The 144179-nt window shown below is 40.9% G+C and overlaps 5 protein-coding genes, 4 non-coding genes and 1 pseudogene across 14 annotated transcripts in view; 2 read left to right on the top strand and 8 right to left on the bottom strand.

Annotated features, from left to right (window-relative positions):
* Positions 1-32607: 32607 nt before the first annotated feature.
* RFC4 (replication factor C subunit 4) lies at positions 32608-45301 on the top strand. 2 transcript variants are annotated; one of them, XM_068546424.1, is made up of 11 exons: positions 32608-32666; positions 34230-34372; positions 35891-35969; positions 39206-39285; positions 41185-41304; positions 42714-42857; positions 43050-43170; positions 43747-43872; positions 44786-44866; positions 44947-45063; positions 45145-45301. In XM_068546424.1, the coding sequence occupies exons 2-11, from the start codon at positions 34242-34244 to the stop codon at positions 45238-45240; spliced, it is 1095 nt and encodes a 364-aa protein (XP_068402525.1). In that variant the 5' UTR covers positions 32608-32666; positions 34230-34241; the 3' UTR covers positions 45241-45301. The 2 variants fall into 2 exon arrangements, with proteins under 2 accessions (XP_068402525.1, XP_068402524.1); XM_068546423.1 differs by having other exon boundaries at positions 32617-32875.
* EIF4A2 (eukaryotic translation initiation factor 4A2) lies at positions 45296-51596 on the bottom strand. Of its 4 annotated transcripts, none has more exons than XR_011074304.1 (12): positions 51534-51588; positions 50674-50722; positions 50456-50588; positions 50025-50164; positions 49107-49275; positions 48895-49004; positions 48502-48645; positions 48047-48184; positions 47710-47799; positions 47408-47487; positions 46846-46956; positions 45296-46082 (listed from the first exon to the last, which is right to left on the bottom strand). XR_011074304.1 is itself a non-coding variant. In XM_068546422.1 (11 exons), the coding sequence occupies exons 1-11, from the start codon at positions 51560-51562 to the stop codon at positions 45938-45940; spliced, it is 1224 nt and encodes a 407-aa protein (XP_068402523.1). In that variant the 5' UTR covers positions 51563-51596; the 3' UTR covers positions 45296-45937. The 4 variants fall into 4 exon arrangements, 2 of the variants coding, with proteins under 2 accessions (XP_068402523.1, XP_068402522.1); XR_011074305.1 differs by having other exon boundaries at positions 45932-46082; positions 46850-46956; XM_068546422.1 differs by lacking the exon at positions 46846-46956 and having other exon boundaries at positions 50674-50719; positions 51534-51596.
* On the bottom strand, positions 47544-47683 carry LOC137766862 (small nucleolar RNA SNORA4). The gene has a single exon (XR_011074395.1). It is a non-coding gene; the product is annotated as a small nucleolar RNA SNORA4 (small nucleolar RNA).
* On the bottom strand, positions 47864-47995 carry LOC137766848 (small nucleolar RNA SNORA63). The gene has a single exon (XR_011074382.1). It is a non-coding gene; the product is annotated as a small nucleolar RNA SNORA63 (small nucleolar RNA).
* LOC137766881 (small nucleolar RNA SNORA81) lies at positions 48276-48455 on the bottom strand. Its single transcript, XR_011074411.1, has one exon. It is a non-coding gene; the product is annotated as a small nucleolar RNA SNORA81 (small nucleolar RNA).
* LOC137766886 (small nucleolar RNA SNORD2) lies at positions 50266-50334 on the bottom strand. The gene has a single exon (XR_011074415.1). It is a non-coding gene; the product is annotated as a small nucleolar RNA SNORD2 (small nucleolar RNA).
* Positions 51561-58011, top strand: LOC137765891 (putative uncharacterized protein MSANTD5; annotated as a pseudogene).
* Positions 58012-77762: 19751 nt separating this feature from the next.
* On the bottom strand, positions 77763-105234 carry KNG1 (kininogen 1). 2 transcript variants are annotated; one of them, XM_068546420.1, is made up of 11 exons: positions 104828-105207; positions 102495-102605; positions 101839-101923; positions 98351-98523; positions 97124-97231; positions 88090-88174; positions 87047-87219; positions 81620-81727; positions 81415-81501; positions 79955-80032; positions 77763-77995 (listed from the first exon to the last, which is right to left on the bottom strand). In XM_068546420.1, the coding sequence occupies exons 1-11, from the start codon at positions 105017-105019 to the stop codon at positions 77915-77917; spliced, it is 1281 nt and encodes a 426-aa protein (XP_068402521.1). In that variant the 5' UTR covers positions 105020-105207; the 3' UTR covers positions 77763-77914. The 2 variants fall into 2 exon arrangements, with proteins under 2 accessions (XP_068402521.1, XP_068402520.1); XM_068546419.1 differs by lacking the exon at positions 77763-77995 and having other exon boundaries at positions 78784-80032; positions 104828-105234.
* A 4323-nt stretch (positions 105235-109557) lies between these two features.
* Positions 109558-119658, bottom strand: HRG (histidine rich glycoprotein). Its single transcript, XM_068545650.1, is given in 9 exon segments — positions 109558-109649; positions 110759-110813; positions 111969-112070; positions 114228-114308; positions 115307-115369; positions 115371-115474; positions 116638-116728; positions 117492-117608; positions 119470-119658. Coding segments are annotated over 9 exon segments (894 nt in total).
* Positions 119659-129801: 10143 nt separating this feature from the next.
* Positions 129802-144179, bottom strand: part of FETUB (fetuin B) — an 18718-nt gene continuing 4340 nt past the window's right edge. The window contains exons 4-7 of the mRNA XM_068546418.1: positions 144095-144179; positions 143281-143379; positions 131323-131406; positions 129802-130294 (exon numbers count right to left, since the gene is read on the bottom strand). The exon at positions 144095-144179 is cut by the window's right edge and continues 85 nt beyond it. Coding sequence (XP_068402519.1) covers positions 129920-130294; positions 131323-131406; positions 143281-143379; positions 144095-144179 — 643 coding nt within the window. The 3' untranslated portion in view covers positions 129802-129919. The remainder of the gene's footprint in view (positions 130295-131322; positions 131407-143280; positions 143380-144094) is intronic.

Here is a 144179-nt window from a genome sequence, read left to right as displayed (position 1 = left end):
TTTGTGTGAGCTCTTTATGCCAACATTTTGTCATATGTGCTATGACTATTAACTCTAGTGTAAAGATTATTCTTTTGTCTTGCTTATCCTGATTTTAGGTGACAGAAGTTTTAGTTTTTATATAGCGAACTCTGTTGGTTTTTTTTTTTTTTTTTTTTTTTTTTGCTTTTAAGTGTTAAACTGTCCTTCTCCATACTAGAGTTTAGTGAGTACTTTATTTTCTTCTATTGTTTGGTGTATTTTAAATTTTACTCTTTAATCCATCTCTGATATTTTGTGTTGGTGTAAGCTGTGATCTAAGACACTCAAATGATTTCTTCCTATTTGAAAACTGTTTAAAAGACATTTAATTAAATTAACCTTTTTTCTCTTTGTTGGTCTGATGCATCATTTATCAAATATCAAGTTCTAATATCATCTTATAAGTAGAGTGAGAATTGAGAATAAGACCAGCAGACAGAGAGACAGGCAACACAACTGAGACAGGTGCCGATAGCGATAGATGCTGCCCCCTGGTGGCCATGAGTCCTTAGTCAAGGTTCTCTTTTACGATTAACATGTACCTTTGTCCCCCTCTACTGGAATTGGAGGTCTCAAGGGGTGTTCTCAATAACAGCCGGAAATAAAATGAAAATGAGAGATAGTTTAAGCTTGGTTTGTCCCAAGATGAGAAGAAAGAGGGGAGTTAGACGAGAAGCCAAGGAGAAAAGACCAGCCAAGCCCCTTTTGTGTTTAAGGAGAATACTTGTTCTGAGATTTTCAAGACTTTATATGTCATTCAACCTTCCCACAATTTGTCACCTCCTTTGCTAACCCCACCTCTATGGGGTTAGCAGTAAAACTCCTAAGAAGACCACCGAGAGGCTCTGTGCTTGCTTTTTCCAGAAATGAGGAGGGTTATGCTCTTTTCCACAGGGAAACAGAAGGGGAGAATCCAGAATATGAGAACCAGTGAAGGCAGCTACAGAGGGCCCCAAAAAAGGGTGACTGGGGGCTTCCTCCAAACCATTAGAAGGAGTGAAAAGTCAGGTCTCTAGAGTTCTCTGGTTCCTCCTCCTCTTTTAAAAATCAAGACTCTATTTTCCTGGGCTTCCTTGGTGGTGCAGTGGTTAAGAATCCGCCTGCCAGTGCAGGGGACATGGGTTCTAGCCCTGGTTCGGGAAGATACCACATACCGCGGAGCAATTAAGCCCATGCACCACAACTACTGAGCCTGCGCTCTGGAGCCTGTGCGCCGCAACAAGGGAAGCCACCGCAATGAGAAGCCTGCGCACCACAACGAAGAGTAGCCCCCACTCGCCGCAACTAGAGATAGCCCGTGCGCAGCAATGAAGACCCAACACAGCCAAAAATAAATAAAATAAAATAAATAAATTTGAAAAAAAGCGATTCTATTTTCCCAGCCCAAGGGAAGGCATTCTGTGCTCAACACTACAGTGTTACGGACAGATCTCTCCATTCATAGGGGCAACCAGTCTGGGTTCCATGACAGTAACTTGAGGTGACAGTAATGGAAGGAGGGATTGGGGGCAGATGGGCACACAATCCTAGGATGTTTCTGATGCTAAGAAGCGATTCTGATTGAAGAAGAAGGTTGTCGTCTAACCAAGTTCTGGATGGAAAAATTAGCAATTGATAATAATTGAAGGTCAGTGCAGAGATGCCAAATTTTCAAATAATTTATTCCAAAATTATCTGTGCTCTCTGTTTAGATATAGCAATTATTACATTTTGGTTTTGAAAGAACTCTCTTTCTAAAGGGGAAAACATTATTAAGTAAAACTGTAATCTAGAACTATATTCTAAGACTCAATCGTGCCTATAAAGAAACAATTTACATGGGTCATGAAGCTAATCCCAAGTACCACCTACAATTCCTTGTCTTTGTAGAGTGCCATTTGTAGAGTCCTCACCTCACTTAATATCCCACCTAATTCTCACAATTTTGAGGGACAGGTTGAGGTAGAATACAGAGCACAGGTTCTATGACCTCAGTGGTTGGGTGAAAGTAATTTGTTCTTCCTTGTAACATGTTTCAGTCATATGTTTGTTGGAGGATTAAAATGCACAATCCACGTAAAATACTTAAAACAGTGCCAGGCATGTGTCAGCGCTCAATAAATGTCATCTATTGTATGACTGTACTCATTCTAGAGATGAGAAAAGTGGGTTTCAGGGTGGTTAAGTGACTTGTCCAAGATCCCAGAGCTAAACGTAGAGGAGCTGGAAATCAAATTCCAGTTTTCTGAAACCCAACAATGGACCCTTAGGCATATCCCAAAAAAGGAAAGCAGCATCAAGGTCACACATCTGCCTCTTAATATTCCACTCCATAGGATGGGGGATAGAAGAGAAAATAATGTGAAGAAACCTCCAGACTATGATGCAGTGACCTGGCTTCTAGTCTGGGCTCCACCAGTAACTTACTGGGTGACTTACCTGTCCCCACCCACTTTCCAGACCTCATGCTCTTTGCAGGCAAAGGTGATTATTTCTTTTTTTTAACTTTTTTTTTTTTTTTCTTTTGGCGGCACCACACGCAGCTTGCGGGATCTTAGTTCCCCGACCAGGGATCGAACCCATGCCCCCTTGCAGTGGAAGCGCAGAGTCCTAACCACTGGACCACTGGGGAATTCCCCAAAGGTGATTATTAATGAATTTATTCTTAGCCTATTTCATAATATTGTTGTGAGAACCAGTAGACTAAAATTATGAAGAAGTATTTTTAAAACTTATGAAGTGTTCCACACATATAAGTGAAGAGAAGCAAGCAAATATTTATGGATAACTTGCTGTGGACCCCACTGTACACTCGCCACCCCTTTAATCTCATTTAACCTCCACAGCTCCTGGGGGTTAGGACTCAGTTCCCACAAGAGAAATCCGAGGACCAAAGAGGTTTAGTAATTTCTGCTCAAGGATCACAAGTAAAAGAGTGCAGAGGTGAAATTTGAAATCCAAAATCTGAGTTCTTTCTACTGTACTAACTTTCATGGTGCACTGTGTACAGGCATGGCTCTGCTTGCTTTCAAAATAATGCAAGGGGATGACCATGATGCTCTCTGTATCCTAAAAGGCCATATTACAATCTCTCATTCTCATTTGTTAAGTGTATGAGAAATTCCACTTTGACCTGCTGGAATTACAGTAACAACAGCAGAATCTTGTGAAATGCAAGGATGGGGTCTCCTTTGGGACAGGCAGGAGACAGAGTGGGATGGGGGAAAGAGGTCACCAAACCCGGTGCCAATTCCTCCAGCAGGAAAGGACATTAAAGCATAGATCACAGAGTCCCAGAGAGCTGAGAGGTACCCCAGAAATCATTTCACCCCTGCCCTGCTTTTACAAATGGGAAGCTAAGGGAGAGGAAAGGGGTGCATTTATTGGATCCTCATAGAAACCAGCTCTCACACTAGGAGCTTTTACACAATACTTATGCTATTTGTTATTTATTTTAATCTTTACAAGAACTCCATGAAGCAAGGAAAATAGCCCCCACCGTAGAAATGGGGAAACTGAGAGATTAAGGAGAACATCCGTGAGAGATTCCCATCACATTACACTGCCTCGAAAAAGGCTTCTCAGGCTCAGCTTCATAATCTGCTAGATGAGATCACGAGGAACATGAGAACACTTTGAAATTGGTAAGGGTTCTTTGCAGTATAAATTGCATCAGGCAGTTTCAAACTGTATTTTGTTTAATCCTCCTCATAGCCCTGCTTTCGACTCCACTCTCTAGAAGAATCTGAGACTCAAAGAGACCAAGATGCTGGCTTAAGATCATGAAACTCTTGGGTTGAATTAAATGAAATTGCCGTTTTTAAAGGTCAAAAATGGTAGAATATTGGCAATTTCACATGGTGCAACCTAATGATAAATGACAGAACCAGGAATCAGCTATGCTCTGCCTGGCCCCCAGGAGGATGACATGAAAGCTTTTATTCAGCTTCCTCGTGCCCAACACACACACACAAACACACACACACACACACACTCACACACACACACACACACACTGTACCCCTCTCTCTCTCTCTCACACACACACACACACACATTTTTGGCATCAGTCTCTCTCCACTTGAAGGAATTCCTGACTGAAAGCTTCTAGGCTCCAAAGCTTCTACCTCCTGACCTCAGCACAGTGTCTGGGGCCACAGGTCCCCAGCTTGACAAGGAGTAGGAGGGAAGTCTGTCCCCACAGCCACCTTTGAAAGAACAAGAAGCAAGTCCTGTGGCCCTCTTTACAACTCCTCAAGAATGAAAGGAGGGAGGCAACAAGGACAGCCAATTAAGCTGCAGGCTCCCTTTCCACTGCTCAACTTCAGGAACAAAGCTGACACCCTCGTGCTCCTTTGGGCATATTCTGCCAGCATCAAGGCCTCCCTGTTTCCAACCTTGTCAGGAGGAGGTGGCCTTACCTTCAGTGGCAGGAGTCACCAGGAGTGAGGTAGCTGCACCCCTCGTAAGGCTTGATCTGAAAACCAGAACCTCCCCAGCCCAGGGACCCACATCCTCAGACAAGCGCTGGCCTGACCTCTAAAATCCCTGCCACTCCGGCCTCTGCAGCTATGGCTGGAAACAACCAGGAGGCCTCACGTGCAGTACTCACTGGGGCAAGCAGGATTGGGCTTGACAAAGGCCAGGTAGATCCAGTTGTCTCTGTCAGAAGATGTCTGCTAAAAATAAGATTTTTCATAAGCTGCCAGTATATGCCAGGCCCCTTGCTCACTTTACCTCATTTGCACTTCTCAATCATCCTGTGAGATATCCCCACAGTGGTGTAGATATTCCCATATTTACAGATACCCCCAAATCTACAGATACCGACCATGCCTCACCCATCTTTGTACCTCACAAACACTACCCAGTGTCTGGCCCGTGGAATCTGCTCAATAAATATTGCTGAGTAGAAGCCAGTGTTGGAGTTGGATTCCAAACTCAGTCTGAGATTGGAGCTCAGCCTTTCCCCAAGCTGCCTCTCCATGTGCTTCTTTCTCCGCCCTACCTGGTCAAGCTAAGTGATTTGTCCCCTTCTCCTCTTATCTAATTGGACTTTATCACTGGACCATCCCTCCAACTTCACTGACCCCAAACTTCTCTTTGGTTAGGCATCTTACCGCAGAGTGAACTGGGCAAAATTCAGGATGGTCCCAGGCATTTGGACCAGAAGGAACAGTCCCTTTTCTCTTGGAGCCGTGGGAGAATCGAGGAAGAAGCCCAAGGCCTGTCTGCATCCGCCAGTGCTGCCCTGGCCAGGGTTTTGCCTGTATCCCTCCCTACCCTGCTAACAGGACAGTGTGGGCACACCGCAGCCAGGGGCTCCACGGCAGGGCAGCCACTTCACCTCCAGCCTAGAACTTGAATCGATTGTTCTTACCCTCAGGTGTGGAATCAGAGCCACAGACTTCAGTCAGGATGGAAGTGAGGAGGAGATGGGCCAGTCTCAGCAGCCTGGTACTCATGGGGGCAGGCGGTCCCCACCTCACAGCTCTCTTTTCCTATTGGCCAGCATGGCGAGGGTCAGAGACCAATGGGCAGGCATGTGCCCCTGGCAACTGCCTCAGGTCCACCCTGGGGAAGTGGTGCAACCAGCTTGGGCTTGGGAAGCCAAGTGGAGCTTCAGTCACCACACTCTTGTCTCCAGGCTCTGGCTCTTATTTTTGCCTCTTACAACGGTGACAGAAGACGGGGCCAAGGGTCAAGACCAGAAGCAAGAAAACAAGATACTTCCTTATGTAAAATGAATTGCCCCGTGGTCCAGGAGACCTCCGTCTTCCCGGAGATTTGCCCTAATAAGTCTGGGGCACCAATTACCACCATCACCTCCTGCTCACTCTGCACGATAGGGAACTGCAGTATAACAAGAAATATGACACATCCTCGGCTCTCTGGCCTGAACCCCAGACTGGGGAAAGACTTTGCATGCTAATTTTGAGAAATGAGGTGAGGGGACATTTCTGGGCTGGTGTAGGGCAGATTAAGACCATTAAAGGCCTTGAATCCCAAATGATTTTGAAGTCCCCACCTGTATGTGATTCAAATTCAGTATATCAGAAAACATATTAACTAGGAGAGAATACCATCTTTCAAGGATTTTGTGGTTTCAAAATTCTGGCTTAAGTTTTTGAAAACTAACATTTTATGCATGTGTGAGTCATTTTGCCAGCACCTTAAACGTGTGCCTAATGCACCTACTGGTGAACACTGCTCCAGGCTAGGAGTGGCCTGGAGCGGCTGTAACCCACAGAGGTGTTCCTAGAAGGCTTAGGCTAAAAGTGGCAATGCTCATCACCTTGGACTCTTTCTTGGCAAACCCACCTTTTGTTTTTGAAGGGCAGGATCAGGGCCAGTTCCTGCTAGCCACGAATTCTGATGCATTAAATCATGACCCCAGCAAGGGCTCAGGATCCCAGCAATAACTTCTGCAAGACATACAGAAACAGAATGTTCTCAGGCAGAGCCTGGGCAAGTATCTACCTGGCCCTAAATACCACCTCTCCTGGCCACAAAGACCTTAAAAGCCCACCAGCAAAGTAAAGCAAAAATCTGATCTAAGGCTTAACCTCTTACTAATATGCAAATATTTCTAGAGAAGTTACATTAGGCCTTTGAGATTGGAGTCATGAGTCTCTTCCCAAGGGCCCATTGACTTAGGTAAGGGGCTTATGAAAATGAGGTTCTGGTTTACTAAATAGGTTGGACCAAGGAGAAAACACAGAGAAACTACAGCAACCCTCAATTACTTTGGTATTTTATTTTTATTGTGGCATCTTTTATTGATTTTGGGTTTGTGTTACTATCTGTCTCTCCTTACTAGAATGTAAACTTCATGAGAGCAGGTGCCTTGCCTGTTCAATGCTTTATCCCCAAGCCCTTAGAATAAGATCTGGTATAAGGTGGGCAATGATCATTGCTGAATCAAAAATAAGGGAGTGATCATATTTAATCTTCCCCTTGGAGATAGCTCTGACTGTCTCCCAGTTTACAGATCAAGTGTCTTCAGTTCAGTGAGGTTAAGTGATTTGTCCAAGGCACAGATCCAAGATTTGAACCCAGTCTGTCTGGCTATAAAACCTGTTTGCTTTCTAGTACCTTACGTCTCTCACCCCTCCTGATGGACTATAATACCCTAAGATTCATGCATGTACTTCAGGGTAGCTTTGGGGTTGGCATAAAAAGTAGTTTCTTCCGATCTTATGGGAATACAGCTGGTTACAGCAGACTTTAACTATTGCACAAGGTGGAATGACTTTAGCTCCAAAATCACACGAAGACTGTGCTGGTCTGGCCATCTGCCAGTGACACTGTGAAAGCCTGTCATTTAGAGGCCTCAGGGAAATCTGCCATTCACCACAAAGGTCATCATGTGGAAAGAAGCAATTCTGTGGCGTACTGGTTTAGAGACAGCAACTGAAAAACATTCAGCCAGAGATGCCTTGAGGCTAGATTTACTTCCCAGGATAGAACTGTTGCTATCTAAAATAAAATAATCAAATAAACGTCATCGTTTCCTCCAGGGTATCATGGCTACTGTCAATCCCCTGTCAGCATGGGAACTGGGATATTGAAACAGCAGGTCACATGATTTCCTTCCTGTAAATATGTTCAAGTATTGCCATATATTTCTGCTTTATTGTGATTTTTTTAAAAAAATCTTAATTGAAATAACTAAGTATAATCCGTGTGTTTTGAAAAATAATCTAGAAGATTAGAGCAAGACATAGAGGAAACACACCCTGCAGCCTTCCTTCCACTCCATCCCCAAATTCCTAGAAATGGCAAAAAAAATGTAATTCCTTTATCTCTTCCAAAGACTCGACTACAATTGCACTTTATCTAAGGCAACCTCAGATACAAATATAAGAATCTGTTTTGTCACTCATTCTTTGGACTAACAGCAATCCACTTCCACTGGCAAGGAGGCCAGTTCAGATAAGCAACCCTAGATTCATATCTTTGAGAGCCCGTACCCTTCGCCCACTCGTCATACCAAAATACTGTATTAGTCAAAGAATTTCCCACAATCATTTTGGAAAGGCTGGAGAAACAAAGAGATGGAGATGGTGTTGCTCAGAGATCAGGAAGTGGTTACTGCCCCTGGGCTCTAGCCTAAAAGCCTGCACTCACTGCCCTGAAAAGAAGCCGGGCTACTGACACTGCCAGGGGCACTGCCTGAAACACAATAGCTTCTCCCATCGTCCCCCTTCAATCTTGCACCATTGTCTCCCTTTTGCAGAAGCTAACTGGAACTTATCCAGTAAGGGAGTCTAGGATATGTCATTTCAGACACCAGCTTCAGGAGTACAAAGGGGATTATAGAAAAGTGAGTATAGGGCTAAGTATCAATAGACATGATCAGACATAGGCCACAACTTTAATAAATAGAAGAATTCACACCCAAGGAAGCAAAGCTAACAGAAAAAAAAGGGGGGGGGGGGTGGGAGCAAAACTTTAAAATAAGTATAATTATTATATTTAGAGAGAGGACAGGAAAGAACATATGTGAAAATAATTAATGGATATTCTGCCACAGTAGGAGATGAAAATAATTTTCTCTTCTTTAAGTCATCAAGTTTGTGGTGATTTGTTATGGCAGCCCTAGGAAACTAACGTGGGGAATTAGAGCTAGGCAAAGAGTTCTTACACACGGCATCAAAGGCATGATCCATTAAAGAAAAAGCATGGTAAATAAGACTTCATCAAAATTAAAACTGTTGCTCTATGAAAGACCCTGTTTAGAGCTACAGACTGGGAGAAAATATTTGCAAACCATACATCTGACAAAGGATTTGTATTTAGATTATATAACAAACTCTCAAAACTAAACAGTAAAACAAAGAACAAACAAACCCAAGTAGAAAGTGGGCAACAGGGCTTCCCTGGTGGCGCAGTGGTTGAGAATCTGCCTGCCAATGCAGGGGACGCGGGTTCGAGCCCTGGTCTGGGAAGATCCCACGTGCTGCGGAGTAGCTGGGCCCGTGAGCCACAATTACTGAGCCTGCGCGTCTGGAGCCTGTGCTCGGCAACGAGAGGCCGCGAGAGTGAGAGGCCCGCGCACCGCGATGAAGAGTGGCCCCCGCTTGCCACAACTAGAGAAAGCCCTCGCACAGAAACGAAGACCCAACACAGCCATACATACATACATACATAAAAAGAATGTAAGCAGACAAGAATAGCATTAAAAAAATAAAAAATTTTAAAAAAAATTAAAAAAAAGAAAGTGGGCAACAGACATGAAAGATATTTCATGAAATAGGATATATGGATGGCAAATAAACACATGAAAAAACGTTCAACATTATTAGCCATTACAGAAATGTAAATTAAAACCACAGTGAGATATCACTACACATCTAGTAGAATGGCTAAAATTAAAAACAGTAGGAAATACTAATATAATGGTGGATACACGTCATTATACATTTGTCAAAACCCATAGAATGTACAACACCAAGGGTGAACCCTAATATAAACTATGGACTTTGGATGATTTTTTTAAAGGTGGGGAAAATAGCACAAAATTTTTTAAAAATCAAAAAAATAGTGAGAATACTAAATTTGGAAGAGACAATGAAAATGGATCACTCATAATTTGCCAGTAGAAATGGAAAATGGTACAGCTACTCTGGAAAATAGTTTGGCAGTTTCTTAAAAAATTAAGCAGCAGTCACACTCCTGAACATTTATCCCAAAGAAATGAAAACTATGTCCAAACAAAAGCCTATACATAAAAACCTGAATATTCATGTACATATATACCTTTGCTCATTTGTGTGAGTAAATATTAAGGGTAAATTTCTAGAAGTGGAATTGTAGGATCAAGAGGTATGCACATCTTAAATTTTGATAGTTGTTGTAAATTGACTTTCAAAAATTCAACAATAATTTATAGTGCTCCAAAAATGGTATGAGAGTACCTGTTTCCCTATACCCTCACCAATATTGGATACTGTCAAATATTTAAATATTTGGCTTTCTAATAGATTTTTTAAAGTTATCTCTTTGATTACATGTGAGGAGGATATCTTTTCAAATATTTATTGGTTATTTGTATTTATGTTCCTGTGAATTGTGTGCTTATTTCTATTTGTCTATTTTTCCTACTTAGTCATTTTTATTAATTTTTTAAAGTTCTTTGTATATCAAGGAAATTAATCCTTTTGAAATTTTATTTAGCTCTTGCCTTTTAAAAAATGTTTTATACAAAAATTTTTGCTTCCTTTTTGGTTAGCCTAATTTGTTAACATTTTCCTTTTGGCCTCTAGATTTTTCTGTGTTGCCTGAAAGATTCCTCCCATTTTAAAGGTATTCTTTAAAATATGTTTTCTTCTAGAATGTTCATGATTTCTTTTCCTTTTAATTCGCTATTTGACCAATCTGTAATTATTTTGTCAAAAGGACAAAGACCACCTATAGAGTTAATCCAGGGCTGTTTATTCAAATCTTACTATTGTTAAGGGGGTCACTACCATCACTTTCATTCCAGTAGAGATTGGAAGGGGGTTGAAAGGAGAGTGAATTTTATAGACTGAAAGGAGGAAGTCCTAAGACAGTCTTTGGTGAGTGTTCTTTTAGGATGGGATTTTCTAATTCTAGCAGGGTGGGATTTTTTGAAAGTGTGGGAAGCTTTCTGATTGGCTTTCAAGTACATTTGGCAGTCTTCAATTGGTCCACTATCTACCTGTACATAAGTGGGGGCTTTCCAGGCTGGGTAGGGTCATATGGGTTATTCTGCTTCACCTGAAAGAAAATCTGGTCCTTGGCTTTGGAGTCTTACATTAGCAATTCATGTTTTAAAAAATAAGATAAAATCCAGCTTTTTTTTTTTTTTCTGTATTCTTACTGAACCCAGCACCCATTTTAATACATATTTATCTTTTAAATTCTAATTTTAAATGTCTTTTTCATATACTTTTCAAATGCATGGGGGGCGCAGTCTATTTCAGGATTCTCTACACTGTTCATTGTGTGTGTTTATTGCTCATCAGGAGTAAGTATCCTCTTGGCCGACGAAAGCAGCATGATGCAAAGCTCTAAGATATAAGTATTAAAGTCATATCTGAAAGTTTATCCATTTATAAAGCTTGATACAAGAGTAAATATGTAATTTGGAGACTGTATTTAATAAAATTTTCCAACCTCGTACTCTGACATGGAGCCTGGCATACAGGAGGACTTCATATATGTTGGCTGAGTCCAGAAATGCTAGTGTGGCGATGAGGACTCTGGACCAGGAGTTGGAAGACCTGGATTCCAGTCTCTGCTTCACTGCAGGCTGGTTGGGTGACCATGCTACACATTAATGGCCTGGTAGCTGGGAAATGGCCTCCAATATTGGGGACTATAATTCCTATCACTCCTTAAAGCTAAGAGTTACCATAGGACAAAGTTTTCACCTATAAAATATGAGAGACTCAGCTATTCCAGGCTGAGTCTTAAAATATTACACATGTGATCTTTCAATTTCTTCCTGTTCTGTGAACAGGAGTGCAGATATGCCTGTGACCCAGTTTTTTGGGGGAAGCGTTTTTTTTTAAGAACTACATATTACTTTTTTTCCCAAGTTTATTGAGGAATTATTGAAAAACATAATTGTATATATTTAAAGTATACGTGATGATGTGATATATGTATATGCATACATTGTGAAATGATTACCAAGATCAAGATAATTAACACCTCCGTCACCAGACATAGTTAACTCTTTGTGTGTCTGTGTGTGTGTGGTGAGAATGTTTAATATCTACACTCAGTAACTTCCAAGTACACAATACATATTATTAACTATAGGCCTGTGACCCAGTTTTGATCATACAAAGATGATGTTCCAGAGGACGGTGGAAAAACCAGAGGAAAGAAACCTGGGAGTCCTGAATGGCTGTGTGAAGCAGAGTAGTCTTCCAACCTGCCCTGGACTGTTATTTGAGATAGAAATAAGTCTACCAAGTCATTATATTGTTGGGTCTTTGTTGCAACAGCTTACTATTCTACTTGGCATATGGTATCCCACAAAGAAAACAGTTCTGCAAAGAGTCTGGGAAATAAAGGGTGTACTAAAAGTATGCAGGTTCTCTTCCTATAGGACTTCTCTGCACCTGGATAAATGTTTCCTTTTCTCATATGTATCACAGCTTGAGGGAGAAAATTGCTGATCTCTTGTATTCTCTTACTGTTTCTGAAAAGCACATCTGGAAAATGCTGATTTAGATGATTTCTATTTTCTCTAAATATTGCATAATGCATGGCCAGTGTTAGTTAGTATGCATTCAGAACACCACCAAATTTTACAGAATCAAGGCTGCCTTTAGTCCAACTACTTCAGTCAGAGCATGTTATCTCTAGGCACAACAGGCAATACTATAAAACCATAGAGAATACGAATAATTCTTCCAAAAGTTTTAGGAAAAAAAGTTTTAGGAGATTTTGATCTCATTGTTTTGTATTCTTTCTCATCTAATCAAATGGAAAGATGACAAATGTTTTACCCACAGAGGAGTTTGGGGTTTTTTTGGTTTTTTTTTTGTTTTTTTTTTGGTCTTACTTTCAAAGGGCTCGAAAAAGGTACTGCAACCACAGTTCGTGGCTACTCTGTTTAAGCCCTGGAAAAGCAGGCACAGTGCCCACGGGGAACAGTGGAAGGACAGAATGGACCTGTCCCAGAACACCTGGGGACAGCATCCTCAAACATCGGCAGTGATGACTGGTATTGAAATGGCTCCTCTGGCAGCCCAGGAGTTTGTGGAGAGGTTCTTCCTGGGAGACCTCGGAGGTTTGAGCACTTTGCATTCTGCCAGCACCATCAAGTGTGGCCATTTTTGTAGATTCATAAAATGACTGAGGTGCAAAAGATTGAGAAAGTTTGGGGCTATTTCTGTAATAGGCAACTGGCCAGTCAGTGATCAAGAGTATTTGAGGGGATCCAAGTGATGTGTTTCCTAAGGCTACTAGTCAGAATCCTGAAGATTCTTTTGTCCAGGTGTAGTTCTTACATATTCTCATTGAGAAATGTATTATCGTGAGATAAGATAACTGGAGAGACCAAAGCAGAGAAGTCCGCTGGGAAATCTATATGTTCAAGACTGACTACCTGAATGTGTATTATAAAAAGTGTGGGGCTTCCCTGGTGGCGCAGTGGTTGAGAATCTGCCTGCTAATGCAGGGGACACGGGTTCGAGCCCTGGTCTGGGAAGATCCCACGTGCTGCGGAGTAGCTGGGCCCGTGAGCCACAATTACTGAGCCTGCGCTTCGCAACAAGAGAGGCCTTGAGAGTGAGAGGCCCGCGCACTGCGATGAAGAGTGGCCCCCGCTTGCCACAACTAGAGAAAGCCCTCGCACAGAAACGAAGACCCAATGCAGCCATAAATAAATAAAGATTTAAAAAATAATAATAAAAAAATAAAATAAAATAAATTTTAAAAATAAATAAATAAAAAGTGTGAAAACATACCATCATAGATTATGCAGGACTACACCTTCTTTTGACCTGGTAGATTGACTTGGTAGATTAGACATGTCCAATGCTGTTAATGCAGCAAAGGGCTCTGCGTGCTTAGAAAAATCCCAATCTCTTGATCCACAAGCTTGGATTGGATCTAAAACAGGTCCCCCCCTTTGGGAAAGGACTCCACACAACCTTTCAAGGGTTTCTGAATGCAGGTGGAGGATGTTAGGATTGGTCCTCCACTCCCACCATCTTGGTCTGCAGAACTCCCCTGAGATCCCGCTGCAGGTCCCTCTGCTCTGCTCTACCTCTTCTGCAGCTGCACTTCACAGCTGACTGGTCTCAACCCTCCTCCTTCCCCGCAGATGTTTAAGAAGCAGCAATCCAAAGGTGGAGGGGGAGGGACTCACCCCCGAGAGTGAGTGGGAAGGAGTGAATGGACCAAGGAATGAGCTGGAGAATTCCAGACATGGCAAGTCAGAGGGTCTTGTAAACTGTGGTTGGAACAGTAAGGTCAGGAAGAGCACTGGCTGTGGGGTTGCCTCCTAGCCTCTTGCAGACTGGCTATGAGGACCAAAGGAGGCCATATCTGTCAAGCACTGGGGCCAGCCCTTAATGTTAGTGCCTTTCTGAACCCTGTGGCCCAGCAGCCTCTGCCAATGCATCCTCCCTGCTGCGCATCACTTCTCTGTGCCTGTGCACAGGATGTCCTTCTCCTTCCTCTCCACCTGGAGAAAATGCTTGCTCCAGGAGACCGAGCTCAGACATCACCCCTTCCTTGACTACATCAGGAAGAGTCAGTGGCACAGTGCTGTGTCCCCATAGTATTTGTCATACCACGTTATGATGATCTGTTTCCACATTTGTCTCCCGCCAACTGGACTGAGAGCTTCTCACTCATCTTTATACCTCTCTGGTCTCTCCTGGTGCCAGCACCTTCCTTAGGATGGGGGTGCCCAGGAAATAGATGTTGAATTAAATGAGTGAATATGTATGTAAATAAATAAATATTCTTATGGTCAAAATGGAACAATGTGGATTGGAAAATAATGCGGGTAGAAGGAAATAAAATTTCCCAAAGATTTGGGGAGAACTTTATTTTAGTGTGCAAATAATAAATATTGTATCCTACCAATCTGAAACACTCTACCAAGACAGATACTTTGTTGTTAGGAAAGGGGGCATGAGAGCGTGGACCCACCACATAGCTTAACTTTCTGAATAATTTCGAAGAAGAACACTCTGTTGGACAGTCGTGCCAAGGAGCCCCTCCCTGACGGTGTGTCCCTCAGTCTCTGCCCTTTTTTGGCCACACAAAGGGCTTCTTTGTGGACGCACTATTTTGGTTTTCTTGAATTCTACAATGATGTTCCTGAGTCTCATGGGAGACACTCCCCAGGTGCCTGCTGACCTACTCCATTCCAGGAACGAATCAGGGCACGGAAGACTCAGCCAGATCCCTTGTCCAGTGAAAAGTTAAAATCAAATCATCTTAACAATTCCCAAACTAAGTAAATCCAAAACTAACTCTAAAACTAAACAACTCCAGAGCTCAGGGTGCTGGTTATTAGCCATGATCGCTCAGCTCCCTGCCCGCCCTTCTGCTCTCTGCTTTGTGGTTGGGGCCATTCGCCTCCTTTGCCAGCTGCTCCCTGTCAGCCTGGGCCAATAGGGCAGAGGAGCAGAGGCTGGCAGAGGGGAGAGGGCTTTGCTCCTCCCTGTGTGCCTGGGTTCCCTTCAGCATTGCCCTAGCAACTGGCCTTCACCCCGAGAGCCCCAGTGGGTTCCAGGAGCTGCAATTTACCATTTTCCCAACACTTCCATAACCAGCCTCATCACGCCCCTTCCTCTAGCACCAGCTGGCAGCGCCGCACCCCCCCAGAGTTCTGTATCCAGTTCCCGGGCTCGCCTTTGAGTTCCTGGGGCACCTGTCCCATTGGGCAGTGCCACCCCCTCAGAGGGCTACCCCCAGCCATATGGGGCCACCAACCTCTTCCCTTTGTTCCCTCAGCCCTTGGGCTGGTAGCTGCTTCTTGCAGTTAAAATTTCCATTATACTCCAATATTTTGGGGTTTTTTTTTTTTTTTTTTTTTTTGCCTTTTTCGTTCTCCAATAGCCAAGTAACAATTCCTTATTTTAAATTTTTTTCTTTATTATCAGTATTGTGTCTCTATCAGTGTTTGGACCCTGACAGTAACTCTAAAACTAAGCAATTTTTAAAATAAATAAACTTTAAAACTAATTAAGTAAAAATAAAGAACAGAAAAAAATTTAATTAAAAAAGTTAAGAAATTGACAATAAATAGCTCTGAAGATAACTTAAAACTAAATATAACCAAATTTTGAGAAAATAAAAAAAAACTTAAAAAGTCTGAAAATAATTCAAAAATAAATAACTAAAAACTAAATCATTCAAATCTAAATAAATGTAAAACTATATAGCTAAAATTACAGTAACTAAACAAGTCACACTGAAAACAAATAACAAAATTAAATAAGTCAAAAGTTAAATAACACAAATAGATAAAAACAAAACTAAAAATAAATAACTCAAAATTACAACTGAAAAGTAACTGAAAAACTCAGACACCCAGTCTAAAAATAAATAACATTAAGTAAATAATTCTCAAAGCTAATTCGAAAATAACTGAATATAAGTAACTGAAAACGAACTTTGAAAAAAAAAACTTTGAAAATACAGTGAAAACTACAAAGTCAAATAACTAGAAAACTAAACAGCTAACTAGAAATGAAAAAACAGTCTGGCGGGATCGCCTGCTGCCGTCGGGAGCCAGTTCGGGTTCCTCCCGGGCGCGGCCGCCGCGGGGTCCGCACCCGCGTCGCCTGCCCTGCGCAGGAGCGCGTCAATACCTCCGGGTTCCGCGCGACGTCTGCGCCGAGTTCCTGCGCTCGCGCTCGCGCAGGTAGGACAGAGCGAGGTTCGCCGCGGGGCTGTACCGGGAGGCGTGGGCTCCGCGGCGGACGTGGACCGATGCTCAGGCCCCACTAGGACGGCCTAGTCGCCCTCGGGCAAAGCAGCGGATCCCCAGGCTCCAAGGCCCCTTTGCTGCTTCTGCTTAAGGGCGGGCCGGCCTCCGCATCCACAGCAGCGGCTTCCGGGAATGCAGGCGGCCGGGGCGGCTGGGTTGTCTGCGACGAGTGTCAGTTCTCTGCGGAGGGCGGCCTCAGGCCCCCTTCCCGCGCCCGCACTGCCTCTGCTCGAAAACCGGTCTCCCCACTGGGGGCGAGCAAGCCAGCAGACATCCCAGGGCTCTCCTCAGTTTTGTTTGTGGCCCTGAAATTCCAAGAAGAAAGAGGAGCAATGGCTAACAAGTTCGCTTACTTTTCTTTCCGCTTCTAACTCACGTGTCCTTCTCTTCGCTTCCCTCTTTCTCTCCCTGGATGCTCCCATAGGCCTAGTCTTTATGGGTGAGAATCATGAAAAGGAGGGAGAGGGAAGGAGGAGAGGAAGAGAGGACAGGAGAAGCTAATGAACAGGAATGAGGGAAAATATGAAAAGAGGTAAGAAGGATTCGTTGCAGCACTACTTACAATAGGCAGGACATGGAAGCAACCTAAATGACCATCTATGGATGAATGGATAAAGAAGATGTGGTACATATATGCAATGGACTATTACTCAGCCATAAAAAAGAATGAAATTATGACATTTGCAGCAACATGGATGGATCTAGAGATTGTCACACTGAGTGAAGTCAAAGACAAATATATGATATCGCTTGTATGTGGAATCTAAAAAAATGGTAGAAATGAACTTATTTACAAAACAGAAATAGAATCACAGATGTAGAAAACAAACTTATGGTTACCAGGGGGGAAAAGGGGGAGGGATAAATTGGGAGATTGGGATTGACATATACACCCTACTATATATAAAATAACTAATAATAACCTACCGTATAGCACAGGGAACTCTACTCAGTACTCTGTAATGACCTACATGAGAAAAGAATCTAAGAAAGAGTGGATATATGTGTATGTGTAACTGATTCACTTTGCTGTATAGCAGAAACTAACACAACATTGTAAATCAACTATACTCCAATAAAAATTAATTTTAAAAAAAGAAGGAAATAAATTTACACTCAGAGCACTGCTCTCCTTTTCCATATCTTCTGCACTTTCACTATCATTAAAGGTTTCCATGGAGATAAACTCCCTAGTGGAGCAACCTTAGGGAAAGAAAGGAAGAATTTGGTCGGCCGTGGGGGAGAGGGCGTGGGAGGACAGGCCACGCAGCCTATGGCGGGACGGAATGGGCAGCACCGGTCCCCAGGAACCCATTCTCGCCATCCCTCCCTCCTCTCCCAGGACTGCACTGCTTCACCTAAGCCGGGAGGAGGGGGCCTGTGATCTCCGGGTTCCCTTTTCCAGCTCAAAATTCTGTAACTGTGAGAAGACATGTCCACGTGGTGTTCACAGTCCTACCTCCTCGTCCTCCAAGAAAACGGTCATTGTCTTTTTGTGCTTGACGACCTTCCTGTCTTCCCTCCTTCCCGCCCTCCTTTCTTCCTTACGTCCTTCTCTCCCCTGATTACTGCCCATTTCCCATTTCCTTGGCAGCCTCTGCCATAAGTCACTGCTCTCCCCGCGGGAAAATCAGAGGGATGAATACCCCGTGCCTCTCTCAACAATGAATTGATTAATTAATCAGTCACACCATTGTGCACCTGTCACGTGCCAGGGCTGTTAAAGACACTGTGGGGAACAGCAACGTCCACCAAATTCCGACCCTGCTCTGTGCCCGCTAGGATGTCAGTTATTTGTCAAAAGTTAAGCCTCACACAACTGTGTAAGGACCTCAGCCCCATTTTACAGACGAGAAACTCACATGAGAGAGGATTAATCACTTGGCCAAGTTCCCTTGGCCTGTAAACACCGCAGCTGGAATCTACCCCCACACTAAAGGCGTGGCCTCCCAAATCAGGTAAGGGAGGCGAGCATCTGCAGAAAGATCCCACCTGAGGGAGCCCCAGGTTGAGCGTCAGCTGAGTCCAATCCATCCCGCAGGAATCTGAGCGCAGGAGAGAGTTTCAGTTCCGGTGAGAATGCAGGGGGAGGGGCTTTGTGGGCAGAGGACGGGCGCAGGAGCGGAGCGGAAGGAGCCTGCAGTTGCGGTGGGTGAGGCATAGTATCTCCGGGAGCAGGCAGCCCGCAAGAGGGAGCTCCCGACCTGCCGCCCAGAGGCCCCCGCCAAGCTGCGTTCGGGGCCGGGGTCCTCCCCGGAGCAGGGCAGGGAGGGCTGTGCGAGCACGACGGGGAGCAGCCGGGCAGCCGCTTCCTGGAGGCCTCCAGAGACCCCGCCGGACGACGCAGGGGCAAAGCCTGGTTTAATTCCTGCTCCTGGGACGTGGTGGGGTGAGCGGAGGGAGCGTGGAGGAGAAAGTGGCTGTGGGAGGCGCCTCCCACCGCCCTCCTCCAGATGTGACTGCAGGGCATCCGCAGTAACCCCCAGAGACGCCTCTTTAAGGCGGTCATCCAGCGTGGGTCCCCTTAGACCAGGAGCAGACAGTAAGGACGGAGGGATGGCGGTCTTGCTGGAAGGCTCTTAGGGAGGAACCAGAGCAGGAGCAGTTGCGCCCTTGACCACCCCCTGCGTGAATAGAAGAGCTGCGTCTCCAGGGGCCGTGGCCTCAGTGCCCCAGGCAATGCCGGGTGCCAGGGACCCCAGAGCCGCCCGCTGGGAGGAGCCCGGGGTGGTAGTGGGGCTGGGTGGCAACATGGGAACTGAAAGACGTGAGGACGAGTTCCAGCTATTCTTCCAGGTAAGTGAAATGATGACCTGGTGCCGGGGCTGCTTTCCCCTCTCTCCTGTGGACCCTGGAGTATGGGGAGGGTGAGGGGGCTTCAGCCAGGCACAGGGCTGGCACAGAGGGGCCCTCACACACTTGGCCACGCGTTGACTGCATTATTTCAGGGTCAGCCAGGCCATTCCCTGCCTCCAGGTAAGGATTTGGCTGAGCTGGAAAGAGGACCAATCCTCCGAGCAATATCAAGACCCAGATGCCACCTCCCTGCTGGGGACCGTCAGTGCACATGGGCTCCTCACTGGAGAGGCCACAGCTGGGGGTGGGGGCCCCCATTTTAGTCTAGAGCAGGGTTTTCCTAATGTGGTAAAATAAGATGTAAAGTTTACATCTTGATACAGTGTACACGCACGTGCAGACAGACAGGTTAAAACAAGTTATACACACTATTACCCTCACTGTGATTGATACTCTTTAACAGTTTGTATTGTGTTCATTCATTTTTATTAATGCTGGTCCAGACCCACTGAGTTGATTTTATGATCTACTAATGAGCTAAAACCCACAGTGAGAAAAGCACCTGTCTAGGGCAAGGCAGAGGGAGAAAGAAAAGAAAGAGGAGCAGAAGGGAAATGGTAGGGACACAGGAAAGGAAGAACAGAGAAAGAAGACGAGGACAGAATGAAGAAGGGGGTGTGTGAGAGGTGGTGGGAGGTCACACAGATGCCTGCCATGATGTCCTTTTGAGGCCATCTGCTCTTACACAACATCCCACTGTGTGTGCCCTCAGTGCTTCATTGGACCCTGGGCTACTTGGTGGCAGGGACAAAATCTTTTCACTTCTGAAAACCCCACAGCTCCTAACAGAGGAATTCTTTAGAATCAGGCAAAACCTGAGAGAACGTCTCTTAGTCAAATCTTCTCATTTTCCAGGGGAAGAAACTGACCTGGAAGGGTCAGCCAGCCAGTCAGTGATTATTCACTACAGTCAGGCCCTGGGCACAGTCAGGATTTGCTCATGGCGGGTCACAAGCATCAGTTTTTCATCCAAAGTGAAGACAACAATATTTACTTTAGAGGTTTAGTGGGAGGATTAGCATTATGTATATCCATCAAGAATGGTGCCTGACACATCATAGAAGCTTAATAAATAGCACCTGCTATTATTGTTAGTAGTAACAGGAGTGAAAAACAGTCTCGGAACAGCATTGGCCACTTCAGGTATGCTGCTGTCACTAAATTTTGGGGGCAGTTTGGCTGCCAATGTCTTCATCCCAGACAAGATAGAAATCCTCATAGACACCTAAGGAAATGACTTTAGAAATAAAAACGGGAAATTTGTGCATACATACACCAGCAAAAAACTAATTCAAACACACGGGCCTTAACAAATACTCGTCTTGGTTACACCAACATTTTATGTTAGTGTACATTTTTTACATGAATGGAACTATTTTATTTCCCCACTGATTTCACCCAGTATTTTGGGAAAGACATAAACCTCAGAGGCTCTGGGCTACTCCCAGTCTGTGTGCCAAAATAAATGCAGAGTGCTTTGCAGAAATGGGTCTGATAAATGGGAACGGTGGCCAGAAAAATTCACGATGATAAGAACTTGAACGCATTCTCTTCCTTCCACAGACAATAGTTGAAACTCACACTTTGTAAATATAAACATTTGGGGGGACTTAGTTTTAATTCTTAATGTTTAGAATACTGGGTTGTTGTTTTGCTTTTAAAAAGTTAAATGAATTTATTGATAAGTGAACTCAGAAGAGAGTTTAAGTTACACTATTCAGAAAACACTTTTTTATTCTTCCACGTCTTACCTGTATAATTTGGGGCAAGTTCCTTCACCTCTCTGTTCCTCTCTTACCTAATTTCCAAAATAGGAATGAAATATGGGACCTATCAATATTTCATGGGGTTAATGTAGTGATAAGCGAAATACCTATAAAGATTTCAGCATGCCTCTGGCAGACTGTAAGCCTTTAAAAAATGCTAACTATTATGTTTTATAGTTAAAAAAAGACGAAAGAAAATACTTTTTTGGTAAATTACGGATGTTGACAACAAAAATCTAAGAGCAATTATTTTGTTTGAAATTTCTCTTTTCCCTTCCTGTCCTCTAGATGGCAGAACGAAACCACTCTGGATCCTGCTGGTTGGGAGGCAGCTCTTCCTGCACAGATTTTAAATGGTTAAACTATGTTTTGGTTCCTTCCAGATTTTTCTTTTGTCTAATGGAAAAGGAAGGTAAGCATTGTATATGCAAAATTTAGTACCGTTTCTCGCATATCAACAGAGTCATTTTGACTAGGGGCCTGGAGTTGCCTTAAAGAACCCCGGGAACTTGCTTCCCTGCCTTTGGAGAAAGAAATATTGGACGGTACCATTGTGATAATGTGAAGGTAAGTACTACCTGAGCCAGGTGCTGTGCTAAGAGCTCCATCTCCCTGAATCTTCACAGGGAGACTGCAAGGTGTCCCCCCCCATTTTGTAAAATTAAAGATTAAGAATTTAAGGCACGTTGAGATTAGTTAACTTGACCAAAGGAGCAGAGCTGGCTTGAGCACTTGCACTTAACCCTGTGATACTGCCACCTAAGTGACTGCTGCCCGGTGGGTGTTAACTCACAGGGCTAGTTTCTGCCTAATCTGCCCTAATAGTACCTAGATCTCAGGAAGGAAGGAGTCTCAGGATGAGTGTAGGTTACTAGGCTAGGTTAGGACCTTTTGCAAAGTTTTGCTCTGCAAACCAGAGTTTAAGCTTGTACATTTAGACCAGTATATCTCTGAAGTGTGTATTTCCTTTTCAAACCAGTCTAGAACCAAGAGGAATCAGAGTTACTAATAATCACTGAGAGGGCATTGGTATCGTTCTTATAAACATCAAAAATTCCTTGCAGTAAGCTAAGAAAATCAGTAATCAACATGAACTCTCAAAATATGATACTTCTTTTAAATATAAAAATAGTATTTACCCAAGCCAGCAATTTTTTGCATGCTTCATACAGAAGCTGATTTCAGGCTGAAAGAAAAAAAAAATCGGCACTCAAATTGAAGCCAGTGTTTGGGTTTTTTTAACATCTTTATTGGAGTATAATTGCTTTACAATGGTGTGTTAGTTTCTGCTTTATAACAAAGTGAATCAACTATACATATACATATATGCCCATATCTCCTCCCTCTTGCGTCTCCCTCTCACCCCCTCTATCCCACCCCTCTAGATGGTCGCAAAGCACTGAGCTGATCTCCCTGTGCTATGCGGTGAAGCCAGTTTTCATTTATTTTACACACACACACACATATGCACACACACATACGGGTAAGCAAGTATTAAAGGAACAAGGCCACCACACACATAAAACATTATAACCACAGACTTAAATGTGTATGAATGCATGCATTTGATCTTTTCTTCCTCTCATACATTCAGAAGACATTTCTATAGTCCTGGCTCACTTGGTCCTGGCATCCTCTCCCACTTCTCAACCCATCCTGCTGTGTTCCCTGCATGCCTTGATTCTCGGCCCATCCAAGTTGTGACAGTTAGCTCTGTTAATACTGAATAAGTAATAGCAGTGCTCCCACCATGCTCCATTCTTCCCTATGTGTACCAAAAGAGAATATAGATGAGCCCAAACTGTGTAAGTTGGTGGGGCAAACTTACGCATCCCTGGGTCAGTGATCACGTTCTCTGTTCAGGTGTTGTCCACCTCAGCCTGATGCTCGAGGCTTACCTCCTTCTCTCTCAACCTCATTTCCTTCCACTCTACCCATGAACCTCTCAAGCCAGGCTCCAAGTCATCACTGAACATGCTCCCTTGGCGGCAGCTCGGTGATTTCAAAGGTTCGTGGGTCCACCTTTATTACGCATGTGACGGCACGAGCTGCCCAGTTGCTAGGATGGGCCTGCGGCCTTGTACGATGCTTTGTGCCACAAAGGGGCTTTGCCTTGTACCACGCGCCGTGCTGCCCCTGCGAAGCCGCCTGCCGCCAGAGCCCCTGCCCGGTGAGCCTCATCTCCCAGTGTCCCTAGGCCTCCCTGTCACACGGGGTCAGGCCACATGGGAGGAGGCTGTCCCAAACCACAGGGCCTGCTGCCCTCCTTGACTTGCACTGCCATGTCCCACGCGTCGGGTTACGCTCTTCTCTTCCCAGCCCAGAGCCTCTCTGACTCTGTAACTGCCTCTGGGCACAGGCCCCTTCTGCCTGGCTGTCTCCAGAGGCCCTGTCTCCACCCCCTCAGCGGCTCCCAGGGCCCGTCCTGTCACCTTAGAGGCCCTCGCTGGGGGCCCGGAGGCCTTGCCCAGAGTGCCTGGAGTTATCGTGCCCAGCAGTCCCGGTGGCTGAAGGTGGGGTCGGGCGGTGTAGGAATGAACTGGGGTGATAATGCGTGGGTGTCAGAGCTGTGTGAGTGCTGGGCAGGGGTGAGGTCCTGATGCTCCTGATCTGGCAACCTCTGAAGCCTCCCTCCCCTGTCGCCTGATGCCCCTGAGTCTGCGTTCTGCCCTGGAGTCTCATCTCTCGGGGACCAGCCCAAGGCCCCACTCCCGCTCACTCACCCACAGGGCGCAGAGGCCCTTCTGAATTCCTAGAGCCCTTGCTGTGGGCATCACTCGCAGTGACATTTCATCAGACCCTGCTTGGTGAGCCAGGCTCAGGAGACCTGGTCCTGCTGCAGGAAAGCTGTGTGAAATTGACCCTCAGTTGGCCTGCCTGTGAAAGGAAGGGGCTGGGACCACACCTCTGGGGCTGTCCTCCAATTCTGAGGTTTTATGTGTGTAGACGTTTTCCTTCTTATCTGAACTTTATGCTCTTCATTCCCACCACAACCTAGAGCACAGTTCCAGGCTCAGAGGGACCCTATAAATGTGTTTCTAAATTGGCGACTGAATAACGGGTTTGTCCTACTAATATGGTGAAGTGATTTTTCAATTTGACACTCCTAAGCTTATATTTTCTTTCCCCATCTCATAACAATTGGATTGTTTTCTGGGAGAAATTTAGCTAGGATACTGAATTGTAGTCAAAGGCCACTGACTAAACCCTCCATATTCCACAAATGCAGATTCCCAGGCACCCAATCTAGAGATTCTGTTTCAGTAGGTTGGGTGGGGTCTGGAAATCTACAGTAGTGACAAGCCCAAGTAATTCTGAAGCTATGGTCCTGAGAAACATTACTCTAGGGAGAAAGGATCTCCAGGACAATCTAGAGAGTAGAAATTTGTTTCTGTGATGTTTTCTTTCTTTATGAGGAACAGGGAGGTAGGCCTCCTTGAGAGGCGGTGCTTGAGGGGAGAGGCGTGCGCGTTGGTTTCTGTAAACGGCAGGCTGGACTTCGAGCAGTGCAGAAGCTAGAACAGCCCATGCTGCTGGACTCATGCATAGCCTCCATCTCTGCCACCGTGTCCTCTCTGTTCAGGAAATTATTGTGCCAACGCTAGGGTGGCCAAGGGCAGAGGCTGGCTCAGGACCCCTGGAAGTCACTCTGTTTGGTTGATTAGTGCCTCTCCCGTGGGAGATGCTCCCTGCTGGGTGTTAACATATATTACAAAGATGTTCACATTCCAAGCCCACTGCTTTGGTCCACATTGCCACACACCTCTTCCCCAGACACCTTCATCCCCAGTCTTCCCGTCTTTCTCCTTTCAAGTCTCTGGCCAACCAGCCAGCATGACCACTGCCCATGAGTCTCTGGGCATCCTTGCCCCAGGCGTCTTCTCTTTCTTCACCAAGTGGATGACCAGAGGCACTGCCTGTAGCTGTCGTTAGGAGGAAACTGTCTCCTGCAGGCCAAAGGAGCCACCCCAAGTGAGGGTGCAGAGCAGTTGCAATCCATTTTTGTCTTGCACCCACATACCAACTGACCCGTCCGTGAACCAAGCTTAGCTTTTCCTCCTCTGTCAGCTTGTCTTCAGCACCCTTCATGCGGTCTGAGGCAGGCAGATTCTAGAGCGGCCCCCAGGACCCCTGCCTCCTGGTGTTCACTCTCTTAGGTAATCCCCTCCTCTTCAGTGTGGGAAGGTTCTCTGACTTGCTTCTCATCAGTGGAATATGGCAAAGGTGATGGGATGAACATGAGAATGTGTACATGATACATGACATAAGATGGTAAGGCCCATCTCGCAAGGGCACTCCCCGTGACTTGTTTGCTTTGAAGGACCAAGTGACTGTGTTATGAGCTGCCATATGGAAAGGAACCGGGAACCAGGAGCTGAAGGGGGCATCTCTCCGACAGACAACAAGAAACTAAACCCCTCAATGTGGCCATGGGCAAGGAACTGGATTCTGACAATAAGCACGTGAGGCTGGGAGTGAATAGCTCCCCAGGTGATCCTCAGATAATATCACAGCCCCAGTCAATGTCTCAATTGCAGCTTTGTGAGAACCTGAAGAAGAGGAGCCAACTAAGTCATGCCCGAGTCCTGACCCACAAAAACTGGGAAGTAGTAAGTGCGTACTAATGTAAGCTGCTAAGTTTATAATATTGCTATGCAGCAATAGAAAACCAATACACAATCATACATATGAGCTGAGAGAGAGGCACTGGTACAAAGTGTAGGTGACACGGGAGCCTGGGCCACCTGCTCATGCAGCTTGCTTGTATTCTCTGGTCCTATGCATGGCTGTTCCCAGACCTCCACCTCCACCTCCACCTCCACCTTGTGATGGAATGCTGCAGACTCCTCCTGGGCCTTAAAGCCTGGTGAATGTGACAGAACCCAGCTCCTGATGGCAAATCTGGACACTCGGTCCCTTCATGTCCCATGGTTAGGTGCATAATCTCTACCAGGGCCCATTAGCAGAGAAGCATCTCTTTTCTGAATGATTCTTCGCCGCAGATGGCATAGATTTGCGTCAGGACCCCAGGGCCTTATGCTGTGATTCTGCTCTCCTCCACATGGCATCTTTTCTCACCCCAGATAACTCTAGTCCCATAGAGTCTACCTGGTTGTGTAGCCCACTGGTTGAATTCCCCAGGAGCAGGGATGCTTGCATCTCAGCCTAGATCTGCTACACAACCTGTTCCTGTTGGCAGTTTTCCTTGTCACTAAGGAAATAAGTGAGAGCAGTATTTCTAAATATGGAACATGCTGCCTCCAGAATCCAAAAGGCCTGCCAGGCATCGTGCTTTCTTCTTAGTTGTGTGAGATATGAGATAACGATTTGTCCTAATGCAGTGGGGATGGGAGGATATGTTCCAGCTTGCCCCAAACCACTGGATCTCTAAAAACTTCACTGAAGTCGTGACCCCCTGAATCTTCATCTAGCCTTTATTCTGCCCTCCGGAATGCATGTGTCTTATCCAGTCTTCCAGTGCATTTGCCACTTCTTACTCATTTGACCATTTAATATAGTAAACAATGTGATCTTCTGCAGAGTGTCCAGATGGCCCAGGTCCTTAAGACTATATTAGGGCAAAGGGCAGATTTAGCTTCCAGGCAACACTGTGAGTTGATACTGTGTCCTGTCCTATGAGGATGTGAACTGCTTCGGTCCTCTGATAAGGATGGAAAAGAATACATTTATCAGATTGATGGCCGTATACTATATATTTAAGGCCATTTTAACCTGATCTAGCAAAGATACAATATCTAGCTCACAGCTGTAATTGGGAGACTACTACTTGGTTGAGTTTATGGTAACCCACTGCTATCCTCCAGGATATATCTAGTTTTTATAGGGGCCATACTGATGAATAGAAAAGGCGTGTGATGAGGACCCCCATTCCTGCCGACTCTGGTGTTTAAGTGGGGGTGGGGTGGCGCTAATATTTGCCATATACTTCATATGGTATTGTTTTGGATTTACCATCTTGGCTGGGGAGGGTAAGGGGGTTTCAAAGGCTTCTACTTGGTTTTTGCTACTAGCCCGTACTGCACAGGACAAGGAACCAATGTGGTTATTGCCAGTACCTAAGTATGGCTAGTCCAGTTATTCCTTTGAGAACCAAGGAAATGATCAGTGAGTGCGTCTGTGGAGCCAGTGACCTACCATGAGCCAGACCTGAGTCCAAACTCCATTTACTACCTGACCCCTTATCCACCCATTCCAACAAGGGAGTTATGAGGATGCGTTGGGTCCCTGGATTCCTCAACTCACACCTTGTATCCAACTGTCCTTGAAAGGTTTTTGTATCCTTCTTTCCCCCCCAGTGTATAGTCTCATGAATAAATGGCTTTGGGCAAGGACTGAAGAAATCTCTACTCAGGTTGCTGAAATTCGGCTTCCGTACACAGGCGGTGGATTAAATCTCGGAGACAGAGTTTTGGGTGAAGTAGAAAGAAATAGCTTTATTGCTTTGCCAGGCAAAGGGGGCCACAATGGACTAATGCCCTCAGGACTGTGTGTCCCACCCTGGAGGGGATAGTGGGCAGTCTCATAGTGTTCAAGAAGCAGGGCACGATCAGCTCGTGGACATTCTGCTGATTGGCTGGAGGTGAAGTATTTGGGAGCCAACCGGTCTGGGGTCTACATGCTTGTGGGCAGCATACAGTTAACTTCTTCCACCTGGTAGGGGTTTCAGTATTTGCAAAACAGCTCAAAGGACATGGCTCAGAATATTATCTATAGTCCTTAAGAACTAAAGTCCTTGACTTTGTTTAATGGCTAAAGTATTATTATTTTGTCTTGCTTGACGGTTTTCCTTTCTTTCTGCATTTCCTCACTTCTTTGATTAAATTTATTCTTTAACTAAAGTTTTTCTGCAGACAAAATGCAGGCGGAGGACATGGGTGGGGGTCTATTCTGGGAAGACCTCAAACGGTCCTGCTCAGTTACATGCATGCCGCGATTCATAAGGACCTAGTTTCTCCATCAGTCAGTGGAATTTGGGTCAGAGAACTGGCTCAGGTCTGGAAACTTAGAAAGTGATCATGACTTTTTATTATCGTGGCTGCATTCAGCCTCCTTGCTTTGGTTGTATAGACTGAGCAATAGTCTCATTTGCTGCCCATCTGTCATGTCCCTTGGGATGTGGTGCTGTATCAACCACCTCCCGAGCTCTCTGTGAGTCAGACCTCCCTGACTGCCTCTGACCTCGCCACTCATGATGACAATTGCACCTATCTTGTTTTTGAGAGTTAAGCATTGCCATCTGGCCTCTGTTATTTTGGAAGTCTATTGTCTCCATGGCTATCAGAAAATCCTGCTCTGTCCCAGCATCTGCTACCAGCAGCCTTGGCCTACAGAGGACAGCCCACCACTGAGCTTCTTTACGACTCTGGAGGCCTCCTCATCAGCACGATCCTTATCACTTTGGACAAGAACACTATATCCCAAGAACTGAGTTGGCTAGTGGGTTTTTGGCCTTACATAGTATATCCTACTTCTGTGAGTCTTTTGACTTCTTCCCCCAGTGTTTACCACTGTAGTTCTGGCATTTCTACCTATTTAGTGTGGGCTGTTTCTTTTTCCAAGCTTCCAAGGGCCAACTAAATACTATTACCTGGGGTCTTTGCCAAGCTATTAAATCCTGTGTTGTAGGTTTATCTCCCTTTTCCAACTGTGTATTCTGTTCCTCTTCATCCAGCGCGGTCCCATATATGCTCTCCTGCTTTGCCAGTTCACGTTGCAGTCCTGCAGCTCCTCCATATGGTCCTTTTCTACCTTGAGCCGTCACAGCATTTCCCCAGGTGGGCTACACTGTGACTTAATCCTGGCTATCATTCTGGTGGTTGCGAGTGGAAAGTGGAATAGATGGTTGGGGGTAAGGGCAGACGTGTACAAGGCAGAAGCCTCTACATCATCAAGCATATACAGACATCCCCAAGAGACTAGCATCAGCCTCTAACAGGGAAGAATGAGCTACTTCTATAGATCAAAAACATTCAGGGAAATAGGGAAATTTAAGATTTTCAAATGCATCAATCCAGGTGACTTCATTTCAAGTATCAGCATCCCATTTTTCTCCCAGTCAAGGCCTTGACCTTAGTGTAGCAGACTTGGTGAGGCTGAGGATTTAAACTTCTCTGGAACTCTGATACTCCTAAAATTTAGTTTTTTGGTCCGGCCCCAGATTTTTTTGCCCTCTGGCTGCAGGATATGTGAATCATTTTATAAGCTGTCAAATAGATCCTCTGGCTTTCACACTTGGGCTGAAATTGGCAATTAATCACCATCAGTCTTTCATTTAATAAATTAACGAGCCCCCCGTCCCCCAGTGGCCATCCAACTCCAAAGTTCTTATAATTGCTTTTCCCTAAAACATCTGGGATTTTGCCTCTGTTGGTACATTCCCTTCCACTGGCATCCCATTCCAGTCTTCCACTGGTGAAAATTTTAACAATTGCCATACCATTCCAGGGGCTATCAGTCCCCACTATCACCGGAGATGGGGTTCTCATTACCAGAAGGCTGGTAGGTGATCCAACTTCAAAATTTCATCTTAGGATCTTTTTCTAGGACTACTTTTTGTAGCAACCATATGGGTTGAATTCCTTAGGAAGACAGATTCTGAGATTTGCATGTAGGTTTTTAATTAAGTGGTACTCTAGAGACCAACACCTGAGAGGGGTCAGGGAAGCAGGACTGGGCAGAGGTTGTACTGTGATACAAGTGCACAGAGATCTGGAGCTGGGATAATCCATGAGTTGTGCCACATAAGGCAAAATGGCTTAGCCTTTATAACTCTCCTAGATTTGTCCTTGGAGGTGGGCTGCCCCAAGGAAGGAAAGTGACTCTGGGCAAAGTGGCTGTGTTTGGCTGAGGACAATTGCTGGAGAGGACTCAGCTGAGAGCTGTCAGCTGTTGACACTCAAAGCAGCTACAGGAGTGAGTGTCTCAGTCCTGAAAGGTGGCACACCAGAACATCCACTACACCTGCATTTCCTGATTTTAAAATTGACACGGCCATCCACTGTCTAGTTCTTCCCACTCCTGACAGCAATCTTAATTTCCATCCAAGTCTTTTCCTTTTCTAATGGACCCATAAATCATAATCCAGGTACAGTACTGTCTTGGCAACATACTAAGTAGAGTTGTACTCAACTTTTGAAAGCCCTCTTTTAACATTGAAAAACTTCACAAATTTCCACATTATAGTACCATAATAGTAACTAAATGAATATCCATTAAAAAATAATAAAAGCTATTATAAATTTAGTAACTGGTTTAATCACATGAGCACCCATATATAATACAAAAAAATGTTATGTATTTATATAATGACATTTCTTGTTCTGGTGACAGAGACAGTACTTGGTGCACACATAAACTCACGAAATACCTGGATTAGGATGCTACCTATAGTTGTGTTCAAGAATGGAACGGGGGCTTCCCTGGTGGCGCAGTGGTTGAGAGTCTGCCTGCTAATGTAGGGGACACGGGTTCTAGCCCTGGTCTGGGAGGATCCCACATGCCACGGAGCAACTGGGCCCGTGAGCCACAACTACTGAGCCTGCGTGTCTGGAGCCTGTGCTCCGCAACAAGAGAGGCCGCGATAGCGAAGAGGCCCGCGCACCGCGATGAAGAGTGGCCCCCGCTTGCCGGAACTAGAGGAAGCCCTCGCACAGAAACGAGGACCCAACACAGCCAAAAATAAATATAAAAATAAATAAATAAATAAAAGAGCCTTCCCTAAATTAGAAAAAGAAAAAAAAAAGAATGGAACGGCCAGCTGAATGGAACAGCAAGTGGAGGCCGAAATCCAGCCCAACCTCTAATCACCAAGACTTTCACCCCATCATAGGGCTGACTATACTGAAGGAACGTGGGACTTTTTCTAAACCAATTGCCCTAACAGGCTACCATTCAGGTCTCTTTTTTTCTACTTAGGATAAAGGCACCTCTATGCCAGCCTTGGACCTGCCTCGTGACTAATTACAAGCTTTAACTCCAGAGTCAGACAGTCCTAGATGTGGATTCTGGCTTTGCTGCTTATTTGCTGTTAACCTTATCCATCTAAGGTTGAGTCTCCTTTGTAAAATGGGATTATATCTCCCTCTGTGTGGTTGTGGTGTTCAGGTAGCAAATGAATGCCACCTACCTTCACAGATCTTTGTTTTATCAACTTTATTTAGGTATAATTTACATAAAATGTACAAACATTAAATGTACACTGTGATGAGTTTTGACAATGTAAACCAGTGACCAGATAGGTAAACTGTGTGCTTTTTATACTGTCCAGAGATTGTACCAGGCCCTGCCTGTGGGAGTTACAAAGTAGCACAAAGCACCCTTAATCTGATTAACCCCTGGATTAGTTTAGGCCTGGGATGTATATATTCAGAGCCCCTACTTCCTCTGCATAACAAATCACACTGTCACTCTCCTGAGGGCAAGACCTTCCAGCTTGTTCTCTGCCGTATCCCCAGCACCTCGCAGTGTAGGTATGGGCACTCCATAAGCATTCGTTGAAAGACAAATGAACGTGTAAAGTTAACAATGAGTATCATGATGAGTATGTGCCAAATCAAAGTCATTCATCTGGAGAAGACCCAGATCAACCCTGTGGGTTAGGGTAATTAGTAAAGGTCTGCAGCGAAGGCAGCATTTCAAAAGGCTCCGATTTCAATAACATTTAGGAAAAATCCAGAGCTAAGACAAGCAGTGGGTAAAGATTAAAAGGGTGGCCTCAAACACTTGCCTAGAGCACACATTGCATGTACCCTGGTGGCGTTAACATTATCAATCTTGTAACTTTTATTGAGCGTCTGCACCACCAGATTTCTGGACAGGGCCCTGAGATTAGCTGACCATAGCTGCGCGGCAAGGCCCTCCCTCTCACCAACGGGCAGACACTAATAGAGATATAAGCCACATGCACCCAAAAGGGCAAGGAAAGGCATCTTCTTCCGACGTCTCCGCCCTTAAAGCACACACGGTTTGCTCCGCGACGACCAAGCCGCAGGGAGAGGACAGGGATCTTCACGGCGCCCTCTTCTGGCGAAGGATAGACTCCACCCTGCCCAATCCCCGGCCTTCTTTGGGATGAAGCAGGTTACAAGCCGAATTGTGTCGCCGCAGAAATGCCAGTGACATGCCCATGACTGCCAATGAATTACAGGTTCTGCAGGCTCGTACCTACAAAAGAGAGTGGACCTCCGCGATTCGAGGCCCACAAGCCCCTCCTCAACCTCCCTAGCGGGTCAGCGCTCGCGGAGCCCTCCCCGCCCCTGTCCGCTGAGCACGCAGGTCCTCGGCCCCAGCCTCTCCTACAGACGGCCGCTCTCAAGTTCCCTTGCTCCGCAGCCTCTAGTCGGAGGGCTACGTCGGGACAGGATGGAGCTTTATTTACACCTCCGGACTCATTCCCATCCAGCCCCAGCATCCCCGAAAGTCCGCGTGTCTCATCAGGTTAAACACCACAGAATTGGAGCATACGGCTCCCTTAAGGCGGGGCGCGCGCAGCGGACCGGAAGTGACGTTTGACGTGCGGCGTCTTCCCGCCCTGCCCTTCGCCGCTGTTCGGTGGCGGGAACTCGGGCTGCTTGTTGACCGCGGCTACCGTAAGTGGTTCCCCCCCTTTTGGCGGCTCGGGGCTTCGTGGGCCTGAGAGTCTCCGCTTGGGGAACGGGGCTAAGACTTCGCGACCACCTCGCCCTTTCCCTGCCGCAGAAACCTCAGGAACGAGCCGGTGGCGTCCTAGCTCTCAAGACGAGCGGCTAAAAGGCCCAGGCAGTGCCCGGGAACACACGCGGGCAGCCGGGGAGAACAGGTGACCAGCCGGAGAAATTGCGAGGGCTGCCTTCGCTTTCCTCTCCTCCTGTGCCCTCGATGCCCCTGTGATGTCTTTCACCTCTTGCGCACCCCTTGGTGTACGGGTGGCTCAATCCAGCATCCTTCAGAGTCCTGCTTTGGGTGGTATTACTGTTTGGCAGCCTGTGGCAGGGATTGAGTAATCCAATAACGTTAAAAACCTTAGTTGTTTACAGATGTTAACAGTTTATTTTATTTATTGATTATACCCATATGCCAAGCACAGAGCTGTGTGTTTGCACGATTCTTTTATTTGACCCAGTTGCCTTATGAAATGGGCCTTAGCTTCTTTTACAGAAGGCGAAACTGAGTCTGATAAGTGGTAATTCAGTCACCGAATCTTATGGAGTATCTATCCTGTACCAGGCACTGGAGACACAGCAGTGAAAAAATAGAATTGCCATTAATGCTGGGGATTTTCAGACAAACTATCCCTAAAAACAGCCTTTTCTTGCCTGGGAGAATGTTTACGTGAATGTTAATAGTGCTTATCTTCTGGGTGAGATTTAGAATTTTTAAAACTACTCATGCTTTTCCGAATTGTTTTGGTTTCTTCAAATGAGCATGCTATGAGAAAAACAGTTGTTTCCATTTTAACAAGTGTCTCGCCTCCCCCCGCCTTCCCCTCCCCACAGAAGCTTCTGTCTGAAGGCAGGCACGGGCTCTGCCCATAAAATAGGCTCTCCAGTGGAGCTCTAGGCCCAAGAGAAGTGGAGGTTCTCATTTGTGGTCCTAGTACTCCTCCTGATTGCTGAGTCCATTCCAGGGTCTGAGCTAGAGTTAGGCCCATGACGGAAGAGACTGTTGAGACCCATGTACAGTTTGGCCATTAATGCCATCATATTTATCAAAAAGCTTGTTAAAGTTATAGAACTTTGTTCTGTAAGTCCCTCACTATAAGTAGATTTTTAAAAAATATTTATTTATAGATTTTGGCTGTGCCGGGTCTTAGTTGCAGCACGCAGGATCTTCGTTGCAGCGCACAGGATCTTTAGCTTGTGGCATGCATGCGGGATCGAATTCCCCGACCAGGGTTCGAACCCGGGCCCCCTGCATTGGGAGCTCGGAGTCTTACCCACTGTGCCACCAGGGAAGTCCCTATAAGTAGATTTTAAGTTCCTTCAGCACTTTGGCCTCTTTTATGTCCCTGTAGGCCTCAGTAGAATGCATTCAGAGGATGCTAGGCCATGGGGTGATGTCCTTCATTTAATATTTTTTGAACATCTTTGCATAAGGTTAAGTGTGCTTTCAGGCTGTACTTCCTCATGATGGTTTCAAAAGAGCTTTTCCGTTTCTGTCTTGCACCTGGTCAGGGTGAAGTAACCATGCAGGCATTTCTAAAAGGCACATCTATCAGCAGTAAACCACCATTGACTAAGGATCGAGGAGTAGCTGCCACTGCCAGAAGTAGTGGAGAGAACAAGAAAGCCAAACCTGTTCCGTGGGTGGAAAAATAGTAAGAACGCTTTTGTTTTTTTGCAATAGTTAATAAATTATCTCTCTGACCAGTTTTGATCACCTTTTTTTTTTTTAATTTAAGAGGAGGATGATTTGCCTTGTTTAAATGTTGCCTTAAAAATCACCCAATTATATGTCATAGAACCTTGGAACTGAAATGTACCTTAGAATAATCTGGTTGAATTCACGTATTTTCTGAATGAAGTACAGCCTTCTCTGTAACTCAGGTCTATGGTTTTTGGGGCTGGGATACAGCAGTGAAGGAAACAGAGTTTCTATAAGCTCTTAGGAGTTCGACTTAAGTCCAAATAATCTGTTCCTCTTTTCATTACTGATAGCTGAAAATTGTTGAGTTTTTGTTTATACATTTTTGGCAAAAACAGCACCTGAAGTGGCTCTTGAATTTCAGTCAGCTAAGTGATATTATAACAAGTAGTCGGAACCCCTGGTGTACCCTCAGTTATTACCAAAGGATTGCAGATTACTTATAAGCCAAGTAAGGCCCTCATAAGTTTTGTTTGGCACCAACAATGCTTTTAAAAATGGGAAATTTCACATAAAAGTCTAGAAACTTTTCATTAAATAAATTATCGACAAGGGGAAAAATCTAGATTTTCAGACTCAGGAGACTAGGCAGCACTAGATTCAAGTTCTCACCTGAAAACACTTAGATGGATGTGTGTACTACTCATTTTGGAAAGGTCATATGTTCCTCACTTCACCATAGTCCCTACTAGTGTCTCTTGTCTTACACTTGAATTCTTCACTCTTGTTATCTGCCTGGACTCTGCAGGTATTCGAATATGAAACTCTGGTTTATAATATACACTGGTTTTCCAAGATAACATTATCTGACATAAAATATCTGCCTGGCGTTGGCCTGATTAGTTAGAAAACTATAAATCAAAGAAAAACTTCTGTTTAGTTAGCTAAGCACAGAACCTAACTTAGGGTTGGGAGTATAACTTCGTTTAACATCATTAGTTAACAATGTAAGACAAAAATTATACTCCATATTGGTTAAGCTTGTTATTTTGTTAACCCTCAATGAAGTGAATAGGTATGCATTTTTTTGTGCAGTTAGGTGATAGGAGAAATTGATATTAACCAATTAACAACATGTAACATATATGTAACTTTGTTACCTATCTTGAGGTTGCTAAATAGGTCTCCCTTTTCAGTTTAGGGGCATGTTGTCAAAACATAATATTACTTTCTAGGCAAATGTTCATTTTACATTTTGAACCAGTTGGCATCTGTGATGTTAGAAAATCCTTTTGCATAGTTTTTGTAAGTACAACAGATACAAGCAGTGCATCTGGAAAAGTGAAAAATTATTCATTCCTCAGTATATATTTGCCTAAAGTAAATATAGATGGGGTTTCCACATCCAATTATGAAAGTTTCTCATTTCATTACTGATATGAGAGAGTTATCATTGGTATTTTAGCAAAGGGAGAGACTTCTGTGGCTACTATAATACACTGAATAACTTCTCTCTTTTCTTTTTCTCCAGTCGCCCAAAATATGTGGATGAAGTTGCTTTCCAGGAAGAAGTGGTTGCAGTGCTAAAAAAGTCTTTAGAAGGAGCTGATGTGAGTAGCAGATGCTGTCTAAAGTCATTGGGAGATTTAAGACTTAATTTATTCACCCTCTTCCTTCCTTTATAGCCTCCGGCCCGCTTTAAATACTATCCTGTATATACAGTAGCCTCGTGATTACTATTTGTACAATGGATGATTAGTTCAACAAATATTTGTTGTGCATCTCCTTTTCTGTCCTATGGGATTGTTATATGGTACTCAAGTGGAGATCGTTGAGCAAGACAGGCTAGGTCCCTTTGCTCGTGAGCTTTTATTTTGGTGGGGAGAGACACAGAAGAATAAACATGTAAGCAAAATAAATACGAGAATTATAGATAATGATAGGCACTATAAGGGAGAGTCAAAGATTCTTTGACTGTATGATTGCTCACCTAATTTTAGGATGTGGTTTGAACTACAATACAAAAAAAAAATTGAGCCTTTAGTTCTGCTTTTGGCATCATGTCGCCTGCTGTGATATGTGGGATAAAATGTCCTTGAGTGACTTGCATTTTAGATTAATTCAGAGACAAACCATATGAAGAATTAGCAATTTAAAATTGTATATGATAAAGTGTTTTAAGAGCTTAGTGGAGGAAGGGAAACAGTTGCAGGTGAAAGTGGGATGTGGTTTTTACTTTATTCCCAAGATTTTCTTCCCTCCTCTCAACCTGGCTGCTTTGAATTAGAGGTTCTTTGGTTTTTGCTGCCATTGGTCTCTTCCTGGAATTACACTGAAGCAGTATATAGTTTGAAAGAAGTTATATTTATAAAAGTGTTGAAAATCTTTTTCTTTACCAGTATTTGTTTTGATTTGATCCAAATATCTTTAGCTTTTAATTTTATAATACTATACAATTTAAATTGCATGGTAATATTTACACAGATTGCAGGACATGATGTATTTTAATTGCTGGGATTCTCAACTCTTTAGGCAAATGTAGTGGGATTATGATCCAGTTCTTTACTTTATACCATCTAATTTATGAGGCTGAACTAAGAACTTTCTTCTTTATCCACTTGTTTAATGACTTGTTTCTTTTCAGACTTAAGCTAACTCTAAAGAGTAAAGGAAAAAATTCATTCCTTCATTTATATTAAAGGGTTTTACAGTAGAATTATAAGAGATTTTTCAGAAATCAATTTTTAGAACTGCTAGTCCATGTACAGTTCTTGAATGCATATATATATATATATATATATATATATATATATATATATCAGACTGTTACATAATGTAGGGTTGAGTAATTTAACCATGTTTTAAAGAATTTAAATTATTGTAATAGTTGACTGGATGAATCATTACAACTACTGAGGTAGTTGGATCAAAATAACAGTTACAACCTTAAAAATGAAGAAGCCTAAGAGGTTTTGCTTTTGCTTTTGTTTTTAAATAGTGTATCTCATAGTTTGTATCTTAAGCTGTACGTTACCAGTGTAACAGTAGTAGTCTTTTAACTAATACATTTATATGTTGGTTTATTTACTTGGTGCATACTGAGTACCGTGGGAGATGCTGAGAATATAGATGTGAATAGAACAAATAAGGTTCTTGATCTTCTCAAGCTTCTCATATAGTGAGGTGAATGGGTATTTTACAATTAAACCCAACAGTTACATAAATAACAATAAATAATTGGAAATTATATCAAGTGCAACAAAGACCAGTGAGAGGATAACAGAGGAGACCCTCTTTAGATTGGGTGGTCAGGGAAGGCTTCTGACTTGTAATGCAGTAGGAGTTGCCAAACAGAAGAATGGAGTCAGACCCCAGCTCATGGGGGACAGCATACGTGCAGGCCAGAAAGTTCTTAGCTATTGGAGGCCATTCTAAGTTGGAACCTAGAAAGTGAGAGAGGTGGCGAGCAGATCATGGACATCCTTGTAGGTTATGGTAAGCAGGGTGATTTTTTTTGTCTGTTTTGTTTTTCTAAGTGGAGTATGAATACAGTGAATAGCTTTAAGTAGCAAGCAGAGTGGCGTCTGATTTGGGTGAAGAATGAATGGATGGGAAGGGGGAAGGTTAGGCAAGAGTGGAAGCAAATAAACCATACTGCTTAGTTTCCTATGTGCAGTGATTTCCGTACATGAAAGAAATGTATAGTTTCACGGAGAAAGACAAATATATATCGCTTATATTCGGAATCTAAAAGAAAATGATACAAATGAACTTATTTACAAAACAGAAACAGACTCACAGAATTAGTGAACAAACTTAATGGTTACCAGGGGGGAAGCGTTGGTGGGGGGATAGATTGGGAGTTTAGGGTTGACATGTACACATTGCTATGTTTAAAATAGATAACCAACAAGGACCTGCTGTATAGCATAGGGGACTCTGCTCAATACTCTGTAATAACCTAAATGGGAAAAGAATTTGAAAAAGAATAGATATAACTGAATCACTCTGCTGTACACCTGAAATTAACACAACATTGTAAATCAGCTGTACTCCAATATGAAATAAAATTAAAAGAAAAAAGAATGTACAGTTTCATAACAGTGCTCATTAGAGTTTAGTACATTTGTTAATCTGTACCACAGATCAGTTGCCTATTTGGTAGGCACCAAGCCAGCTAGACTTAAGGTATAAAAGAAGATAACTAGTTATTTAATCTTATCCTGTCTTCCACTAATGAAATCTCCCTGATACATGCGGGTATCCCTACAGGCAGGGTACGTAATCATGATGTGGACCACGGCCTGGCACTTAAAAGATGCTTGGTTTTTTTAATATTTCTGTTCTTAGAACTTTAGCTCATGCAAAGCCCCAGTATGCCATTTTTCACTCCTTTTTCCTCAGTATTGGCCAAATCCAATTTGGTCTGTGTCCCTTTTGAAGCAACTGACATCTTTATAAAATATAAAATCTTGCCCAGTCCTGAGCCTAGGTGTGGGATAGGGAACTGACAGAAGCCTAGTATTCCCTTCAGAAATAAGAGGGTTTTAATTCCAGCTTTGAAAATCCCACCTAAGTATTAGATTAGGTGTAGAACAATCATAAATATTGATTCAGCTTAAGATATTATATTAGAAAGACCTCTTAGGGAAAAATGATAGTGTTTGTGAAAAAGCAGGATTTAGTACTGTTATTACTATGATACCAGTTATATAAGAAATCCTTGTATTCAGATATATATGCCCTATTAGGGAAGTCATTGCACTGTTCCATAGACATTTTCAGTCACTTTCACCTATTTGTGCCAGAATACAATTTTAAAAAAAATAAAATTTAACTTCTACAGCTCCCTAATCTCTTGTTTTATGGGCCACCTGGAACTGGAAAAACATCCACTATTTTGGCAGCAGCTAGGGAACTCTTTGGGTAAGTTGAAACCTCTCTCTCTCTCTTTTTTAAAGACTTGACACTAAGAATCTCTGGTACTGCTTTTCATTCTCTAAAACTTTGCATTTGGTTTTTCTGTGAGGTTGTTGGGTTTATTTTTGTTCTGAATTTTTTAATAATCCAGCTGGCCCATATCCAGTTCCTCCCCTCTAATAAATTAGCTTGCCTGTTATCTTTTGTAACCTTTATTCTGAACCTTGTTCAAATGTTTGAATGTACTACAAGGAGCTTTGTGATTTTTTTTCATCACTTTTAACTCTTTCATTATGATTTTGGAAACCAGAAGACCCTATCTCCAGTCATGCTGATAGTTTCATGACTTTTAATGGTCGTGTTCACATCTGTCATAGAATTTGCTGTTTGATGCTACTGACGCACACCACCCCTTCTTGAGTTCCTTCTTGCTCTGGACTTGCCAGGGCCTGCCTCTGGAGTGGCTGGGCCAGCTCCTTGCCCTCAAGTATCCTGAGTATAAACAGAGTGTGTAGTAGTTGAGGCAGTATGATTCCAGGTACAGCAGAAAATCTCTGTGAGCCACCTTCTTAGTCAGTCCTAGACTGACTGTCTCTGCTTAGCCAACTGTTGTAGTAGAGGAACCCTTTACCTAAGGTTAAAAGATACGTATCAGCCATGTCTGATATCTATGCAACATGCACCAACATAACAAAGGCTATCTTTAATTAATCCAGAATTTTAATATCAGGCATATGGCCTAAGGGTACATCTGAAATCCTACACATGAAGATAATTAGATGCCTCTGAAACCACCAAATATATAAGGATAATCAGTTCTGTTGAAATGTGGAGGACAAAAGAGGAAGCTGCTCTGAACCGAGGATTTTATTTGACAGCAACTTTCATTTTCCCAAGGAAATTTTAAGAGAGCTTTTTTGATTATTTTACAACTCAATCAGATCCAGTCTGAATCATCCTTAGCGATGTAGTCATCATGAAACTGTTAAGTATAGTTTATTATTAGTTGTTCTACAGTAGGTTAGTCCAAATTATATAACTTGTAAAATATTTTTTTTAAATAATGTTTGTCTTGATAGACCTAAAAGGACTTAACTATAAATTCCACCTTTAATAGTATATGTGGTTTTAAAATAGAAAATACATGCACAGAGCTTTCTAGATGTTTATGCCCATAGAAAAATGCGTAGGATATCATGCTATTTAGGAAAAATAAAGACGAAATCCCAACTCTTGTTTTTTTTCTATTAAAAAAAATATACACACATATATAAAAAAATAACTAGAAGGAAGTCTTCAAAACAGGGTTTGGCAGTGTGTGCCAGGTATTTTTATTTTGAGTTCTCAGATTTTCCTACAGAGAGTTACTTTTAATAATTTTTTTAAAAAACTCACTTAAAAATTAACTGTTCATTTTTGATCCAGTGATTTTCCTTATAGCAAACTACTTTATGGAAATAATTCAAAATATGCTACATTGCAGCATTATTTAAAATTGTAACGTCTCTAAAACTATCTAAATGTCTAACAACAGAAGGATGCTAAGTAAATGATGGTACAATCTTAGGTTAGAAAGTCATATAGCTATTAAAATGGTTTTTTACAGTGTTTATCATGACATGGCAAGATGCTTATGATACAGTCCAAAGTGGAAAATTGATTTAAAATTTAGTACATTATGTGGTATCATCTACCTTTTTTTTTAAATGCATGGAAAAAAGCCAGAATGTTAACTGTATGCCTTTGCAAAAGAGAAAATACAGAATGAATTGTATACCTTCTATTCATATTGTTTACTAGGTGTATTTTAAACTACTGAAAAATGTACAAATGTTAAAATATGGTTTAAACCTGGGTTACTTTATGCTCTATGATGTTTCATAATTTTTTTCCATTTTGACATAGGCCTGAACTTTTTCGATTAAGAGTTCTTGAGTTAAATGCATCTGATGAACGTGGAATACAAGTAGTTAGAGAGAAAGTGAAGAATTTTGCCCAGTTAACTGTGACAGGAAGTCGTTCAGAGTAAGTAAGCTCACCTTCCCTTCTCTATACCATGTCATTGTATTTGTTTAAAAAACATGTTTCTGCCAGATTTTCAACTTCTTTTTCATGTTAGATTGTATTTTTATCTAAATTATTTAAACCTAGAAATGACCTTTCCATTATAGTAACTAATTTTAAGTTGTTTAGCTGTCAAGGGTTTTTAATCGATATTTGTCTAAGGAGTAATTTATTAATCAAATGTGATGGTTTGGTCGTACACTCATAATAAAAATCCTGATTTTTGCTATTATTTTTTAGGTCCTATCATATATCTTAAGGTTCAGTATATTTCATAGTTGGTGACAATGTAAAACCTTATCCAAACTGGGACACTTTTAGAGTGAAAAAGGAGTTGTTACTAATAATAATTCAATAGGGATGTTTACGCAACTGTGTATACTCCTTAGGTGGCAAAGTTCCAAGGTTAAATTTTTGGTACCTGGCATACATTTACACTTATATCAGAGCACACTTAGGGATTTGTAGAAAGTGAATAATTCAATTTTTGATATCCACCTTGGATTGACAATGTATATAAATCACATACATGATAAGGGACTTAGATCAAGAATAAAGAACCCTTACAACTCAATAATAATAAGACAACCCAATTTAAAAATGGGCAAAGGATCTGAATAGACATTACTCTAAGGAAAATACACAAGTGGTCAATAAGCAAAAACAAAACATGCTCATCAACATCATGAGCCATTAGAGAAATGCAAATCAAACCCATGATGAAAATACCACTTTATACCCACTAGGATGCAAAAAGACAGAAAATAAGTATTAGCACGGATGTGGAGAAATTGGAACCCTTATACATCGCTGGTTGGAATGTAAAATGGTGCAGCCATCTTGAAAACAGTTTGGCAGTTCCCCTATGAGTTACCATATGACCCAGCAATTCCAGTCCTAGAATATATACTGACAAGAAATGGAAACATACATACATGTACACAGATGTTCATAGCAGCATTATTCATAGTAGTCAAAACATGGAAACAACCCAACATCCATCAACTAAAGAATGGATGAAACGTAGTATATCCATCCATAGTATTTGACAATAAAAAGAAATGAAGTAATGATATACAACATGGATGAACCTTAAAAACATTACATTAAGCGAAAGAAGCCAATCACAAAAGACAATGTATTAAGTTGACAACATGTGGTTCCATTTATATGAAGTGTCCAGAATAGACAAATCTGTGGAAACAGAAAGTAGAGATTCCTGATTTCCTATGGCTGGGACAGTTGGGAGAGAAAAAAGAAATGACTCCTAAGGGTCACAGGGCTTCCTTTTGGGGTGATGAGAATGTTCTAAAAATTAGATTGTGATAATGATGTGTGAATCATAACTCCTTTGTGTTTCTCTGAATCAGCGGGAAGCCATGTCCTCCTTTTAAAATTGTGATCCTGGATGAAGCAGATTCTATGACCTCAGCTGCTCAGGCAGCTTTAAGACGTACCATGGAGAAAGAGTCTAAAACCACCCGATTCTGTCTCATCTGTAACTACGTCAGTCGGTATGTGTAACGCCCTAAAGGTGGATGCTAGGCAGCCTTATTTTGATAGCCCCAAACAGGGAGAGAAAAAATTTTAATGTTTCAAGGCTACATTAGTTTCTCCATCAAATCTTGATTTGTCCTTGACAAAAATGAGTTCTTCGGGGGAGTTTCTTCTTTAGCCACTGACTTGTTTTTTCCAATATTTTACAGAATAATTGAACCTCTGACCTCTAGATGTTCTAAATTCCGCTTCAAACCTCTGTCAGATAAAATTCAACAGCAGCGATTACTAGACATCGCTGATAAAGAACATATCAAAATCAGCAATGAGGTAATCACTATTATTACAATTATTGTAAATTACTAATTCCTTTGATGAATGCCTATGAAGAGGCCCTTCCTGAAAGTCAAATTTGTGTTGCTTCAATTTCTGATGCCGATTCTTCAGGCAAAGTTAAGCTAAATAAACAGAATGTCTAGGAATTACTGGTTCAGCCTTTCTGTTGCTATTAGAAGTTTATTATCTGTCAATACTTCAGAGAGTCAAAGCTGAGGCAGATTTCATGTTAGGATGCGAATTCTGCAACAGCCAATCTCTGCACGACAGCGTACTCCACTTGTCATTACCCATACTCCACTGCAAGGACTAATTTGGTATGATGAAATTCTGGCACAGTGATAGAATGTATAGGCCCTTATTCATTATAACAGAACTAATTTGAATTCTCCTTGCTGTATGTAATCAAGGCTGTCTCCATGAATTCTGCCACTGTAGAGCTGACATTCCCTCAAAAATGGAAATAGATTTTGTTTTTCCCCGTAACTCTAGGCTAACACAGTGCTTTTCATTTTTATTAAAGTCATCCTTAATTGGCCATAACAGGTTAAAGAACTTTTCTCTCTTCAGGGACTAGCTCATCTTGTTAAAGTGTCAGAAGGAGACTTAAGGAAAGCCATTACATTTCTTCAAAGTGCTACTCGATTAACAGGTGGAAAGGAGGTCACAGGAAAGGTGATCACAGACATTGCTGGGGTAAGAGCACTGGATATTCTTAAATTTTTAGTTGGCTCTTTTGTGGCTTCTAGAAAATTTTTAATTCAGATATATATATGGAATGCTTATTATGTGCTTAGTCCCATTCAGGCTGCTGTTAACAAATGCCAGGCTTATAAACAAAAATATCACAGTTCTAGAGGCTGGGAATCCAAGATCAAGTGCCCCCCGATTCAGTGCCTGAGGACACACTTCCTAGTTGAGTAGACTCCTAGTTCACGGATGGCCTTTACCTCCCTGCACCATCCTGTGGCAAAAAGCTTTCTGAACCTTTTATAAGGGCACTAATCCCATTCATGAGGGCTCCACTCTCCTATCACCTGCCAAAGGTGCCACCTCCAAATACATTAGGGATTTTTAACATGAATTTTGAGGGAATATTAACATTTATACCATTCTGGGAGTATCAGAATGCTTCAGGCATGCAGGGATGTGGCAGTTAAAATAGATAACAGATATCCCTTTTCTTATAAAGTAAAAAGGGTCATATCCAACTTATAATTAAATCATTAAAGGAATTCTCTTGTGCCACACCCTTGTCTTCAGATTTCATTTTGTATTGTAATGAAACATAAACCAACCAATCTCTGCATTTTGTTAGTGGCATCTTAGAAATAGGATGTTTCCAGAGTTCGTTTCAGGTCCAGTAGCTTTCTGCATCACGTATCTGGAGACCAGATGAGCATAAGGCTTAAAGCTGACCCTTTTTCAGTTCTTTGCCCTCCCAACTCTGTATGTGTGGATTCAGCATCAGGTAACAGTTCCACACTTGAAGTGGCACATGTCCTGTAGCACAGACCACCAGGGAGTTAGCACAGGCTTGGCAGAGAAACAAGTCAACTGTCTTCACCCAAAAACTTTATTTTTATTCTTTATTAATTCTTTATTTTAGGTAATACCAGCTGAAACAATTGACGGAGTATTTGCTGCATGTCAGAGTGGCTCTTTCGACAAACTAGAAGCTGTGGTAAAGGTAAAGACACTTTACTAACCTGGGGTGGGGGGGAGGGATGGAAATCATACCAAAAATCTTTTTTTTTTTTTCTGCTACAGGACTTAATAGATGAGGGTCATGCAGCAACTCAGCTTGTAAATCAACTTCATGATGGGGTTGTAGAAAATGATAACCTTTCTGATAAACAGAAGTCTGTTATTACAGAAAAACTTGCTGTAAGTAGGCATCTTCTACATTTCAGCACAGCATACACACCTGAAAGGGAAATTACTTACTAATCTTTCATTTTCTCGTAGGAAGTTGATAAATGCTTAGCAGATGGTGCTGATGAACATCTACAGCTGATCGGCCTCTGTGCAACTGTCATGCAGCAGTTAACTCAGAACTGTTAAAATATATTCAGTATGTATTTTTGTGAACAATTTAAAATAAAATGACTAAAGCACCTTTAAAGTGAATATACAATTTATTTAACATTCAAACTTCATTAAGACATGTGCAATATGGCAATTTTACTGGGGTAAACGTTTAACCCTATCTAGTATGATTGCTTGCTGGGGCTTAGCAACAGGGTCCAGTTCACACTTAGCACTAATTAAATACTTTATTGAATAAATATAATACCAAACAAAATGCATTCAAATGCTTTCTAAAAAAATCAATTTTAAAGGCCTTTCTATTCAGGCTAATGACAAACACAATAAAGGCAGATATGCTAGTTTAACATAATTGGCTGATTTTATACAGCACTTATATCTTTTAGTCCACAAGTATATTATTAAATGATAGAGAACATCTAATACAACCATTTCTACAGAACTAGGAAATAAATTTCTAAGAAAGAAAGATTTTACAGACCCCATCTTTTATACCCACCCCAACAGTCTAACTCTAAAGAGGATAAAGCCAACGACTTTCCTCACAAGAGCTCACGACTAATGTCGCTCTGCTATCAAAATCTGTATTTCTGATCCGTTATGAGCATTGAGACAAGATTCAAATATTCCCAAAGAAAGAAGCACAATGCACGTTGTGATCGCCTATTCAGCAACAGCGAGCACTGCATTCAAAACTATCTCATCCCAGGAATTAAATAAGGTCAGCCACATTCATTGGCATTTCCTCCACTGTAGTATTGTAGAAAGTCTCAATGTCACGAAGAATCCTCTTGTCTTCTTCAGTAACAAAGTTTATAGCCACACCTTTCCTCCCAAATCGACCCCCTCTGCCAATTCTGTGTAAGAAAAAGAAATCAGCAATTAGAATATACTACTTCACATGCTGCATGAACTACTGAACATGATGATCCACTTGTTAACCATCAGCTGCTGTTTACTTATCAAGGTTATAGTTCGTGCTTCTAATTGGAGCACTAGCTGCTAATCAATATCTAGAGAAAAAAATCTTCCTTTGCAGTTAGTGCCAAAAGGATTCAAGGCTTGTCTGGCTGCAAAATGAGATTTTATCAAGTATCTTGAGCATTATTTATTTTCTTTTTTTTAAAGCAGATGACAGTATTGTGGTTTTTTTTGTTTTGTTTTTTTAAAGCAGATGACAGTATTGTGTTTGGGGTAGTGAATTTAAAGCCCATACCAAAGTGGGCCAGCCAAGAGCAGATGTCAGCCTGGGACAGATGTAAAACACCAGGGATAAAACAAAAAGAACAGTTACGTAATCCATTTCGACGCACTCCTGGAACTGTAAACTGCAAATACAAATGCTGCAAGGTTAACTATTGTCTAAAACTTACAACTTTTTCCAGTGGGAAAACAAATATTTGGTATGGTGACCCAAACTCATCACTGCTTTTTTGCTCAGTTTCACACGTTATATAACTCAAATTACTCAAACGTGTTTACCTCCAAAAACAGCTTTCTAACCTTCCTGATAGAAACCAGACAATACAAACCACCTAATAGGCTAGTATACAAAATGCCTTGGCTGGAGCATCTTAAAATATCAAATAATCATGACAAAAGAAAAACAAATATAAATACCGACTCGCTCTTTATTCAAACAGTGTGCTGTTTCGCTTATGATTCCACGTCCTAAATAACGTCAACGCCGTTTCTGAGCGCCATCTCGTCATCAACTGCTGCTATCGACCCCTGTATTTTTTAAAAAGTCTTTTTTTACATCATATAACAAAGTACAATTCAATTTATTTAGGGATAAAGCCACTATAACTAAACCAGGGACTGCTCAAATTGCTACCAGATGACACCAAGAAAATCCCAACTATAGAGGAATCACCAAGAAAGCGCATGGACACGGACACGAGCATCACTAAAAAATACAGCTCAAAAATAAGCTAAGACCAACCGATCTAAAACAACCATATCTGTATGTATAGAGTCCACAATTTGGGCAACATTCACAACTGTTTTCCCACTGTGTATGACCAATCTTCCCAAGTACAATTTTAATTACACCCTACCAAGTTACTATGTCATATTACTCAATTCCCTGATTTGAGGTTACCTTTCAGACAAATCAGTCAGTAGAAAAGCAAAAGATGAATTTTACCAGTCCAGTAAAGTCAAGATGCCATCTACTTACCTGTGAATATAGTTTTCACGATTGGTAGGTAGATCATAGTTTATAACCAATGACACTTGTTGCACATCAATCCCACGAGCCTGAAATACAATGACGACGATGTTCAAATTCTAATTGAAAAACTAGGCACCTATGTAATGTAGGCCACAAAATAGTAATGAACTATACTAAGTGGTATAGCTCACTGTGGAGTGTGGTCTTTTCTTTATTCTCCCAAATAGCCCAAAATTGGTAAAGGTTATTAAAAAACCTTCCCCCCAAACAAACTTTTGGTGAATTAAGAAGAGCAGTGAGAGACTTACCAACAAGTCAGTAGTGATCAGAACACGGCTTGACCCTGATCGGAATTCCCTCATGATAACATCTCTTTCCTTCTGGTCCATGTCACCATGCTGTGAAGGAACAAACCTATTAATTCAAGAATCACCAATCAAATCAACATTTAATTTTATCAGCATGTATGAGACCAAGCGTCCCTGGCTGCTACAGGAGTACAGCAGACAGGTATAGTTAAGAAACAACTTTATTTTGAGCAGGGGGAACGACAACACAGCACTTAGCAGCTATATTGTAGTCTAAATCCTGCTTTAATTAAGGTACAAACTTCAGTTACCATTACTAGGTTAGAATACCTCTTACCAGAGCAGAAACTGTGAAATCCCTGGCATGCATTTTCTCAGTAAGCCAGTCCACCTTACGCCTTGTATTGAGAAAAATAACAGCCTGTGTAATCGTCAGTGTCTCATACAAGTCACAAAGTGTATCCAACTTCCATTCCTACAGTATTTCAAAGAGAAAGGTAACAGTAATTAACATGATTGTTTCCAACTTACATTCATTAGAAACTCATTATAAGATTGGTCTAAAGACATATTGCACCAAGTCTTAAGACAAAGGACACTGGACATTAAGAAAGAGGTCCACCCCAGTCCTTTACAACCTAGTGCAGTTACTCTTCTTCTTGTGTGTAACTCTGCTAGCATTATTACAAAAACCAAGATGTGATCCTAGTTTCTGTAATTTTAGCACAGTGCTTATACAAGAAGGTAAAAAAACCTGGCTACATTTTTATGTTTGACAATTAGACAAATTACCTCTCTTTCAACATTAATATAAAACTGTTTAATTCCTTCAAGGGTCAATTCTTCCTTTTTCACCAGAATTCGAATGGGATCTCTCATGAATTTTTTGGTCACTTCCAACACATCCGTTGGCATTGTGGCAGAAAGCAACACCACCTTAAAAAAAAATTGATTATGGTGTCACACATCACACAAGTAGTTAGCACAACCTGCACAATACTCGAGGACAAAAAATCTTTGAGACCAAGCGTCTCTGTCTGAGCATGGAATTGTGACAGTTATGCATCAGTTGCTTTTGATTTAAGCAGGGGGAACGACAATAGAACACTTCAGTTGTGTTGTAATATTACCTGCATTAAACCTAACCTCCAGCTATTTTAAGAGTGGGAGTGAAATAAAGCTCACCTGAATACTTGTATTTAATTTTTGGAAAATCTCATAGATTTGATCCTTAAACCCTCGGCTCAGCATTTCATCTGCTTCATCCAAAACAAACATTTTGATCCATTTTGGAGCTGTTTAAAAATAAAGTCATACTATCATCTCTAGGTTCGCAGGCATGCTATTTACTTTATTTATAATAGTAAAACCAAACTATACTCAACAGCAATACTTACACAGGTATCTCCTGTTTAACATATCAAACACTCTCCCTGGTGTACCAACAACAATATGTGGTGCTTCAGCCTGAAGTTTTTGCATTTCATTTCGAACATTGGTTCCACCAATGCAGGCATGACAAGTTGCCCCCATATAGTCTCCAAGTGCCAGAATTACCTTTTGGATCTGAAAGCCAAAAGCCTTAATTATTATCCAGCAGAATTACTGGTTCTGTGACTTAACTTCCAAAGCATAATGGCAAATATCTGGTCTACAAACAGCTTCAATGCATGCAGAGCACTTAACTACTTCCGAGCTTAAAATGCAGACCAATCTAAATGCCTCAAGATAAACTTCCCTGAAAACATCTTGTGCCTTGTCAAACTTGAGATCCTATTGCCCCAGGTACCAGCTACGTAACTAAAAACATTTCCTACTGTTATTCTTCATTGTGTAGAAAAGTGTAAACAGCGGTAAAACAGTAATTTTTCCCACAGTGCTGCGACGTATATAATCTTGGCTTTAATAAACCCTACAGATGTATTAGCAAGGTTTTCCTTCAAACCAATATGGCAGTGAGCTCTGAAAACACAGCATGCAACAGATACAGCACAAACTACTAAGACAGTCAAATAACATGTCACTGCAGTTTTCACGTTGCACAACTGCATTCAAACTTGAAAATGAGAACAGGTCTAGTCCACCCTGAACAAAAACTTCAGTTTCTCAATCTGTTACACAACCCTGCAAACCATACCTGCACACCCAGTTCCCGTTTGACTGTTTAGCTTTCAACAGAAACTCCCTGCATGCACGGACAGTTAAAAGGAGGGCTCTGTAGGACAAATTTATACTAAGCTTTAAATTCTTCACAATTGTGAAACCTGAAACCTGTACAACACGCAAGCAGTTTTTGTGAACTACACTATCAATACCTGTTGAGCCAGTTCTCTGGTGGGGGCCAATACTAGTGCTTGGGTCTCCTTGAACTCAATCTCCAACTGTTGCAGGATGGAAATAGCAAATGTGGCTGTCTTGCCAGTACCTGACTGAGCTTGAGCAATCACATCATACCCTAAAAAAAGTAGGATACACATTTACCGATCCCACATCAAACCGCCACTTCTAGTTTACACCACGTATTCCATTTGGAACATGAATTACGCCCAAATAATCAAGTGATCAGCAATGAGTATTCTCTTCATTTCAGGTCAGTCCCGAAAGATGATTGCCATCATTTCACTTTAAGGAATACAAATAGGTGCTAGTCCCCCAGAAGGTAATTTTCCCATATTAAAGAGAAAAAGGGGCAGGTCTATGCAGAACAGGGAATTCACTTTTAGGAAGCGCCAACGAGTTCTTTTACCTTTAATACACGGGATAATAGCTCTCTGCTGAATAGCTGATGGCTTCTCAAAACCATAAGCATAGATGCCTCGAAGAAGAGACTCCTTTAAATTCATATCATCAAAGTTATCAACAATTTCATTCCAGTTGCTCTGAAAGTTAAAAAAAAAAAAAAAGGAATAAACGGATGAACAAACTCACCTTTCCAAAGTTCCAAATTCCACTCCCATTTCTTACCTCGATGACACCATCGGGCTCCATTCCCTCTGGGCCGCCATGTTCTCTGCTGACAAAAATACTGCTGTTAGGACAACGTCCCTTCCCCAAACCCCTGCAACTGCACATTGAGGGGGAGAGAAGCCCTTTCTCATCCGGTCGCTCTCCCCCGCACGTGTACACGTCCCAAACGAGCAAAGGCAGCTGGTGCCGCAGGGCACACGATGTACTGCGCCGTCGCTCAAAGGTTAGGAACCGGGGACGCCCGGAAAGACCTCACGGACGCCGGCCCTTCCCCCCAGGGCTGAGCGCCAGGCGCTCCCCTCTCGGCAGTGCACCGTCTCGCGAGAACTCCACGCGCCGAGCTCCGCCCCTAACAATGCGCAAGCCGTAGTGATTGACGCGGGCCTAGGCCCGGCGAGGCCTTGCCAACGGTTCGCCGGGACCCCGTTGCCGGCCCGGCCCCATCCGGCCGCCGGCCGCCGCTGCCGTCCTGCCCCCACCCAACCTACTGCCTAGCGCTCCCAAACCGCGCCGCTGGCCGCGAATAAAGCTTTAGACAACCCAGTTACACCGTACCGACTGCGGACTGCGCCACGGCTGCCACTAAATGCCGGGCTCCGTACGGGCAGGGGAAGCGGCCGCGATTTCAAGGCGTCTTCGGGAAAACACACTCTTTCACCAGCCCGTTTTCTTACCCGTCTCCCCACAATCCGGGCCCTACCTATCATGGAAGCTTCTCGAAAAACACAGGAGTACTGTACCCCAAAGCCACGCCTATGAGCCCGGGGTTCCCTGCCTCCTCTCCATCTATTACAACCTCCTCCGGCGCCTTAGAACCTGTGCCACAGAGCACCACCACCACCGAAGAAGCGGCATACCTGTTATAATCCGCGGAGCTACCAGACATGATCCGAAAAACCACTCAGTGCCCGACTGGAAAGACAGAGGGGCCGCACCACCCGTATTTTATAGGCTCGCGGCCGGGACCCGTTTTCTGCGGAGGAATTTTCCCGTCGTTCTTCGACCAGCCACAAAATTGTGATCGTGGGGTGCTTATCTCAGAAAATATCCTAAGCAAATCGGTGGGAAAACCCAAATTTAGTTATCTGTCGATCTTACAGCGTTGCTGAACATCCCAAGACCCTGGGGGGGGGGGTGGGGGGGGAATGTTGGGACTCTTTGCTCTGCGGCGGAAGAATATTGCAGCAAGCGGCGGCCAGACTCGCGTTACCCGCCCTCCCTGCCCCTACGGGGTTTCCGCTTCCCCGAAGCAGAGGCGGCCGGGCCGCCGGGCTGGACCGGGAGGCGGAAGGCTGGGGCGCGCCGGACGGTTGGCAGCTCTGGCTTTCCCGCCGGCGAGTGGGACCAGGCTCGCCGGTCCCGCAGTGCTCGGTGCCGGAGGGGTAGGCACGTCCACACTCTGCACTGGAGGGGAATCGGGCTGTTCCGCTCGTTCCCACCGCTACTTAACTTGACGGTAGAGAGCCGCCTGGCCTTTGGCACGAGCGTTTAACATCCTTCAGACCTTGACAGTGAAACTCCTGCTACGGAAAATGTCGGCTACCCAGCAAGTCCCATAAGATCGGGTTTACCGTCCAACGTGCAGGGCGAGAAGAAATATGTAATGTCCTCTGCAGATGTCTCTGGAGTAGCCAACTCCATTCTTCTCATGTTGCCTCTGGTCTTCTCTCGCTCTCTTTTTAAAATAATGCTTATAATTTTAACAGGTGTGAGAAATGCCTGATAAAATCATTGTAAACTTTTGCTAACGTAGGGGTAATGTGCCTTGTAACTCAGGAATTTAAATGGATGCTTCCGGCCTGTACAGCTCCATGCTGCTTTGGGACTACACAGGTTTGGGTTATGGTCTTTTTTTTTTTTTTTTTAAAGGCTTTTTGCGCTTTAATTGTTTATACATAATGAATGTTGATTTATGGAAATTGAGAGCAATACAGCCCTTGCTGCTTAAATAAACTGCATGATTCGTAAAGCTCCAGAGGTTTTCAACTGTAGCCCTAACCCAGGCTCGTTAATAAAAACCAAAAATAGTATTTTGAGTCATCTAACTTTAAACTACAGTCCTACCCACCCTGCAAGATAACACGAATACTCAAGAAAACATTTTCTCCTTAACTCAGAAGGCCAACCTAAAGTCTGACGACGGGGAAAAAATGACTTAATTTTCTAGATTTGTGTATTCAACATGATATCTGGTTCTAAGTACTACATTTTTTTCCAAAAATCATTTATTTGAAAATGATCACGCTAGGAACTGAGACAAAAGCTAATACCAAGATGACAGTGTACTTGGCCCTCAGTCTACTGATAACGCTCCCTATTTACCCTTTAAAATGTTCAAATCCAGATTTGCGGTAATGCCAGACATTTTCTGAGAATGGAGGTCAGAGATCCTTGTTGGCTCGTCCAAAACCTACTAAAAATCTCCCGGGATCCAGGAAACTGAAGAAAATACTAAATGAGGAAAATGGCCAACACTTTAGTCTCACTTGAGTCTACAGGGTGAAATCAATCAACCATAGGGTGAAATCAATCAACAACACCTAATTGTCGAGTGTTTTCTTTAGGTTTAGCACTACTGTTACATGCTGTGGAGGATTTCCAGAGTCCCTTAACAGGAAATAATCAAGGGCTAAACTCTGGTTGAAGTCACAATTGCTCAAGGGGTTTCAAGGTAAGAAAGTTTCCTAATCCAAAATTCAGCAAAAATCCAGACCCACACTGCCAGCAACTCTACCATGTATTTCTAGTAAGTGCTGTGCTTACCACATTCTCAAGTGCTTACTAAATAGCATTAGTAAGTAAAAAATGAGATAAAGATCCAAACAAAACATACACATTAACAAAGTTTTGCATATCAACACAGAGCATACTGTGAAACTTTTCCACTTACCTGAGATCTAAAATTAGATGGCCATCTCTAAGTCAACTACAATGCATGCTTCTTTGCTAACCTGGAACATGTGAGGCCATTTATACTGCAAATGATGCTAAAACTCCACTTCTTTCCCTGTGTGACCACCTAGTTTAGTTTTACTCTCCAGTAGCCTCCGCTGACAATTGTAAAGCCATCTAGCGATTGTAAGCCAACCTATTTGGGGGGAACATTATTCTGCCTGCCACAGCAACCAATCAACTTTGTTGAATAGTGTATAAAATAAGAACCAAGAAGAGACAGTAAAGGCATTGTCAGCATAGAGTAGGGTTGATCCAGAATAGCTTCTAGGAAGTTGTGAATTTTAATCCAAAAATGGCAAAATGATGTTTTTGCTTCTTTTATTCTTAGGTCAAACAGACTGATGAGGAAAAGAATTGTTTCACTGCTGGCAGTAATTCCTTAGACATATAGTAAGCCCTTGAATGTTTTTGAATGAATGAGTGAATAACTAGAAGAATAAATAGTAAAACTACAAAGATGAAGGGATATTATCTATTTCCTACAGTGAGTTGTACTGTTGATATGCTGTTTTAATTTCTTTTAAAGAGTAAAACTACTCCTGCTATTCATATTCAAAAAAGGACACATCCTGATGTCCCCTTCAGCTTATGTGACCATTTTTATCCCCTGGACTTGTAGGCCTGCATTTACTTACTGAAACGGTGACGATTTACATAAAGGTACTACTTTTAAGAAGAATCTGTTTTAGACTGTCTGGACTGTAAAACAAAATGAGTTCTACTTGCAAGTTTTTATCTTTTTTGTTGCACAAACAATACTTTAAAAACAATAAAAGGCATCTTAAAAATAAAATTTCTCCTAACCCTACTACATTAAGGAAAAAAGCTCAGCATTTTCCTCCTCTTCACTGCTCCATCAGTTGCTTTGGTATTGTTACTTCTGCTGTTGCTGTTTGTGAATTTTGTTTGGTGAATTTGCCCACATTTGAAAGTGGGCCTGGAGCATAGGCTGGGTGGTGGTGGTCCTTAGGTCCACTCCTTGCATCTGAAACTGGGGTGCAGTAGACGTAGAAGTGAAGTGGCAGCTTATAGACCTCATTTCCTTGGAATAAATCCAGCCATTCTTCAACTATTCAGGCTTCATGATTTTTGCCATACCTAAATCGTACCACCTGAATTATTTACCTAATTTTTAAGTCAATTTACATTTACTTCGCTTGAGTGAAATCGTAGGTTTAATTTCTTGTATTTTCTAATACTGATTAAAGTAATTACCGAAAAAAATCAAAATAAATACTGTGTGTCAATATAGCTCATCTGAACTTTTCTGTTTGGGATACACTGTTTCAGATGGATTGTAGGCCTACTAAATCTGTAGTCATTAGCCAGACCAGGGCAGAGGCAAATTAGATCTTGGTTTCCAGTTCTGAATTCTGAATGATAGACCAACTAAAGTCTGTGAATAACCAACTAAATAGTAATTGTCAGTTGTTTCTGATGAAAACTTTTTTTTTATTATATTAATAGGACTTCGAAAAAATAAAGGGGGTGGGCACTCTGCCATCTTCCTGACTCCCGTAGAAAGGCTGAGGTGATGCATAACTAGCTGGTGTTCCCTGAGACCGCCTCTGTTTGGGAAAGCCTTCGCCTCTGAAGAGAGAAGATGGTCAAGGCATAGTGCCCCTTTGCTTGCTAGAGGCTTCTATTTTTATTTTCCTTTAAAATTCCTTTGAAAAGTAACTTTAAAATTTTATACTCACAATTGACCCAAATAAAAGAAATTATATGGGCTGTAATGTCATTTTTTGGCGGGGGGCGGTGGTCAAGAAACCTATTACATTAAATACTTGAAATTTTCAAAGTATTGTCCTCCACAGTAAGCTCAGAAGTCAAGAACCAGGAATATGTACACTCTGGTGATATCAGGAATAAGCAGCCCAGACCAGTGGAGGAAAAGTCTTATTTAATTATAATTTGTAAGGCTCTGTCTCTTGTGATGTTCAATAGAAACACCGAAAATTTTCCTGAGATGTCCACTGCTACTAGCTGTTTTTCCTGAGCTGATCATTCATGTTTAAACTCCCTTCTATTGCAAAACAAATATAACTTTGCAGTGTTTCTTTAATCTGCAGAATGAGTTTGCAGTAGAAAATGTAATTTGTTCACTTAAATTGTAGTTGACTTTAACAGCCTTGATTTTATATGACCTATCTTTCTCTATAAGCTGATGTCTGTTAGTTGATGAAAAAACCCCAGACCCTGTGTTTAGCTGTCTTTCTGCTGGCTCTGCAAGTAAAAAAAAAACAAAAACACAAAAGATGATTCTAATAGACTTAACTCTAAACACACCTCAAAACTTGGTTCCTGGACAAGGTGGTGCTATGGTAAAGCCAGCTGGCAAACTCCTTCCAGAAGGCAAGGAGACGCTTGGGACTGAACTCCCTGTCTTGCCCAAGGAGGGGAAAGGCAGAAGATCCTTCGGGGCCTTGAATGGGAAGCTTCTTGTTTTTCCTGCTCTCTCTAATTTGGAATTAGCTGTTCAATCTGTTAGACTCACTGAAGCAGACAAAGAAAGGAAAATCTATCAAACGAACTAAATGAAGTTCTGAGGCTAAAAAGTAGAGTCAGGGAGTGCATTTCTATATGAGTTTAGATTAATCAGCCCAAAGGCCGTCTGATAAGATAGACGGATACTTGTGGACAGTGGGAATCACTGAGGGGCTAGACTCTCAACAGAATACAGATTGAGGAATAGGTACTACATTTTCCTTTGGGGCACCTATTTCCCAATTTGGGTTGCCTTCCTTCTTTGCAGTGACCCTGGTTCCTAGAGGTAAAAAACTGTGGAGGGATTATACAGAGATTTGTACAGATTGTACAGAGATTGTATAGAGATTAAATGATTTACTTCAAAATGAATGCATTTGAATGCATTCCTTGAGAGAACTGTGATGAGAATTCCCCCTGGGCTAACTAGTGTGAACTGAGGTTTCAAAGCTTCCCAGGCAACTCTGAATAGTTTGTGGATCTAGGTGGATTGTTAGGTTCCTAAGGGTATCAGTGGCCCCGCCTTTGCTCCATCCCACCCTCCTCCTTCAAATAGGGACCTTTGTCCCTATGTATTAAAGTCTTGATTTTGGTTAAAGTTAGAAGGTTGATATTAAACCTCTGCCATCTCTTGAAAGCCCACTAAAATAATGGTAAAAAGTCTTGCTGAAAAGACTTAAACACTCAAGAAAATTGGAAAAGAGACAACAGCTCACAAAACTTAAATTGGAAAGCAAATGAGAAAATGATGAGAAAATTAGCAGATGGGAGAAAGCTTAGTCCTAAATTCAGAGTGGGGAAAGCTGATAAGCAACCTCATTTGTATTGCAGAACAACCAAAAGACTCAGAAATTGGTAGGACCATGTTTTTTTGGATGTAGGGATGTGAGATTAAAACATGAACACTGGTTGAAAGTCTGTTGAAAAAGCAGTTAGAAACTGCCAGAGCAGAGAGGAGCAAACACATTTCTATACTCGGGCACGTCCAGGCTCTGCTGAATTCCAGCATGCCAGAGTAAGTGCCTGTGTTGCCGAACCCAGGTTCATGTGCACAATGCACAGTGAAGCCAAACAAACTGAAACATCGGGGTTTGGAGCAGAGAAAGGTTTACTGCAAGGGCCAAGCAAGGAGTACAGGCAGTGGCCCATGCTCAATTGACCCTGGACACCAGCTCTTTGCTGACCCTGAATTAGAACCCCGCGGCTGTAGAGAAAACTCAGGAATAAAAAATAGACACTTCAGGCTGAAATCATTGGCAACCCCCCAGGAAGTAAAGAAGGAAAAATAAACCCAGGGATCAGAAAAGCCAACAGGCCAGTTAATTAAACCTTAGAGTGACCAGGAAATCGGAAGTTTCCTACAAGAATGGGAATTCCTTGAATGTGAAGTGGTGAGAAGAAGACTCATGTACAGCCAAAAGCAATTGCCCAGGGTCGCAAGCACAGGGGCATAAAGAAGAGTGGCAACAATGTCTCCAAATGCTTATAAATTTGCATGACTTATGCTTCACTATTCATGAGGCCAACCAGAGGTCAAGGAGCAAGCCCTGGCCTTGTCCTTATGGACAGGCCCTTTCACAGGATCCTGGGATACAGATGGTTGGACAATGTCTTCTCAGGTCCTCCCTGTGCACATGTGACCAGCCTCCCACCTCCTGAATACAGTCCCAGGCCTGTGCCAGTCATATTCCCTTTGGGGAGCTGCTGTGCCCACCGCCCCAACATGTGATCTACATGAAGGATCCTCAGGTACCTGGATGGGAGCCCTGGAACAGGAATTCTCCGAGGTCAAGTACATTCCTGATCCCTGCCTTTTTCCTAGCAGCCCCCAGCCTCCAGCTGCAGTCAACCTCCTCTGACTCTGATTCAGATCCTGAACTCAAAGGAAGTTAGAACCTGGATCCCAATTCTGTCTGAAAGACAGTGCAATAGTGCAATTCTATACACTCACAACTCCTTCCTTTCCCAGCCCAGTGCAATGAGAATAAATGTGAAATTAAATGAGAAAAAAGAAAAAGCAGACTTCAGGAATTCCTCCCCTACTCCATGTAGTTAGGCAACTTTCTCTCCTTTACTCTGGCTATCTAGAAGTTTACTTTCCAAAGATAGTATTGATAAAATAGTAGATCTCTGGATTGAAGGCCCTCATGAAGGTATACTTGAAATTTGGTGGTCAATGTAGAGAACTGTGATTTTACCATCTCATACTATTATTGGGGAAGGGCCATGTTCCCACTCAAAGGTCTACCTACTACTCCATAAAGAGGTTTTTTTTTTTTGCGGCATGCGAGATCTTAGTTCCCTGACCAGGGATCGAACCCATGCCCCTGCATTGGGAGCACGGAGTCTTAAACAGTGGACCGCCAGGGAAGTCCCCATAAAGAGGTTTTGCTATGCCATGGTGATTTACTTTTCTATTTGCTGCTACATCGCCAGACCTGGTTAAGGCCTACCACAGGCATATACCGAACAACATATCTTACTTTTGGCACCAGATGGAGAGTTCTGTTTGGGCTTTATTAAATTTGACATTAAGCAGGGATATTGAGTAGGCAGTTGTATAAATGAGTCTGGGGACCTGAAGCAGGGGGGCAGGAGTAGGAGAAGAAATCAGGTCATCAGGTCCTAAGATCTCAATTTGGGAGTTGTGGCATATGAATATTTAAAATCACTGTACTGGATAATATCACCCATGGAGTGAATGCAGAATTATAGGAGACTGAGTGGAAGACTGAGTCCAGAGGCACTCAACATCTGAAGGTCAGCAAAGGAGAGAGACCACAAAAAAGTCTGAGGAGAGGCCACTGAAGTACGAGAAACAAGAGGAAGGTGTGACAAACCAAGAGAATAAAGGGTTTCAAGGAAGGCATGCTCAACTGTTCAAATGCTAACAAAAGACTGAGTATCTGACTACTAAGAATTTACCACTGGGTTTGCAAGATGAATGTTATTGGTAAGGTTGACTGGACCAGTTTCACTGGTGGGGATAAAAGCCTAATTTGTGTGGATTAAAGAGAAAATAGGAAATTAAGTTCCATGTGTAGTGGACTGATATGATCTGAAAATCTACATGTAATAACTCTCAGATATGCTAGATGAACTACAACAAAATTATTTTAAATTCATAGCTGAACTTGCAAGGCAAAAGGGATATTGCAGATACACAAAATGAAGATGGAAATGAACACAGGACCAGGATGCATGCAAGCTGACTCCATGGCTACCTAAGGGTCTAACCTAGGGGCTTCCCTTTTGAAAAATCACCTTTTTATTTTGGAATAATTTTAGGTTTGCAGAAAAGTTGCAAAGATAGTACACAGAGTTCCTCCATATACCCCTTACCCAGTTTCCCCCATTGTTAACATCTTGCAGTCCAGTTTCTCATAGAGGTTTGGAGATTGAATTTCTTTTACCAATGAAGTCCCCCAACCCCAAGGTGGGAAATTAATATAAAAATGTGTCCAAGCCCAGTGACATCCCAAGACTCTTGTTGGAAGTCAACAGAGAATGGCTCTGCCAGGACTCTTCTTCACCCAGGGCACAATGGTTTCTCTCAGGAAAAAGCAAGCCCTGCTACAGATCGTATGTTTTGATCATAATCGAAACATACGTGGAAACAACTCACCCTGTTGAGAGTCAGCACTTACAACAAGCAGTAGGACTCAGTGGCCATGAACTTCTGGTATTAGAAAGACTATCTGAAAGAGAATACAAAATAGAACATTTAAAATGACTAAGACATTGAATAACTGAATACCTAAGAAAAAGACAAAATACCATAAAAGAATAATTTGGAAGGGGGATGGATGGGTGGGTGAACAGAGCACCTCTTCTTCTCCAGTCTCCCCCTCTCTCCCCTCCCTTGTCCTCTCCTTTTTCTCCTCCCCTTCCTTCTTTTTAACCACCATAAATGTGGGAGAAGAGCCAAAAATCCTATTCTAGCTTACTAAAGAAAATTCACAAGTATTTATATCTTTCAGGAAAAAAAATAGACAATAATTTAATTATTACCAGACCAGTAACTTACTGAGAATGACAACCAGAAAGAAATCAAACTTTAGATGATAAAGGTGATGAGGAAAAATCATAAATTTTCTATGACAAGACAATCAAACTAAGATGGAAAGAAAAACGCCCCTCTTTGTGGTGGGCCTTTCCCAATGCGCAATGTGCATCAGCATGATACATTAACCAGAACTCCTCAAACCAGGACGATATAATCAACTGTTGAGAGAAATGGTCCCTTTCTTCAGACACCAGCATGGTAATTTTAAGATTAATATTTCTTTTTCATCCCATACAGGGGGTCACATTGACCAAAGGCTCACTCTGTACACACATAACTGACCAAAACATCTCTGATGAACTTGATGTACAATGCTAACCTGTAAATGTGATACATAAATTCTGTCTCAGGAATGTATAAAACTGCACCTCTAACTCTTGACCAGTGGAACAGTTGTCAGAGCTTCTGCGAATCTGTGTCCCGGGTTATAATCCTCTTCTTAGCTTGATTGTGACTTGATTTTCCGTCAGCAAAGGTAACTTCTACGAGATACAACAACAATCTCTGAACTAAAATATTTCCAACTTACTACACAATTTTTCAGCTCCTAATTCCCTGAAAGTCCACCAATCCACTTATATAGCTCCCCCCTCTCAGGGGAGTACAATTTGACAACTTATTTTTGCTTCCAAGATTTTATCTTTTGTGATTTCTATGTTACGAAATCTCTCTGAGGATTCTTCAACATGAAGGATTTTGCAGACATCACTTCCACTGGCACATCTTCATCCTTGGTGTCACAACCACTTTCCTCATTTATGTCGCTAATTTCACCTTCACAAAGTTCCCCTGGCTGCATGCCTGGAGTCTCAAGAATGACAGCGGTGTCAACATTCCCCCGGCGGTATCTTCTAATCACTTCCAATTTCACTTCACTTCTAGTGATATCACTTTTACTTTTTTTGTGTGTGTGTGCTGCACTTTAATCTTTCTTGGACAATTCTTTCAGTCATTCATTTTTGTAAAATGTCAGGTGGGCTTTATCACTGGAAGACAAAGCAGCAACTGCATACTGAATAACAAATGCACGGTGACTAGTCGGCAACAGACTTTGAAAGAATTGATGTGATAGGCTACAGATCATGATACACATCTCTTATTTCCCTAGTGCTTTGAAGACATTGAAGTTTGTCCTATGTCATTACTCACAGGCATTGGGGGACTGGTCTTAATTTAGACCGCTGGAACTGAAATTTGTGCATATCAGAACTGTGCAAAGTGAGGAGTTATTATACTCATTTCCCAATGAGAAAGTGATCAAACCGGTTTCTGGCAGAAGAGGTTATCAATGCAGAGGTTCTACATTAATCATTTTGTAGTCTTTGGAACCAGTTCACTCAGGTCAAAGGTGAAACCTTGGGCTTCCCTGGTGGCGCAGTGGTTGAGAGTCTGCCTGCCAATGCAGGGGACACGGGTTCGAGCCCTGGTCTGGGAAGATCCCACATGCCGCGGAGCAACTGGGCCCGTGAGCCACAATTACTGAGCCTGCGCGTCTGGAGCCTGTGCTCCGCAACAAGAGAGGCCGCGATAGTGAGAGGCCCGCGCACCGCGATGAAGAGTGGCCCCCACTTGCCGCAACTAGAGAAAGCCCTTGCACAGAAACGAAGACCCAACACAGCAAAAATAAATAAATAAATAAATTTATAAAAAAAAAAAAAGGTGAAACCTTGATGTATAGCAAAGGTAAGTCTGTATTTAAGAGAAATGAAGTACAATCTATTTCTTGGAAACAAACAAGTAAAGTTTGAACCAAGACCTTCCTGTTAACAAGCAGGCAGGTTGAATGTTCCATTGAGAATTTCCTGTTCTCTATTAGTTCCTCCCTTCTCCTTCTCCCCTCCTTTTAGTCACTGAAACACTTCTAATCAGAGACTTTTAAAGTTTAGCCTTCAGAATCACGCAGGGCTTGCTAAAACACACATGACTGGAAATTCACGTATTCTGACAAGCTCCCAGCTGCTGCTGCTGCTGCTGGTCTGGGGACCACACTTTGAGAACCACTGCGTTTGATGGTAGACTCAGGAATGGAATTGAAATCTCTTTAATTAAGTGGCTAATTCACAAATTTTTTGACTAGCAAAAGCTTGTGATCAATTGATGAAACATGAATACTACTCTCAGGCCATAATTTAAGTCCCTTAAGCCAAATCCACAATTCTACAGATGCCACTTTTTCCAGTATGAATTCAGTTTGCCTTATTGTACACCTATACAAACATTTAAAAATCTTCAGAATACTCTCTAGCTATTTTGAACATTTACAAAAATATTTGTGACAAAAATTAAAATCTAAAGACAAAAAATACAATTTGTTTTGCTGTGTAACAGAAAGAAATAATGTTTATGTTCTTAATGGCTTGCTTTTTGAATCAAGTAGGTTTATTTTTATTTATTTTTTTATTTTTGGCTGTGTTGGGTCTTTGTTGCTGTGCGCGGGCTTTCTCTAGTTGAAGCGAGCGGGGGCTGCTCTTTGTTGCGGTGCACAGGCTTCTCATTGCGGTGGCTTCTCTTGTGGAGCACAGGTTCCCAGCGCGTGGACTTCAGTAGTTGCAGCATGCAGGCTCAGTAGTTGCAGCATGCAGGCTCAGTAGTAGTGGCACGCGTGCCCTAGAGCGTGCAGGCTTCAGTAGTTGTGGCTCGCAGGCTCTAGAGCACAGGCTCCGTAGCGGTGGCGCACGGGCTTAGTTGCTCTGTGGCATGTGGGATATTCTCGGACCAGGGTTGGAACCCATGTCCCCTGCATTAGCAGGCAGATTCTTAACCACTGTGCCACCAGGGAAGTCTGCCTGAATCAAGTAGGTTTTGAAACATAATTTAAAATCTCACAGGAAGTTGGAATGAAGTGTAGTAATGCACCAATGCTAATTTCTTATCTTTGATAATTGTAATATGATTATGCAAGATGTTAACATTAGGGGAAGCTGGGTGAAAGGTGGTGTACAAGAACTATCTGTATTATTTTCTCAATTCTTCTGTAAGTCTAAAATTATATCACAATTTTAAAAGTTTTAAAAAACTCATAGCAAGAAGAGCACTCTGATATATGTATACTTGTATATCGAAAAAAGTTTTCGTCTGCAGAAAATTACTTGGGCTTCCTCATTTATCTCTACAGAATAATTCAGTTGCCATGTTCTTTCTATTTCTCATAGTCTCAGGATAATTTCAGAGATAGTCTAAATGGATTTTATTGGGATACCAATTGAACTTTGGTGGAGGTGTAGAAAATGCCTATGGATGAGGTTTTCTGAAATTGGTAACGTTTACTATTATCCCCTTCAAAAAATGCTTATTTTTATTTTTTGAATAGGTAATATATTTATAAGACCTAGAGTTTAAAAGGTACAAACGTGTATATAGTGAAGAGCCATCCTCTTACTCTTGTCTTACTGCCACCTAATTTTCTCCCCAGATTCAACCAATAATATTATTCCTCTGTATCCTTTAGGTATAGTTGTTAACACATAAGCAAGGAAATGCATGTCTATTTTACAGAGAGTGATAGCGTAGTTTACTTCTGTATCTTCTTCTTTTATTTATTTATTTTTTTACTTAATATATTTTGGAGATACAGATTCTGTTTCAGTGCACACTCATCCCCTTCATGGATATTTAGATGCCTCCCATCTTTTGCTATTACACATGATGCTGCCATGAACAGGTTTCCCCCATCATTATTTGCACATGTGCAGTTATATCTGCAAGAAATGTAATTCAAGGGTCATGTATGTGACATTGTAATTTGGAAGAGTGTTATTATATGAACTTTTTGATAAGCAATTATAAACTTTGTACAAAATGCAAAAGAACAAAAGGGTAAATGGTGAAAAAGAAGTCTTCCTCATACCCCTTTCCCTCTAGCTCCTCTCCCCAGAGGTAACCTCTGCTACTTGCTTCTTGGCTATGGACAATATTTCTGGCCACTTTAATCCAGTTTTTCAAAATCTTTAGCCAGTGTGTTGGTCCTTCCTTCTTCCCTGCCTTCTCCTTCTCTTCTCTTTCTCCTCCTCCTTCTCCTTTTTCTTCTTCTTTAAGATTTCTATTTTAACATTACCCTTGATTAATTTAAGATGGAAAAGTCAATGAAGGCATTGCTATATACGTGTAGGGCCTTAAAGCAAAATTCTTTTACAATCTCTCCTGCGAAGTGTATCCAACTGTTGTTAACAGACAAGGGTATTCCAAACCTGGGAATAAACTGTCTCTTAGAAGTCTTTTGCGGATAGTCATTGTGTCTACCTTTCTTTGTGGCTGTTTCCACTCATCCTAAACAGATGCTTGCAATCACGAGAGCACACTCATATCAACAACTCTTCAGTGGGTTCCCAAGGAGGAGAGGAATGCCATCTCTTAGCATCGTTTTCAACATTGAGGGGCTGGCCAAAAAAAAAAGGGCAGCTTTTACAAGACTCCAGGGCAATTCTGGAAAAAACTGCAGCATACAGATCATGCCCATTCACTCCTGGACTCTCCTCCTTGTTGGCAAGTGCTGAACTGGACAAGGCGAGGGAGCAGATCTTTGTTAGTCTGGGGAGCAGCAAAGACAGTTGAGGTGAAAATGACATCCTGTGAATGTCCAAAGCTTCTGAGTTTGGGGTCAAGTTGTAGAAATGGGTAATATATGAAAAAGTAGCCCTAAGAGACTGGAGAGTTGATAAAAATAATAGCAAAGGTGACTAAAAATTAGAAGTGGCTATTTTATAACAGCCATAGAGAGATAACAGTGGAAATCATAATAATTCTTTTAGCAGTCAGGAACCTGGGTACAATCATGAAGCACTCAAAAGCATCACAAGGATCAGTATAAATATTGGCACACTTGCACAAAGGGAGAGGGCACACACAGAGGTGTGACAATCTTTGCTCCCATGTCAGAATATAATTTAGGCAAAGAACTTCTACCTGCTTCATGTTGACAATAGATGGCATACCCAGAGACCAATTTTCTTTTCCCGAACTGCAAGTCATCTCTCCTCTGTTATATATAATTTTTTAAAATTATTAACCTTAATGTAACTTTGATATGTACATATGCACTCACATACATATATAGTCATGTAAGTTTAAATGACAATACTTAAATCTTTAAAACTCCAGCTCTTAAAACAACTTTACCAAGTATATCATAATTTGATGTTTATATGCTTTTTAATCTTAATTTGAGTATTCTAAAGGAAAAAAGTGTTCATGCATAAATAAGAATACATATATAAAACCATGCATAGGTGTTGTGTAGGAGCTATGCATTTTATTTTTTATTTCTCTCTGTGTTGGGAGACCATTCTCCATGGGGTTCTCATGATTCTGCACATCATAAGAGCAGAAGCAATGATTAACTTTGTTCTGGACTATCAAAGATGTTTGTACAGTGAACAAACAGGAGATAGAGATTGTGTCTTCCTCCAGAGCAAAGGCTGTTTTTATTTATTGCCCATCATAGTGATGTCTCCCTCCAGTACAAAGTTCAGGTGGGCTTACTGCTCATTATAAAATATTCGTGTTCTTCAAATTCAGCGTTCCCCTCCTGTAATGCAATCCACTGTGTGGGCAATGTGGGTATCCCCTGACCCTCTTTGTGTCACTCTGTGGGAACTGGCACTTAGGGGACTGGTGAAATGCTGGGATTGCTAGGAGTAATACTATCTCTGACCCAGGTGTCCTGTGTCTTCTGCCACCGTCCATGAAACTGTGGAAGGCTAGCTTGTTGGCTGAAATTAGAGTAAAATCTTAGATTCTTCACAGTTCTTGGCACTCTGAATTTTATTTTATTTTATTATTTTATTTGTTTGGCCACGCTGCACGGCATGTAGGATCTTAGTTCCTGGAACCAGGGATCGAACCCAGGCCCCGTGCAGTGGAAGCACAGAGTCTTAACCACTGGACCTCCAGGGAAGTCCATTGGCACTCTGAATTTTAATATTTTTCAAAATCTCAGGTAAATATTGATTCTTAACTAGGTATCTCAATAAACTATTAGTCTAAGTTTCCAAAGACAATTTAAGATTTTCGAAAACTATATTAAGTTGGCATTAAAGTTCACTAAATACTATTTAAAAACTTTTATCAGAAAGATATCACATCTTCTAAGTTTACACATAAAGGGAAGTGAAGAAACTCTCCAGGTTCTCATAAATTGCAATATCATCTGAGGTTTTCAAGACAAGTTTCTAATGACACCAATCATTCAGATAAAAACTCAACTCAGTTGTATGCCCATATTCATGTTTATATACTTTAAGCAATAATAATTTATAAGGCAAGTGTTTAGAATTTTGGAATTTTCATTTAATTTAGCATTTTGTAAAATGTTGTATTTCTCACATTTGCTAAGTTTGCATTTTTATTTCTCATATAGCAAAACCAGGAGAAGATATGTAGCTATCTTTCACACCCAGAATACATAAAACAATTTATTAAAGTATTTGAGTAGTATCACATAAACTTAGCTTATATTTTACTTTTTATTCATGCATTTAAAAAGTAATATGAAAACTCTATGAATCTTCATTAAACGGATTTTTAAAAGTCTTTTCAGTTGGAAGCTGTGTCTTTTTAAAAAAATCATTCTATATATATATATATATTTTTTTTTTAATTTATTTTGGTTGCACCAGGTCTTAGTTGCGGCAGGCAGGCTCCTTAGTTGCAGCTCACAAGCTCCTTAGTTGTGGCTTGCAGGCTCCTTTGTTGTGGCATGCAAACTCTTAGCTGCAGCATGCATGTGGGATCTAGTTCCCTGACCAGGGATTGAACTCACATCCTCTGCATTGGAAGGCAGATTCTTAACCACTGCACCACCAGGGAAGTCCTAGGAAGCTGTGTCTTTATAATTCATCATCTTACAAATGGAAAGGGTCTCCTGTATTTGTTTTTTTCTTTCCCTTTTTGGAACTATTCATTGTTGGCTTGTTGTCAATTTTCCTACCTCTATTTTTTATGTTATAAATAAGAGAGACAACAGGTCATTCAATGAAAGTTAAATTTTCCTTTTTCTCATCTAAAAATATTTTTGAGAGTGTTTATATTAGAAAGCAATAGACATATTCTTTAAATTTTCATTAATAACTTAGTTATCTTTATATCATAATTTATATGTTTTAAGTTTTATTTTGGTCAGAGTTTTAACTCTCATCTAAAACTTAAACTTTTCCACTTGGAAGGCACCTTTTCCTAGGAAAAAGACTTTTTAAGTTTCAATTTTCTGAAGACTAAACGTTAACCTACTTGATGCCTTTCTATAAGCCATAGAGTATAAGTTTACTGCCGGGCACTTGCAGACAGAGTGACAGCCCAGTATCTATCTTTCCTCACAGCCTGGAGATTTTTTCCTCAGGTGTAATGTCTCATTTTTTTTTAGAATCTTTATGATCCCTTCCCCTAGACTCATAAAGTCTTAGTGGTCTTTTGTCACCAATTATAGGAGTCCCATTAAATTTGAGATATTTTACTGGACTTTATTTTCTAATTTCCTCCATGGGTGAGTCATCCTATATAATGCAAAGGTTTCTACCAAGGGAGGCTCTGTCCTCTGTCTTTTGTGGCATATCTACACTGGTCTGCCAGAACAGAAAGCTTTTACTGCCAAAGCCTTCAGAAAGGCTAGAGTCCCTTTTGGGGTCCTACATCCTCCTGGGTACATATGGACTTTCACATAGAAAAATAACCATGGCCATATAACAAAAGGAATCAGTAAGCTCTTAGGCAAACTGAAATGATACAGCAGCCCTGTAAGAACAAGGAAAAGAAAGGATGCAAATGTATTCATTAAGAAGAGAAAGCATGTTTTCCCAGTGGACTTGAGTTTCCTATAAAGACCTTCACTTCCTTTTTTTTTTTCAATCTTTAATTTTTAAAATTGGGGTATAGTTGTTTTACAATGTTGTGTTAGTTTCTATTGTACAGCAAAGTGGAGTTCCCTGTGCTATACAGCAGGTTCTCATTAGTTATCTATTTTATACATATTAGTGTATATATGTCAATCCCAATCTCCCAATTCATACCACCCTCCCTTCCCCCCTTTGTGTCCATACGTTTGTTCTCTACATCTGTGTCTCTATTTCTGCCTTTCAAACCAGTTCATCTGTACCATTTTTCTAACTCCACATATAGGGGTTAACATACGATATTTGTTTTTCTCTTTCTGACTTACTTTATTCTGTATGACAGTTTCCAGGTCCATCCACATCTCTACAGATGACCCAGTTTTGTTCCTTTGTTGATGATCCAGTTTTGTTCCTATGGCTGAGTAATATTCCATTGTATATATGTACCACATATATGGGCATGTACCCCATATATGTACCACATATATATGTACCACATATATGGGCACATATATATGTACCACATATATGGGCACATATATGGGCACATATATATGCCCATATATATGCACATATATATGTCCATATATATGCCCATATATATGGTACATATGCCCATATATATGGTATATATGCCCATATATATGGTATATGCCCATATATATGGTATATATGCCCATATATATGGTATATATGCCCATATATATGGTATATATGCCCATATATATGGTATATATATATATATATATATATGGTATATGCCCATATATATGGTATATATGCCCATATATATGGTATATATGCCCATATATATGGTATATATGCCCATATATATGGTATATATGGTATATATGGTACATATGCCCATATATATGGTATATATGCCCATATATATGCCCATATATATGCACATATATGGGCACATATATATGTACCACATATATGGGCACATATATATGTACCACATATATATGTACCACATATATGGGCATGTACCCCATATATGTACCACATATATGGGGTGCATGTGTCTTTTTGAATTATAGTTTTCTCTGGGTATATGCCCAATAGTGGGATTGCTGGGTCATATGGTAATTCTATTTTTAGTTTTTTAAGGAACCTCCATAGTGTTCTCCATAGTGGCTGTATCAATTTACATTCCCACCAACAGTGCAAGAGGGTTCCCATTTCTCCACACCCTCTCCAGCATTTACTGTTTGTAGATTTTCTGATGATGCCCATTCTAACCGGTGTGAGGTGATACCTCATTGTAGTGTTGATTTGCATTTCTCTAATAATTAGTGACGTTGAGCAGCTTTTCATGTGTTTGTTGGCCATCTGTATGTCTTCTTTGGACAAATGTCTATTTAGGTCTTCCACCCAATTTTTGATTGGGTTGTTTGGTTTTTTGATGTTGAGCTGCATGAGTTGTTTATATATTTTGGAGATTAATCCTTTGTCCGCTGATTCATTTGCAAATATTTTCTCCCATTCTGAGGGTTTTTTCATCTTGTTTATGGTTTCCTTTGCTGTGCAAAAGCTTTTAAGTTTCATAAGGTCCCGTTTATTTATTTTTGTTTTTATTTCCATTACTCTAGGAGGTGGGTCAAAAAAAATCTGGCTGTGATTTATGTCAAACTGTGTTCTGCCTATGTTTTCCTCTAAGAGTTTTTTGGTGTCCGGTAAAGACCGTCACTTCTGCATTTATCCTCTGGGGGGCAGCAATTCCCCGTAAAGGAGGAAAGATACCCGTGGGAAAAGTGAGGGCCACTGGCAGTCATTCATTTCGTTTCTCATTTTTCCTGGCAGTGAGGGAAAACTTGCTTCTTACTGGGGCTGGACTCTCACAAAAAATCCTCACTCACCTGAATAAGATTTAAGCTGAATCACCTCTCAGATGTAGAAACACTTATTCAGAAAGGACTATTTTGAGTCAGCTGCTCACAGATCGGTCTCCACCTATTTTATGGATCCACCTTTTGTAATATCAGTACAGTAACAGCAACAACAAATACCATACTTAGTAAATTTTCTTACTCACTAAGTTTTTCAGCAGTGTAACATTATTAAAAGTTATTCATATATTTATCACAATTATGAAGGAACTTATGAAAATCAAGTCTAAGGGCATAAAAAATGGTCATGATATTTGTTGAATTAAAAAATAGAGATTATATGTTTTATTTACAGCATGATTTCCTTTCTGGAATACACATACCTACAGGCATTTTGAGAAAATATTTCTGGAGAGTCATAACCAAAATTTCAACAGTAGTTTCCTTTGGCTGGTGAGATTACAGGAGTTTTTATTTCCGGTTTTAACTTATTCTGTGTTTTCTAAATTTTCCATACTAAGCATTAAAGTATGTACTATAAAATAGTATATAAAATAAAGAATAGAGATATCATGAACCTTAGAGGAAAATTAATAGTGAAATTCAACATTTAAATGAATACTTAAATGTGAATAGCCTCCATCTTAGTCCTACATTTTCCTGTTACATGTTCTGGCTTTTATTTATTAATATTTACCTAACATATAGAACTAGCATAAGGTTGTTTTGGGGTAAATAAGATTTCGGAACTGAGTGGTAGTAGATGCTCAAAACAGAGAGAAAAAGTGCAGGAGAGAGGCAACTGCTCATTATTACTCTTGCAGGGCAACTGGGCAAATGTCACTGCCCACGTCTTGTTCCTTCTCCTCTTGGTCCATCAGTTCTAGATTTCCTCATTATAGGATTCTAGAATCTTGGAGGAGGATGGGCCACCCCCTGTCATCCTGTCCTGCCCTCCTACTGCCCTCCTACCCAGCTCAGAGACTCTTCCCAGAATACCTCTAACTTCCTGGCCTCTTCTTCAGCACCTCCAGAAATGTGGAGCTCAGTACTTTTGCCTGAAATGCTTTCCCCCTTTCTCTGCCTGCAGCACTTCTACTCATCATTCAATATTCAAATCAGGTGCTCAGTTTCTCTGAGGCCCATGTGGCACAGTCATTGGTGCTTCTGAGTGTGGACTCCGGGGTCAGAAAGACCTGGGTTCAATCCTGCCTCTTCTCCTAACACTTGCTGTGTGATCTTAGCCAGTTTATCTCACCTCTCTGAGCCTCGGTTTTCTTACCTGTAAAATGGGGTTCGCAGATGTGGTCATGTGTGTGGGCTCTTCATGTGGTGTCCAGTACATAGCAAGCAAGTAATAAATGGTAACTGCTACCATTAACATCAGTGGTTTCAACGCTGACCTGCAGATTAAAATCACCTGCAGAGCTTTTAAAACATGATTTAATAGGTCTGGGCTGATGCTCCTAGCAAAGTTTGCATTTTTTGAAAGTTGCCCAAGTGATTCTAATGTGTAGCCTGCCAGGTGGGGAACTGTTACACCAGCAGTTTTGAAAGTATGGTACCTGGACCAGCAGCACCAAGGAACCTGTTAGAAACTCAAATTCCAGGGCCCCCTAGCAGACCTACCAAATGAGAACCTCTGGAAGTGAGCTCCAGCAATCTGGGTTTTAACAAGCCTTCCAGGAGATTCTGAGGCATGCTAACATTTGTGAACCACTGCACTAGATTGTAAGCTAAGTAAGGGCAAGAACTGTCTTGTTCATTGCCGTACATATTCTTAGGGCTTGACACTGTGCCATACACAAATTCAGTTTAGTTCAATCAAGAAATGTTGGGACTTCCCTGGCGGTCCAGTGGTTACGACTCCATGCTTCCACAGAAGGGGCCTGGGTTCAGTCCCTGGTCAGAGAATTAAGATCCTGCAAGCTGCACGGTGTGGCCAAAAAAAAGAGAGCTTCCCTGGTGGCTCAGTGGTTAAGAATCCACCTGCCAATGCAGGAGACACGGGTTCAAGCCCTGGTCCGGGAAGATCCCACATGCCATGGAGCAACTAAGCCCGTGTGCCACAACTATTGAGCCTGTGCTCTAGAGCCCGCGAGCCACAACTACTGAGCCCACGTGCCACAACTACTGAAGCCTGCACACCTAGAGCCTGTGCTCCACGACAAGAGAAGCCATCGCAATGAGAAGCCCGCGCACTGCAATTAAGAGTAGCCCCCGCTCACCACAACTAGAGAAAGCCAGTGCGCAGCAATGAAGACCCAACGCAGCCAAAAATATAAATAAATAAGTAATAAAAATTTTTTTTTAAAAAAAAGAAAGAAAAGAAATGAAGAATTGTCGATTGAGCGCTAATTTTCTTTAAGGCATTGTGCCTGGTCCTGGGGATACGATGCTATACGAGACAGGTGCTCGTCCTCAGGTTGCTTGCAGCCTCTCAGACTCAATTCTTCCTTCCTGCTCTCACTGCTCCTTAAGCACACCTCTACCTACCGTTGTAAACTTTATGCTGATTTATATATATGTTTTGCATGTCTTTGTCCCCCACTAAACTGATCTCCTCAGGGCAGGAACAGACTGTACTCATTTCCTAGGAGATGCTCAAAAGCAGTTGCATTGCTGGGCCTGGCTCTGCATTTAAGACCAATGGAATGTGTTCCCCTAATGAAAAATGATAGGAGGGAAAAGGCTGGTGTGTCAGTCAAGGTTTGATCAGGGAAGCAGAACCACCGTGAGGATTACGGTACAAAAGATTTTCCTTAGAAATTAGACTTTACACCATCGTGGGAGGGACTAGGGAAGTAAGATCCAGGGAAGAGGAGTTGGAGGATCAGAGAAAAGTTACAAATCAGCCTTGGGTCCTTTTTTAATTTTTTAAGTTTTATTTTATATTGGAGTATAGTTGAGTAACGATGTTGTGTTAGTTTCAGGTGTACAGCAAAGTGATTCAGTTATATATATACATGTATCTATTCTTTTTCAAATTCTTTTCCCATTTAAGTTATTACAGAATATTAAGCAGAGTTCCCTGTGCTATACAGAGGCATTGGTGCTTTCAAGAAAGCCGGAGCTTTTAGGGAAATCTGCCCAAGCACATCCAGCTGCCAGAAGGACAGCAGAGAGTTAGTGAGAAATCTGCGGAAGGCTGTCATCCCGGCGGGCCTCATGTGGCTGGAGGTCCACATGGCCGGTAGTGAGAGGGGGGTCACATACAAAACAGGGAGGATGAGGGCGGGCAGGAGCTCTCAGCGCCTCTGCGTCTTACCCCACGCCTTTCGGGAGGAGCAGCTCTGTTTCATTTTCTCAGTCACATATCAATTTCTCCTCTGAACGACTCTAGCCTAGAGCCACATAGCAGAGGGGCTTCTTTTATAATCCCTATTTAACCAAATTGACATAGTACTAAATCACCCAGCTGGTAAATATTACTTACCTAAAAAGCTGGTACTTATATTCTCTCCAGGAGCTACTGTTTTACCCTTTACTTATTTATTTATTTTTTTGCTCTGTGTGGTTTGCGGGATCTTAGTTCCCCGACCAGGGTTTGAACCTGGGCCCTCGGCAGTGAAAGCGCGGAGTCCTAACCACTGGACCACCAGTGAATTCCCAGCACCCATTTTTAATAGCCATGATAGAATCGTGTTATTCCTAGACACAGTAGGGTACCATCTCCAAATGCCATACGGAGAAAATAAAAGGCAGGAGAGCTGTTATAACAAAGGTTTGTTGCTAGATTCGGGTTTCTAGTTCAGTAGTAGAAATAGAAGTTAAGGTTATTTTCAGAGAATAATTTCTTTCCTTTATGTTCTTTTTGATACAAGCATTCCTGTAATTGCAGGTCCCCACGTTTCTCACAAGCTTAGTCCATGCGTATCTAATGCTACATCCCTGTTTATATGGCAGGTGCCACAGATACCAGAGAAAATGAAATGATTTGAGGTGGGACATAGCAGTGTTTTACACTTCATTTGTATATCGATTTCATATGTATATTCAGCTACTGAAATATCTTAAATTATGACCATTGGGGTCAGTCTGTTTCTTTATGAGCTACTAGAAAGCACACACCCACTCCCCATTTCCTTGTTTGTGTTAATGGCATCACCATTCCCTTAGATCTTGAGACTGCAAAACTTTTTGTCATCTTTGATTTATTCCTGTCCTTCATTCTTCATTCTCAGTAAGTAATGTGTTTGTAAGTCTTTGAAATGCCATACATACCCATCTTGTACTCTCCATTCTTATTGTGACAATCCTAGTGCATATAATACTTACACTCATCTATCTGTCCGTCCATCCATCCATCCACCCATCCATCAATCCCTTATGAGTTTCATAACCCTACTTTCAAACATATTTGAGTTAATAAAATAGAACAATGTAACACTGGATAATTAAGATTAAAAAGAGAACAGAGAGGGCCTAGATCAAATGGATGTATTAAAATCAATGGAGAACTTTTGAAAAATACTGATACTCAGGACTATTCCCAGAGATTTGGATTCACATGGTCTAGAGTTCCCTAGGTGATTCTAATGTGAAGCAAAGGTTGAGAACCTGTGGAATTGGAAATAGGGAGTAGTTATTACTGGCCACTTGATCTGAGCTGATTACAACATTTGAATCCTGAGTATGGCTGCAAAGGCAAAAAGGAATATATGCTGTGTTAAACACATCCCATTGTCTGACAAAACATTTTTTCCCCCCCACGGAGTTAAGCTCTAAAAGGAATATATTGTGTATGTCTTAGTAATGTAATAATAGCTATTCTTTACTGTGTGCTTTCCATGTGCCAAGCATTCTGCCAATTAAAGGAATTATCTCTTTTAAGTCTCACAACACACCTATGATGTGAATATATTGTTAACCTAATATTTCAGATGAGGAAACTGGGGTCTTGAGACGTTAAATAAATTGCCAGCCTTAGGACTCAGACTGTATAACTGCAGAAACCTGATTTTTAACCACTTCACTACTGCCTCTAAAATGAATATGCTGGGCAAGGCCTCCAGTGAAAGTTTTGCAAAAGATAGAATGGTGTTCAAATGGAGATTCTTATAAAATAGAGGCTGAAGGCACATAATTTTAAAAAGCAATTTTGCAATGTGTTGAGACAGTATTTTATTTTCTGATCATCTAACATTATAGGGAGAGACACTGGAACTTCTGGAAGAGTGGAATGTTATACTTACTGGATCCTCGTAAGTCTTCTGATGGGAGCCTTAGAGAGGCCTGGCTTCTTCCACAAGGTAAAGGCACAGAGCACCAGCAGAGAGGGTGGAGCCTGAGTGCCAGACAGACTGGATGAGGCCAACAAGCATTGTCTTTTGGAACCAGGATTAGAAGCAGGAAGTGGAAGATGGGGTAAAAAGCCAATAAGGGCATCCCGCTTGAGGTGCTAGGACTAGACGAGGTGAAGAATCTGGGTTGGACTGGACAAGAGGAAATTCCTGCATTGAAAAGAAGCACAGATGGATGAAGCTGTGTGGTTCCAGAGCCAAGGTCATGAACATGGGTGTGCCTTTGGCTTGGGAGTAGGCGGAGGGTGCAGATACTTCAGAAGAGTGAAAGGTAGGTGCTGGGTCTCAGGAAACTCATGATTATTTTATCTAACAAGGGTCTGAGGTGGAAATACTTCCTGTTGTTGAGTAAAGTGAGACCTGTAGACTTTGTATAACAGCCCTGAGTGGTCATTCTTCTGTTGAGACGTGATGGTCTGCAGATACCCAGAACACTGCCTTGAGTCCAGGCTTGTCTCATCTAATCAGTGCTCTCCAGAATCTTCAGCATAATGGGTCTTAAATGCTCTTTTAGCATGTCTTAGCTCAGGACATGTAAAAGGTACTCTACCGCCTACTTCAATATAAACTCCCACTTGGTAGCACAGGAAACTATACTCAATATCTTGTAATAACCTATAATGGAAAAGAATCTAAAAAAGAATATATATATATGTATATACACACACACACACACACATATATCAATTATTTGCTGTATATCTGAAACTAACACATTATAAAGCAACTATATTTCAATAAAAATTTTTTTAAAAACCGTCCCACCTGGGCTTCATTTTATCTTTCCAAGTTGGTCCCTCCATCTCTTCAGCATCTTCCTGTCACATTAGTCGGGTTCACTGCTCCACAAAGATCCTACTTGGATTAAATGTCTGTTTCATATGCTTTCGTCTAGGCTTCCCAAAGTGATTGTAAGCTCTTTGAGGGAAAGCATTTATGTCTTTTAAATTTTATTTCTCTTCTTTTGCCTTGAGGTTCCCATAGGCTGAATATGTGAACACAAGTCAACTAAAGATGAGTAGAAGCACCCGATCACCACAGTCGTGCTCTGAGCACCCAGGGAACCCCAAAAATGTGATGAGCCGGCAGGTATTTAAACTAAGACTGACAAAAAAGAAGGCTTACATCAATTTCTGTCATCTTATTGATGGCATCTTCATCTTACTCCGTAATTCTTCTTTTTTTTTTTTTAAAGACATAGATAATGACTTTTTTTCATATATAAATTTATTTATTTATTTATTTTTTCTGCGTTGGTTCTTCGTTGCTGTGCGCGGGCTTTCTCTAGTTGTGGCGAGCGGGGGCTACTCTTCGTTGCGGTGCACGGGCTTCTCATTGCGGTGGCTTCTCTTGTTTCGGAGCACAGGTGCTAGGCGTGTGGGCTCAGTAGTTGTGGCTTGCGGGCTCTAGAGTGCAGGCTCAGTAGTTGCGGCTCGTGGGCTCTAGAGCTCAGGCTCAGTAGTTGTGGCGCACGGGCTTAGTTGCTCCGCAGCACGTGGGATCTTCCCGGACTAGGGCTTGAACCCGTGTCCCCTGCATTGGCAGGTGGATTCTTAACCACTGTGCCACCAGGGAAGTCCCTTACTCTGTAATTCTTTAAAATGATTGCACAGGTTTCTCTTTGTTGACTTTCTCTTCAATCTGGACAGTACAATGGAGTGGGATGTTTTAAATAAAAATTCAATATTAAAAAATTAATAAGTATTTCTCTTTTTCTCAGGACTGACTATGGTAAATAGCCAATGCCTGTGCTTGACTCCATTCTAGTTTACCATGAGCAGGACTCAGAACAGCACCAGCCACAATGAGATATTTCATAAAGGTTTTGGAGCGAAATAATAATCATCTCAGAATCAGAAATTATCTTGGTGTGTTTTTTGTAATGACAACATTGATGATAAAGCCTTCCGATAATATGGTGTAAAGGTGTTCAAGGTCTGAGTTTGAATACCAGCTCTGTCGCATATTAACTTTGTGACCCTGGGCAGGGCTCCGTGAGCTACAGTTTCCTCATTGTAAAAGAAAGGTGATCACGGGGACCTCAGAGTGGTTGTGAGGACTAAGTTACACATGAAAAGGAGCATTCAATAAATGTGTTTTGTTACAGAAAATTTTAAATCTCTTATTTTTTATTCTACTGGTTTTCTATTTTTTCCTTTACCCGGATCAGAAAGATAATTTTACATTTTCTTTCAACTTTTTTGAGACTTAATATTTTCTGATAATGAGAAGTTGGTAGACATCATATTAACAAAAGATTTTTTTTCTTTTTTGGTAATTACCTGGATCATAACAAATAATAATAAAACAAGACAAATTTCTCTCAGCTTTGGGCTGGGAATCAGGAGGAGGAGGAAGAAGGGAAGGGAGAAAGAGAGTCCTTTAGACTGGTGGTAGAAACATAACCCACTAACCCTTGATTGGGCACCCGTGACGAGGTCTCTGTGGTGGGGAAGCCCCACCAAAGGGATCCTTTCTTGGTGAGCATGAATGCTTCAGGGCTGGGCTGTGAGCTCCAGGGCAGAGCTCTAGTGCCCGCTCTCTGATCAGCTCGACTTTGCTGCAGGTTGGTTGTGACTGAAAGGAGACCGCTGTGAATTAACTAGGAGGGAGAACATCAAGTCGGAACTTTATTTCACCCAGCCACAGAGGGATAAAATGGCATTCTTCTCTATTTAAATTCTATCCCATCTTCTTGTCCTTCCATGCAGGGCTGCTGACAGAGGTTGTCGGGGCAATTGTGCCAGGTGTGGAGATTCTGTCCACCAGTCAATTGACCTCACTCTCAGATGTTGGCTCTGCCCCTGTCTCTTGAGGTCGGCCCTTGTACTCGCAAGACTTTATGTGCCTCTGTAAGTATAGTAAAACTCCATTAATCTGATGTTATCATTCAAAAAGAGAAAAGTGAAACCACCAGTTGACAAGATGAGACTTTTTCCTGACATCATAGGTTATTTATTTGCAAGTACAGATAATATTTGAAATGAAATAAAAACTCAGAGGCTCAAATGCATCCAATAAATTGAAGGAGTAGTGACACATGCATCCACAAGTGAGTGTAGCTGTATAAAGCCCTATCTGTTTCCCTAGGCAAAAGCACAGCAAGGGTTATAAAATATATGCCTCCCTCACATTAAAGATAATCATACTATTCTCTTTTGCAAAGTCCGTACACTTCAATGTTGTAGCAAAAAAAAACAATGCAATTATAAAGTGAGGCTAGAGAGGAATTTCTCATAAAATTCCTGAACAAAATTTACATCACATCTCGTGATAATCCCTTATCAATCATTAAAAAAAGATTTCCTTAAGCAGGCCTGCCTTTGTATTACTTCTTCTGCTTTCCATCCTTATCATTAAACTCAGAGCTACTAAACACTAAGGATTACTCAATCTAGCCCTGGCAACATATAAACAAACAGAAAACTCCTGTTTGAAAGCCCTGTTGCAAAGCACAGTTAATGAGTAAACAGAAGTAACTGACTTATAAGAAACACTCTCACCCAGAAGGAGAATTATCAGAATAGCTTTGTCAAGTGGGAGTAACTGTTTAATATAACTAGCCCATTTTGGAAACAGAAAGTCAATTAATTTACTTTCTCTCTCCTGCCTTTGGCCAATCTGTCTTTCTCTCTTGTCCCTCTTTGACCTCTGGAGGTTTTTATTATTGTTTTTTCCCCATTAAGAAGTTCAGCATTCAGTCTCTTGACTTCCCTTATTTTCACATGTGTTCAGGGCCCAGATGTCACAGTTTATTCAAAATGTCAAGAATCTTTGTATGAAAATTGATGATGTACGTTTTAAGGTACCCATTCGTTATCAGAAAAGCAAACTGCAGTAGGCCACAAGTCACATTAGTTTGTCCATTTTCTGTGCTAGTTGAGAAAACTCATGAGGAAGACTCAGAAAGGAGTTTGACTTCTGCGCACAGCTTTATGTCGTCCGTAGAGATTGATGGTGTCCCCATTAGGAGTCTCACCATTTCTCTCTAGGCTGTTCTGAACGTTCATGGTCTTAGTTGTATTACATCAGGATATTTGGACAATGGGGAGAGGGGATGATGAGATGTTAAAGAAATACCTGTGGCCACGTAAATTAATAAAGAGCATCAGAGAGACTGAAATCATGAAATTCTTTCATTTCTACAGTTGGATTCACTCCATTAACTGGCTTCCAGGGGCGTCCAGGACATTTGGGGGAAGTTGTCTCTGGAAAATCTGGAATCAATTTAAATGCAAGGCTATTTGGCTCTATCTGGATGTCAGGGATCCAATCATCATCACTCTCTGTGGGAGGTGGTAGTGTATTAGGCATCACAGTTGCAATGAGATCTGAGTCCTGAAAGTCAGGAGAGGTATCGGCTACACCTGGCTGGGCTAGGGAAGGGAGGGTTGTTGGCCCTTCTGTCTTCTTTCGTATCTGTGCAGAAGAGGTAGTACTATCTTCATAAAGATTTGCCCAATGCTCTGTTCTCCAACCATTGTGCTTTCCATTGTTTTTTCCTTTATTTTTATGTTTTCCGTGGCCATGACCGTGCTTATGTCCATGGCCTAGGCCATGTTCCCTTTGATGTCCATGACCCCCTTGGTGCCCATGGCCAAGACCATGACCCCTGTGGTGCCCATGCCCAAGACCATGACCCCTTTGGTGTCCATGGCCTTGGTCATGCTCATGTTTATGGCCATGGCCAAGGCCATGTTTTATTTGCTTTCCATGGCCCCAGCCATGCCCATGAGTGGGTCCTTGTTCTTTTCCTGAATCCCGCTCTTCATCTTGTACAGGTGCCAGGAAAGTGTGGGGTGGACTTACGATTGTTCCTTCTGTAGTTTTCTCTAGTTGTACTGATCGGAAAGGTGAAAAACCTGGAGGCCTTTTCATCAGTGAGGTCTAAACAGGAGATATTAAGATGAACGCATTACTGTGAAAACCACACTATCAAAGAAGAAAGAAGGGACAGGGACCTGGCAATGTTATCTCAGTTTACAGTGGGTCATGTCTTTGCCAGATTTTAAGTACTATATTATAATAATAATCCAAAAAGGATGAAAATGAATAATATTTTTTCCTTTTTTGATTGATTTTATAATTTGTAGATATTGATTCTTTTTCTTAATAATACTCTAAACTAGAAATTTTTTTCTTTATCTGGAAAAACTGGATGGTTAACTATATAATCTCTAGGGTACTTTCTAAGCCTATGATTCTGTAAGGCCATGGCACATTACTTATTAGTTGATGCTATTTCTATTAGCACAATTACTGCTTTTATCCAAAAAGGCCCTACCTGGCTTTAAGAATGGAATACATAGGCAGCATATACCACAATCACTCTGTTGAATTGAAACACATTAGAATATATATATTCATAAGCTTGAAACACAGCCTTTGTATAATGTTTGTATTAGAGTATATACATACCTACACATGGCAAAAACCTAAATGAGAACAAAGGGAGCGGAGGCAACTTGCATTGAAGATACGGATTTGTGTTTTGTTTCTATCTATACTTTCACTACCTATGAGGACGTGGCAGTCGGAGGCACTGTTTGGTGATGCAAAGAGCATGGTCTTTGAAGTCAAACAAGCCAGACCCTACTAGTTACCAGCATCATGGTGAACAGAGTGGGCTCTGATTTGACCTAGATTTGAATCCGAGCACCACTAGCTTCCCTCTCCTCATGTGTAAAATAGGAATGATAAAAGCACCTGCCTCATAGAGTTGTCAGGAGGAACATATGTGTCAGGTCCTCAGTACAGTGCCTGGGAGGGAGGAAGCACTTGAGAAAGTTATTATTCACTTTAGGACTTTAGCATCTTCGTAATTTTTAGTGTCTCAACCTTGACAGTGGGGAAAGTATTACTTACCTCCCAGGGTTCTTTTAAGAATTAAAAAAATGATGCAAACTAACGCTTCTCAAACTTGAATATGGGTATGACTCCCTTGGGCACTGTGTTAAAATGCAGCTTTTGATTCAGGAAATGTGGAGTGGAGTATGAGACCTGCGTTTCTCCCAAGCTCCTTGGATGTGCTTCACTAAGAGAGCCTGTGGACCCATGGGTCACTGACAGTGTCTGAGGAGTAATTAAGAGGACTGCTGCTCTCCTTTCTAGTCATAAGAAAAAAGAGATCAGCACAGAAATGTGAGAGTTCTCCCCATTTTATAGGATAGTCCCCCAATTCACTTAATTAGTGGTTCATTTTCAACCCCAAAATATGATTTTTCAGAATGAGCATAACTAACCCAAACCAACTGTAATTAGAATCATACCTGTCCAAGTGGTTGACAGTTGACAGTAGGGTAAATTTTTTTCTCCCAAGGTACCACGTAAACATCAGCTTTACAGTTTAGAATTAGCTATCCACGAAAACAGAAGCCAAAAGAGAGAACAGTGTTATTCATGGGATACATAAACAAACATAAAACATCATATAGGTTTCCAGGGAATAAGTAAGACTGTTGTGTTACTACTCACACTATGTTTATTGATCTCACAACTTTTGGTCAACTCTTCATTACTTTCCTTAGAACATGTGGTTTCCCTGGCCGTGAACACAAAAGAATATTTTTTTCCAGCTACCACCTGGAAAATGAATTAGTACAAAATAGGAGCTTAATTAACACTGTGTAATAAATCATATGTTTTACCATAACGGCTTTTAGGGGAGAATATTGAAATTTTAATTATACATTGACCAAATGAGAGCTACACTCAAAAAGCACAAATATTTGACAACAAAACTTTGTTTGTATGCATGTTAAAATATCTGGCTATTGGTTGGGCTCATTTCGTTTTCTAAATGGGAAAAGAAAACCAGGCTATAACTTTTATTTTTATACTTTTCTGAGTTTTATTGTTTAGCAGCTGCAAAATTCACTAGTAATTCTAAGCCTCAAGTCATAATATATAGACTCTAAGAAGAGTAGGAAGTAAAACTTAAACATTTCCTTTAAACACAACCTTATTGTCCTGCCAAATCTTGAATCAGAGAAATACTGAGTTAGTACCACTGTAGATATTATGTGGATTAAATTATGTGAATAGGAAAATTATTTGGATTTCTAGCTCCCTTCTCTGAGTTTTTTAATATTAAGAAATTATTTTAAGCTCTAGCACTCTAGCAATATTTTTAATCATTATACAATGCTGTCTTCTGTTAACATTTGTGGCCCAATTTTTTCCTTTCTTTTTTTTTGGTCTAGAAGAGGCACACTTTATTTATTTAAAAAGTAAAAATCATTGTGTGTTTTTTTTTTAATACACTGACTTCAACAAAATCCCAAGCACAGTTTTTTTTTAAAGCCTTACAGCCTTTATATACTTGAAAAACACACTTTATAAAATGTTTTAAAATTATATATGTAAATTTAAAAGTTAGGGACTTCCCTGGTGGCGCAGTGGTTAAGAATCTGCCTGCCAGTGCAGGGGACATGGGTTCGATTCCTGATCTGGGAAGATTCCCACATGCCGTGGAGCAACTAAGCCCATGTGCCACAACTACTGAAGCCCACGTGCCTACAGCCCGTGCTCTTCAACAAGAGAAGCCACCGCAATGAGAAGCCACGCACCGCAACGAAGACCCAACACAACCCAAAAAAAAAAAAAAGTTAGTTGATGTGGCTCAATTTTCAGGCTAAGTTATTCAGTATTTCGTTCTAGGATTTAAATGTGTGTGTGTGTTAGTGTGTGTGTTATGGACTGAATGTATCCCTCCCAAATGCATATATTGAAGCCCTAAGGTGATGGTATTAGGAGGTGGAGCCTTTGGTAGGCAGCTAGGTTTAGATAAAGTCATGATGGTGGGGCCCCCATGATGGGATTAGTGTTCTTATAAGAGGGAGACTAGACCCCGTTCTCTCTCTGAAATGTGAGGACACAGTGAGAAGGCAGCCATCTGCAAGCCAAGAAGACAGTCCTCACCAGGGAAACAAACTGGCTTGTTTTTGGACTTTCCAGCCTCCGGAACTGTAAGAATAAACTGCTGTTGTTTGTCACCTTGTCTATGGTATTTTGTTATGGTCGCCTAAGCAGACTAACACTGTGTGTGTGTGTGTGTGTGTGTGTGTGTGTTTAATATTAAATAGCTATCAAAAAGAATATATCACATATATCTGTTGACCTGGAGGGTTGACCATTATTGAAAAAATAAAGTTATAGGGTGATAGTATAATCCCATTTTTGTAAAAGCAAATCATAACAGTTTTTCCGATCTCTTTATGTTTTTTAAAAGCATGGAGAAATTATGGTGGGAGGAGGATGAGGAGAGCAAAGAGTCACAGGAAGAACTAAACTCCTCCTCTACATTTTCTGGCATCATTTTGCTAGGTAAGCACAGTTAAATTTTTAGGACAAATTTGATAATTAACTTTTAAAACTCCAGATATGTATAAGTTGGGCAGAAAGGTTCGAAAAGCGTTTTAGAGTCTATACTTTGGTGATCATGAATTTTGTTGCTTATTTCAGAGTATACTTTAATCCAGTTTGTTTGACATTACAGTTGATCAATGTGATGTCACCTAAGAAAGCTGACAATATATGACACAAACTACAGCTGTTGGCTCAACACTATTCAAGGTCCAGAGGGGAGGAATAAAGTAGACCTAATAACATCTTCTGTTCGAGGGCCTCAAGATCGCATCCATATTGCCATTCTTATCAGGTGTCATTCTTATCAGAAGTCTTCCCTGTTTAAGCCCATCCTGCCCAAGTTTTGTTTTTAAGGTAGAGAACACTATGTAGCAATATAAGTTCCAAGTGCATTAAAACATTTAAATTAAAGTAATAAACTAGAAAGATATAATAAACATTCATCAGTTCTCAGGATGATGAAGGCTTTTTGTAGGTGAAAAGCAGAGGAAGGAACCAGGAGGAAGGAAAAAAGGTCTAAATTTGACTAGACAAAAATGAAAACTGATTCTCAAAAGTCACCATAAGTAAAGTAAAAAGGCAAACTGGGAAGAATATGATGTAGGGTCAATATTCTTATACATAGAAAGCCCAACACTAAAAAACTGGACAAAGGACATGACCAGATCTTTTGGAGAAGTTAAAATGGTCATTAATCCTGAAAAAAAGTTTACCTTCATTAATAACCAAGGATACGTATGTTAAAAAACAATGCAACATCATTTTTAACCTTGCGTGTTGGCAAAGATGAGAAACAGCGATGACACCTGGTGTCAGCCAGGTGTGGGAAACATGCATCTTCAATCACTGATGGTAGGAATATAATTCAGATCAAGACCATCAACCAGTGTCTTACACCCAGGCTGTGTGAATGTAAATTGGCATAATTGCAAATCACTTGGTGATTTGTCAATTTGCATCATAAGTCTTAGACATCCACGTATTCCTTGACATTTCTAGGACTTTGTCAAAGGAAAAATCCTAATGTGCACACACAGATCCTTGAAGTGTGTTCCTCTGTGCAGAGGCAGGGAGGGACATTGACAGCAGCGGGGACAGCGGCAGTAGGGACACAGCAAAATAAACAGTATATAATAGAAATCGCAACCATTCACATGTGCAAACGAAGGATTTAAGAAATGTTTGGTATCTGAAATATGAAACCAACCTGGAATGGACATGCACCCAAATAGGACTAAACACGCGAAGCCAAGGCAAGACTAAAATTGTAAAACAAATCTAGCAATTTGGCAAATTGGTCATTTGGAGATTGGCTATTGCAAATTCATTATGGTAAGTTGATTTCCAATAATAATAAATTGGCTGCTTCTACTAAGGCTGCCTTGAGTAACTGAATTGCTCTCTTTACATGCAAAAATCAGTAAGGAGTCACCTCTTAAAAGTAAATTTGAAATTCTCACAATATTCCTGATTAATTTGGCAAGTGAAGGGATGTCATTCCCTTTCAATTTGTAGCATAATATATTGTGGTTCCCCTTGCACCCTTAGTGTAAACAAACACACACCCATTCTAGTGTGTTGACTAATTTACAGAAAGAACTGTGACTACCAAGACTAGATATTCACGCTTGAGAATGAATGGTTCTCTCCTGACAGTAACTCTCTGACATGCAATATATGGTGGAGTACGAGACTGTTCCTGCATCCTTAGGAATAAAGGAATTTCACAGAAAAGCAGAAATACAGAGTGAGAAGAAAAGCTGACAAAGACAGGAGTAGTACGGATTGGTAACTCCTTCAAGTAAGCCTAATGTGGGTCACGTGTCAGTGAAATCAGAGAGAGGAGTTAGCGACCGACCGGGACAGGAATAAGTGCCCGAGTAGGAGAGAGATCAAGTGTCAGTTTTATTTTAATACAGTTTGTTTAGGTCCTTTTTTCCCCCAGTTATAAAACTACTACAGGAAACAAGAAAGATGAAAATAAACAGCCCATTGTGCCATTACCTAAAAGCTACCACTATGAATAATCTGAAGTATTTGTTTCTTTTCAGTATTGTTTCCTGTACTGTTTTATTTTTGGTTTTTATTTATTTATTTTTTTAGGCTGCACTGTGTGGCATGCAGGATCTTAGTTCCCTGACCAGGGATTGAACCCGTGCCATCTGCAGTGGAAGCATGGCATCTTAACCACTGGACCGCCAGGGAAGTCCCTATACTTTTTTAAATAACACAACTGAGTACAGAATGTTTATTCAAGTTTATGGCCTCTTTTTTTTTTTTTTTTTACTGAAGTATAGCTGATTTATAATGTTGTGTTAATTTCTGCTGCATAGCAAAATGATTCCATTATACATATATATACATTCTTTCTCTTATTCTTTTCCATTATGCTTTATCACAGAATATTGAATATAGTTCCCAGTGTATGGCCTGTTTTCTCACTGCATATTATAACATAAGCATTTTCCACATCAAGAACTCCTCACAAAGATGATTTAGAATTGCTGCTTAATATTCCATTGTACAAATATACCAGACATTATCTGATCATGTCTATATTACTGATCATTTTTATGGTTTATTTTTTTTTGCTTTTGTAGTTAGAGCTGCAATGAATATCATTGTATTTAAAGACTCCTTCTATTTTAGATTTCTAGAAATTCAATTACTTAGCCAGAATTATAAACTTTTTTTTAGTGAGATTTTCTTCGTATTGATAGATTATGAAAATCATTTTGGTTTGCTATAGGAGTTTGGTTCTACTTTGATTACTTTTTTTAGCTTGTATTTAGGGAAGCCCGTTTTGAGGTTCCATAAAAGGAATTGTCCATGAATATATCGGTTATAGGTTATTGGAGTTGGAAGGGATTTGGGCTCTTCTAATCCAGCCACTCATTTTACAGATGCTGTGTGAGTCTGAATGATGGCCCAGGATCACCTGGGATGTAAGTGGTCGATGCCGTGGCAGAGCTGAGTCTCCTGACCTCCAGACCAGGATACTCCTTATCCTCTATTGACAGGCATGGACGGAGAGATGAATCCCCAGAGGGTACATTTGTAGGAGAGAATGACACCCCAGGCAGGGAACAAATGACATGAAGATGAATGTGTGAAGAGAGCCTGGGGGACGATTGGCTGATGTGACTGAGCGCAAGGCATTAAGTGATGTTATAATGAGAGATGAGTCTAGAAAGGCAGAGGATAAGTCTTGCTTTTCCTAGCCCTGAATTTTATTAATTATATATATAATCATTGCTAATATTTATATAGCACTTTAGATTTTGAAAAGTGATTGACATACATTATCTTTTTTAACCCTCACTGTTAGCCCTTTACGGATAAAAGAGACAATATTTTAAATGACTTGTCCAAGATCACACACCAAGCATGCAGCGAGGTTAGGACCTGAAATTCAAGTCTACCAAATCCCATTCACCAGGTATACTGTTTCCCAATCCAGAGCCAAGATTAGTGGCAAAATTAGTAAGCAATTTGCAATAGATAATCACTATTTTTGTAGCATAATTTACAGACCTGCACTGTTGCTTTTTCCACAGTGTCAATCTTGAAATAGAAGGTTCCATTATTCTCTACATTAAGCTTTGCGATGGAATGATCCAGAGGCTCCTCCAGCTCTGGGCTGTTGACAGGTATAGGTCTGGGGCAGCCAGCGCAAATCCTGGTGGGTGGTTGTACAAAATCTTCCACTGAAAGAGGCAGGTTTTATATCAGCGTGTGCACTGAAGGAGCCATCTAGCCTAGAATTGTACCTTTCCCACATGTGATCCAGCATCCATTTATAGAGGGCCACGTGGCAGCCCAAGGCCCAGCAGTGAGTGGGTGGAGGTTGCCTATCACACCTCCAACTTACTGTCTCTCCTCTTTTCCTCTCCTAAGAGCCAAGTGTGTTTAGGGAAACTTTCAATCAGAAGGTGTTAGTGACAATCAATAGGCTGCACTTTTCTTATGTTTTTGCATTTTTAATGGAAACTGTAAAAAGCAATGCTTAACGTACAGGAATGATTTTCTAGTGGGAAAATTTTAAATCCTATGATTCTGGTGAGCAGGCAACTTCCATAATGCTTTATATTGTACAATGTATACAACTATCTTCCAAATATGAGAAAAGCCAACTCTTGGTATAAGAAATACTGACTTGACCTTAAACTTGCACTATCGCCCTTTCCCCACATTATAACATGCAAGGGAAAAAACTTTAATTGAAAGGATTTTATTCTGAGTAGTTAAAAATGAGATACAGCTTCCCCAATTCACAATATCTGATGCAGGGACAGCTTGTATACAAGAAAGACCAGCTGACATATCTGAAGGCTAGCTTTGCCCAGAAAACATAAATTTTCCCTTCTGTCACCATATTCCCTTCTGCTACTTGCCGAGCAATCTCAGCTTCACCTGCTGCAGCACAGCGGGGCAGAGATGGGGCACAGTGTTCCTAGTAAGGTCTGTGGGTCATGTAGATTTTGTGGCATATCATGGGAACCAAAGCACAATATCTATGGAAAGATTTAGCCAGTTGTCTGGGACCAACGTGAGCACCAACATGTATTATCCTGTACCTGGATAAAGGTCACATTTCTGCGAGAAGGAAGCAATTCTTAGCTGGATATCCACGTATGCTTTATCTGTACATTCACCGATATTCTGGTTTTTAAAAAGCATATAAGAGCATAAATTAAAAACATTTTTAAGAATCTTTAAACGACTAGTAAAATTAAAAATAGGATGTTGACTTTGCAAATCATCACATAGAAAAAAACAAAACATAGTCTATTTTCAAAAGACAGAATAAGAAACAATGAAAAAGTAGCACCAACACCAACAACAAATACATACACACAAACACACAGAAACATGAAAAAAGATGACAAGACTATCTAATGTAGAAATAATAGCCATACAAGTGAATGGGTAACATTTTCTTTTAGCAAGACAAGGACTTTCAGATTAGGTTAAAACCAAAATCAATGTACTACATCTTCAAGAATAATAGCATATAATAAAAAAGATAAAGAAAGATTAAATATAATGGATGAGCAAAGCCACAAGAAGCAAATATGAACAAAAAAGGAGCTAGAGTCTTATTAATACTGGACAAAGTAAAATTCAAGGTAACAACTCATAAAGGTAAAAGAAAGATAATTTTATTTTTATCTAAAAGCATGGAATCAAAATGCGTAAAGCAGAAAACATATATATATAGAAATGGATAAAAATAATTGTGCTGGGAAACTCCAATATATAACTATTATACAACAGGCAAAATGTACAAAAAATAAATAAGGTCATAGAGGACTTGAATAACATAATAAAGATTTGTTGAAATGGTATTCTCCTATGATACACACGATTTAAAATGATACTCTCATAAGTACGACGCAAATAATATTTCTAATTGCTTTTATACTAGGTTACAAGAAAGTCTCAATAAATTTTGCAAATTGAAAACAATACAGGCCATGTTCTTTGACCTCAGCACCACAATGAAACAAAAAACCTCTCTAAAAATTAATAACATAAGTTTAAACAAATAAACAAACAAAAAGTACTTGGAAAAATAAACACACTTTCCTAACTAAAATCTTCCTTGATAAGGAAAATAATAAAAAACAAACTGAGAAAAACGAGAATTCCACATGTTGCCAGGGCAGCACTCAGAGTTAACTCCTGGCTTTATACACTTCCACGATTTAAAAAGAGAGGCAAGAATAAACAAAACAACCCCAACCTCAATGTTTATCTCAAGAAGTTAGAATAAGAAGAACAATAAACAGCCTTAAGGAAAACAAGAAGGAGGAAACAATAAAAATAAAAGCAAAACCGGTGAATTAGAAAACAGAAAGCACTAGCATTAATAAATAAATCCAAATAATCATTCGTGGGGTAAGGAAAAAAAATCAAATGCGTAAAAAAGGAAACCTAACAAAGGATACAGAGAAATGTAAAAATATAAGAGAATATTATGAACAAGTGTATGCTAATTTAAATCTCAAAGAAAGACACTTTTCTGGAAAACTATAAATAACCAACACTGTCTTAAGAACAAGAAGAAAACTTGAATGGACCAATGACTAAAGAAGAAATGGAGAATGCTATTATTACTCTCAATTTACATCCCATTTTTCACCTCCAAACAGCATAGATGTTTTATAGATGAATAATTTTAAAAATTAAAGAAATATATACTGTATTTCCATGCTATGTAAACCATTTCTGAATACAGAAAAACTACCCAATCATTCTATAAAAGTATATTCTGGATACCAAAACCTTAAAAAATAGAATGCACACACAAACACACACCCAGAAAACTGTTACACCACTTTCAGTTATAAATGTATATGTAGACTTCTTAACTAAACTAGGAATAGAATCCAAATGCATATTTAAAGAATAATTAACACTAAACAAGTAGAGTTTAGTTTAGGAATCTAAAGATTACTATTAGGAAAGTTGTCAAAACAGCATAGATTAAATTAGAAAAATATGATATTTCAATACATATTCTAAAGCATGTGCTAAATTCAACACCAATTCCTTATTTAAAAACAAAACAAAACTCTTTAAAGAGGAGGAATGTAAGGATGTTTCCTTAACATGAGGAAGACTATCTACCTGGATCCCATAGCAATATTATACATAACTACAAAATTCTAGAGGCTTTCTCAATAAAATCAGGAATAAAACATGAATTTGTGTGATCACCACTATTTCAAAAAATATCTCTGAAAATTTGGGTCAATTCATTGAGATGTGAAACAAAAAAATAAACACTGGAAAAGAGGAGATAGTATTATTTGCATAAGGTATTATTATAGATCTAGAACAATCAAAAGAATCAATGAAAAGACATTAGAGTTAATCAGAGAGTTCAATAAAGTTTCTGGATATAAGGTAAGTGAATCAAAATGTATACATTTGTATATAACAATAACTTATTTAAAAGAGAATGAAAGGAAAAGAAAAAAAAAGGATTTAATTCCTAATAGCAATAACCAAAAACAACAAAACAAAACCTAGTAATAACTTTAGTGAGCATTGTTCTGAATATATTTAAGAAAATCACACAACTTTAGAAATATAGACTAAAACTTGACTACATAGAGATATATACCAAGTTCTTGACTACAAAGACTAAATATAGTACATATACCAATTCCTCAAATTAATTTAGAAATGTAATGCAATTCCAATCTATGTGACAGTGTAAGTTTTTCTTCCAAACCTCTTCTAAGATTGGTTTTAAAGATATAAACACTAGAATAATAAATCATGTATTCAAACTTACTATGAAGCTATGGCTGTTAAAATACGGTAGTGTTGGTAAGAAAACAGAGAACAGATTTTTTGTAAGAAATTATTACGGGATAAAGTTTGTTGCAAATTTTGTGGAAGGAAAGACTGTTAAGGTATCTGGTTATTCTCTTGAAAAACTCAAGTTAGATACCTCACAAGATACATCACAATTAATTCCATATAGTTTCAAAAGCTATATTTAAAAATACTGACCATAGACAAACTAGAAAAAAAAAACATATATATTGACTGCTGAGCAAGTTGTAGAAAGATTCAAAAGGAAAATATTGATAGATTTGGTCACCTATAAACAAAAACTATTTGTAAGTCAGAAATACCATAATGAAAACTAAAAAGTAAATAAATGAGAAAATATGACAAAACACTGATACCTTTAAAATATAAATATTATTTCTAAGCCATTAAGATTTATCCCAAAAAGAAATGGGCAAAGGATATAGAAGACAATTCATAAATTCAACCCATAAATTTCTAATGAATGTATGAAAATATAATGCTTAAATAAATGCATATTAACTATGTTGTTGATTGAGAAAATAAAAACTAAAAATGTTTTTGTCTATGAAATTAGCTGAGTTAAAAAAATACTGAATTCTATCAAGGGTAAACATTGCTGATGGAATGTAAATTGGTGCATTTAGCAGTTAACCTATATATATATCAAGAGTTTTAAGAGCTTTCATACAATTTTATACTATGTGTAAAGCCAGGACTTTATTCTGAGAAAAAAAAAAGCCAAACAGAAATAGCTTTATTCTAAAAGATGTTTGGTGAGTTATTAATTATAATAAAAATGGAAACAACCCATTTTCTTGGTGGATTTTGAACAAATGACCAAAAATAGGAAAGTAATTAAAAAAATAATCTATGGCATCTTCACTAGGATATTAAAAGATATTTTAAAAGTTTATCAAGAGTTCTAATGACATAGAAGAATTCTTAGGTGAAAAAAATGTAGCACGTAAAATAATTACGACTACAAAAAGACAACAACAACAAAAATCACTCAAAATTGCCCATATTCCCCACCAAAACAGACAAGAGGGAAATACATTCAGATAACTTTTGGTGTTTGGGTGTGTGGTGCAACATTATTTTTTTTCTTTGTTTCTGCATTGTCTTGAAGCTTTCTATAAATGTATATTTCCAATAAAAGAACACATATATAAGAAATGTACTCCAATAAAGATGTTAAAAAAAAAAAGTCATGCTTTTTAAAGATACAGGGAATACCACACTTATAGTACCTTAATTTTGGACGAGGAGAAGGATGCTGGAGATAGCTTAGAAGTTCTCAGTATTATTAGCACATTTGGTTTACCTGAGAAACTGTTAGATCATCTGACTCCAGGGACTCACCCCAGACCAATTAAATCAGAATGTCTGGTATGGTACTGGCACAAAAACAGAAATATAGATCAATGGAACAGGATAGAAAGCCCAGAGATAAACCCACGCACATATGGTCACCTTATCTTTGATAAAGGAGGCAAGAATATACAATGGAGAAAAGACAGCCTCTTCAATAAGTGGTGCTGGGAAAACTGGACAGGTACATGGAAAAGAATGAAATTAGAACACTCCCTAACACCATACACAAAAATAAACTCAAAATGCATTAAAGACCTAAATGTAAGGCCAGACACTATCAAACTCTTAGAGGAAAACATAGGCAGAACACTCTATGACATAAATCACAGCAAGAACCTTTTTGACCCACCTCCTAGAGAAATGGAAATAAAAACAAAAATAAACAAATGGGACCTAATGAAACTTAAAAGCTTTTGCACAGCAAAGGAAACCATAAACAAGACCAAAAGACAACCCTCAGAATGGGAGAAAATATTTGCAAATGAAGCAACTGACAAAGGATTAATCTCTAAAATTTACAAGCAGCTCATGCAGCTCAATATCAAAAAAACAAACAACCCAATCCAAAAACGGGCAGAATACCTAAACAGACATTTCTCCAAAGAAGATATACAGATTGCCAACAAACACATGAAAGAATGCTCAACGTCATTAATCATTAGAGAAATGCAAATCAAAACTACAATGCGATATCATCTCACACCGGTCAGAATGGCCATCATCAAAAAATCTACAAACAATAAATGCTGAAGAGGGTGTGGAGAAAAGGGAACCCTCATACACTGTTGGTGGGAATGTAAATTGATACAGCCACTATGGAGAACAGTATGGAGGTCCCTTAAAAAACTAAAAATAGAACTATCATATGACCCAGCAATCCCACAACTGGGCATATACCCTGAGAAAACCATAATTCAAAAAGAGTCATGTACCACAATGTTCACTGCAGCACTATTTACAATAGCCAGGACATGGAAGCAACCTAATTGTCCATCAATAGATGAATGGATAAAGAAGATGTGGCACGTATATACAATGGAATATTACTCAGCCATAAAAAGAAACGAAATTGAGTTATTTGTAGTGAGGTGGATGGACCTAGAGTCTGTCATACAGAGTGAAGTAAGTCAGAAAGAGAAAAACAAATACCGTATGCTAACACATATATATGGAATCTTTAAAAAAAAAAATGGTCATGAAGAACCTAGGGGCGATACGGGAATAAAGACGCAGACCTACTAGAGAATGGACTTGAGGACATGGGGAGGGGTACGGGTAAGCTGGAACAAAGTGAGAGTGTGGCATGGACTTATATATACTACCAAATGTAAAATAGATAGCTAGTGGGAAGCAGTCGTATACCACAGGGAGATCAGCTCGGTGCTTTGTGACCAGCTAGAAGGGTGGGATAGGGAGGGTGGGAGGGAGGGAGACACAAGAGGGAAGAGATATGGGGATATATGTATATGTATAACTGATTCACTTTGTTATAAAGCAGAAACTAACACAACATTGTAAAGCAATTATACTCCAATAAAAATGTTAAAAAAAAAAAAAGACTTAGGGCTTCCCTGGTGGCGCAGTGGTTGAGAATCTGCCTGCTAATGCAGGGGACACGGGTTCGAGCCCTGGTCTGGGAGGATCCCACATGCCGCGGATCAGCTACACCCGTGAGCCACAATTACTGAGCCTGCGCGTCTGGAGCCTGTGCTCCGCAACAAGAGAGGCCGCGATAGTGAAGAGGCCCGCGCACCGCGATGAAGAGTGGCCCCCGCTAGCCTCAGCTAGAGAAAGCCCTCGCACAGAAACGAAGACCCAATACAGCCAAAAATAAATAAAAAAAATAAGACTTAAATGTTCAGTATGTACACTGTTGGATGCTGCAACTAAAAAAAAAAAAAAAAAAAAAATCATAATGTCTGGGGGAATGATCTGGGAATAGGTGTTTTTTAAATCTAGGGTAGCGCTTCTAAGGTGCAACATGCCCTGAGAACTACATTGGAAAACCCTTAAATCAGTGCTTTCCAAACTTTAATGTGCAGATGAATCACCTGAGAACCTTGTTAATATGCAGATTCTGATTCAGTAGCTATGGGTGGAGTTGAGATTCTACTTTGCTAAGAAGCTCCCTGGTGATGCTAATGCTTCTGGTCCATGGACCACACTTTGAATAGCAAGGCCTTAAATCTCACCAATTGTGGGCAAAATATTTCATGTCCTTTAATTACTGTAACAACTCTGTGATATAGGTGCTATTACTCTTCACGATTTTACAAATGAGGAAGTGAAGGCTCAGAAAAGTTATACCAAATCTGACTGGCTTTGTGACTCCAACCAGCCTTTGCAACTCTCTGTGTTGCAAAGAGAAAACTCAACTGGGGGTTTATAAACAGATGCAGCAAGATTAAAGCTAGATAACATTTAGGCCTATATAACCTCAAATGGCTAAGCATAAAAAACAGAAGATGTTAATAGATGCTTAAAAGGCCAGACTCAACTCAACCTGACAAAATTAAATAGTGGCTAGAACCTATGTGTTTAGAGGGTTCCTCTCTCTCTCTCCTTCTCTTTTATACTATTTTTAAAAATTCTGGTAAAATATATATAATACAAAATTTGCCATCATAACCATTTTTAAGTATATAATTCAGGGCCATTTATTACATTCACAGTGCTGTGCAACCATCTCTACTATATTTCCAATAGTTTTCATCACCCCAAACACAAATTCTTAAGCAAAAAATCCCCGTTCTCCCTCTTCCCAGTCCCTGGTAAACTCTAACCTACTTTTTGTCTCTATGAATTTATGTATGTTGGATAGTTCATATAAGTGAAATCATATACTGGTTGTCCTTTTGTGTCTGGCTTATTTCACTTAACATTTTCAAGGTTCATCCGTGTTGTAGTATATATCAGAATTCCATTCCTTTCTATGGCTAAAGAATTGTTATATACATGTCACATTGTGTTTATGCATTCCTCTATTGATGAACATTTGGGTTGTTTTCCACCTTTGGCTATTGTGAATCATGCTGCAGTGAATATTGGCATATAAGTATCTTTTTGAGTCCCTGTTTTAAATTCTTTGGGGTATATATCTAGGAGTATAATTGCTAGGTCATATGGTAATTCTACATTTAACTTTTTGAGGAACTGCCATACTGTTCTCCACAATGGCTGCATGATTTTACATTTCCATCAGCAATGTACAAAAGTTCCAATTTTTCCACATCCTCCCCAATACTTGGTATTTTACAATTTTTAAAAATTACAACCATCCTCTAGGTGTGAAGTAGCATCTCATTTGTGGTCTATATTTACATTCCCCCTGATGGCTAATGATGTTGAGTATCTTTTCATGTGCTTTTTTGGCCATTTGTATGTCTTCTTTAGAGAAATGTCTCTTTAAGTCATTTGCCCATTTAAAAATTTTGTTGTTGCACTGTGGAAGTTTTTTATATATTCTACATATTAAGCCCTTTTCAGATATATGATTTGCATATATTTTCTCCCATTTTGTAGATTGTCTTTTCAGTCTCTTAATAGTGTCCTTTTTACTTTTTTTCCCCCCATTTATGAAACAAACACATACTTAATTAGAAACATTGGGAAGTATTGAAGAGTTCCAAAAAGTATAAAAAATCAGAAAAAGCAGCCATAGTTCCAACTGAAAGTTACCCATATTTTATATTTTGGCATATTCGTTTTTCATCACTTTTTATATTTACATCTACTTTATGTACCTGAGTAAATCTGTATGTGTAATTTTGTACCGTGCTTTTCGTGTTTTTTACTTAACATACTGTAACCATTTTACTAGGTCACTGAAATCTCTGCAAACATAATTTGAATGGCACATATTCTACTGTATGGATATACTGTAATTTACTTAATCATTCCATATGTTGAAAATATGTTATTTCTAATATTTTCCTATTAATAAAAAGTCAAAATTAACATCTTGCTGCCTGGATTTCTCATTTTCTTCCCATATAATGGACTTTGAGAAGTAGAATGACTAGGTCAGCGGTCCTCAACCTTTCTGGCACTAGGGACCGATTTCGTGGAAGACAATTTTTCCGCAGATGGTAGGGGGTGGTGGGGTGGGGGAGATGGTTCAGGCAGTAATGGGAGTGATGGGGATCCATGGGGATCGGCAGATGAAGCTTTGCTCACTCGCCCGCAGCTCCCCTCCTGCTGTGTGGCCCGGTTTCTAACAGGCCTCAAACCGGTACTGGTCCACGGCCCAGGGGTTGGAGACCCCTGGACTAGATGAAGGGACTCGCAGCCACCCCTTGCTTAAAGCACAGCCTTCTGCTAAAATGCAAATAGCCCTGGGAAGGTCATCATGCCTTATCATCTTAACATGCACTAACTCCTGCCACCTTGAGATGCTCTCTTTTAACATAATTTTGGTTCAGGTAATAAGATATCATCCTGGAAAGGGTCACTAAGGGAGAGAGACGCAGGATGTACTTAGTAAAGATAAAAGTAGGGGAAGGAAGGTGAGACAACAAGCAGAGACAAGTTGGAAGTGAAGGATTGTCCTGGGTAGAGCTCGGGAGCCTTGTAAGGACACTGAGCACATGGGGAGGAAAGGAGACAGGAAAGCGTGAAGACATGAAAAGACAAACTTGACCGTGGCATCATTTTGTCTCAGGCTATTCCTAGTCCCTGGTTATATCTGTAAGTGCTTATTGCCAGATGTACAGACTCTGACCAGCTGGGTAAGCAGCTTGACCAGTGATGTGAACTGTAGAGTCCCAAGTGAAAGTGAATGTGAACTGGCGTATGTCATCAAAAATTTTAGTGACCGAGTCTTCCTCCACAGCTGAGAGTTCCCACACCTGTAAATACTGGACACAAAAGGCTAAGAACTTTATAATTAGATTTTCGCCTACTTACACCATTTGAAAGGGACTTGCAGTCTGGAGTTAAGAATAGAAAATTCTCCTTGGAACAATTAGTCTGCACAATTGAGTAAGTAATTTCATAGTTCCATCCAGCCACCACCTGAAACGATTTTGGATTGAATATTTAAAGGGCAGTTTAAACATAATTCACAGTGTTAGGAGGAGCTTAGAATACTGCCTGATATTTCATAAGTGCTCAAAAATACAAACTATTATTATTACTAGGCAAAAGTCATTACTGAATAAATATTGAGCACATTATGACTCTCACACCCTTCAACACAACACACACACACACAGCTACACATCTGAAAATGAAAAGCAATTTGTAGATGGAGTTACTGTATTTCCTTAAATAAGACCTAGCAATATTTCCTCTGCCAGGCAACAGGAAAAAAATGATCTGTTGAATTTTGTAAAATATTAATAATGCTTTTCTAGATGGATAAAGAAAACTTTGGAGCTGGAGTGGCCTTGACCAGTAGGTCCTTAGGTTCTCAGACTGCCAGACAGTAAGATTTCTCCTGCTTTATCTGGGGTGGGTCCCACGCTGATAGCTGGATATGGACAGAATTGAGTAGAGCATGCATCTTGCATGAAGGCAAGTCGGAAGGTCAATTAAAAGCAGGAAATGCTACTGACCAAAGTGGGTCCCTCATAATTAGAGGCTGAAATCCAAGGGGCCCAGTCAGCTGTCAGTAAAGTCTTCATGAACTGAGGCAACGGAAAGACCAGATTTACAAGTATTTGCTTTTTTCTCTGCTGAAACGGAAACCATAATTTAGAGGGTACCCAGCAAGCTTTGCCAACTATTTTAGGTACAATTTAATATTGGGGGGCCATGTTTGCCTCATAATAGTTAGGTGATGAGAGAGTCTTCTTAAAACCCTAAAGCCAGAATGACTTTTCCATTTCACCATCTCCAGGAGAACATGCAATGCTCAACACCCATTCATTAAAAATAAATCTCCCAGGAAGGGGTCTGATTAGGCTCCCTTTCCCCATTTACATACTGCAGTATCCAAATCATTGTGCCTGAAGAGAAAGCCTTTGCATCCTGAGCTAGTCGTATGAGAACATGAAAGAGTTCCTCACCACCACCTGTGGAATCATATGTTTTCCTCTGGCCAAAGGTTTATTTTAGGTAATGAAACTCTAAACCATAAAGATCTAACAAATTTTAACAATACTATGACATGGGAAAAATTAAAGAACAAACCTGTCTTTGGGCCCTTTTTACTTCTTTAAGATCAAAGAGGTGGGGGTGATCGGTGTTGTTGTTAAAGTGTTGAATGGCGTGTCTCAGAACAGGTTCCAAGTCGGGGCTTTCGGTTGATATGGGGTGCAGGCAGCCAAGGCAGTCGTACTGGGCTGTCACCACGGGGCCCTCGGCTTGACAAAGAAAGAGCAAGCAAAAGGGCAATGTTAACGAGCAAAACCTGCATTCACATACATTGCCCTAAATAAGTCAGATAATTTGGAAGGCCCTGATAAGCAGACTTTCCAGTAAGTCCTAGTATGCACTAGAAAAAGAGAACACAAGACTTAATGATAGGGAAGACCTATCATTCACTTAGGGACATCTTATATGCATCCTATTGTGCATAATTATTTTAAATTTTTTTTTGAAGTCATTTTAAATTACAGAAGTGATACACGAATTTATCCTCATAAAAATTAAAATATTACAGATGTATTTTTATTTCTTTTTCAGCGTTAGCCGAAGCTCCTTGAAGCCGGGAGCAGGAGGTAATACATTTTGTATCCATTCAATCCAACAAACATGTATTTCACACCTGCTATAACATGCCCTGTGTTGAGCATGGCTGCGTGGATGCATTAATTCGTTAGTAATGGTCACTGCCATGAAGGAGTCGGGCAAAGTCAAGGGGGAGAGACTGAACTGGAGATGGATGATTTCAATATAATTCAGCAAGAGCTTGGAAAAGCAGGAGCCCAGAGTGAGCCCAGGGAAGCCTTTCCTGAGGAGAACACGCTGAGCTAAGAAGGGTGAAGAGCAGTCAAGGTCAACCTCTCAAAGCAAGGTGTGAGGCCTGAGGAGAAGGGAGGGACGGCTCCTGAGGAAGAAGGATGAGGCAGGGACCGTGGTGTACACACATCTTAACCAGAGCTTATAGCAGGAGGCAGGGAGGGGTGGTTTGAAGTTTGAGCAGTCTGAAGAGAGGCCTCTGCTGTGGAGTCTGGGCTGTGCTCTCTAGGCAGGCATTCCTAACTATTTTCCTGGGTCATAGGCTCCTTTGATGACCCTAATGTAAGCAATGGCGCCCTCTCCTGGAAGATGCACATACTCACAACCTTCTCCACTTCTGGGCATTCCTAGACCCTCTGAGGTGAATTAAGAATGGTCCCCTGGGGGCTTCCCTGGTGGCGCAGTGGTTGAGAATCTGCCTGCTAATGCAGGGGACACGGGTTCGAGCCCTGGTCTGGGAAGATCCCACATGCCGCGGAGCAACTAGGCCCGTGAGCCACAACTACTAAGCCTGCGCGTCTGGAGCCTGTGCTCCGCAACAAGAGAGGCCGCGATGGTGAGAGGCCCGCGCACCGCGATGAAGAGTGGCCCCCGCTCGCCACAACTAGAGAAAGCCCTCGCACAGAAACGAAGACCCAACACAGCCAAAAATAAATAAATTAATTAATTTAAAAAAATTAAAAAAAAAAAAAGAAAGGTCCCCTGTAAGAATGGGGAGCCACCGAATGGGTTTTAATAAAATGATGTAAAATATTTTAAAAAGGAGAGAGTCTGTGTTAAATCACCACTGTTCATGACACACAGCCCTGACTCCCTGGTCAGTAGCACTACATGTGGCAAAAAGGGGAAGAAATGAAGGAGTCCTGGGCCCCTTGGCCCCGGGGCTCTCACAGCCCGAGGATGTAAGATCCCCCAGTCAGCAGTTCAACGCAACCCCCCTTGCAACTGTTTCTCGGCATTCTATCCATAAGTTTGTGTCAGGAAATGACATACTGTGTGAAAATTCATAGCTTTCCCCCCTCCTTTCTTTGTAGAAGTTAGGTTGAATCAGGGTAATGGGCAAAGTTAAAAAACTAGAGGGAAATAAATAAATAAATACTGTTGAAATAATATTTACATTTTTTTCCGAGAAAAATATACAGACCCTTTGAATAAAATTGTTTCTAAGATGGTTTCTGTTAAAAAAAACAAAAACAAACAAAAAAAAAAAATAGAGGGGATGACATGGGAAAGATGAGAGAATTACCGATGGGAAAACAAAACAAAAAAAGATGAACACAGGAGGTGAAAGGGAGAGATGGAGAAAAGCCCAGAGGCTGGTTTGCCTGACCTCAAGGGCAGCTCCCACTGGTGTAGGGGAAGCGATGGAGCAGCCTTTGAGGGTGAGACGAGCAGGGAAAGATGCAAACTCAGTTTTTCTGGGTGACAATGATTTTCCACCCTGCCTCAACATTTCCAGAGAGATTTTTAAATTAAAATGTTTCAAATTTTGAATTCTGAAACATATCTGGCCAAAAAGGTTTCAGAGAAGAGATTGTGGACCTAGCACTAATTTCTGAAGGTGTGGCAAAGAGCTTTTTCTCTCATGGTACATAACGTGCTCTGCTCTGGATAATGTTAAAATGTGCTTACGAGATAGAGTTCTTAAACCAAATAATAAAAAGCTACCCCTATCAAAAGATTTTAATTACTTGTGATTTCTGTTTTGGACTATTTTTCTTTGAATGCAACTTCTTGCAGGAATGGAAACTCAAGGAATGTAGTTTTTGTGGGTACCATATAGAGGATTAAGGCTGGAATAGAAGGATCCCTACTACAGTGGGGTTCAATAGCGTGGCTGAAGATGCTGTTCTGCAGCTCACATACAAAAACGTTATCTTGCAGAAGGCCAGTTCCAGGATGCCTTTTGTGACTGACTTCACCTAGACGTGCCCATCCTTCTGTACGTGGCACCTCTGTCACAAGAGGGAAGGAGCTAACAGTGGTTATCTGTTGATAAGTTTCTCCATACTTAGATTCTAAAGGAATATCGTTTATGGAGGGTCTATTCCACCAACTCTGCTAACTGCTAGCTGTGGGGTCTTGGGCAAGATATTTGACTGCTGTGGGCCTGTTTCCTCATCTGTGAACTGGGGATATTAACATTTGCCTCATAGAGCTGTTCTGAGGATTAGATATGTTAATACACATGAAGTGATTAGAACTCTGGCTGGTAATAAGGGCTCAATAAATGTTAGCTATTATTACCTTTATCTTGATTATCATTAATACCTTATTATGATTACATCTTCAGGTGTATCATCTAGTTTCATTCTAAACAATTGTGCAAAGTGGGAATTACTGTGATCTCCTTTTATAGGTAAGGAAAAGGAAAGCCAAGAAGGTGAGAGCTTTGAAAGATTCCAGGCCAGATCTGACCTCAAAGCCTGTGCTTCTCTCACTCTAGGACGCTGCCTACAGTTGAAGCCAGTTCTGTGTCTTCTCATCCTTTTGCACACACCTAATACAATGCTGCTCTTGAGGAAGAGAATCAGGAAAGCGCCGAGGGGCGTGAGCCCGGCCCCACCTCAGGACTCTGCCGCTCCACCCCTCCAGCGCCCCCTCAAGGCTGCAAGGGGTATCGCCACTGCTGCCCTCCCCGGGAAAGAGGGGTCTTTGGTGCCACACGGAAGACGTTCATTTTTCCCCAGGGCAGCACCACCAGGCACAGCAGCTACCTGGAGTAATCTGACAGGTCTGGGTAGCCACGGAGAACTTCATATTCCCCCTCTTCGCCACCGTCGCTGTGCATTCCCCTGTAGCCTAAGAAGAAAAAAAAAAAAAAAAAAAAAGATTTATCTTAATCTTTCAGATGAAATCCACCTGGTACTATTGCTAAATACGGCTTTCCTTTTTAAAACCTTGTCAAGATTTTTTTTTTTCTAGCAGAGTTTTGAGACACTCTGAATGAACGTTTTGCAGCCTAATCATTATTTTATACAAGCCACTGATATTCGTGAGATATTGGAGGAAAGGCAGTTTAAATGGCGAGGTTTTAGAGTATGAATCTTTGTTTTGAGCCCCGGAGATATTTCTATTTCATCAAGATGCACACAGTGCCTGAGAACCAGCCTGCTAAACCGTCCTCTTGATTTACCTTTCAATTTCAGTGTTCAAACTGCATACAGGAAGCCAGGGTTTTGACACTGAAGAGGTGGCTCCCTGGACTGTGGGGAGAGTGGCTTGCTTCCTGGCAGGTACCATCACGCTCTCCCTCAATTACGGCCCAACAAGAAGCTGTGCTGTGCCAGGGCAGGGTAGGCGTTAGGTTAAGACAGCCCTTGGTAAACTTGGCCGAGCAAACTGGAGGCTCGGAAACTGTCAACACACTCACAGCTTGTGCAGAGTCACCGTAGTCACAATCCTGCCAGGTTTTGTCACTTTGAACAGGACAGTCGCCTTCCTTGATCTGGTACTTGAAGGAATAAAACGTGTCGGGATCATCCTGAAAAACAGCAACCAAAGATACGTACGGTTCATCTAACTGACCCAACAGCAAATCATTTGAGTGGGATCTGGGGCAGTTATATTTGATCTTGATTTAATTCAATTAAGGCAAAAACATTTATTAGAAATATTGAAAGTTTATAAATATTTACTTGGAAGAATGTTCATAATATACTATTTACAAATATATATATATTTAAATTACAAAGTAGATCCATAGTTTTAGCCCATTTTTGTAGAAACCAATTTATATGTAAATATATATAAAATTTTTTTTTTTAAGTCTGGAAAATTATGCAGGAAAGCTGTTAAAATGTGCGTCTTTCAGTGGTGGGAGTACAGTTCTCTTTCACTTTCTTCTTTCAACAAACATTCCTGAATTGTCTATGTTTTTTTGAACAAATATATATTATTTTTACCGTTAGAAAACAAACCAGAAGACTTTTTTCATTAAAAAAAAAAAGTAACAATTATCTGGATGGTGGGAATAATTATGGGTAATTTTAGTATTTTTATTGGCATTGTTTTGTTTTCTATTTAATATAGCATGACATGAAATAATAAATTTTTAAAGTATAAAGGTGCTGACTTAGATGAGCCTTCAGATGCAAAGTCCTGGTGTGTCAGAACAGCAAGGGACCTCAGAGGGGATGTTGTCCATCTTCTCAGTTTGCAGGTGAGAGAAAGGAGGCCCCAGGTAGATGGTGTATGCCTTAGGCAGCCTCCCCACCTTGGAAAGGCAGAGCCAGCTCCGGATGGCAGGTCTCCTGACTCGCCAGGCAGTGCTCTCTCCACAGTGTTTGCATTTGGGAGATGATGGAATCAGACAAGATAGACTCCAAGGTTCCTTCCAGGTCTCAGATTTTAATAAAACCTAAGTGGTCATGGTACAGGCAGTCCTCACACAGCAAGGTAGAGATAAAGAGTGATTCTATGGACATTTTAGAAAAAAAACCCACATTTGCCATGGATGTCTGCCAATAAAGACTACAACCACACTAGAGAACACTAGGACTCACAGGACTGCACGAGTTTGTGAAACAGAAAGGCCAGACTTTCAGAAAACAAACAAACAAAAACATACCTACTGGACTTTTTCCTTTTTCCTTATCATATCAAATACGTGGGGTTTTTTTCCACCAAAGTAATCAATTGCTTAACTATCACAGAAACACAATGTTTTATAGTGAAATTCACCTAAACAAACGATTGAAAGATTTGTAATTCTTGAAGTCACACACCCTGTCAGGGTTTGTCTCCATCCTGAGTGCATCAATCAGTGATTTTAAAAAAATGCTAAAAACCAAGTAGAACATGGCTGTCACCTTGATGCATTCAGCCATACGGACTTCATGGTAGGTATTTTGTCCAATGCAGTTGAACCAAGTTAATCTCATTTCTGACTCCCCTTAGACAAACCTTCCCTTTCCCCTAGCTTAACTGAGGTATAATTGACAAATAAAAATTGTATATATTTAAGGTGCACAATCTGATGAATTGATACACATGTATATTGTGCAATGATTACCACAAACAAGCTAATTAACACACCCATGACCGCACATACTTATATTTTTGTGGTGAGAATACTTAAGATCCAGGTGTTCAACAAATTTCAAGTGTACAATAAAGTATTATTAGCTATAATCACCACACTCTACATTAGATCCCCAGGACCTATTCATCGTATAACTGAAAGTTTACACCCTTTGACCAGCATCTCCCCATTTCCCCCACCTCCCAGTCCCTGGCAATCGCCATTCTACTTTCTGTGTCTGTGAGTTTGAATTTTTAGACTCCACACATAAGTGAGATCATATCATACTTGTTAGACGTACCCCTTTAAGAACCCACTTCCCACCTGAGGTTTGGAGGTCTTCATATTTTTGTCTAGGACTGGTCACCCAGTAAATCCTCTTGCTGCAGCCTGACAGAGTTCCTGGATTCTCCCACTCTGCACAGTCCCTTTGAAATTTCTCCATCTACCTTTGTTTCTTTTCACCCTAGGATATGCTGCTCTGATCACCCAGGACTAGTCATACCTTTCCCTTCACCCCCAGGCCAGAGAATGGTGTTGGTCTTTTCTAAGAGCTGAAAGCTTCCCTTTTATTATCAGTTCTTTGGTGATTGGGGTGCGTGTGTGTGTGCGCGCGTGAGGCCTGGGCTCCAAGTGACAGCACAAATCCCCAATGACCTCAAGGTTAAACACAGCTCACTCACCGTCCTGATGACCTCAGTTACGCGGTACAATACAAATTGGTTGCCACTTTTGTTTCCACTGTTATATTTCTTCAGAGCAGTGTCCACAGCTTTAAATACATCCTGGTCGTTGCAGTCGATTTCTTGCGAGGACTCCTGGGTTAAACTTGGTAGCAGCCTGGAGCAAAGAAAAAGGATGGTGATTAATTTCATGATTTAAGTCTCCCTCTGGGAGTTTCACCAAGAATTGGGAGCCAATTAAGTTGCTGATTTTAACTATCTTCAGCCTCTATCTCCTCAGGGCTCTCCTCTTGCTGCCTCAGTGCTCTGGGGGCCTGGCTAATTCCTGCTGCCATGCACTATTTGCTTATTCCAAAAGGACAAATGGCCCTGCTGGGTAATCCAAGCAGATTTCAGGCTGAAACATTACAAAACTGGGGTTGTTGACCTGCTTGTTTGCATTTGGGGAGCATATGGGAGCACAGAGCACATTTCCTGGTGATTGCACAACTTTGTCTAGCAAATCAGAGCAGACTCTAATGAAGAGAAAAAAACACCAACTACCTCCGTTATTCCCTTGTGACTTTCCCAAAGCCATTTATGAAGGTCACTGCATGTGGCAACAATGCAACTGTAGATACAATGTGCAGACACCTTTCAATAAAATTGCTCTGCATGTTAACTTCTCTAGCTGCAGAGAAGCAAGCTGCCAGCAATCATATTGCGTGCCTGGGGAGCCCATACACAGTGACGTAGTGAGTGCTGGGGGTCACACACCAGGATATTGGTGCAACTAAAAATAAAATATGGACATCCTTTCTGGTCTGTGGTCAAGCCAGCCTCTCTCCACTCACTTGCATTAGTTCTAGAAAGGAAAATGCTCTCCAGGGTGGAGGAGAGAGAGGAGAAGCATAAGAAGAGATGGGTTGGGTGAAGCCCTGCATCCCCAGGCCTTGCTTCTGGCTTGGTGTCTTTCACTACTAAGCCTCCGCCACCTGTCTGAGAAAGATGGACTCTTCGGGGAGAGGTGGTCTAAGAGTAGGTTAAAGACAAGGGCTAGCCCCTAGCAGATGTTTGCCCTCAAGTCTTATCCTTCTCCCCCACCAAAAAGGTGTTTGACTTCTTTGTTGTTGATAGGGTCTCTAGCTTGGCAATTCAGTCTCCCTGAGAGCCCTTGGAAAAGAGGGGTCAATGTGGGCTGAATGGTGGCCTTGTAGTGGAGTGGCAGGAACATTTCACTTGACAGCAATCCAACCTTGATTCCAGTCTAGCTCTGCTCCTTAACTGCTCTGTGATCCTGAGCAAGTCAGGGTCATATAACCTTTCTGAGCTTCAGTTTCCTCCTCTGTTAAATGTAGACTAGTATCTTCATGCGTTTTTTTTTTTTTTTTTTTAAGGAGTGAATGAGTTAAGATATGTACAGGGCCTGGTAATTAGTTCTTATAAATTATAAACACATTTAGAGTGGGCTGGTTAAGAATCCCTGATTTACTGAAGTGGTTTCAGGTGCATGGTGATGGCAGAAGGTAGATTCCAGTATGTGTGTGTATTGAGGCGGGGTCGGGGGTGGTGTAGGAAAAAAAAAGCTAGAGGTGAAAGAGACTTAGGTAAGTTCTTAGGCTGGGAAGAAGGAGAGATGTGCAAAGATGGAGACGCTGAAGCTGGGAGAGTGAGCAGGTGACTGAAGGTTCACGGTCCAGGAGGACTCGGAAAGGAATACAAGGCTGATCATGGTGATGTTTCAAGTGAAGACTCAAAAACCGGACTTGGAGGAAGGTGCTCAACAGACACAAACTTTCAGTTATGAGATAAATAAGTCCTAGGGCTGTAATGCACAGCATGGTGACTATATAGCTAACACTCCTGTGTGATACATAGGAAAGTCGTTAAGAGTAGATCCTAAGGGTTCTCGTCGCAAGAAGAATTTTTTTCTTTTTTTTTTAATTGTATCTATATGAGATGATGGATGTTAACTAAACCTACATTTCACAATTATGTATATCAAAGCATCATGCAGAACACAAACGTACACAGTGATGTATGTCAATTATTTCTCAATAAAACTGACAAAAAATTTAAAAACACAGGACTTGGCAGTGTATACAGGAAATATAATAAGTAGCAAAGAATGTGACTTTGGAGGAGGCTGATCTGGGTTGTAATCCCAGACCCACAATTTACTGACTGTAAGATCCTAAGAAAGGAATTAAACGTCTTTGGGCCTCATCTTTCTTCTCTAAAAAATAGTAATGGTGCAACCCATTTTCCTTTCCTCCTTGGAATACAGCTAGACTTCATTTCCTGGAGCCACAGTATTGATACTCTAAGTATTCAATAACTAATATGACGAAAGCACTGACCAGTCAGACCAGATCCGACAACCAGTGAGAAGAGTCACCAGCCATAGACAACTAGGGTGGCACCTGCTGAATGCCAGCCCTGCAGAATCACATTCCTCCATGAAGGCGTGGACACAAGGAGTGGAAAAAGGTGAAATCCAGGAAGACCAAAAATACACATAGCTTAATAACCCACAGAAGCATTTGAGCAGTGTTTTATAATTTTTATTAAGTCCTTTCACAAATATTGTTTGAGTTATTAAAACTATTTCCTGGAAAACATAGGATTGAATGCTCTCAATTCATTTCAATTAAATGCATTCATAATATGCAAATAGTTGCTACAGGTGAATAATGGGGTAAGAAAGGATTCCTACTTACTTTAGGGATCTTACATTGTTCTAGAGGTTTAGACAATATACCATTGATTGCTCCTTTTCTAGATTTTTGTTGTTGTTGTCATATGATAGCTAAAAAGTATATGAATGCTTCTTTAGTGTTTGTTATAATTAGTAAATTGTAGGACTGGGATTAGAACTCAGATCAGTGTCCTTCAAAGTCACACTCTTTCCTATCAGTTATACACCTGTATACACTGCCAAGTCCAGTTGTAACTGAACAACACCCTTTGGGCCTTCCCAGGACCAGACCCCCACCGCATGTCCTCTGCCTGCCTCTTGTTTGTAAAAAGGCTTTAGTCTCCTAGACCTTCCCCGAGTTCCAAAGAGCAGATTCAAACAGTTACTAACTAGGGAAGTGAGGGAATGCAGAGGAAGAAAAATCAAGTCCAACATAATCTTATCCATGACTGTTAGTTTAAACTAATGCCTTGATTTATGACCCCAAACTGTCCTGTGGCTTTAACCAGCTGGCTCCAAGCGGGCTTAAAATTGATGACCCTGGGAGGGTCAATTAAGAATTGAAACTCCTAAACCATCATGAAGGCTCTAAGAAGTAATAAAATGCCTCAACCATCGCTGCTGCGCTCTCCTAGAAAGAAGTTAAGGGATCACAAGACCACAATTGACTAATCTGCTTTGCAGGAACACACAGATCAATCACAATCACCAAGAACACATCGAGTCACAAGATGGCGCCAGGATGTCTGCAACTGAGGTCTTATCAGGAAGCGAAAATCACAAAGATCCCCTCCCCTTTACTTTTTTGCCTTTCAGAACCTTGTACCCCCGCCAGCCAGGAAGATAAATTTGAGAAAAGTCCCATCTTCCACGCTGGCGCCTCCTCAACTAATAAACCTTTCTCTGATCCAAACTCTGACATTTTTTTTTTGGCTTCACAGTGTGTCAGGCACACAAACTTAGGTTCGAAAACACTGTTTTTGAGTCTTCACTTGAAACACCCCCGTGATCAGCCGTGTATTCCTTTCCAACTCGTGGACCGTGCACCTTCAGCCATCCCCTCACTCTCCCAGCTTCAGCTTCTCCATCTTCGCGCGTTTCTCCTTCTTCCCAGTCTAAGAACTTAGTTGCTTTCACCCTTAGCTTTCTTTCCTACCCCGCCCCCCGCCCCCCACCTACCCCGCAGCCCCGCGGTTAGAATCTACCTTCTGCCAACACCACACACCTGAAACTGCTTCACTAAGTCAGGTAGAGAGAATCTAAAGTCTTAGTAGCCTGTGTCTAAATGCTTGAGACTTGATTTGGGAAGAAGGAAAAAGAAAGAGGATTCGAGTGTTAGAAAGGAGTCTTTTGGCAGCAAAAACGAATAAAGAGGAGTTATCTGAGACTAGAGAGTCCCTAGCCTGGGGAGAAGATAGGAGAAGAACAGAGGACTTGTGAAGCAGAGGACACCTCTGTCCTGCTTTCTGGGGCTGTAGCTTGGAGGCAGCAAGATCTCAGGGAGAGACCAGCCATATGGTGTCTCTTGGCAGTCATGTCCATTAGTCATCTTACGGAGACTCCTGTATCCCAGTTTGGTGCAGAAGAAGCAGATAAACGAGACCTAAACAGAGATGTGAACAGGGCAGTAAGCATCCCTCAGCCGGGGGACCTGGTGGGTTAGTGGTGAAGAATCAGACCTTCTCATGCCCACCACCCAAACACCTTGACACTATGAGAGTAAAACTCTGGCACCACTTCGTGTGGGAAGTAGCAGGAACTCCAAGAAGGACTGAGGTTAAATTTCCCATTAGCTCAGTTAGGACATCAACCTGAAATAGAAATTAAGTTGTTCCAAAACACAAATGGGCTGGAAATAACAAGTGGAAGGGAATTTGGGTCGCTTTTATAAGAATAATCCTCTAAGTGATAATGCATTCCTTCTTGGTAGGCCCAGCCTCAGCATAAGTACTGGCAGAGGAAAGACGCTAGAATTAAAGGAGTTAAGTTCAGGAAGAAAGAAATTCTGAGGATCAGAGATTTGCCTCAAGTGATGTAGTAGCCAGTGTTGGACTTAACTTCTAATCTGTAGTGCTGAGATCTTTCCTCTCCTTTCCATTTGTCTCTCTCTTCTCATGCCATTTCCACTCCCACTCACATTTTGCCCTATGTTGAGCATGAAAATAAGGTTAAAATAACTTGCCATTTTGCATTTATTACTGGTCACATTTTATTTATGTTTCTAATCTAGGACATGATTCATTTTTCCCACCAAGGAAATCAGATTTTACTTATTTTTTTATTATTACTTTTTTTAAAATTTATTTTTGGCTGCATTGGGTCTTCGTTGCTGCGCACGGGCTTTCTCTAGTTGAGGCAAGTGGGGGCTACTCTTCGTTGCAGTGTGCGGGCTTCTCATTGTGGTGGCTTCTCTTGTTGTGGAGCATGGCCTCTAAGCACGTGGGCCTCAGTAGTTGTGGCCTGCGGGCTCAGTAGTTGTGGCACACGGGCTTAGTTGCTCCATGGCATGTGGGATCTTCCTGGACCAGGGATCGAAACCGTGTCCCCTGCATTGGCAGGCAGATTCTTAACCACTGTGCCACCAGGGAAGTTCGGAAATCAGATTTTATTTTGGAACTGTATATGCAAAAAAACTTTGAGATTTGTAGAAACTCATTCTTGAATTCTCCTGGACGTGATTCAGAGGCTGATTGGGGGAAGGCCTGAATCTCTGGCTGTAGGGGATTATTGTGGTTTGGCAATGAGAAGCTGAGAAAACTTGCTTCGGGAAGAGGCAGAACTTCACCTTTCTTTAGTGGAGGGAGTCAGTGAACATATTCAATTTGTCTCCAATGGAAGGTCCTTTACCTGGACCTCTTTCTTCTGAGTGCCTAGGTGGTGGGCCATGGCCTCAGCGATGGTGGTCTTGGGGACCTTGGCTATGCGGTGGTGGGTCACAGGGTCCATGGTCATAGAAATCATGGCCATGGGGATGGTGTCCGTGAGGACGATGTGTGTGGGGATGGCGCTCACCAGAACTATGATTATGAGGGGCCCATGGGTCCCACTGGTGTCAAAATGAGGGTGATGGCATCTTGACCCTGGAGGGGGCAATGGTAGAGGAACTCCTGCTCAAAATGGTGGACTATCTGAGTAATTTTTGTCTTCTAGAGGAGGTGGACATCTAAAGTTATGTGACTCGTGGGGATTATGGTGAGTTCTAGATCCATTGGGCTTAAATGGAGGCCTGCCAGCAGGAGAATGCTCGTGCTCACCAGAGTGGAGGGGAAGGCCCAAACGATGCTTTACACCACTGATGTTTGTATGTTCCTGGTGAAGGACACAGAAGAGTGAATATCATCATGTAACACAAAAGAAGTTAGACATTTAATTTAATTTACACTAATGGTTTCCAGACTTTTGGATTCCACAACTAATTTTAAAAATAGGAGACCCAAAAAAATGGTTCCTCGAATTCTTATCTAGCCAACTTGGCATTTAAAATATGAAAAAAACTATCATCTACCACCAATATTATTTCACAATAGGAATAATACTTTGATAACACAAGAGTCAGAAAGTTAATCTCAGAGTAAATGATACTCCTTTAGATGGAATAAATGTTGTATTATGAAAACTTTCCTTATTATTCTTCTTCTCATTTCAACATAATCTGGTGAAATTATATTATAAAATGATACTCATCTATAGATCAACCTTTGGAAAACTAGTGCTTTGTAATTTATATTCTCAAGAGTTGAGGCTTTATGGTACAAACATCTCCTACTTTTAAAGGATGAGCGCTTACCTCTTTGCACTTGTGGAGCCATGTTCATGGTGACAAGCCTGCCCCCTCCATTTTGGGGGTGAGAGTTGGTACATGGACATTTGGATTATACTCAGGGTTTTGTTTTGTTTTGTTTTGTTTTTTGCTGATGTAAAAAATACTGTGAAGAATATCTTGGTACAGAACAAAACTTTCTGGGACATATGTAAAATATTGTTTTGAATCTTATTTCATATACCTTTATATAGCAAATTTTAGGCTAATTCATTCTTCTTAGTTTCTATGCCTAATAATAAAAGCTAGGAATTATTAAGTGTCAGCACTGGAATCCTGACTACAAGGGCCACTTTCAAATTCATTAGAGGTTGATTGAATTGATCATGATTTTACTTTTCTGGCAAATCTTACCCTCAGTTCTTGGGCAAAAATTCATACTTTTCATGTCATATCAGCAATTGTACTTTCCCAGGGGCCTATTCTCTCTGTATTTCTCTTCCCCCTCATCCCTCATCCATCATCTCTCTCTCTCCCTCTCTCCATTCTGTCTTTCTCTGTCTCTGTCTCTCTCTCACACACACACACACACACACACACACACACAATACACACCAACAGCTGTAAGAACAAAATACACTATATGTGTGAAAATATCACTTAGTTTGGCACTGCTCATGACAAAGGCTACTTAAGCAACCCACCTTAAGATTGAAAACTTCACAGTTTATGACAATGTCTTTTGGGGTTTCCAAGTCAGAGTCTTCTACATCATAGGACAAATCTGCTCTGCAGAATCCAAAGATCTATAAAGAAGAGATAAACCTGTTAGTGTCTGTGTATGTGTATTTCAGTGTGTGTGTGCAGGTGGTATGAAGGTGCACAGCTCTTGTTGTGAACTTCCAGACATTTGGGAAAGGAAAACAGGCTTTCGAAAAATCAGGGTAATATTATCAAATATCTCCATCAGCTATTTAACCATTTTTCCTAGTCAACATTTTGGGGAAAGTGTAGGTTCTGAAGGGTTTCATTCCGAGTTGCAGTGGTTCCCTTCCATGAGTGGTCCCCTCCGCTGGGCTTCCCCATGGGCTGTAGGAGGAACTCTGCATCATTGATACCTTGCCTTTAGCCCAACCTTCTTCATGAAGACCTGAGTTGCCTGTGTCTAGAGAGAGTGAAGAGTGGTGTAGAAGAGGGATTTGCACAACCTTAACTGGCCTCTTGGAGGAAAGTGTTGGGAAGAAGGGAGCCAGTATAAAAGTGGGTTTGCACAGACCCTGTCAAAGTGACTGTCTGCTGGCCCTACCCTAGGTACTGAGGCTGCAACTGGCTGGCACCCCTATGCCCCAGAGGCCCCAATACCCAGCTGTCAAGGTTAGACTAGGACAAGAAGAAAACTCTTTTTTTAGAAGAGACTGTTAAGCACTGAGGTTTTGAGTACAGTTTTGGAGTCAAACAGCCCTATGTTAATCTTGGCTTTGCCATTTACTAGTTGTGAGTTTAAGCAAGTTACATAAAATTTCTGGATTTGTCTTTGTAAAGTGAGTACATGCTAACTATCCACAGGTTGTGGGAAGGCTTAATTAAACGAGATAATGCTGGAAAACACTTAGCACTGAGCTCCTCTTCTCCAGCTGCCATGTTTCTCTACTGGGTTTGCATTACCTACACCAAGATAGGGGTTTGTTGGGGATGGGAATGGAGGAGGTGGGGTGTCTTTCCTGGTAGCTATTAAGCAGGATTCTAGAACCGCCTGAGGTTGAAAAGTTGAACAGTGAGAGAAGGAACGAATGAATGCCTCCTTTCTTTCCATCCTGGAGAATGTGTTATTAAACCTCAGAAAAATCCTGGACTTGAAATCAAAAGGCCACCATTAAAATCCTGTGTCCTAACACTTCCTAGCTAAGTGCGCTCAGGCAAGTGTTTAAACTTCCAGCCCATCTTGTTCCAGGGAAATGGAGGCAAACACTTGCTTCTCCTCAGAGGGGTTGTCACAGGGCTCCAACGAGGCAGTAATATGTGTGCTTTGTAAACTGTAAGTCACCATACAAATGCTGAGTGTTATTAAGGAGATCTTCCTGCAGGTACCTGAGTGTCAAAGTGTAAGTGACTAGGGGAGCAATCCCATTGACTGAGCAACTGGAGGACTGGATTCTAACCTCAGCTCAGTTGTGAACATCAGGCAGGACCCTCTGTTGAGCCTCAGTTACCTCCTCGTTTGTCAAATGGGGTCACTGAGTGGAGTAAACGAGGTGAAGTGAATGAAATCACCCTATCACCCTTGGGTGTCAGTTCTTTTTTTTTTTTTTTTTTTTTTAAAGCAATGTTACTTTTTTTTTTTTTTTTAATGGGATTTATTTATTTATTTATTTATTTATTTATTTATGGCTGTGTTGGGTCTTCGTTTCTGTGCGGGGGCTCTCTCCAGTTGCGGCAAGCGGGGGCCACTCTTCATCGCGGTGCGCGGGCCTCTCACCATCGCGGCCTCTCTTGCTGCGGAGCACAGGCTCCAGACGCGCAGGCTCAGTAGTTGTGGCTCACGGGCCTAGTTGCTCCGCGGCATGTGGGATCCTCCCAGACCAGGGCTCGAACCCGTGTGCCCCGCATTAGCAGGCAGATTCTCAACCACTGCGCCACCAGGGAAGCCCCGGGTGTCAGTTCTTAATACAAGCAAGTTATTAGTTTTAGCTAAGTCTTTAATCCTAATGGGTAAAGAACCTGGTGTTAAGTTGAGGTATATAGCATATATAATTCTATAATATACATGATACTCTCATGATTCACTTAACTTCTCTGTGCCTCAGTTTCCCCATCTGTAAATCGGGAATAAAAATAGTACCTACTTCATAGGGCGGTGGTGGGTTAATAAGGTCACATATGTAAAGCACTTAGAAAGTTGCCCGGCCCATAGTAAGTGGTCTCTAAACGTTACCTAGTATTTCACAGATGCTGATTATACTCACATAAGAATGCCTGGGAAAGTGGTGACTGGAGCAGTTCCTCACAGAGAAGTCCAGGTAGTAATTGGTTCTTTCCCCTCCTCTCTAGAACAAACTGAATCCAAGCAGTTTCGGGACATAAAAAGTAAAAAAGACAGTGGATACCTATGATCCAATATACAATATAACACTATGAGGATTCAAAATCCCCAATATGTGCCATTTTTCTGATGGTCTCTGCTCTTAAAATATTTATCACATAAGTGATAAGGTGAATACTATTTCATTGAAACGTTCAAATAACACAGACATAATCAAGCACAGTGTGAAAAATCACCCTTCCTGCACCCCAGCCTCCCCTTCTCAGAGGTACCATTGTCATCCACTTGATGAGTTTTTCCTTCAAGCCTTTTCCTAAATATGTTGCACATATACACATATATCTAATTATTTAACATAAATGGGATCATAGTCTAAGTATTGTTCTGTAACCTGTTTTTTCCATTAGCAATGTATCTTGAAACACTTTCCAGTGCATATACATCCAAAACGTTGTTTTTAGTAATTATGTTGTATTCATTCCATTGCTTGGATGCACCATAATCTATTTAACTTCGCATTTTCAAAACGCACAACAGACATCAACTAGCTGCTCTACAAGACCCCTCTGGGTGGGAAGCACTTCGGTCCCTGGACTGGGAGGCATAACTGCCCCACTCGAGCTACACCACTGGGTGTGGTGAGATAGGCACTCTGAGCCTCAGTCTTCCATCGTAACACAAGGAGGTTAGGACCCGATGATTTTAGTGACTCGCATCATCTTATTATGCTCTTTCTTCTGTCTTTCCCTCTTCCTTGTTTGGGTTTTCCCTTGTCTCTGTTAGATATTCAGATCCACACACCCCAACTCCAAAGACTAAAGAACTGAAGGAGGGCAGTTCTATGGTATCTGCTGCCTCTCTGCTGAGGCTGCAACAGGAGTCTCAATTTAAAAGGCAGCTGGCCGAGTGAGGCCAGCGGAGAGGGACAGTGCTGCTGAGTTTGCACCTGCCAGGTTGGACCCTGGGCCCTCAGACTCTAGCTAAACGTTAGTGGTGATTCACAACTCTTGCAGCCCTCTCCACTTTGTCCACTCTGAAAGAAGCAAAGTCACCATTCTCCCTTTTTGTACTTCTCCAGGGCTTTGTCAGCTTGCTTTCTGTAGAGCTCAGTATCCTCAAAGAAATTTGAGAGTACTGAGCGGTCTTCAGTATTGACCAGTGCCGAAGAGACTGGAGAAAGTAGTTGGCAGCTTTGTGGTTACTGGGTTGGAAACAGCAATGTCAATGCTAGGACTTAACACATATAAGCATGGCAGCAAGAATAACAATAGCTTCCAATTTATAGATGGACAAATTGAGGGTTGGGGAGGCTAAGTAACTTGTCCAAGATCAAATCAGCCAATCAGCAGCCAAGCCGCTTAAACCCAGATCCTTCCGATGCTCAAGTCTCTGTTGTGACCCTTATTCACGAGGCCCACACCCCCATCACTCATAAAGCGCTAATATTTTGATGACCTCTTCCTGTCTCTGCCAACTAGAGAGAGGCATTGTTAACAGAGAGAGGAGAAGGTACAGCTCAATCTTTCTTTAAGGCAACCTCCTGAGGGAGTTGCTGACTATTAAATTTTTGTATGTTGAAACATGTTAAGATTAATTATTTTAAAAGAAGTTCTGTGATAATTCTTTTTGAAAAAGTGAATTAAAAGAGCATGGAATTTAGAGTCAACACCGGTGGTATAAGGTCATGACTTTGCCACACTTTGGCTGTGTTCACTGGGCCAGGTCATTGAATCTCTTTGAGGCTCAGTTATTTTATCTCTAAGATAGAAAGTATCATAATCTTTACTTCATAGTCTTGTTGTGAGATTAAAGGAGATAATACATCCTTTGTATAACTGCTTTGTGAACATACATAACTTTCAGATGTTGATGGCAATACTTGAGTGCTAAGTACTTTGCAAAGTGTACTACACAGGCAATTTTATTTAATTCTGAGAAGGAACCAGAGGGATAATATTATTGTTATCCTCATTTTACAAAGGAGGAAAGCTTGAAGAGGTTAAGTAACTTGCCCTCAAGACCACACATCTGGTAAGTGATAAGGTTGGGATTTACACTCAAACAAATCTGACCCCAGAGCTTATGTTCTCTACGATGATGCCATACAGCCTCTTGTAAATTTCTATTTTTATATGTTGAATTTATTTAAAAGAAGGTGTGCCAATAATAGGAAAAACCCTCTCTCTTCTCTTCTCAGGAGAGCAAGTAATAATACGTCCACAAGGGCAGGAACCATTTCTGATATGTACTTCATAGTCTTATATGATGATACCACTGTAAGACTGAATTTTGTATTAATTAGAATTAATTAGCATTTTAACAGATGATCATACCAGAACTTGTGGTGCAGTTAAAGTCATTCACTCTAAGATTCTGAGACCCATCCAAACGTGTTATACCTATTACCTTACATTGTCCAATCACCTGCAAGAAAGAGGGGTTTATGTTATTGCCTACTGCTTTCCTCAGGTTGACACGAGGGAACAAAAAAGTGAGGCACCGTATTCCTACTAACCATTTGAAATTTGTCTGTGCTTTCTCTCACCAAACCCCCTCTCAAAAACCTGTATTTTCTTAGCATATTTCTGTGATCTGGATGCTATAAGCATCCAAAACCCTCATGAGAACCATGGAGAAACTGTTGAAACAGATCATGGCCATATCCCAAATATTTGCAAGGGAAAAAAATGCTAAAACCCCTGGGTATGTAAACATCTTATTTTCTGGATTTGAAATCTTATATCTGTGCTCTTTCATCTTTGTGTCCTCCTCCTGTGGCAGGGAGCCTGGGCTCTGAGTACCCACGTGCAACGTGCAGAACAAGACCCTATTCCTCATGGTGACTGCAACTAATCCCTTTGGCCATTTCTGTTAGTGGGACCAGTATTCATAGGACACGGCTACAAGTTCATAGGTTCTTAGACGTTAGGTGATTTGCTCAAGGTCTCACAGCTGGTCATGCTATCACATGGGACTACAGGGCCCACTGACTTTTCTTGAACTGGGTTCCGAGGTATAGCTCTCAAGAAAATATTACTCGAGGTCAACATAGTCTTCATGAGCCAAGAGGCAGAAGCTGCTCTTATTCTTTCACAGTGTTAGCCCGGGTGTGCAGCCACTCTGGGCAAGCTCAATAGACAGAAGTCAAGAACGCTAAGAGGAGAGGAATGGTACCCTGTTTACTTACGGTATCAGATGGACGTATAGAAACAGCTGGCTCACAGTCATCCCAGTGTTTCCTGGATAGGACTGAACAGTCAGATTCTTTCACATCCAAGACTAAATAATAGACAGCTGTGGATCCCTGGGGAATACCAAGAAAGCAATGGGTGGGTAGCATGTGGGAGCCCAGAGCTTTTTCAAAAAAAAACAATCTTTTTATTTGTTAAATAGAATTCCTGCTCCTCTCCAAGTCATTGCAGATGTCCTACCCTTGCGTCATTTGATCTATTTATTTAATAAAACGCTTCAGAGAGTTACTTCCGAATGCTCTTTTTAACTGGTCACAATGTTGCTTCTGCCCTTGAACTTTAAAAAGCAATCACTAAAAAGCAGTGTTGATTTGGGCGGAGGTGTTGACGGTACAAGCCTAGAATATAAGTGCTGACAGTCACATCACGGCCTCCAGTCTGTATATGCAGTCGTGTCCTCTCATCCAGCTCTACTCCTGCACTTGGATTTCTTGTCTTTTTTAAAAAATACAGATTGACTTTTTTCCCCTTTGGCTGCACCGCGTGGCTTGCAGGATCCTAGTTCCCTGACCAGGGATCAAACCCGTGCCCCCTGCAGTGGAAGCGCAGAGTCTTAACCACTGGACCGCCAGGGAAGTCTCAGATTTCTTGTCTTGGTGTCAACTTGCCCAAAGCTAAATTCAGTCTCTTCTCTTACAAACCAGCTCCCTCTCTCAACTTCTTTTGTCTGGTCAGTGGCACCATTAATTATTTATTGCCTTAGTCTTTGTCTTAAAGAATGTGCTGTCCCCAAGCCTTTAATGGTCTTTCTTTGAAACGTCTCATGTCTTTTCTTTACTCTCATTGCCCTAATTCCCATTGCCTGGGGCTGCTCCTCATGTCCTCATTCCTGAACTTGTGAAGTAGCTCCTAGTTGTGTCCCTGCTCCGGCCCCTATCTTCCCAGGTGCAGGGACATCCGCCCACCCCCACACCTTCCCCACCGCCACTCAGAGGTCGCACTGTGCTGAGGCATCCTGCATCCTACACGCGTGGCAGAGAGCCTGGAAGGGGACTACTGGTAATCAGATTGCTAGTGGAATCCTAAATCCCTCCACTCTCGTTCTCTGTAAACTTTAAGGCCTTGGTTTCTAACACTGTAACAAGTATAAATATCTCTGCTTGTCCTCTTTGGTGCCCCATGGTCTCGCCTCCCTGATTTCAGTGGTTCCACCAAAGGGTAGGTTATTTCTGGCGTGGTGGTGGAGAAGCAGAACTCCCTCCATAATCTCTATCAAGCCCTCAAATGCACTCCGAATAAGCATATAACTTAAGTGAAAACAGTAGGCTTGCTTTCTTCAAGCCTACAGTCTCTCTTCCAAGGTGATAGCTGCTCCAAAGCCCACAGAGAACTACTGGAACCCCACTGCTTTTGTTCCGCTTCTCCCTAACACCTTCCTTCCTGATCCCCTACCCACATAGAGGCGGTATGCCTGGCATTCTCCTGGAAGGCCATTACACAGGCCACCGTCCTATTCAAATCCTGCTCATCCTTCAGGACGCAAAGGAAGCCTTCTCCCATCCCATCGTAATAGTTCTTTTATGAGATCACTCCAGCATCTATACCACTCACTTGGTCACTTGAATATATCCCATCTTATGCAGTTCACATATATGTGCATGTGAGCTGATTATTATTTCCTTGAGAGAAAGTCCCACAGTTTATTCTAATCTTTCTCTTATAGTACTGAGCCTTTGACTGGGCTCTGCATAAGTGTTTACAAGTACTTACAGGCTGATTCATAGTGAAGGACATACTAGTAACAAACATTCATCTGAAGGAAAAAAGAACAGTCAGAGCAGCCCACAAATGAAACAGACAACCCTGCCCAAAGCCAATCCACTGTGCAAAGCAGCAGGCTTAGGGGCTAGAGTCTCAGTTGCCCCTGGTACACCATCTCCCCACTCAGCTCTGCCATGGGCAGCTCCACAGCACTTTGTCCAAGTGCACATCAGCGACCCGCAGCAACTGGAAAAGGTAGCCATCTCCCCGTCCTTTACTGATCAGGTCTAGAGCTTTCCCAGCCACGGGCTCAGCAGCATCGCAGCCTGTGGGACTCACAGCACAGGAACGCTGCCGTGGGATCAAAAGGATGAAAAACAGTGCTGCAGTGAGTAACTTCATTTTGTTAAAATGTGAAAACCATTCCTTGCTCTGGGATACCACAGCAGAGAAGGTTATACAGATTTTCTAAAACACACACACATAAACACACAATTGATTAAACAAAGTCTTTATACATTTTTGTTATGTAACTGGGTATGTTCACCTTGACCCCTGGTTCAAATATCGGTCAACACGCTGTAAATGATTAGTGGGTCCTGGGGACAGAAAGTTGAAACATGCCACCAGTGAGTGGGTGAAACTGTGATCTGCACAAATCTGGATATTTCTAGTAGGTAGCAGATCCAAAGTGTGTGTTTTTTTTTTTTTAGTTTATTTATTTATTTATTTATTTGTGGCTGTGTTGGGTCTTCGTTTCTGTGCGAGGGCTTTCTCTAGTTGTGGCAAGCGGGGGCCACTCTTCATCGCATTGCGTGGGCCTCTCACTATCACGGCCTCTCTTGTTGCGGAGCACAGGCTCCAGACACGCAGGCTCAGTAGTTGTGGCTCACGGGCCTAGTTGCTCCGCGGCATGTGGGATCTTCCCAGACCAGGGCTCGAACCCGTGTCCCCTGCATTAGCAGGCAGATTCTCAACAACTGCGCCACCAGGGAAGCCCCCAAAGTGTGTTTTTGACCGTAAGCACTGCCTGCATTGGTATACGAGGTGGAGTCAGAAATAGTTTTCCTCCATCTGACAGCCAGAAATCTCCGTCCTCCATCTGACAGCCAGAAATCTCCGCCGTCAGTCCCTTCTTTAGATTGTGGCACTGAAAGTCCTCAGTAGAATGGAGCTGCATTATTGAAGGGAGGAGACATGTTAAATGGTTAACACCATAAAAGGAAGAGAGTTCAGGTAGAAGAGCAGGATTGAGAGGCTGTCGCTTTGAAGTCAGATCTGAATTTCAACCCTGGGTCTGTTACTCTCTTTCTGTGTGATGCTGGGTAAGCTATAAAACTTCTCTGATCCTTAGTTTCCTCGTTTATAAAATAGGGTTTAAAAATCTCTTGGCAGGCTTGTGTGATGATTAAGTAAGAAAACATGCATAAAAAGTCACCAATACGATTCTTAGCACAGATCCAGGTGCTAAATAAATAATGCTATTTTATTATTATAATTAGTGTGACTGGGAAGAAGTTGGGGGCACACTCATGTCATTCCAGTTCTTTGTGACCCTTAAAGTATGCTAAAGAGAATTAGTTCATGTGGAAGAGGATGGTAGTGAGGGTAGAAGTCAAGCCATTCTATGCCCATCCCAGAGAAGGGGTTAGAGGGGCTAGACCATTGGGGGAGGGGCTCAGCACTGGGGGACAGGGCTGGGATTAAGCTGCTTCCCCCACCCTCACTCCTCCTAAAAAGCCAATATACCTGCAGGGATCCCTCACGCCAGCAGAGCCCAGCGGCATCAGAAAGGACCAGCGGGAGTCAGCCCAGCTTGCATCCCCGCTACTAGTGACTTACACGGCATCTGCCTTCCTCCCCACTCTCTTCTCTGCGGTGAGTCACCCGAGATGCTTTTCAGAATCCTTACTTCCAGGCCTCCCCCAGAGCAATTAAATCAGGATCTCTGGAGATGGATCCAGGTGTTGGGAGTTTTTCCAATGTGCAGCCAAGGCTGGGAACTGGTGAGGCTCTAGACAGAACCTGAACGGAGGGGAAGAGTTTGAAGAGAGAAGCAATGGGGACAGGCGTATGGAAAGCAGACCTCACTTCCCAGAGTCACAGGTTGGTTTACCAAGTGTTAAAAGGGGAAGAAACCCATTTCGGATTATATTTGAGACTGAACTTTTAATATTAGTAACACTAGCTTTTAAATATCCAAACAGGACAGCTTCAGTGTAGTTTAGAATGACAGGATTAGTATGGAATCTGGCCAAGGTGTTACTAAGCAGCTCCAACCCAAGGTTGGAGGGGGGAGAAAGCCATTAATTAGAACAAAACCGTTTTATGTTTCAATAAGTTGAGCTCCTTAATGAGGCCTTTCTATTATTGCTACACTGGCCACACCCAGTATGGAGTGCCCTGGGCGAGCTAAATGCTGGTGGAGGGAAAGAGATGGGAACGCTGAGCGGATGGGAAAGGGCACCGAGGGTGAGAATCAGCTTTTCCTACATACTGTTGTGCTGAGACCTAGGGGTAGTCACTAGAGCCATGAATTCCCTTCCGCTCGCTTTATTGAACCTGAAAGACAAATACAGTGCTAGTGATGTGTTGTGTTTCTTGCTAGACCCTGATTGAAATAGGGTCAGAGCCACCACATAATACCCCTACTTAGTCATTTTTCCTTCTTAAAGGAGGCAGATAAGAGTAATAGAGTGTGAATATTGTCTATTGCTCTTAAACAAATTATGCCAAGCCATATGTGCCTCTTCTGAGAAACAGCTGCCAGGAGAGAGGACAATAGTTACATCTGCACATTCCCTGTTGTATGAGTTTGCTAGGGCTTCCAGAACACAGTACCACAAACTGGGTGGCTTAAACAACAGAAGTTAATCTCTCACAATTCTAGAGGCTAGAAGTCCAAGATCAATGTGTCAGAGGAGTGGTTTCTACTGAGGCCTCTCTCCTTGGCTTGTAGATGGCCATCATCTCTGTCCCCACGCGGTCTTCCCTCTGTGCTCATCTGTATCCTAATCTCCTCTTCTTATAAGGACACCTGTCATAGTGAATTAGGGCCCAGCCTAATGACTTCATTTTAACCTAATTACCTCTTTAAAGACCCTATCTCCAAATACAGTCACATTCTGAGGTACTGGGGTTTAGGACTTCAGTATATGAATTTTGAGGGGACACAATGCAGCCCACAACACCTGTCCAACTTCAAAAGATATGTGTATATGTAAATGTCTGCAGACATATATGTGTATGTGTCTATATATTATACATATACACACATATAATATATATTTTTTTATATTATGTAATTTTTAAGTGAAAAAATTGGGAATAAATATAATCTGGGCCCTTAATTTCTCCTCTGGGAAACAACTTTTAAAGGAATCAGAAAGTTCCCCAACTTGGACCAATGTTTGGTTCTCTCCAGGATTAACCACAGGCCACAGGTAAATGTCACTTCCATCTACCCCACTGTTAAGTGAGTCTATCAACTCACTTGGGACTTGGAGACTATTCAGACAGGCTAAAAAAAAAAAAAATTCCACCTTCAAGTTGAAGGATGTGCAGACAATATCTGACCAATACTTGGTGTTGAAATAATTATGGAATAAGGGGGGAGTGAAACTCTGATGAATCCCAGTCTCTTGATATCCTTCAATTTTCATCTTATTTGATCAAAAGAATCACAGTATGCTTTTGCCCAGTGTAAATAATTAACAGAAACCTCAATTACATAGAGTTGGGAGACCAGAAGGGGGAGCATTCATGCCCTGTGACAAGAGCAGAGCTCAATAGGAAGAAGAGAGACTTCTTCTGTGGCAACAGCTCAGCCAATGGAAAGCCATGGGCTCTGTTTACTATAGCCCTCCCAACTTCCTTTTCCTCTTTATAAGAGTTTTCCTTCCCTTGTTGTTTGGGGACTTCCCTGTGGCTCACCATGGTTGCAGACCCCAAATTGCAATTCTCTGCTGATCCCAAATTAACCCATCTTTGCGGTAGAAATATCTGGCAGTCTATTTGTTTCGGGTCAACATTTTGGTGGCCTGTACAGGGACCGGAGAAGACACCCAACAGCTCCAGGGTTGGTGAGCAAACAGGTGTGGTATCCACAATTAAGCCCATTGTTGCTCATTGCTTTTCCAACCCCAGAGTTTGAAGGTATAGCTTTCTCCTGGATCCGAGCTCACACCCTCTTTGCTTTTGAAGCTCCAGGCTTTATTCAGTATCTATTTGAAGGTTTCCTCTTTCTCGTTAAGGCCTTGTTCTGTATGTGAAGTTGGCACTTCTGTCTGATTTGAGATCAGACTGTTTCACTGAAACTGGCTAGCCTTCAGCCTATTCCCTTTGGAACAAAGGCTGCTTCTCCTGAAGCTGGATACCCTTTGACTCATTCCTTCGGGAACAGGGGATTTTTTTCTGAATCAGTGCCGAGTTTTTCAGCCTTTGGCCTATTCCTTTGGAATGGCTGTCTTCTGGAGACTGGCTTTAAAAAGCCTTTGGTCTAGATCCTTCAGGACAAAGCTATCTCCTTAAGACTGGCTGGGATTGGCTTGCAAGCTATTTGAATTGAGCCGTTTGTTCTGTAAGCTATTTGAGCTGTTTGAAAATTGTTCTTTACTCTAGAGGAAAACCTCTAAGAAATGGGCTCCCAGTTATCTAAGTATTTTGAGGGTGCCCCCACTACAGGGACTCCAGACGATTTTATGTCTAAACACCAGGGTCCTTCCTCATGTTCATTTCTAACTAAATAAACGGACTTGACCAAACACAATTTAGAATACCAATGACCATTGTGGGGAACTTTTGAAATTCACAAAATTTAATTTCCTTAAAACTGAACTGGTCTTTCCTGGTGGCACAGTGGTTAAGAATCCGTCTGCCAATGCTGGGAACACGGGTTCGAGCCCTGGTCCGGGAAGATCCCACATGTCACGGAGCAACTAAGCCCATGCGCTACAACTACTGAGCCCGCGTGCCACAACTGCTGAAGCCCACAAGCCTAGAGCCCGTGCTTCGCAACGAGAGAAGCCACGACAATGAGACGCCCGCACACCGCAACGAAGAGTAGCCCCCGCTCGCCACAACTAGAGAAAGCCCGTGCACAGCAACAAAGACACAACGCAGCCAAAAATAAAAAAACAAAAAAAACAAAACTGGACTACAATAGGTAAAAAATTTCCAGAACTGAGTGGAATGCTTATTTCAATTTGTATTTTGAGGCTTCCCAACTATTATCAGGAGTCTGAAATTGCCTCTGCAAAAGATTAACTGAGGCAAGCAAATGATTGAAGAAAGATAAAATGGCTCCTGAAGCCTGAGACTCTTCTTCCTTGGCTTCTTTGTCTCAGGCTCTGTCTCTGGCACCGTCTTCTTTCTTTTCTACATGCCTATGCCTCCACTATACCTTCAAATCCTTCACAGTAATTCTTCTACCAAACTTTCCCTTTTCTCTGAAACTCTCCCCACTCCCTTTTCCTCTGCACTTGTCAGAACCTGTCTTTTTAAAGTGAAGTCTTCTGAGGATCCAGAGGCTAAGCCCTTAATTTCTTATACTACCTGGGCTAAAGCTGAAATGCAAGCCATAATCAAAGACCATCCCGAAGAAACTGAAAATCTCAATGATTTGCTGAGGAATTTAATATAGTCGTTCAAACTTATCAACCTGGTTTCTGTGACTTTTCTCAGCTAGTTCATATGCTCATTGGTGAAGGCCAGGCCCAGCATTGGGTGAAAACCGCTAATTAGGAAAGTCCTAAAAGGTCTCTAGAATTACAACTGGGAATCCAGCCTACTAATTTACTATGTGATCAAGCTCAGGCAATTGCTAGGCGACTTTATGAAGCAATTCCTAGGGCTTTTCCAAAGCCTGTTGATGGGAACAAAATTCAGGCTTGCACACAAAGCTCTGATGAACCTGTTCATGAATATTACAGTAGGCTTCAGATTCTGGTCTTCCTTCAGATGTTGATTCCACCCGGGTAGGCTTTAACTCTATGTTTATTAATGGGCTGAACCGGGACCTTTCCCTTCTAGTAAAAAGGACCATGATAGAAGGGAAACTATGTCCACTCCAGATTTAGAGAATCTGGCAAACCAGCTCTCTCATACTCTAGATGAGTCACCTCCAAGGAAGACAGCCAAAATCTTAATCTTCCCACATGTAAGGTATATCCATTCGGGGCACATAGAATCCCAGACAAGTTACAAAGGTTCAAAGACTGGTTAATAGGTAAGAAAGCAAGAATAGATGCCTTGGAGTGCTAAAAGAGTTCAAATAGTGGGGATCTCCAATGAACCTCAAGAGGTTCCTGTCTCTGAACTCATTCCCTTTTGTTTAGGCCTTTTGAGAGATACCCACACTTTCCTCCTTAGTCCCTCTGCCGTTATTCATTTATTAGGCTGAGACTTCTTAGAGAAGCATCATGCCTGAATGTCTTTGTCCAAAAAAGGGGAAATAATTCTAGAAAATGGACAGTCGTCATCAAAGTTATCCACCAGGTGAATTAAATGATCCTTTGACATCTTTTTTTTTGTTCCATCTCTGATAATAGTAGAGCAGATTCTGGAAACACTGATCATTTGTCCCTATTGAATCAGCTACCATTTTCCTTATGGGCACAATCCACAGTGTACTTCCCATCAAGATTCAAAAAGATCCCTCAAGACCTCTTCCCAGAATTAATACCCTATTTGTAAAGAAGCCCTTTAAGTCATAAAGCCCATAATAGAAGATTACAAGACTCATGGTCTCATTGTCCCTTGTACTAGCTCCTGTCATACTCCCATTTTACCGGTAGGAAAAACCTAAGGACCAAGCGTGGAGATTTGTCCAGGACCTCCGAGCAATAAACAACATTGTTATCGCTCATACCTTACTAACATCCATTCCCACCAGAAGTAAATTTTTTACTGTAATAGATTTATGCAGTGCATTCTTTAGAATTCCAGTTGACAAAGCTGGCCAATACCTTTTTGTCTTTACTTGGGAAGAAAAACAGTTCACCTGGACAGTAATGCCTCAGGGTTATACTGGGAGTCCTTCTTGTTTCTTACAAATCCTGAAGGCTGATCTGGATGATGTAAAGTTCCCTAGGGGTCCTACTTTGTTGCAACAGGTGGATGATTTGCTTCTTTGCTCTCCTCCTCAAGCCTCCTCACAGGAAGACATCATCCACTTGCTAAAGCTTTTAGCCTTAAAGGGACATAAGGTTGCCAAAGAAAAATTGCAGCTTGTCCAAACCCAGGTTTGACATTTAGAGCATCTGATATCAGAACAAGGACTACACCTAGATCCAGATAAGATTTCATAGTGTCCTAAGTCCCCTCAGACCTAAAACTACGTGCCAACTGCAAGGTTTCCTCGGGCTAGTTGGTTATTACTGAAATTGGATTCCGAATTTCTCTCTTAAGGCCAAACCTCTATGTTTTACTCAACAATAACCCAATTCAATTTTATGGGAAGAACTGGATGACACAGGCTTCAAGGCCTTAAAGAAGAGTTTGATGAACTCTCACCTGACTTTGGGCATCCCAATTATCAGATTCCCTTTTTCCTTTCTATATACGAAGAGGAAGGGAATGCCTTGGGGTACTCACCAAAAACACAGGGGTCATGATAAACTCGCAGGGTATTATAGCCAGCAACTGGATTCTGTGGCACAGGGATACCCCCTTGCCTTAGAGCTATTACGGCTACTGCCCTTTTGGTTAAGACTACTGGGAAAATCACTGTGGGATCCCCTTTAACCATTTTTGTACCTCATGCAGCAGAAGCCTCCTGAACTCTTATCACACTCTACATTTCTCAGCCAGTCACCTCACCTCTTATGAAGTCCTTTTGTTAACTGTTACTTACAAAACTCTTTTACGTTGTAATAACCTTAACCTGGCTACTCTTCTCCCCTCTGTCACTGATGAAGTCCCTCACAACTGCTTAACTGCTTAACGCTGACCAACCACCTCACGATCTGTAGGAAATTCCATTGGGTAACGCTAATTTCTCATGGTTCAACAATGGGCTGTATTTAAAGGCGACAATGGCAGATATTGGGCTGGGTATACCATTACAACTCCTTTTGATGGTATTGAGGCAGCATCTTTACCTATGGCTACTTTGGCTCAACAGGCTGAATTATACGCTCTTACACAGGCTTGTCCTTTAGCCAAGGACAAAACTGCCAATATTCATACTGGTAGTAGATATGCTTTCAGAGTAGCTCATGATTTTAGAGAGTTGTGGGGAAAATGTGTCTTCCTTACTTCCATGGAAATAAAATTTAAGAATGGCCCCTACATTTGGGAATTATTAAATGAAATACTTTAACCTGCTGCTTTAGCTATTATTAAGATCCCGGGGCATTCTAAACTGGACTCTCTGGAAAGTAAGGGAAATTTACCTTGCTGAGATTTCTGCAAGCAATGCTGCCCTTAAAGGGACCAACAGTAGCCAAACCTCTGTCATGGTCCAAAGGGATATTTCCCCAAATGCTAATTTAGAAAAACTGGCTGGAGAGGCCCTAAAACTGCGCTCAGAAAAACAAGATTTTCGGCAATTGTTGATTTTATAAAAAGAGAAAGCTCTGGTTTGGACCAAATAACAACACAGTCCTACCAGAGATTCTAAAATTCCCACTCCTTACCACTGTATGTGCATTAAACCATCGGTCTCCAGACAAAATGAGAGACTTCATGAACCAATATTGGTGGGAAAACATTAATAAGGTCGAAAAAAGTGCCTTCCTCACTTGTCCCACTTGTCCAAAGTGCAACCCAGGGAAGCCTGTTTGTATCGTTCCCAGACATTTTAAACTGCCAGATGGACAGTTCAAGGCCTGGCAAATGGATTTCATGCAACTTCTCCATCTAATGGACATAAATATATTTCAGTCATGGTCTGTATGTTTTCACACCAAACTGAAGCCTTCCTTTGCAGACAGACTACTGCCTCTTCTGTAGCTAAAGTCCTCCTGGAAAAGATTCTCCCTGTCTGGGGAACTCCTCTCAAACTTCATAATGATCAAGGAACACATTTTATTTGCCAGGTATTTCGACAAATATGTGCTGTTTGGTCGCTTTTACAACACTTTCATTGGGCTCACCACCCTCAATCCTCTGGTTTGACAACATCATGAAGACTCAATGGGAAAAATCTGTAGAGGCCCTCCAACTACCGTGACCAAAATCATTTCTATTGGTCCCTCTAAATCTCAGATCTGCCTATTTTGGAACTCATAAACTCTCACCCTTTGTGATGGTCACAGGGCACCCAATGAACTTGGCTCCTGCTTCTTTTGACCCACGACTGATAAAGGAGAACTATTCCAATGTTGCAAAGGCCCTAATTGTTTCTATTAAAAATAACCATGTTTTGGTAAAGTAATCTTTTCACGGTGTGCCCTCGGGAGAAAAAGACCTTAAGCATCACACCTTGCAACCTGAAGATTTTATCTATTTTGAAAAGACTTCTCCAGAAGAACTCTCCTTCAACCTCATGGAAAGGCCTCTATCAGGTACTGCTAGCCAGCTCTTGTGCCACCAAACTCCAAGGAATAGACTCTTGGATTCACGTGACACACCTAAAGAAAGTGCCAAACCCTAACTGGACCTGCCCATCATCTGGTGACCTGAAAGTAAAGATTTCCCAGAAATGAAGCAGATGACAGCTGATGAGACAGCTTTCTCAGGATATCCAGAACAGGCCTGTTGGAAGCTTGTTGCCAAAATTTTGATTATATAATGCTCCAGATGATCTCCAATGTCTAGGATCTTGATAACATATGAACTTTAGATAAAAATGGCCTGAGAGTTCTCCCTCCTACCCCTCTTGTCATTTAAATGTGACCTTAATAGGTTTCTAATCTTCGTACTTTCCCTTTGATTTGAGACACTACAACCAGGGAAGGTCCTTCCTGACACTGAATGACAAAAAGCCATTGAAACAAGAATACCCAACTCTTGATCAGTGATGCTTTCAGAGAAAGATCTTGATTAAAAGGGGAGAAATGTAAAAAATTAATAAACAGAAACCTCAATTCATAGAGTTGGGAGACCAGAAGGGAGAGCTCTCACCTGTGACCATAGTACAGTCCTATAGGAAGAAGAAAGACGTTTCTTTCCTGGCAAGGACTCAGCCAATGAAAAGCCACGGACTTTTTGTTTAGTATGGCCCTTCCAACTTCCTTTTCCTCTCCATGAAGGCCTTCTCGTTCGCTTGCTCTTTGGGGACTTGCATGTGGCTCTCCACAGTTGCAGACCCCAAATCACAACCCTCTGCTGATCCTGAATAAACCCATGTTTGCTGGAGAAATATCTTCAGTCTATTTGTTTTAGGTTAACCTCAGAAAGATGAGGACATTCTTAAGTAAGGCCCTACATCAGAAACAATTAGCTAAAAGTAAGAAGTCATTACAAAGAGAGAGGCAGAAGATATGAGAGGCATCTATCCATGGCATGGGGCCTTGGATGGTTTAGGAGGGATGCAGCCCAGTGTGCACGTGAACAGTTAAATCTTATGTCCATTTCCGGGCAACATGATGAGAGCAAGAGGAGTCAAAAAGACATATTTTATTAGCCTTCTCTATGTTTGAACTGTTTCTCTGTCCCCCTTTTCCCAACAACTCTTATCTCCTGCAGGGCAGTATGTCCCCCAGAATCCTCTACGTGGTTCTCAAGGTGGGAGAATAAGAGGGTTGTCCTCTTGAGCTGGTCCTGGGCACTCAGCAGAACGTTGTTCTTTTGAGGGAAAAGGCAGGACAACCAGCTTCTCCTCCATAGGCTCCAGGAAGAGGAAGGAGACATCCAGTGGTTCTCCTTGGGGATCTGTGGTTAGATCCAGCTGCACAGGGAAGGCCTCAACAGGGCCTGTTCCCTGGGAACCTTTAGGCTTGTTATCCAAGTCAGGAAGGTACTGGACAGATCCTTTGGGCACAGCTTTGGCGGATGAGTTGGTGGGAGCTGTGTTTTTCTGCTGGGGCTCTTCCACCTTGGAGAGGTTCACAGGTCTCTGGTCAACAGTAGAGTTTTCACCTCTAGGGGTGGGAGCCTGAAATAAGAATGCTTTCAAATAAGAGAATGTCCTCCAAGAAAATCCCTGCCATGCCTGGTACTAGGTTATGCTGTTCTGTGCCTTTCTGATGGAATTTTCAAAGGGAGACTAGCTATATGGGCCTCTGATTAAAGGGCTTAAGGGAAATTCCCTGGCATCTAGTAGTTAAGACTCCAGGCTTTCACTGTCATGGGCTGGGGTTCAGCCCCTAGGTGGGGTCCTAAGATCCCACAAGCCGCATGACCAAAAAAAAAATTTTAAATAAATAAATGGTTAAAAAGCAAAACAGATAAGGGTCAGGGGGAACCAAACCTTTAGAAGCTTGACTGTAGGCTTCACAAATTTCAGAGCTGAACAATGATCCAGAGAGGTAAGATGGCTTGTTCAAAGTCCCTAGTAAGGTGTCTCCCCACTCCTAGTAGTGGCAGCAGAAACCACCTTTATTGATTGTTTATTCTGTGCCAGGCCCAGGGCAGTGCCCTTCAACCAGATCCTCTGACCTGTTTCTCATGGGGATCTGAAGGAGGTAGGTATTGCAATCCAATTCCATAGATGAGGCAACCAAGACTCAGAGAGGTAGGAAATTGTCCATGTTCACACAACTTGTAGGTGGCAGAACAGGACTGGAACCCGGGTGGCCTGTCTCAACCACCCTCTCAACTACACCAGGCTGCCTTATGGTAAGTGCTCAATAAATACTTCTGAAAAAGGATTCAGTATTTCCATGGAAACAACTTCTACCTATGGTTCAGGGTAAGAGTCTTTGGGACACTGAATTTAATATCTCAGAGGCCTGAGCCACTCAAGCTAAAGGGGTCTTACTTATGCTATAGGGACCATGTTGTAACTAAAAGAAAGGGTGACAGGTCTTTCTTTTAGCTACCCTGTGGATGTGGCCTTAGGACACCCTGAATAAAGTGGTGATCATGGATTTTAGGAAAATAAAAGGAGAGGGTAGGGTAGGGGCAACTAAAATAATCTGCTCTTTTATTTACAGAAAGACAAACAATTAGACTAAAAAATACCTGTGATTTAAAGAAGTCACAAGTCACAGAGACTGACTTTTCTGAGTCTTGTTCACTAAGAGAACCGTGGCAAATACCAACAGGCTAAAAAAAGGAAAATACAATATCACATGTGTATTACGATTATCAATGATCATAAATGGAAATCAACTTGTTTTCTGATTACATAGACACACAGCCAATCAACACTTTCATGCTCCTACCATGTAATAGGTAGGCTCTGAGACAATTCTTTAGCTCATCCCTACCAAATAATCACCCAAACTAGGCTAAATTACCTCCGATGAGAGAAACTCAGGATTTCTTGAGGAACAAACTCTATTAGAAAATTCTTTGTATTGAGCAGAAATCTGTGTCTATAGAACAGACACAGAAATCTGGGTCTATCTCTTGGCCACACTTCTACCCTTGGGTCAACTAGAAAACTTGTTTTCATCTCTCATATAGCAGCTCTTTATGTATGTTCCACCTGAGTTTTTGCTTCTCAGACAAGACTACTCTCATCTCCTTAAACTTTTCTTTATTTAAAAATAAAATAAGTTTGTTTTCTTATTAGAAATGTAATAAACAGTTATTTAGAATATGGATAAACAAATAGAAAATAAAAAGACCTGTAACTACATGAAAGGTACCTGTTTCCTGCAGTGATTTGATTTCTTTTCTTCTAACATTTCTTCCTATGCATACATAACTTTTCTTCTAGAAAAATAGAATTATACTCTTCATAATATTTTATAATTCTCTTTTGTCATTTAACAATATATAGTGAAAATCCGTCTATGACACTGAATAGTTTTCTATGATTTTCTTTATAATGGCTACCTAATATTCCTCTGTGTTATTTAACAAGTTCTCTTTTGTTAGAAGCTGGGTTGAATCTAATTGTTTTATGTTTAAACATTGAAGCTATACCTTTTCATATATCCTTAGGGTAAATTCCTAGAAGAGAAATTTTAGAGTCATAGAGTATGCATTTTTTTCAAGTGTAAACAGAGGGCCAGTGTAGACCAAGAGAAAATTACAACTGTAGGTCCAGTTATGTAAAAGACTTTAAACTCTTTTCTCTAATCCTCTCTCATTCTTCTCAAAACTTGGAAGAGCCACAGTTAAATAAATGATTGCAGGAGGGGGAGAAAGAGTGAAAGGACAGAACTTGACTCCTTCCTCACAGCAAGTCCTAAGCTCTAGGTCAGGCTTGAGCTACAGGGAGGAAAAAGCTTTGAATTGGATATGAGATAGAAGTTTTGATTCAGAATTGACTAAAAGGAATTTTTAATACCTGAAAGTGAATCTTAATAATCTAAGTGAAATTGTTCTTATTACTGAATATGACCAGAAAGCTATGTGATCTGCCCAAGATGGCATTGAGAAGTGAGAAAGGGAGATTCCACAGAAGATGATGAAGACATTTTCCCAATTATTCCTTAATATTCAATTGACTGGTTATGAAAGACTTTTGAGAGACATAGTTCAGATTCAAAGACACACATGGGTTGAAAATTAAAAGATGAAAAAAAATTTACAATGCAAACAGTAACAAAAAAGAGCTGGGAATGGCTATACAAATATCAGACAAAATTTACTTTAAGACAAAAATTGTTATTAGAGACAAGGAAAAACACTTTATAATGATAAAAGGCTCAATTTATTAGAAAGACACAACACTATAAATATAATGCTCCTAATAATAGAGCCCCAAGGTACACAAGCAAAACCTGACAGAATTCAAGGAAGACATAGATAATTCAACAATAATAGTTGGAAACCTCATTTTCAATAATGGATAAAACAAGTATGCAGAACATCAACAAAGAAACAGAAGTCTTGAACAACACTATAAACAAATTAAACCTAACAGACAATTACAGAATGCTTTACCTAACAACAGCAGAATACACATTCTTCTCAAGTGTACATGGAACTTTCTCTAGGATATACCTTATGTTAAACAAGCTTCAATACATTTAAAAGAATTGAGATCACACAGAGTACATTCCCCAACCACAATGGGATAAAATTAGACATGAATAACAGAAGGAAATTGGAATTTTCACAAATATGTGGATATTAAATAACACTATTAAATAACCAATTGGCCAAAGAAGAAATCACAAGGAAAATTAGAAAATATTTGGAGATGAATGGAAACAAAAACAACATGTATAACTTGTGAGATGCAGCTCAATCGTTGCTTAGAAGGAAATCTGTAGATGTAAATGCTTATGTTAAAAGAGAATAAAGATTGTAAATCAGTAACCTAAACTTCTACCTTAAAAAGCTAGAAAAAGAAAAGTAAACTAAGCCGAAAGCAAGCAAAAAGAAGGTTACAATAAAGAGTAGATAGGAAATAAATGAACTAGATAATAAAAAAAGAACAAAGAAAATAAATGAAACTGAAAGTTGATTCTTTTTGAAAAACTTAATAAAATTGGCAAAGCTTTAGATAGACTAAGAAAAAAATGACTCAAGCTACTAAAATTGGAATTAAATAGGGTACATCACTTCTAATCTTTCAGAAATAAAAATGGAATACTATGAACAATTGTATGCTGGAAAACTGGATAACTTAGATGAAATGGACAAATTCCTAGGAAGATATGAACTACCAAACCTTACTCAATAAGAAATATAAAACCTGAATAGACTTACAACAAGTAAAGAGATTGAATTATTAATCAAATACTCTTCCCACAAAGAAAAGCTCAGGCCCAGATGGCTTTACTGGGGAATTCTACCAAATATTTAAAGAAGAATGAACATGAATCTTTCACAGATTCTTCCAAAATAAAATAGAAGAGGAGGGAAAATTTCCCAATTCATTCTATGAAGCCAATATTAAACTCATATGAAAATCAGGCAGATACGACACAGAAAAACCACAGACCAATGTCTCTTATAAATAAGAGATTAAAAATCTTTAAAAGAAAAAAACAACCACTGGTGAACTGAATTCAGGAATTCCCTGGTGGCAGAGTGGTTAAGAATCCACCTGCCAATGCAGGGGACATGGGTTCAAGCCCTGGTCTGGGAAGATCCCACATGCTGCGAAGCAACTAAGCCCGTGCACCACAACTACTGAGCCTGCTCTCTAGAGCCCACAAGCCACAACTACTGAAGCCCACGTGCCTAGAGCCCATGCTTCACAAGAAGAGAAGCCACCGCAATGAGAAGCCCGTGCAACGCAACAAAGAGTATCCCCCACTCACTGCAGCTAGAGAAAGCCCGCACGCAGCAACAAAGACCCAACACAGCCAAAAATAAATAAATAAAATTTTTTAAAACCCTGAATTCAGAAACATATAAAAGGGTTTATACACCATGATCAACTGTGATTCATCCCCAAAGCACAAATCTGTTTTAATATACAAAAATCATTGTTATGTACAATACTAATAGATTAAAGGAGAAAAAGAAAACCAAACGATTATCTCATTAACACAGAAAAGGCATGAGACAAACTCGAACACTGCTTTTTGACAAAAGCGTTCAACAAACTAGTAGGACTAGACGGGAACTTTCTCAACTTGATAAAAAAAAGCAGCTATAAAAAGCCTACAGTTACCATGATATTAAATGATGAAATACTGAATGATTTCCTCCTAAAATCAGGAATAAGATAAGGATGTCTGCTTTCCCCATCACTATTCAGCATTGTACTGGAAGTTCTAGTCAAGAAAATTAGGTAAGAATTAAAAGTCATTTAGATTGGAAAGGAAGAAGTAAAATTATCTGTAGAAGACATGATCTTGTATACAAAAAATCCTAAGGACTCTACCAGAAAACGATTAGAACTATAAAAACGAGTTCAGCAAGGTTACAGGATACAAGATCAAAATAAGAAAATCAATTATACTTCTATATATTTGCAATGAACAATCCAAAAATAAGATTGATAAGACAAATACATTATATCAGCATCAAAGAGAATAAAATACTTAGCTATACAAAAAAGTGAAAGTTTTGGACACTGAAGACTACAAAACATTGTTGAAAAAAATTAAATGAGTCCTAAACAAACGGAAAGAGATCCCATATCCATAGGCTGGAAGAATTACTATTTTTAAGATGACAGTACTTACTATATATATTGGTCTACAGATTCAATGAAATCCCTATCAGATTTCCTGCTTTTTTGTTTTTCTTTTTTTTTTTATTATTGTTTCTTTCTTGTTCCCTTTTTTTTTCTTTTTTCTTTTTTTTCTTTTATTTTTTTTATTATACAAACCCTTGTGTCGAGGGCTGACTTTCAATAGATCGCAGTGAGGGAGCTGCTCTGCTATGTAAGAAACCCCGACCCAGAAGCAGGTCGTCTACGAATGGTTTAGCACCAGGTTCCCCACGAACGTGCGGTGCGTGACAGGTGAGGGGGCGGCCGCCTTTCCGGCCGCACCCCGTGTCCCAGGACAAAGGGCTCTCCACGCCGGACCCCGGTCCCGACGCACAGTGGGGCGCGCCACGCCACGCCCCGGGGGACGCGGGCGGCGGCCCGCCAGTGGGGACGAGATTTCCTGCTTTTTAAAGATAGAAACTGACAGGCTGATTCTAAAGTTGATTTATTATGAAAATGCAAAGAATCCAAGATACCCAAAACAATCTTAAATAGGAAAAACAAAATACGAGAGCTCAGACTTCTCAACTCAAAATTTACTACAAAACTATAATATTGGAGATAGTGTGGTACTGGTATAAGAATAGATATGCAGATCAATGGAATAAAATTGAAGGTACAAAAATAAACCCTCACAGACAGAGCAGACAGCAGAAGCAAGAAGAACTACAATCCTGCAGCCTGTGGAACAAAAACCACATTCACAGAAAGATAGACAAGATGAAAAGGCAGAGGACTATGTACCAGATGAAGGAACAAGATAAAACCCCAGAAAAGCAGCTAAATGAAGTGGAGATAGGCAACCTTCCAGAAAAAGAAATCAGAATAATGATAGTGAAGATGACCCAGGACCTCGGAAGAAGAATGGAGGCAAAGATGGAGAAGATGCAAGAAGTGTTTAACAAAGATCTAGAAGAATTAAAGGACAAACAAACAGACATGAAAAATACAATAACTGAAATGAAAACTACACTAGAAGGAATCAATAGCAGAATAACTGAGGCAGAAGAACAGATAAGTGACCTGGAAGACACAATGGTGGAATTCACTGCCATGGAACAGAATAAAGAAAAAAGAATGAAAGGAAATGAAAAAAGACTAAGAGACTTTTGGGACAACATTAAACGTAACAACATTCACATTATAGGGGTCCAAGAAGGAGAAGAGAGAGAGAAAGGACCTGAGAAAATATTTGAAGACATTATAGTCAAAAATTTCCCTAATATGGGAAAGGAAAGAGCCACCCAAGTCCAGGAAGCGCAGAGAGTCCCATACAGGATAAACCCAAGGAGAAACACACCGAGACACATAGTAATCAAATTGGCAAAAAATAAAGACAAAGAAAAATTATTGAAAGCAGCAAGGGAAAAACGACAAATAACATACAAGGGAACTCCCATAAGGTTAACAGCTGATTTCTCAGCAGAAACTCTACAAGCCAGAAGGGAGTGGCATGATATACTTAAAGTGATGAAAGGGAAGAACCTATAACCAAGATTACTCTACTCAGCAAGGATCTCATTCAGATTCGATGGAGAAATCAAAAGCTTTACAGACAAGCAAAAGCTAAGAGAATTCAGCACCACCAAACCAGCTCTACAACAAATGCTAAAGGAACTTCTCTAAGTGGGAAACACAAGAGAAGAAAAGGACCTACCAAAACAAACCCAAAACAATTAAGAAAATGGTCATAGGAACATACATATCGATAATTACCTTAAACGTGAATGGATTGAATGCTCCAACCAAAAGACACAAGCTTGCTGAATGGATACAAAAATAAGACCCATATATATGCTGTCTACAAGAGACCCACTTCAGACCTAGGGACACATACAGACTGAAAGTGAGGGGATGGAAAAAGATATTCCATGCAAATGGAAATCAAAAGAAAGCTGGAGTAGCTATACTCATATCAGATAAAATAGACCTTAAAATAAAGAATGTTACAAGAGACAAGGAAGGACAATACATAACGATCAAGGGATCAATCCAAGAAGATGATATAACAATTATAAATATATATGCACCCAACATAGGAGCACCTCAATACATAAGGCAACTGCTAACAGCTATAAAAGAGGAAATCGACAGTAACACAATAATAGTGGGGGACTTTAACACCTCACTTAGACCAATGGACAGATCATCCAAAATGAAAATAAATAAGGGATCAGAAGCTTTAAATGACACAATAGACGAGATAGATTTAATTGATATTTATAGGACATTCCATCCAAAAACAGCAGATTACACTTTCTTCTCAATTGCGCATGGAACATTCTCCAGGATAGATCACATCGTGGGTCACAAATCAAGCCTCAGTAAATTTAAGAAAATTGAAATCATATCAAGCATCTCCTCTGACCTCAACACTATGAGATTAGAAATGAATTACAGGGGAAAAAACGTAAAAAACACAAACACATGGAGGATAAACAATACATTACTAAATAACTAAGAGATCACTGAAGAAATCAAAGAGGAAATCAAAAAATACCTAGAGACAAATGACAATGAAAACACGAGGATCCAAAACCTATGGGATGCAGCAAAAGCGGTTCTAAGAGGGAGGTTTATAGCTCTACAAGCCTACCTCAAGAAACAAGAAAAATCTCAAATAAACAATCTAACCTTACACCTAAAGGAACTAGAGAAAGAAGAACAAACAAATCCCAAAGTTAGCAGAAGGAAAGAAATCATAAAGATAAGAGCAGAAATAAATGAAATAGAAACAAAGAAAACAATTGCAAAGATCAATAACACTAAAAGCTGGTTCTTTGAGAAGATAAACAAAATTGATAAACCATTAGCCAGACTCATCAAGAAAAAGAGGGAGAGGACTCAAATCAATAAAATTAAAAATGAAAAAAGAGAAGTTACAACAGACACCACAGAAATACAAAGCATCCTAAGAGACTACTACAAGCAACTCTATGCCAATAAAATGGACAACCTGGAAGAAATAGACACATTCTTAGAAAGGTATAACCTTCCAAGACTGAACCAGGAAGAAATAGAAAATATGAACAGACCAATCACAAGTAATGAAATTGAAACTGTGATTAAAAATCTTCCAACAAACAAAAGTCCAGGACCAGATGGCTTCACAGGTGAATTCTATCAAACATTTAGAGAAGAGCTAAGACCCATCCTTCTCAAACTCTTCCAAAGAATCTCAGAGGAAGGAACACTCCCAAACTCATTCTATGAGGCCACCATCACCCTGATACCAAAACCAGACAAAGATAATACAAAAAAAGAAAATTACAGACCAATATCACTGATAAATATAGATGCAAAAATCTTCAACAAAATACTAGCAAACAGAATCCAACAACACAGTAAAAGGATCATACACCATGATCAAGTGGGATTTATCCCAGGGATGCAAGAACCCTTCAATATACGCAAATCAATCAATGTGATACACCATATTAACAAATTGATGAATAAAAACCATATGATCATCTCAATAGATGCAGGAAAAGCTTTTGACAAAATTCAACACCCATTTATGATAAAAACTCTCCAGAAAGTGGGCATAGAGGGAACCTACCTCAACATAATAAAGGCCATATACGACAAACCCACAGCAAACATCATTCTCAATGGTGAAAAACTGAAAGCATTTCCTCTAAAATCAGGAACAAGACAAGGATGTCCACTCTCACCACTATTATTCAACATAGTTTTGGAAGTCCTAGCCATGGCAATAAGAGAATAAAGCAAAATAAAAGGAATACAAATTAAAAAGAAGAAGTAAAACTGTCACTGTTTGCAGATGACATGATACTATACATAGAGAAGCCTAAGGATGCCACCAGAAAACTACTAGAGCTAATCAATGAATTTGGTAAAGTTGCAGGATACAAAACTAATGCACAGAAATCTCTTGCATTCCTATATATTAATGATGAAAAATCTGAAAGAGAAATTAAGGAAACACTCCCATTTACCATTGCAACAAAAAGAATAAAATACCTCGGGATAAACCTACCTAGGGAGACAAAAGACAAAAGTTTCCTACCTAGGCAGAAAACTATAAGACACTGATGAAAGAAATTAAAGATGATACAAACAGATGGAGAGATATACCATGTTCTTGGATTGGAAGAATCAATATTGTGAAAATGACTATACTACCCAAAGCAATCTACAGATTCAATGCAATCCCTATCAAATTACCAATGACATTTTTTACAGAACTAGAACAAAAAATCTTAGAATTTGTATGGAGACACAAAAGACCCCGAATAGCCAAAGCAGTCTTGAGAGAAAAAAACGGAACTGGAGGAATCAGACTCCCTGACTTCAGACTATAATACAAAGCTACAGTAATCAAGACAATATGGTACTGGCACAAAAGCAGAAATATAGATCAATGGAACAAGATAGAAAGCCCAGAGATAAACCCATGCACCTATGGTCAGCTAATCTATGACAAAGGAGGCACAGATATACAATGGAGAAAAGACAGTCTCTTCAATAAGTGGTGCTGGGAAAACTGGACAGCTACATGTAAAAGAATGAAATTAGAACACTCCCTAACACCATACACAAAAATAAACTCAAAATGGTTTAGAGACCTAAATGTAAGACTGGACACTATAAAACTCTTAGAGGAAAACATAGGAAGAACACTCTTTGACATAAATCACAGCAAGATCTTTTTTGATCCACCTCCTAGAGTAATGGAAATAAATAAATAAATAAATAAATAAATGGGACCTAATGAAACTTAAAAGCTTTTGCACAGCAAAGGAAACCATAAACAAGATGAAAAGACAGCCCTCAGAATGGGAGAAAATATTTGCAAACGAATCAATGGACAAAGGATTAATCTCCAAAATATATAAACAGCTCATGCAGCTCAATATTAAAAAAACAAACAACCCAATCCAAGAACGGGCAGAAGACCTAAAAAGACATGTCTCCAAAGAAGACATACAGATGGCCAAGAAGCATGTGAAAAGCTGCTCAACATCACTAATTATTAGAGAAATGCAAATCAAAACTACAATGAGGTATCACCTCATACCAGTTGGAATGGGCATCATCAGAAAATGTACAAACAACAAATGCTGGAGAGGGTGTGGAGAAAAGGGAACCCTCTTGCACTGTTGGTGGGAATGTAAATTGATACAGCCACTATGGAGAACAGTATGGAGGTTCCATAAAAAACTAAAAATAGAATTACCATATGATCCATCAATCCCACTACTGGGCATATACCCAGAGAAAACCATAGTTCAAAAAGACACATGCACCCCAATGTTCATTTCAGCACCATTTACAATAGCCAGGTCACGGAAGCAACCTAAATGCCCATCGACAGGCGAATGGATAAAGAAGAAGTGGTACATATATACAATGGAATATTACTCAGCCATAAAAAGGAACGAAATTGGGTCATTTGTTGAGACGTGGATGGATCTAGAGATTGTCATACAGAATGAAGTAAGTCAGAAAGAGAAAAACAAATATCGTATATTAACGCATATATGTGGAACCTAGAAAAATGGTACAGATGAACTGATTTGCAGGGCAGAAATTGAGACACAGATGTAGAGAACAAACATATGGACACCAAGGGGGGAAAGCCGTGGGGGGTGGGGTTGGGGGTGTGATGTATTGGGAGATTGGGATTGACATGTATACACTGATATGTATAAAACTGATGACTAATAAGAACCTGCTGTATAAAAAAATAAAATGAAATAAAATTCAAAAATTAAAAAAAATACCCTTACATTTATAGTCAGTTGATCTTCAAAAAGTATGTCAATACAATTAAATGGGGAAAATAATAGTTTTTTCAACAAATGGTGCTGGGACAACTGGAGATCCACAAGCAGAAGAATGAAGTTGAACCTCCTACCTCATATCATATACAAAAATTAACTGAAAAATGGGTCAGAGGGGACTTCTCTGGCTGTCCAGTGGATAAGACTCTGTGCTTCCAACGCAGGAACACGGATTCAATCCCTGTTCGGGGAACTAAGATCCCATATGCAACTAAGATCCCACGTGCCATGCAGCATGGCCAAAAAAAAAGGGTCAGAGACCTAAAGCTAAAACTATAAAACTCTTAGAGGAATACAGCAGAGTAAATCTTAGTGTTCTTGGATTAGGCAATGGATTCTTAGATATGACACAAAAAGCACATTCAACAAAAGAAAAAATATAAAGAAGATTTCATTAAAATTAAAAACTTTTGTACTTCAAAGAACATCATCAAGAAAATGAATAGACAAAACAGAGAAGGGAGAAAATATTTGAAAATCATATATCTGATAAGGGGAGTATGTCTAGAATACGTAAAGAATTCTTACAATTCAACAATAAAAAGATAAATAATCTAAGTTTTAAATGACAAAGGATTTGAATAGACATTCCTCCAAAAAATACATACAAATGGCCAAAAAGCACATTAAAAGATACTCAATCATTAGCCATTAGGAAAATTCAAATATAACCAAAATGAGAGACTACTTCATACTCAGTAAGATAGCTATAATAAAAAAGACAGACAATAATAATAAGCATTGGCAAAAACATGAAGAAATTGAAACCCTCACATGTTGCTGATGGGATTATGAAACCGGTGCCATCACTTTGGAAAACAGTTTGCAGTTAGGTAAAAGGTTAAACATAGAATTCTCATGTGACCCAGCAGTCCCACTCCAAGGTATATACTCAAAAGAAATGAAAACATATATATACATAAAAACTTATACACAGGGAATTCTTTGGCTGTCCAGTGGTTAGGACTCGGCGCTTTCACTGCCATGGGCCTAGGTTCAACCCTTGGTTGGGGAACTAAGATCCCGCAAGCCAAAAGAAAAAAACTTATACACAGATGTTCATAGTAGTACTATTCATAACATCTCAAATGAGGAAACAACTCAAATATCAATCAACTGTTGAATGGATAAACAATACATGGTATATCCATGCAATGAAATATTATTTGGCCATTAAAAGAAATGAAGCACTGATACATCAATGCTGAACAAGGATAACCCTTGAAAACATTTTGCTAAGTGAAAGAAGCCAGACACAAAAGGCCACATACAGTGTGATTCCATTATATAAAATGTTCAAAAAATGTAGTCATAGAGTCAGTAAGTAGATTAGTGGCTTCCGGAGGTGTGGGTGAGAGGGCAAGGGGAATGACTGCTAATGGATGTGGAATTTCTTTTTGGACTGATGAAAATATTCTAAAATTAGATAGTGGTGATGACAGTGCATCTCTATGAATAGACTAAAAAACACTGACTTGTACACCTTAAAAGGGTGAATTTTATGGTGTGTGAATTATATCTTAATAAAGTTTTATTATAACTAAGTGAATAGGGGGTAAAAAAAGCTTGCATTTTGCCTAATTGTGCTACAATACATTTTGCCAATTGACATTCCTACTAGGTGTGCTTCAGATGGTTTCAGGGCACCCTCCCCATCTTGGCTGCATTCTTTGAAAGAAGCCTTGTTTCACTTTGTCCTTCTTAAAGAGTGGTCCAAGGAATGGAACACCATGCTGTATTCCAAATGTAACTGGGTCTGTTTGAATAAAAGCAGGACTACCACCAACCACTGAGGAGATTTGTCTATATTTTTATAGCCTCCTATGATCATTTTTTGCAAAGGCATCACATTGCTGATGAAAACTGCATTTACAATTAAATATTATTGCATCTGGGCCATCTCTAACTAGTCAGTTGCTCCTTAAGGGGAAGAAAAATGTCTCATGCATTACAACACTTCATGTATAATTTATGCTCAATAAATATATATAGATGATCTGTGAGCACAAAGCTTAAATTATGAAGACATTCAACAATACTCACCACAGAGTTAGGGGGCTGAAGTGCACAGCTGCTAGCCTGGGACTTGGTACATGACTCTTTGATTAAATATTCCACAAAGTAGGCAGGGCCAAACACCCACTGGTAGGAGACAAGAGGTGAGAAATAAAAATCAAACCTTCTCAATTGGAGAAATGACTCAGGTTTAGCAACATTATATTTACAGAAACCATACATTCCCAGAGTCGTTGTCAACACAGGTCTCTTTTTTGTCCCTGTAATCCCCACCATGATCAAACCATGTATTATGATTTTGTTATTTAGAAAACATAATCACCATACCTTTCTTCCTTTCTTAAGGATTTAAATGGGCTCTAAAAACCTTCCCCTGGGTGAGCTTATTTTTCCTCATGTAAATTTGTTTTTAAATTAGCTTTTCTCCATATGATAGATATCAACATAATTCAGGTACAAATGAACATTTCCCCTAACCCATAAAACTCCACATCCACTCCTGTACTTAAAACACAGAATAGAAGTTGACTTGCTAAGTGGTCCAAGGTCAACCAGATACGGGAATGTGGTAGTAAATAGTGAACCTAAGTAGAATAACCCATGGAGACTATGAGTCCATTTCCCTTCTTGCCTTCAGGGCAATGAAGTAAAATCATATCACACAACTCTATCGGAAATCCCATGGAATGACTCAGAAACTAAAACATGATTGAATGTGCATCAGGGTTACCAAAGGTAGGGAATGAAGAAAAGGCTCTTGGGGTTCTAATCAAAAAGAGTGCCTCAATAGCGATAGCAACAGTTATGAGACATATTGTTGTAACTGGCCTTTCAGCCTCACCTGACTAGAAGTCTTGGTGATTTTGACGAGAGAATACTGCTTCGAGGGGCTCTTATTGTTGTATTTTGCAAGAGACTCAGTAGCA

The sequence above is a fragment of the Eschrichtius robustus genome, chromosome 6 (genome assembly GCF_028021215.1).
Source record: "Eschrichtius robustus isolate mEscRob2 chromosome 6, mEscRob2.pri, whole genome shotgun sequence".
Classification (NCBI taxonomy): Eukaryota; Metazoa; Chordata; class Mammalia; order Artiodactyla; family Eschrichtiidae; genus Eschrichtius; species Eschrichtius robustus.
Note: the sequence above shows the minus strand (reverse complement) of the source record. Positions and strands in the feature narration are given on the sequence as shown.

What these genes read in the sequence shown, in the direction of transcription:
- RFC4 (XM_068546424.1), top strand. Translation starts at nt 34,242, where the DNA reads ATGCAGGCATTTCTAAAAGGCACATCTATCAGCAGTAAACCACCATTG. An exon ending in GCAGCTAGGGAACTCTTTGG is followed by an intron (nt 39,286 to 41,184) that starts GTAAGTTGAAAC and finishes ATTTTGACATAG; the next exon opens with GCCTGAACTTTTTCGATTAA. An exon ending in AACTAGAAGCTGTGGTAAAG is followed by an intron (nt 44,867 to 44,946) that starts GTAAAGACACTT and finishes TTTCTGCTACAG; the next exon opens with GACTTAATAGATGAGGGTCA.
- EIF4A2 (XM_068546421.1), bottom strand. Translation starts at nt 51,562, where the DNA reads ATGTCTGGTAGCTCCGCGGATTATAACAG. An exon ending in ATTTCACAGTTTCTGCTCTG is followed by an intron (nt 47,800 to 48,046) that starts GTAAGAGGTATT and finishes GTTCCTTCACAG; the next exon opens with CATGGTGACATGGACCAGAA. An exon ending in TGATCACTACTGACTTGTTG is followed by an intron (nt 47,488 to 47,709) that starts GTAAGTCTCTCA and finishes ATTGTATTTCAG; the next exon opens with GCTCGTGGGATTGATGTGCA.
- KNG1 (XM_068546419.1), bottom strand. Translation starts at nt 105,019, where the DNA reads ATGAAATTAATCACCATCCTTTTTCTTTGCTCCAGGCTGCTACCAAGT. An exon ending in GCAAGTCCCTTTCAAATGGT is followed by an intron (nt 88,175 to 97,123) that starts GTAAGTAGGCGA and finishes TTTAAAAACCAG; the next exon opens with AATATCGGTGAATGTACAGA. An exon ending in ACTGTCAACCACTTGGACAG is followed by an intron (nt 80,033 to 81,414) that starts GTATGATTCTAA and finishes TCTCCTGTTTAG; the next exon opens with ACCTCACTGATGAAAAGGCC.